We start from the raw sequence: 120,461 nt of genomic DNA, 5'->3' as shown, positions 1-120,461 counted from the left end.
AAAGCTCATTGTTCTCACACATCTGTATTAAGGTAACATCAAGTCATTTGTGGGAAAGTTATTACATTTGTGGGGTTAACAGTCATGTGACGCATTACAATTCTGACAGTAATATTGTAAGGAATTACTTTTAAATAACAGTAACAAGTAATGCATTACAGATTGGAAGTAACTTGCACAGCACTGGTCATGTAGATCAGTGGTTCTCAGCTGGTCTGGCTTTGGAACCCACTATCACCCGTCAATGACATGCCATGATCCAGACTGATAAAAGTTTATTTTCTCTGAGATAATTCCAATGCCAACACAGAGGACAAGTTTAATGATGAAGAAAAATGATCAGCAAGTGGTGATGTTTAAGAGGGAAATATTTCCTTTTAACAATACATTATGTGCATTTTAAGCAAAACCAAAAATACGCACTCAGTTTCGCTGTGATATTAAATGGAAAATTTGGGTCTTTTATGCTGTGAAATGTATGGTGTTAATTAGCATTACAACGCATTACCGCCACCTACTGTTAAGAAGTGTGAATGGATGATGCTCAGCCCCACAAATAATAAAGCACAAGATTGGCTTCTTAACATAATTTTTTACCCAGACAAAGGCCTGTGACCCTCTGAAAATGGGTTTGCGACCGAATGTTCTGCTTTTTTAGGAGGTAGAGCAGGTTGTCCAATAACCAGAGGGTTGTTGATTTGAATCCCACTCTGTCCTAGTCATGTGTAGTTGTGTCCTTGGGTAAGATATTTCACCCACGCTGCCTCCAGTGCCTCTCACACTGGTGTATGAATGTGTGTGAATATTTGGTGGAGGTCAGAGGGGCCATTGGCACAGAATGGCAGCTGTGGCGTAATGTGTCTTACCCCCACCAGAGTGTGAATGAATAATGGATGCAATGTATATGCTTTGTGTATGCATAAATACAAAAGCACTTTATAAATGTTATCCGTTATTATACTTTTGGGTCGCGACCCACCAGTTGAGAATCACTGATGCAGATCACTGAGGACTTGAAACATTCGCACAAGCAAACATGCATAAAAGTATGAAAATTGGGATGGGGCATGTGTTATATTTCTTGTATCTTCATCATTTTTTGTCCACCCCAACAATAGACAATGCACAAAATATACAGATGATTTACATATTATGTACAACAATATACGCACAATAAATAAATAAATAAATAAATAAATACACAAACGAATAGAAAAGTTCATGTGATATTGAAGTGTTAGTGGTATATCTGTACATGTGTACAGAATGTAACTGGAGCTACAGTAGTAGATAAACTGTATCGTGAACAATCTCTAATCTTTTTACATGTGTCATTGTCAAGCACAGAGATCAGGAGCTTTGATTTGAGAAGTGGCAGAAAACCAGGTGTCACCTACTTATTATTGTATATAGTTGAGAAAAAAAAAACAACTTAAATTCCATAAGGTTGACTTTACCCTTTATGGTAAATACGCACTATTTGGACTGCAAAGTTCTGTATATTTTGCTCATACCCTGTTTTTAAATAGTAGCAGAACTGGTCATAGTATGATGTAAAAAAAAAAAAAAAAAAAAAAAAAAAAAAGTTGTAGTATAGTGTGATATAAAAATTGGGACAATGACATTCATTTTGTCTTCTGTTAATGTAATTACACTTTTCTTTTTTCTTTTGTTCAGACGAGGTATAGTTGTAGAGCTACAACTATACCTTGTCTGAACAAAAGAAAAAAGAAAAGTGTAATGATATAAATTGGTCACAGTGTAGTGTGAAATAAAAAAAATGATCATAGAATAGTATGATAAAAATAATGGTCATCATATAATTTCTGTCTGTTAAAAAAAAAGTTTTCCCTCACCTCTGTCACCAAATGTTTGCTCCTGGAGGATTCTGTTGGGTGTAATTTTTACAGTTATACAATGGCATGAATGGATTTAGGCTGACAACAATGGCAAACAGTTGAAATGTTCAAAATAATTATTATTGCTTGATATGTTTTTGACAAAACCACACGGAGTCACTAGAGTGAAGCTCATGAGCCAGATGTGACTGAGGACCCGTGGGTTTCAGAGTAATGTAGGATTCAGCATGATCATGGCTGTTACGAACAAATAAAATATGTGTACAAATTCACTCCTGTGTTACACCCACACATTTGGTTTTCCAGACATTTTGCTCTTAGGATTTCAAAACACACACGTCAATCACAGTTTCCACAACATACTCATGTTTTTCTTTTTCCTTGCTTGACCTCTCAGAGGTTTGACACAGACATGCCTGAAGCTTTTTGTGCACATTCAACCATCTGGGATTGAGTCAGCAATCAAATCATTTCTGGAAAGCGAGATAATACCTTTGTTAGAGTGCAGCTATAGACATTCAGGTACTGTCCACAGATGGTTTGCTGACATGTGCTAAAATAAAGCAGCCTGAAATGGAGTTAAATTAACTGTTAAAGGAAAAAATGTACAGATAGACTCAGTTCAAGTTGTGATGTTCTGAGCATGATTGCTTCTTCAGACTTCTACAAATCAGGTTAGAATGATATAATCTAATAGGTTAAAAGTCTGAAGAAACATTATTAAAGCTGCAGCTATCGATTAATCTATCAATAATTTTCTTCAAATTAATTAAATGATTATTTGAATGGGTGAAAAAAATAGTAAGAATGGGAAACAGACATGTCTGAAAATGCAGCGTGTCCTTTATTCCAGAACCAGCTGAAACAACAACCACAAAAAGTATAAAAGTAAAAGTATATGTAAAAAATATTGATATTGAAATAACAATAACAACAGTATAAAAGTATATATAAAAATATCTATAGATATAGACAACAACAAACAAGTCAAATGTGTTGATCTTTGTGTTGATTCTGGCATCATGTGTGAAACACAACAGTGGAACCAATGTTTAGCAGCAGCAAAATTAAGGAAATAAAGCTTTGACCCAGGAAAATATATTTTTTTTGTATTGATTTGAGTTGATTAATTAATTGATTAATCATTTTAGCTCTTGACATTATGCTGGAAATATCAGCTAGAATTAACTCTGAACTCTCATCTGTCACCATTCAGAATGCAGCTAAATGTTCTATGATGAAGTTCACTCTTAAATCAACTATGTCCCAATGTGGACGCATACATGTGAAGGTTAAAAATGGCCACACAAAGCTTCCATTCCATTTCAGGCCAGACTGATTCATATCTGAGGGGTCATCAGGTGCTTGTTCAGTTCTGCTGTAGATTTTGGCCCTTGCTCTGTCTCTGTGTGTGTCTGTTGTCTGTATGCATTAAGGAGAAACGATATTAGGCCATTGCCTGTGTGTAATAGGTGCTGCCAAAGCCCCCCCACCCCCCGCCCTGATGACTAATGGTACTATTGTCAGCACTGGCAGGAGGATAAATAGCAACAGTATGGGATGAGATAAAGAGGCGCTGTGCTGCGTTCACTAGCCAGTTCAGCTAAGTACAAAACACATGAGGCTCTTACTTCCACACACTCATACATTCATTATGGAGCAATGAGGAGGATGAGGGGGTGGCAAGGGGGGGGGCTGTGCTTCTCCCATCAGAGGGGTGACAGCGATAACAGGGGGGCTTCCTGTTTCCTCCATTTAGACTTTTCCAAATCCTTGTAGGGCTTTGACTGATAACCACTGAGGTGATAGACTGGCTCACATCTCTTATCGTGAGCTGTTCAATTACCCCACAAGCCTCTGTTTCCTGTTTTTTTCCAGCGGTGTCACCTGGTGTAGGTGGCCTGCACACCATTCCATAACACCTGCACATACACTATCAGTCAAAAGTTTGGACTCACCTGGTGTTTCTTTATTGTCATGACTATTTACATTGTAGATTCTCACTGAAGACATCAAAACTATGAATGAACACATGGAATTATGTAGTTTAAAAAAGTGTGACATAATTTAAAACATGTTATATGTTTTAGATTCTTCAAAATGGCCACATTTTGCTTTTTTTTTTTACTCCTTTTGGACATTCTTGGCATTCTCTTGATGAGCTTCATGAGGTAGTCACCTGAAGTGTTTTTGAAAAATCTTGAGAGAGTTCCCAGTGATGCTGAGCCCTTATTGGCCATCTGCGGTCCATCTCATGTCATTTACATGAGAAGGTGAGTCCAATCTTTTGACTGGTAGTGTACACCAGGATACATGGTCTTAGAGAAATATAATATAAGACTATTCTCTGTAAATACAGGTGTCCAGAGCACGAGTCATGGATGGGTCATGATGACATATCCTGTGAGAAAGCACCCAGGATATGTCTACCATTTCTTCTCCATCTACATGTTTCCTGTTTCGAGGTGTCAGTTTGGGGCCAGAGTGGCCTGTTGCCCCTGGGGAGATCAGGCCATAGAGTAGGTGGGGGAGGAGTATAAATGCAGTTACTGAACCCATGCATCACCGTGTTTTGGAAACCTAAGCCAATGGTAAACTTGATCAACATCATTATGTTTGGACACTTGGACCAATGGTTGTAATACCCATATTCTTTCTTAAAAACTTCCTGGTGTTAGTCAGTCAACTGTTGCCTCTTGTTGTATGTACTTGACTCCTTACTGCAAGTAAAGTCTTCTGATTCCAGAATCCAGTGACTCTGTCTTGATTCTTAGATGGTATCTCAGAATTTTTCTGTCACAAGGTATGACGTTTTCCATTTTCCAGACTTCCGATTGCATTCAGTGTCCGTCGGCTGCTGTCATGTGACCGTGCAGTGTTTTGGTCAAAACCACCTCAACTGATGCTCCGTCCACACTATTACAGATGTTTGGCAAAACCAATATTTTTCATCCACATTTGGGCCTGTCGTCCATACATAAACAGCATTCGAGGACAATCAAAAGGATTTTTCTTAAAATGTCTGGTCTCTGTCTTGACAGAACAAACAAAGATGGCATCATACCCCATTTGTGCTCATATTGTTGGTTTATATAATGTACATACACCTGCATATGTTTATCATATATCAGTGTGTAGTTACAGCAGTAGATCACAGTCAGCACAGATGGATTTGGGACTTGGACCCATGTAGTGGTGATGTGGTGAAATCTGTGTATGATAACTTCACTTCTTGGTGCTGCTGTTCAACTTCACACCAGAGCTAAGGTCTAAACTAAGGTCTTTTTCCTTTTTTTTTTTTTTTTTTTTTACATCATCTATATTTGGTCCAGTTAGTTTAGCCTTTACATTGCGACTTTTTTGAGTTGCCTAAATTCTTTGCCTGATATACCCCCATCTGGCGTCATTATCCTGATTATCATCATCATCTTCCTGTATTTGACATTGATCGGCTTATAGATTGGAAATATATCAGAGATCTGCATGTATCAATGTGGCTTTGTTCTCTTCTTCTGTTTATTGGACAAATGTGAATGAACCGAAATACGATTAAAACTGGTACATTCCCATATGTCTGTTTTGGTCAGAAAATCCTCAATGCTAGCAGCATTGGAGAGGTCAAGGATCATAATATTATCCTCTAAATGTCGACTGTCAATAGTGTATGTTTTCCATCAAATGTCAGTTCAGGCATATTCGATACTTACCTAGTCAATACACTGAAAACCATTTTGTGGCATCTGCTGAGACGGAAAATCTGTTTTATTTACTTTTTCATTACTTATGACCATTATGTCCTTTGTTGCGAATTTGCATCACACAAACATTTTTTATCTATTGTATGTGCTATATAGTTGGAGCAGACCAGGCGCATCATGCGGGGCTGAGTTTTCATGGCGGAGTTGGAGATGAGACCCACACCGGTACCTGGTCTCACCTGGAGCACCTGGTCTCACCTGGAGCACCTGTCAGATGACGGCGTCCACTTGAATGCAGAGGGAACCGCTGTTCTTCAGAACATCCCATGGTTGTTGGCTGAGGTATGTGGACGGTGATCACCACAAAGGCTCTTTTCAGAGCCGCCAAACCCACAGTAAAGAGCATTACAGCTGGATTCCCTCTGAAAAATAACTGAGATTTTTGCTAAATATACTCAACCAGACTGCTGACTATGACAATATTTTTTCCAAATAAAAATAGGAAATGTGCAATTACCTTACAACTATGACAATAAAGTTACTTTTTTTAGAACAACAAACAAATTTTGGTACCAAAGATGAACATGTGACCAGTATCAGTGGGTCAGTGAGCCCGTTTCCATTGCACATCTCGGAACATTAAAGCCCAAACTGTCCAAACTGGTCCAAAACACAAACATGTCCCATGTGTATTTTCCAGTCCAGTCCTTGTCCATTGTCCAAACCTAAACTCTTTGTCTAGTCTAGTGACAGATCACCATGACAGTGGACTGGTTTGGTGGACGTCTGTAAAATGAGTCCAGGGTGCTCCAAACATCAAACATTAGTTCCACCTGATACATGTTCTAACCTGAAGAACAAAAAAACATCCAGGACTGATCCCATGACCCCCCCTGAAAGACTTCACACCCCCCAGTTTGACAAACACTGCACTAAAGGAACCAGTTTGTCAGCGGTGCAGTGGTCCCTGGTGAAGTGGGTATACTCTCAATTTTTGCTTTCTTTTTTTTTTTTTTTGACTAGTCCAGAAAAACACGTTTTAGAAACAGTGACATGTCAGACTACTCTATTTAGTTTACCCAAAAATCCATCAGTAATATTTCCACACTATTATAAAACTAGAAGCACTCGGAGAGCGCAGACCTCCGCCAAGGCTGATCAGTGGCCCCCCCCCGTGGGCCCCCCCACACCAAGGAGGTTATGTTTTTGCCAGGGTTTGTTTGTCTGTCTGTCTGTTTGTCTGTCCGTTAGTGTGCAACATAACTCAAAAAGTTATGGACAGATTTTGATGAAATTTTCTGGTCTGGCCCCCCCCCCCCCCCCCCCCCCCCCCCCCCCCCCCCCCCATGGGCCCCCCCACCCCCGATCACCACCAAAATTTAATCATTTCTTTTTTATCCCATTTCCAACAAACCCTGAAAATTTCATCAAAATCTGTCCATAACTTTTTGAGTTATGTTGCACACTAACGGACAGACAAACAGACAGACAAACAAACCAATTTTACTCACTAAACCACGCCTTTCAAACTTGACTTTGTTTTTCCCTTTGAATAGATACATGCCCTGAAATAGTGTTTGGATTGAAGTGGCACATGTCCTCCATTTATTGGTTGGAGGTGTTAACAAGATTTGGCTCTATGGAGCTATGAACTATTTCATTCAATTATGTTGCTTGTCGCAATATTGTGCTGGAAGAGTTGATTTAATTCAGCAAATTTATGTATTTCCATGATAGTTCTAGTCAGTAACACATGGTCCAACTTTTGTCTCCAGATTTTGATTTTATATGGAGGTCCAGAACTATTTTAACAAATGTGAAAGCAGGTTCATTTCTATCCTTTAAATCACTTCAGTTTTGAAACAAATTTCCACCTGATACAGAAGCTCTTTCCTTCTTTGTTTGTTGTGCAGGGTTACTTTCTTTGGTTGTTTCTTTCCTTTCAGTAGATACTGGTGTTATTTTGTTTACTTCTCCATGGTCTTTCCGAGAGATCACCTGAACAATGAATACCTCACTGAACCAAGCAAGTTACCCATCATATACTGTAACCATCTGGTATCCAGGATTTAATGCCCAATGACAATATTAATAATGTTATTTTTGGATGTCTCAACCAAAACCTTTTTGCAAAATTAACTTTTTCTCTCATAACCCTACCTGTCAACTCAAGAGTCAGCATTTGCAACACATATTGTTTCTATAATGTGGTTCTTCCATTTACTTGGAGCCTTTTCTCTCAAGGGACACTAGTCTTTTCCTCTGATTTTTGTCCGAGTTCAGTGTGCAAAGGCATTGCAATACTGCTCATTTTTCAAACCAAGACAAATATTATACTAACTTTCTGTGGGCTATCATTTTTCCATCTGCAGTGTGGTGGCAAAAGTATTAATTTCATCAGAATACCACTGGTCAGTAATTTTAAATCAAGATTTGGTTTTACTCCAGACCCTGCATTTAAGTCAATGCCTATTTTCTTTGCTCTGGCATCGTAATAAGTGTTCATCATGAGGCACTGATAGATTTAACTATTTGTGCTCAATGTCCACAGTTCACTGGGTTCAGTTTTTTCAATGGAGCTGATAACATTTTGGTTCATGATTGGAGCCTGGGAGGAACAATGCTGAAAACATCTATTCCTGTGCTGTTCAGTCTCAGTTTGCCACCATGTATGAGTAGACATGACAGGGAATCTAGGCTCTAGCTATTGGCGGTTAACACTGTTTTGGATAGGAAACAAGGCTTGATTTCTTTTATCACATATGCAAGTGAATTTGCATTTACTTATTTGATCCTACATCACTGACACTGTCTGGTTTTGACCTAACTGGCTAAAATAGCCAACAACTCTCTTTCCAAATACAATATTTTCATTGTACATTTCTCACCAAGATATGACTTTAGGTGTTCTTTAGCTTTACTCCATGAATAATAATAATAATGATGATAATAATAATAATAATAATAATAATAATAATAATAATAATAATAATAATAATAATAATAATAAATTCACAGGAGCAACTCTTTAAGATTTAAAGAGTAAAAATGTGAGCCTAGCTACATATTTGGTTCAATTCTTAAAGCCCAGGCGTCATTAAATGTGTTTTATTTCAGCATGTAGGTGGCTTTCCATCCATTTCAATTTAGTTTTTGTTGAAAACCTCTAACAGGAAATGACGACACCCTACCATGGGATCATAGCTAACAGGGCAGTTGATCAGAAATCGTTAAATTATTTATTTCAAACATGTTTTGTATTTTAGATTTTGAGTCTGCTGGGTGTTTACAAAACACAAGATATTCCTGTCTGTAATTAGTAAAGCATGTATATTTGCAGATTAATTTGTAAGTACACTACCTAAATCCAACATTTGAGTGGTTAAATTTTTTTTTTTTTTTTTTTTATAGTTTTATAGATATAGTCCAGATTCAACCCTAAAGTCAGACAGAGTTACTCAAATGCCTGCATTTAATTTGACTGCATATTACTTATAAAAGTACTTATACCCTACTCATATATTGATGCTTTGTAAATGAACAGTGTTAGGTTAGATTTTTTTTAATTAAAAATTGAAACAACAAAAGGTGCAAAAAAAAAAAAAAAAAAAAGGTGCCTTGAGATTAAAAGGGAAATAAACATGTATGAAAGGTTCAGGCTTTTGGACCAGGGTCTGGATCAGCTGGTCCTGGACAGCCGGTCTGGAACTCCATGGTCCTGGTCCCTTTTTCGCTTTCCTACAGGAAAAGTAATAAAAGTGCTAAAATGAATAACAGAACACATGATGACAGATTCCTACCAGTGTCTGGGTCTTCACTGGGGGATACAGACCCCCCCACTACCCCCTGTAATTTGAACTATGGAACAAAGTACTATCAAACAGAACGCCGACATAACTACACCATTACATATCATATATTTTGAAATGTTTTATATATTTTCAGCCCTGTGATGAGCTGGCAACATGTCCAGGGTGTACCCCGCCTTTGCCCATAAGTAGCTGGGATAGGCTCCAGCGACCCCTGTGACCCTAGTGAGGATAAAGTGGGTTCAGAAAATGAGTTATTTGAGTATGTCCATTGTATATAACTTTATTTGCTGTTTCTGTACGTCTTAGTCAGACATTACACTTTCCAAAGTTATTTTTCAGACAACAGTTTTTCATCCTGTTTGTAACCATGTAAACCTGCATATATGATTAATAGAGAAATAAAAAACCTTTATATGTTAATATTTGCAACCTGTTTTACTCATTAAACTTCCAAAAGAGATCATTGACCATGATTGTGGATTTCATTGAAATAAATAGTATATTTTTGTGTATTTTTGGGTCCAATATGTTATTAAAGTAAGATCAAGTCTGAAAAGAATTATCAGATCATATAGGTGAAATAATGCTGAAAAACACATACCAAACATGGGTATGGTTTAAAAAAAAAAAAAAAAAAAAAAAAAAAAAAAGTATAGTGTTATATAAAGGTAAAATCAGTTTTGGAAGACAGCCAAAACAGGCTCAGACCCCTGAGGGTTACACACTATCTTCTACTACGAACCACTAGATCAGTGAGGTACAATCCAAGCAATGACATGTTTGTTAAGGGTTTGTGATTTGGATTCTGTGATGTGCTGTGTCAGCTGTGATTCTGTTGTATTTTTGTAGTTTTTCTTTTTTCTTCTGTGTATGGGTGAGTGTTCTTTGTCTTTCTCTCCCTACAGATAGTGGTTGAGGGAGGATGAGCTGCAGGTGTGGTGCTGGACTGCTGCTGCTGATTGGCTCCTTGGTGATGAGCAGGGAAATCTAAAGCAGGATCACTCTACCTTCTAGGAGACTCCTCTCTTCCCATCCTCTTCATTTGTAACCAGCCAGCTGTCATTTTTGCTGGAGAGCTTTGTATAATCAAATGCAAAAGGAGGGAATATTTTCTTTAAGTTGTCTCCGGTGTTTTTGTTAGGAGGGTACGTAAGATGGATGTACTTTGGTTTCCTTGGTTAGATCTGTCTTGGTGGAGGTCTGCGCTCTCTGAGTGCTTTTCTTGTTTTTTTTCTTGTAAATAAATCCCTCAAATTGCAGTTGTGTAATTGCTGGTCATTTAATTTTTTTTAGCTTGCTCCTGTTTAAGGGACATGGAGGGAGAGGAGTCTCACACCATGTTGCGTCTCGGCAACCCCTAGACCAAGTGTAACAATATTGTATAACACAAACTGATCTCCATCTTGGTTCTTTTACAAAGACACAAGAAAAAAAATATCAAGTTTGTGCGGTTTATTGTAGTTACAGTTTGAGGCAGAGGGTTCATTTTGGGTTTTGTGGGAGGTTCTGGTTTGGGTTCTGGTCCTGGTCTCCCTCACAGGTCCATCGCTGACGTCTCCTCCGATGTCGATACACCCACATCTAGAAATATTCAGACAGAATCATTGACACTGTGTGGATGAGGAAGAGTGATTTCAGGAAGTGATTTTGTAAATGTGGGTCTTCAGGAGACAGGAAGTGGATTTGTACCGACCTCTGGATCTACTGGTTCTGATGGAAAACGACCGCTGATGGATGAACGGCTCCATCAGACAGGCCTCCTCCTTCAGACAATCTGTGTCGCTGTCTTTCCTGCAACACAGTCCAAATAAGACCCAGGTTCTCCACTGTGACACCCACTGACACAACAACACAAACGTCCAACTGTAGTGGACATTCCTGATCAGATGCAGAAAAATGCAAACAGACCAACACGTTGACTTCCATGTTGAGACAATGTCTTTCTACCATTGATGATCCAGACCAGTGTCCATTGTGTCTCTTCATATTTTCTCATCCTGCTGCTGAAAACAAAAAAACTAAGAAAGCCAGACAGTTGTAGATGAAATCACATTGCACTTGAGCTTTGACAGTATTAAATATTAAATCCAACTGAACACTGTAAAAAAAAAAAAAGGTGTCTAAAAACAAGATAAAAACACAAAATCTGAGGAAAAAGGGACTCAGAATAAGTGAAATTATATGTCCATGCAGCAAGATAATTTCACTTGAATAGATTTCTTGAATTAAGATTGTTAAATCTAGAAATAGGCATGTCTACGGATGTATTTAGAAGGTTTAATAAGCATAAAATGCTGGATTTAAGATGAGATTACTTCAAATGTAACTTTCTACAGTCTCAAAATAAATGAAATATACTAAATATAAGCTGAGTGAGCTGGCTATAAGAATTTAAGCCTTAAAATAAGAGGAACAAGTAGCAAAAAATTTGTTAAAATGAGCATTTGATTTAGCTGAAAATGAGCCCTTCAACCTGGAATCAAACCCAGGTCTACTGTACTGGAGTCCAACGCCTTACCTACTGAGCTAAGCAGCTCTTGTTAAGAACCAAATAATTTGCAGTGAACACATGACCTGGACCCTGGTGAGGGCCGGACCCCATGGACAAAGGCTCGGCCACCAGGTGCTCACCCATGGGCCCCAACCGCAGGCCTGGCTCCAGGACGGAGCCCCGGTAACCCTCTGGACCAGGTACACATTCCCTTGTTGTTTCTTGTCATGAAGGGTTTTCTGAAGCGTTCTTGGTCTGGCCCTTCACCTAGGACCGATCTGCCATGGGAGACCCTACCAGGGGCAACATGACCCCCACAACAGAGCTCCTAGGGTCATTAAGGCTCTCAAACTCCTCCACCAAAGGAAGGGGACGGTTCAAGGAGGAGCTAACTATTTCTTTTAATCATTTCAAATATTTCTAACTCTTGTTTTTTTTGTTTTAAAATTTTTCAAAAAATTAGTTGTAAAATTTAAAAAAAAAAAATTTTCATACGAGGTGGAGGGCAGAAGGCTGCAAGTCTGGCTTTTTTTTTTTACTTAAATTTTTTGTAACTTTTGTTTGTTTTATTATGTTTTTGTTTGTTTTTTGTGACGTTTTCTGTTTTTTTCCTTTTTTTTTTTATCCGCCACCACCCCCCCTCTTTGGAGGACAACTTTATTTTTAATTACAGCAGTTTGTTTTTTATTTTTATTTTCAATTTTTTTTTTTTAAGTTTTGTTTTTTTTGTGCAAAATTTTTCTTTTTTCACTTTTTAAAAAAATTCCTTTTCTTTTACCCCCTCTTCGGAGGACAACTTTATTTTTAGTTAAAGAAATTTGTTTTTTATTTATTTCTAAATTTTGTTGTAGGGTTTTTTGTTAGTTTTCTAATTTTTTTTTTTTTTTTACTTTATTTGCTTTTCTTTTACCCCCCCCCCCCCCTTCAGAGGACAACTTTATTTTTAATTACAGCAGTTTGTTTCTTATTTTTATTTTCTAATTTTTTTTTTTTTAGTTTTTTTATGTTTCTGTTTTTTTGTAAATAATTTTTTTTTTTTAAATTCCTTTTCTTTTACCCGCCACCACCCCCCTCTTCGCAGGACAACTTTATTTTTAATTACAGCAGTTTGTTTTTTATTTTCGAAATTTTTTTTGTAACTTTTTTAGTTTTTTTTATGTTTTGGTTTTTTTGTAATTTTTTTATTTTCCTTTTTTAAAAATTCCTTCTCTTTTTTTTACTTTTACCCGCCACCACCCCCAACTCTTTGGAGGAAAACTTTATTTTTAATTACAGCAGTTTGTTTTTTATTTTTTATTTTCTAAAAATGTTTGTAACTTTTTTAGTTTTTTTTTATGTTTTTGTGTTTATGTATTTTTTTTTTCCTTTCTTTTACTTTTTTTTAAAATCCTTTTTTTTTTTTTTTTTTTTTAAACTTTTACCTGCCACCACCCCCCCTCGTCGGAGGACAACTTTACTTTTAATTACAGGAGATTGTTTTTATTTTTTATTTCTAAATTTTGTTGTAGATTTTTTTGTTTGTTTTTTTTGGAAAAAAAAATTTTAAACTTTTTTTTTGCTTTTCCTTTACTCACACCATCCACCCTCTTTGGAGGACAACTTTAGTTTTAATTACAGCAATTTTTTTCACTTGCTGTTTTTGTTTTTTTATCTTTTTTTCATTTGTTTTTCATTTTTGTTTTTTTTTATTTATAATTTTTAATATTTTTAATCTTTATTTATTTACTTTTTAAACTTTTTTCCCTTTTCTGTTATCTGCCACAACCCACCTCTTGCTCTGACATGGCCCCTGACTAGCCAAGAAGGCAGTCCCTCGCCCTCTGCCAGAAGTGGAGGGGAGGGGACTGCATCTTGGGCCTGAATGGTCATGGGCGACTAGAGAACCAGAGGCGACGGTAAGAGGGCCGCCATCTCTGGCTCTCTAGTAGCCCATGACCATTCAGGCCACCACCCCCCCCTCTTCGGAGGACAACTTTATTTTCAATTATAGCAATTTGTTTTTTATTTGTATTTTCTAACATTTTTTAAAAGTTCTTTTATGTTTTTTTTTTTTTTTGTAATTTTATTTTTTTTAAACTTTTTTATTTATTCCTTTTCTTTTACCTGCCGCCACCCCCCCTCTTCGGAGGACAACTTTATTTTTAATTACAGCAGTTTGTTTTTTTATTTTATTTTTCTAAATTTATTTTATTTTTTAAAGATTTTTTGTTTCTTATGTTTCTGTTTTTTGTTTTGTAAAATTTTTCTTTTTACTTTTTTTTAAAAATTCCTTTTCTTTTCCCCGCCACCGACCCCCCTCTTCGGAGGACAACTTTATTTTTTAATTACAGGAGTTTGTTTTATACTTTTATTTTTATAATTTTTGTTTGTTTGGTTTTTTTTGTTTTTGTTTGTTTGTTTTTTTGTTATTTTTTTCATTTATTGTTGTTTTTGTTTTCATTGTCTTTTTTGTGTGTGTTTTTTTTTGTCATTTTTATTATTTTTTGTTTGTTTTTTTATTTTTTTGTTTTTTTACTTTTTATTTATTTTTTCATTTTTAACTTTTTTGTTTTTTATTTTTTGTTTTACTTTATTATTATTTTTATTTGTTTTTTAATATTTGTTTTATTTTTAATTTTTTTTTAGCATTTTTTGAAATTTTGAAATTTATTTTGTAATTTTTATGTTTTTTTTTTCTTTTGTTGTTTTTGATTTTTTTGTTCCTTAAAATTTTTCTTTTTTTTTTTTTTTTTTTTTTTCTTTTTTTAAACTTTTTTTTTAAAAATTACTTTTCTTTTCCCCGCCACCACCCCCCCCCCCTCTTCGGAGGACAACTTTATTTTTTGATTACAGCAGTTTGTTTTTTTATTTTTTTTATTGCAATCCCCTGCCCTCTGCCGGAGGAGGGCAGGGGGCTGCATGTCTGGCCTGAATGGTCATGGGCTACCAGAGAGCCAGAGGCGGTGGGAAGGGGGCCACCGCCTCTTGCTCTGACGTGACCCATGACCAGTCTGGGCCAAAAACGCAGTCCCCTGCCCTCTGCCAGAGGAGGGTAGAGAGGGGCCATCTTGGGCCTGAATGGTCATGAGCTACCAGAGAGCCAGAGGCGGTGGGAAGGGGGCCACCGCCTCTGGCTCTGACGTGACCCATGACCAGTCTGGGCCAAGAACGCAGTCACCTTCCCTCTGCCATGACATGGAGGGCAGGGGGCTGCATGTCTGGCCTGAATGGTCATGAGCTACCAGAGAGCCAGAGGCGGTGGGAAGGGGGCCGCCGCCTCTGGCTCTGATTTGGCCCATGACCAGTCTGGGCCAAGAACGCAGTCACCTGCCCTCCGCCAGGGGAGGAGGGCAGGGGGCTGCATCAAGGTGGCCCCTCACGGTCTGGGCCGCACTGTCTCTGGGAAAATAAAGTTCTCAACAGAGATGGGGGCCAGGCGGCGCTGCCCTCCCTGTGGGGGGACAAGGGTGGCCTGAACCCCAGCATTGGGGTCCAGGCAGCCACATCGTTTACCCCGGGAGAGGGGGGTCTTAATAGGGCAGCTGCGCGCTCCCTCTGGGGGGACGGGAGCCGCCTTCCCCCCAGTGATGGGGGGAAGGAAGCTCCGCCTTACCTCTGGGGGGACGGGGGCCGCCTTCATCCCAATGATAGGGTGAAGGAAGCTACGCCTTACTTCCAGGGGGGCGGGGGCCGCCTTCACTCGTTCAACAATGGGGGGAAGGAAACTGCGCCCACCCTCTGTGGGGACGCTGCGTCCTACCTCCGGGGGGACGGGAGCCACCTTCCCCCCAGCAATGGGGGGAAGGCAGACGCACCGTCTCAATGGTGCGTCCCGTTGGACAGGGGGAGGGAGCAGCTGCATCCCTGTGGTCCGGGTCAGGCGGCCATGTTCTTTGGCCAGGATGTCGGTGGCCCAGTGCTTGAGGTGGGGTTGTGGCAGAATCCCAGATGTCATCTTTGGCTGTAACGGAAGAAAACACAGTAAGCATGGAGGGAAAAATGATTTTCAATTTTCAATTCAAGGTAGGCCTAGATAAAGTTAGTGTGTATTCAATAAGTCCTGAAGTTTTAAGTAGAGGTTTAATCAGTATCTGCTTAATTAGAGTGACCTCAGTGAATAATATGAAAAGGTTTACAAGAGTTTTCATCACTTTTAATCCTACTTTAATTATTTAGATTAACTGACTAGTTTCAATTCAGTTTTTCTTCAATAATAAAAAGGAGCATACTTATAGAGGGTATAGTGACGTCACCGCTAGCGGAAGTCACTGCGGTTCCGGCCACTGAGTGGCAGAAAGAGGGAGATGAGGAGCAGCATTGGCTTCAATACTGTCTAAACTTAAGAACAATATTTAATTTAAAATTTAAAAAAAAGGGAAGAGCTGTTGTGCGACTGATTGTATGAACAGGTTTGAAAAGCAGTCGGAGCTATTGTTTTACAGACACCGAAAGACAAAGTAAAGAGACGTAGATGAATCCAGAAATCCAGGAAATCAAACCTAGATTTGTGGATCCCGTTTGGTGTCAGGTAACATTAATTTATGCTGTATTTTTGGGTCAAATCAGACCTTAAATTACGTATTGTTTTGGCTAATGTTACTTCTTAGTAAAGCTCTTGGTTTCATGATCAGATCTTTCATGGCTTTTGTCTTCATTTTGTGATTATGAACCTTGTGCTCCTACATGATTTGTAAACTAACTTAAACTGAGGCTAACCCAGTTTTTCAAATACGGGGGAACTGGAGAATAAAGCTATGACGCCGTATTAGGACCACATGAGAAAATAAAAACACTTGTCACTACGAGTATAAAGTCATAAAATATCCGTATAAAACCGGTAATTTTATGATAATTAAGTCGAATACAAAAAGAATCACAATGTTATGAGAATAAAGTCGTTATATATATAAAAAAAAAAAAATCATAAAAATGTAATTCGCCGGGACCGGAGCCGTTTTGGGAGCCCCAGCCAGGCCGGAGCCGGGCCGGTGTTTTGAGCGCGAGCCAGGGCGCGTTGGAGCACGAGCCAGGACCGGAGCCGGGAGAATTGTTGGGTTTAAATTTTCCAAATGCAGCTGCTCGAACCGTTTTACTAACACCTCCTACCCTACCTTTTAGTGTTATTTAGATGAAATGACAAAATTTATGGTCTTACCATGTCCATACTGGAGAGCTGTGTGATCTGCTGGCTCATCCGCTTTTGAACTATGATGAAAAGGGGACGTTAAAAATCTTCCAGCGTATTTATGCTCAGTCCCGTAACCATGGAAACAGTAGAATTCCAATGCCATATTTAAGAAATGCTCGGTCTGACTCAGGCTCTGGGCTAGACTTGTATAGAGCAGTGCGCATGCGCTACCTTCTGGCGTTAGGTTACAGTGGTGGAAGTACCTGGGTTCAACCAGGACATGGGACACATTTCTTTACTTCTACCGCTTAATACCAGTGTTGGGCAGTAGCGTCGCTACTTGTAGCGAAGCTAGTAATTTACTATAATGTTCAGTAGCTTGGCAGTAACGTCACTATTTCCTGAATCAAGTAACGTTTCAGTAGCTTAACTTTTTTATTGATCAAGTAGCGGTAACGACCACAGCCGCTATTATTATATGTCTTAACACAGTGGAGAAGCAGTTTGTAGACTAGAAAATATAATTATATAATCCCCAACACAAGCACTCCAGATAGTTCGGAACAGGGCACAAACACACACAAACACAGTTTTTTTTTTTTTTTTTGCACACACACTGTCTGCACAGGATTCACTATAAACCAGACGTTTCGCCCGGAGTGGGCGTGTCTTACTGGAACGTCGTCGTGCACATTCTTGGAAGCGCCGTGCCCGCGCATAGCAAACTCTGGGCAGAGATGGAGCTTTTCCCACTTCCTGTTCTCCAACATCCTGCCGCGTTGTTGCTGGCGGTACCAGTGAACGGACAGCGGATAGGGGATGGAGCAGTGGCGGCTGCTCGTCCTTCAGACAGGGGAAGCTCATTGTCGGCTTACATTAAAAAAAAATAAATAAATAAATTGTCAGGTTATTTAAACATAAATTCGGCCCTCCTTTCCTATTTAAGAAAATGCTCAGTGACCTTATCGTACCAAGTAGGCGTCTTTTCCAGGGACTGGACCAGTGTCCTCTCAATGTCCAGCAGAGCTGGGCTGCTTAGATTGCCTTGGCCCAGTGTGTTGTGGGTGTAAGACTTCAGCCTTTTTAAACAAGAGATGCTCCTTTCACTCCAATCTAGCCGACAATTTGATTGATTTAACTATCTACAAAACGATATTAAACTCGAACAAGAAATGATTAAATTACGTAACTGAAACAAGAAAACGCTGAAATTATGTTAAATTGAAACAAGGAAGTCCAATGAGTGTGTTTTATTTACAGTGCAAGAAATGAACGAGTAATTTCGTAGTGGTTTCTCTGATTTCACAGCAGAATGTGCGACGGTATTAAACTGAACTGTGTCAGTGAAGGAGGGGATCTCAAAATAGCTGTCAATCAAACGGGATTCAGCCTTTCGACTGATCCTCCAATCAGCACGTGGGATTCTGGCGTCCAGCCCGGCCAAGCTCCGCCCACAGCTCCATTCACCCCCAGAGACTCCTAGCGTCCGGGGGCGGGACAATATCGTGGCATTTATCCAATTACCGTCCAGTTTTGAGGCAATGAAAAAAACTGTTCCACTCAGTCCCATTGAAGCCCAGAGACGCCCGGCGTCTACGGACAAATGCACTGAGCAGAGATCGAATGAGAAAACAGCGCAATGGGAATGTATGAGAAGTGAACAACATCGCGTTTGTTGATTTGTGATAAAGCTGATTCTGAACAAACTCATCTTTGAGATGAACGTGTTCTAACACATTTGTAGTCAATAAAATGTCAACACAACCGTACATATTTAACCATTTAATTTTCGTAATTTTAGGGGAAGCCGGGCTTCCCTTGCAGTCTATGAGAAATCACCACTGTTAGATCTCCACTTAATGTTACGTTTGTTTGAAAGCAAAAGCACAAATTATTATTTTTTTAATATACTTGTATATAAATGCAGGTGTTAAGGAGTTAAAGAAACAGATTACACAGAGTTGTTATTGATTTTAAAACAGGAACTATCTGGCAAAAGACGAAGTAAATAAATAATCACAGACATAATTGAACAGATTTATAATATCAGCTTCAGCTACTTGACTGTTTTCAAAATCTCATGTTACAGGAGCATTTTGGTAATAAAAGAAAAGTACGAGAGAACCTTTGAGCTGTCATGCTGGGTGTTCAGTCGCAGCTACAGACACACTGTGCTTCTGTATGTGAAAAAAGACATGTAATACTGTTCAAGTGTTGCATGTGTTCAGAAGCACATAGTGAAGAGGAATAATTCAGGCTCACAAGGTGGTTAAGAAGAATGTATTTCTTTATAAAAAAAAAAAAAAAAAAAGTAAATGTCAGAGCACACAGTAATAGTTGAAATAAAACCAGGTCGTGTCTGACTGAGGAGCAGTTCAGTTCATACTCCTGTAGCTGAGGACGGTTCCCTGACATTTCCCCTTAGTATCTGGCTGCTCATCAGAGCCGTCTCTGAAGGTTATCACAGCTGGGTCTGACTGCAGCGTCTCAACACACTTGTCAGATTTTCTCTGGTTTATTGGCCTGTTGGTGTCAGTGGTTCAATAGGAGGTCGATCTCACAGATCAGTCAGGCGCATCAATCATTGGCCGTCAACGCGATGTCTCCGCAAACCAACCGAACTCTTCCTTCAGCAGCTTCAGGACGTTGTCCGAGTACTCGTCTCTGGGTCGGCCCATCCCGTTCAGCAGGATGGGCTGGAGGTCTGGGTGTGGGGGGGTGTAGGGGTACGGACAATGCAGCTCGTTCAAGGTGAACCAGAAGGCGTCCGGATCCACCTGGATCAAGTGTCGGAAAACACTGTGGAAAGAAGAAGAAGATGAGACTGTGTTTAGAGCTGCAGCTACCAATTATTATCATCATCAGTAAATCTATCAATTGTTTTCTTCGACATGATTAAACAATTATTTGAAAAGGCAAAAAAAAAAGAAGTAAAAATGTGAATTTCCTTCATCCAACAGAATTGTTTATTGTCACATTCAACTAATTCTGTAAAGCCCTGTGAGGCAACCTTCTTGTGATATAGGGCTCTACAAATAAAACTGAATTGAATTGAAAAGGAAATGTCTAAAAATGACAAACAAGTTGTCCTTTATTCCAGAACCAGCTGAAACAACAACCATGAAAAGTATAAAAGTAAAAGGAAATATAACAAATATCTATATGGAAATAACAACAGTATAAACGTATATGTAATTATACTTACACCATAATTATAATTATATCATTAACCATCATTAACCATCTGTAGACAAAAACACTGGTTTATGTTCATGTATAAAGCTCTGCTGGGTAAACTCCAAGAATACCTCTGTAATCTTCTTTCTGTTAGCTTTAGTAGTTTTCATTTACGTTCCTCCAAGTGGTTGCTTTTGACTGTTCCCCGAGTTCTGACAGACTTTGGAAAAACAGCATTTTCCTACCATGCACCATGGATGTGGAATAATCTTCAAAAAACTGTAAAACTACATACATTCATTTCTATTAATGATTTTAAAAATATCATGGGGAATACAGTGAAGGAGGAATGTCACCGTTTTCCTTGATGCCATTATGGTTGAACAGTTGTTTTTGTGCTTTATTGCTCATTGTGTATCATGCATGTGTTTTATGTTTTTTGGACTTTGTATGGCTGCTACCTTGGCCAGATCTCCCTTGTAAAAGAGATTCCTAATCTTAATGGGACTTCCTTGTTAAAAAAAGGTAAAAAAAAAAAAAGAACAATTAAAAAAAAAAAAAAAAAAAAAAAAAAAAAAAAAAATATATATATATATATATATATATATATATATATATATATATATATATATATGTATATATATATATATGTATATATTTTTTTATAAACAACAAACAAGTCAAATGACATCTTCAAACAATCTGTGCAATCTTCAACACATTCATATCCAACTTGCAACAACTTAAGATGGAACTAACATACAACAGAAAAATAAAGCTAAATATTTTTAATGTTTGTGCTAAAGTTTAAAGGAGTAAGGGATGGTTCCAATGTAGAAAAGTGAACATGGACATGTTCTGCCTTTTTGTCCTCATCTCTTCTGAGCTACGCTCCATGTTGTTTGTGTTGATCCTGGCGTCATAAGATAAGATACGCCTTTATTAGTCCCACAAGGGGAAATTCCAGGTGCATCACAATAAGCCTCCATGTGAAACACAACAGTGGAACCAATGTTTAGCAGCAGCGAAATTAAGGAAACGAAGCCTCAATTCAGGAAAACTGTATAATAATTTTTTCATCGATTTCAGTAGATTGATCGTTTGTTACAGCTCTAGCTGTGTTTGTCTGGTTTTGTATTAACACGTACGACAGATGTCCAACAGGAAGACAGATGAACTTAACAGACGCATAAATGTGAAGTTTGGAGCAGAGTGGACAGTCCACTTCTACACCGTCTAATTCAATTACAATTAATGTGGGAGATTAACACTGGTAATTACAGGAGGATGAAGAGTCACATAAAAACACTAATAAAAGCTCTTCAACCACTGTAATTTATATCTGTGATTATGATGCAGTGTAATTTATGGGCAGCTAAAAATTACCACCTCACAGTGTGAAATGATCTGATAGAAAATAGGACACAATTACCACACATCCATTCCCATACACTTTGTTTTAATGAGTGTCTGTGGCATATCTGTGTGTTAACATGTCCACAGTCTGTTCAAATACACTCTTCCAACTGAACATCAGTGTGTCTGTCACATCCCTGTCATGTCATGTGAAGTCATGTGTGTGTTTTCATCTCCCTCTGGCCGGGAAGGAGTGACGGTGAGTGTTTCAGACGTGTCACAGTATGACTGAGTTCCCACTAGGGACCAGTCCACAGCAGCAGGAGGTAGGACGTCTTCATTTATCATGTCATGTGGACACTGAAGTGATTTTATTTTTTTTTATGAATCCTCTTTTGTCATGTAATGTAAAGAAAATTGTGTTGTGCAGCACTGAACAATAAATGTGATGGAAGGCTGACAGTGACACCACATACATATGTGTGTAGACCCTCTACATTCAAGTGGATGCAGTAATACTATCTGTACTCTACAGGATGGAATGTCAATCCTGCATTGATTCTGTATGTTAAAAAATAAAAACTATGTGTTTGATGAACAACATCCACACTGACTGCCAGTGTAGGAGGTACAGGACACTGGGTATGAGCTGATGATTTGACTTTAACAGTAAATAATAATAACTCCAGAGTGTATTTTGGCTGTTTTTGAATACTTTTGATTTTACCTTTATATTTATCATTATTAAAAACTGTTTCCCCGGCCTATTATTTTTCCAGTACAACCTCACCTGTGTGACTTTACAGTTTTCTGTTTTTTTTTTTTCATTTGGCATGCTGTATTAACACACTGAACCTAAAATCACACAAAAAATATGAAATCCCAGTAGGAAAAGTGAGATTTGTTACTTTTTTTTTTTCCCAAACATGTGTTGAATGATCAATTTTAATGAATGAATGAAAACATACATTGAAAACTTCAAACAAATTACTACAAATTTAGCAAATAATAAGGATATATAAAAGTATTTACATGAAAATGCAGACAATGCCTCAGGCAGTTTTTAGGAAAACTATATACAACTACTTACAAAAAAATCTGGTGTCACAATATGATGGACAAACATGTTTAATGAACCATTTTTACAACTCAGAAAACTATATGCAACTATTTATAATAACAATCCGGTGTCACAAGATGACAGACATCTGATTGGTTCATGTAGTTCACTTTTCCACTAAATGCAGTGGCACATATTTTTTTCAGAACTTTCCTTTAGAGGCCCGTTTTTACTGTCTCTTCCTGAAACAAATGTCATGACAATATTATCAAAAATTCTGTTTTTATTGTGTATCATAAGTCTGGTTTTATTTGCCCTTTCAACACAATTGACTTCACAGTATTACTTTGACATCTACACTTTCCACACTGGTTGAAAGGAGACTCAGCGAGGCTCCGTCTGCTGATACATCATCTTAAATCGGTTTGTGATTCAAACATGAGGGTGTCCAGGGACTCCAAAGGGTTAAAACTTGACCTGAAGACAGCTTGGGCTTGCCTCTCTTTGTTTTTGATGAACCATGCTGTTGTTTGGGATCCTGACTTTGTATAGCTGGAGTGTGATTCAGTCTTTGTACAAACTGTAAATAATGGGATGCTTTAAAACGATCAGACTCTGGTGACACCTTAGCCCCTTGTTTCAATTTCACCATTTTTGTTGGAATCTGCAGTTACTGACATTCAGCTGATACATCTGTGCATCCCTGTTAATAAACTCTGTAAATCATACTTGTCTTCTTTCATTCTCTCTTTATCAGCTTCTATGAAATCAGGCTTTCCTCATTAATAACTGAAAAACACCTAAACTTCATAAAAACTGCTTAAGGCTAATCTCATGTATATGTGGTTTTATTCATGAGCTGGGTGTTGGTTCACATCATTTTCACAGTTTCCACATTTCTTTATGGACCTCCCTGAAATTGGCTTCATCTCTGGCCTGTGTCTACACTTTCAGCAAATTTCCTAAGGACTGTGGGAGTAGTTTTGCTAATCCTGCTGGGAGTGACGGAGCCAAACACCAGTTCCACTGCAGAAGTAATAATGTAGGGTGCACTGCAAGTCATTTTCAGTCCAATTTTACTTGTACAAAAAAAAAACCAAACCTCTGTCCAGTAACCTGGAGCACATTATTTTGAGATTTGTCAGAGCTAGTGAGAGAACGTCCTGTTAACTGGAGCAATTTAGGAGAAAATGTAAAATTTATTTAATGCAGGGTTTTGCCTGAATGGAGAATTATGAGGCGGTCACCTCCATCAAATGTTGTGGCTCCTCCAGCTCTTCATGGAAAACACTATATTCTATTTGCGCTCAGCAGATTTCTGTCATTTGGAAGTGCATTTGCAGTATTACTGTAATTGCTGTAATTTTTACCACTGGAAATATGACTTTACTGGTGTACAGAGGACACTTTCAGATTTTATTATGGTTTCTTAAAGTTAGCTTCACTGATACCTGTATTCTCTAACCCTTTAACCCCTGACGTGTCTGTGGTGAGTGTTCTGAATGCATGATTTATTTTAAATATTCCTAAAAATTCAACCGTTTGCTCAATAGAAAAAAATTCAAAACAAGCTGATAGAATAGACCTTCTTCTTTCCATAGACTTCTGGGCATGCTCAGTGCACCCCCCGCTGCTTGTGTAATGGGGGGCTAAACACAGAGCAGTGAGTGAGACCAACTCACTATAAAAATAAACGGTTTGCTTATTTGTTTGTTTGTTTTTTTTACAATGTTTTCCTTGTCATTTTTTGTTTTTACTGTTCCGGTGATTTTTCTTAATTTTTGCTTAATTTTTTCTTTTTTTTTTTTTTTTTTTTTTTACCGTGTTTTTGTAGAGTTTTGACTGTGTAACTGCTGTTTGGAGTTCAACCAGGTGCCAAAGAGCAGCTGGACTGATTTAGAAAAAAAGAGAGAAACGAAATCTACTAGGCCAAAATTCAAATACTTGTTCAGAGTGTTCCAGTTCATAGTTCATGTTCAAAATCCTAAATCTCTTACTGATTTACATTTTGAGTGCCTTATTTAGTAAAAACCTAGAAAACTTCAATTCCTGTCTTTGTCTTTTTCTGTTATTTCATCCTGTTTTGACCCTAAAACACATAGTAGAACAAAACCACTGAAGAAAAGGAGCACAAACACATACTCACAGCAGCTTTTATGAACCTGAAACAGACACAAATTCACAGCAGCATGTTTCATTGAAATAATGTCTCAGGGGCTAAAGGGTTAGGATGACAAACAAATGTTACTGTCTGTCTGTCTAACCCTGGTATGGAGATAAGATAATAATCAATAAATTTGTGATGACACTAACTGACATATTGCCTTATTTTGCTTACTTCAGGAAATGTTCTTCAATAAAGTAACAATAAATGCAGTCAACACTGCCCCTGTGGTTCCCGGTGGTACTGCTTCGTTTTCTCCATTTGGTTTCACATCCGCAAACTCCCCAAGGATGGATAGAAATAGAGACGTAATAAACGCAGAGGACGAATAGAACTCTCTGTGAATGAATATTAGCACTGAGCAGAAATGGGCCTTAAACTAGATTTACATTATAAACAAGAGCCACCAGAGGATGGCATATAAACTCAGTCCCCAAAACAGAATGTTGTGTTTGTTACTGATGTTAATGTTTCTTTGACTTCGTCCTTGGGCAGCAGAGGAGTTGAGTAGTAGTAGTGAAATAATATTGAATGAAATGATGACAAACAGCGTGTCTGACAGATAATATCCAACACGACTGATAAATGCACCACTCAGATGACTGATACAGATACTCTTCAAAAAACAAAATGATGAAAGGCATGTTCTGACTGCTAAATACCCATGTTACATACTAGGGAGGGGTAAAATGGTTACGAGTGAACAAGTAGGCAGAGCTTACTAATACCCTCGCCCCTCCTGCTCACTGATACCCCACCAAGTCAGAGGATTAATATGAGTTCTTCTATGAAACTGGTCCCTAAAAACAGGACATGGGGGCTAAAATTTCAAACCAGATGTAGACTAATGTTATGAAGCAAGTTTGGAAGCACTTTGGGTCTATTTTAAAAATAAATATTTACTGAGATAAAACAGAAACTATTTTTCAGATAAAACACATTTTTATATTATTTTACATTATATTTAATACAAAAATCTGTATGTAACATGGTCAAAGGACACGAAAAATACACGCTACTATTTTTTTTTTTAAATATCTCTTTATTCTCTTACAGGTATGTTTTGGGAATTGAACTAATTATGCAAGGCAGAGTGTTTCACAAAAATGACTGCTGTTGAAAAATCATTTGCGATTTCTATGTGTTTAAATGGGCAGGGTCTGCGTGTAACTTAAGTGGGCACGATAGGTTACATACAAAACCTGGAATGAGACTGCCAATTCATGAAAAACCAGCATGTCTGGGTTAGAAAAATAACTAGGATTGTCAAATTTAACACATTGTCTTTATTTTTAGTGCTATATAAGACCATTTCAAGCCATGTTTTCAAGATAAAATGCACTGACACCTAGGTAGTTTTTCCTGCCCCAAATTTGGTCCTATTTTGGCCCAAATATTTCACAAAAAATTCATTAATTTTGGGAAGGCTCAGAGCAAGAGTATAATTTTTTTTGCATTTATCTGAGGTCATCATAAGGAACATCCTGGGGGGAAATATGTCTAAATTTCTCTTTTATTATTGGGTCTAAAAAGCTGGCAAAGTGCCATGTACCAAAATGTACCCAGTGTCATAGAAGCAATCATTTGGAATTTTAAATTAAAAATAAATGTAAACTAGATTAACCCATGAGGACCCAAACATCCACATCTCAACAATGACAGAAGCTAAAACACCTCTAGTGCTCTTAAAAACTGCAGAAGTGAATGACCCGAAACACAATTATCATTTGGTGCAACTTTAAAAACACATAAAAGCACATCATTTCTTTGCCAACACTTACCTCAGACAGGCTTCCTGGAGTTGAACCGGCTGTCTACAGCTCAGGTAGGGCAGACAGGCTTCACAAACAGCGTCCAAGTCAGCCTCACCTGAGAAAACCAAACAGTGGTGCATTCACAGACCTGTCGTAAAACACATATGCACACTATCTGCTGTATATATGGGTCGGTAGCAAATAGGAATCAGAAAGTCAACAATCTTTTAAAAACTTGATTTTTATGTTGGTTTCACGTCTTTGGACACCACATCTGACCTGGTTTATGACAAAGATTAAGTGTGAATGTACTTGAAAATGTCAAAATGGTGCAAACCACAGAACAATTGAAGAGAACATTTCACCGCCTCCACATTTCAAGAACTTGACAGAATTCTGCAAATTAATTTATTGAGTCAGGAACAATGGCATTATTTTCAGCAGATCTAACTATTTTATACTAAGTCTTTTTTTTTTTTTTTTTTTTTAATTTTTATTAGTTTATATTCAACTACTTAAATCAAAAGGCACAAAAATATAAGAATGACGTCATTACTTCATATAGTATGTAGGTTTTTCTGTAATGTGTTAGTCATGGTTTGAGGAATCTATTCATATTCAGTGTGCTTTAATCCCACTAAACATGAGAAAGATCCAACCTGTACATTCACGACGACACCTCAGGAGATATTGAAAAGGGAGGAGAAGGACAGATAAAAAAGAATGTCAGGACAAGATAAAAGATGGGGGGAAAAAAAAGATGGATCGTGCTTGGACTTCACCGTTTTCTTACTCTTAATGAGCTGAGAGAAACTGCTGAGATGGCTGAGGGAAAAAAATCTCACAGCAGGCTGTTTCCACATCTCTGGATTTCACACATCCACTCTTCCACTTCTGAGGAGTGGATGTGTGTGGAAAAAGGGGGCTAACCTCCATTCCCTCACCATCCTTCGCTCTCTGCAGTTTCATATACCTTCTACCTTTCATAACGTTCCCTGCTCATCCTCCTGACTTCGGCCTCTTCCCGCTCTTTCATCTCCCCAGTGCTCCCTCCATCCCTACGTTCCCGGCAGACATTTGCCGATTCCCAAAGCTGCAAACTGGGCAGCCTTTCAAGCCTCATTTCAAAACACGTCTCTCTCCCCACTGTGCTTACTCTATTTGCCAATTCAACCCACACTCGGCTTGAACCAGGCCTGCTCGCTGTGTGTCAAGAATAAAAGCAGCAGTGCACATTTCAGAGTTAAATGGGATTATTTAGCAACCTCTTTCATCCTTTTTTCTTCCCCTCTTTCTACCGCTGCACTTATAGCCTGTAGTCTTTTGTGGAATCAAGATGCTCAGAGGGGGAACACTGAAGTAAGAAATACTAAAGAGGGGGAGGCCAGGTGCTGTTAAATTTTGTGGCAAATGAATTAAAAAAAAGGGCAGGACGGGAGCTAAAGCTAGAGCTGGAGCTGAAATGTGTTATTTGCTTCAGTCAATGTGCGTTTCTGTCTTTCCCCTCTCTGTGACTGAGTCTTGGTAATTGGCTTGCTGCAGGCGTCCCAGAGGTAAGCTGGAGCCAAATCGGTATTCACACGAGTACGGCGGCTGCCATGTTTCCCTCCTGCTCTTTCACATTCACATCTCAGCCTCCAACGTCCTTCTTCTCCTCATATGAATGGGGACAGCGTGAAAGAAGTAAAGAGCATGTAGGATACATCAACAACAGGGATGGCAAAGACATAAGTATATTTGTAGGTTTTCTTTTTTTTATTTGTTACATTTCATACTTATCAGTTTTGCAATAAGGGCTAGACAGCATGACAAAAAATATCTTGATATAAAAGCACAGTGGAGGAGGGAAGTAACGCTTCCCTGTAGGTCTGGATTATCTGTGTTGAGTTTCCTCCACCATTAAAAACAGGAACATATGGGTAAATTCTCCTGTCACTGCCCTTGACCACGCTGTTGATAAAGATCTGGAGTTACTCTCTGAGTGCCTTCAAAGGCTGCTAAGTAGAGCAGCAGCTATCAATTATTTTTGTAATAAATTAATCAGTTATTTTCTTTGATTTGATTAAATGATTATTTGAGTAGGTAAAAAAAACAAACAAACTTGTCCTTTATTCCAGAACGAGCTGAAACGACAACCACAAAAAGTATAAAAGTCTAAAAATAATTAAAGATATAAACAACAACAAACAAGTCCAATGACATCTACAAATAATATGTGCACTGCAATGCAGATACAATACGCATCTCAATGCAGCATCTCCGATCTAATATATTTAAGATACATGTGTGGCATCTCGCGATGTGATACAATTCACACTCACATTACAATACACAGCAATTAAGCACATTCTGATTCAACACATTCACTCTTGGAAGAGAATATGCAGCACAATTCAATGAGCTTGATTATTTATTTAAATGAAACCATGACTTTTCAAACTGGCTTTTGTGTAATTTCAGACATTCCTCACATACAGTTAGGTGAAAAAGTTAGGATGCCCCCTTAAAATCTTTGTTTTCTTTACCATATAAATATCTGGGATTCAATGTTTTTTTATAACAGTACTAAGATATGGAGCACATATACCAAAAGAGATGAAACTAAATAAATGGTTTTTAAAATATGTTGGTAAATTCAATATATTTGGGAGGAAAAGTTGGGACACTCTTCTGTTCACTGTTCCTTCCAAAGCCTAAAATGCAGATTGAATGAACCTGGTCAGGTACAAACCAGCTGAAGATTGTTAGAGAGGCTTTGTCAGGATTCTATTTTTTAAATAATGAAGCCAAGGGTGTTGTAACTTTTTCCTCATAAATAAAGTATTAATTAGAATTTACCAACACATTTTAAAAAGGATTTCTTTCGTTTCTTCCTTTTAGGTATATTTTCTCCACATTTTAGTAGAGTTAAAATAAAGATAAAAATCCCAGATATTTAGATATGGTGAAGAAAACTAAGATGTAAAAAGGGGGAAATCCTAACATTTTGCTCCCTCGCCGAATCAATTCATCCACGGTGCATGTGCCACAGTGCATCTGCGGAGGTCATACTATAACGTGCAGTGTACACATCTGCAGCACACATTAACTTTATCCAAATAAATAGTAACACTTTTAAATGCAAGTAAAAATATATTCTATTGAATGGATCAAATTTTATTAATACAAACATTCAATAACCAATGCATGTCGATATCATTCCAAAATTTTCATTCACTCGCCGCTCCTCTACCAGTGCCATCAGATCGTACACGTGCGTGTTGGTGTATCGGTATGTATCGGGTAACCTTTCCATCCCTAATTTGTATCCAACTTATTAACAATTTAAGATGGAACTAACATACAACTTTGTGTTGATCCTGGCATCATGTGCGTCACAATAATTGTCTGTGTGAAACACAACAGTTTAATGGCCGTGAAATTAAGGAAACAAAGCTTTGATTCAGGAAAATTGTGATTGAATAATTTTTAAAATTGATTTTAAGCTGATTAATTGATAATCGTTTCAGCGCTGCTTCTAAGTACTACTGCCAGATGCTGCTTGTATTGGATGGGTAAAATGCCAATGTAGAATTTCCCTATGGGATGTATGATGTGGCATTTTTACACTTTTCTTTTGTCATCTTAAAATGCTCCTAATAAGCGTGTGTCAAACTAAAATGTAAAAGAAATCCACCAGGTTTTGAAACTCAAAAATGTTTAATTCTCATATATTTCTGATAAAAGTCTGACCAATTATTTCATTTGGTCCGAATAAAATAATTGGCCGAGCCTGGCTGAGCCTCCTGTCAGTCATCTATTACCGCCATCCCACATCCGCTACCGGTGCCTCTGAATCTGACGTTTCACTCACGCTGCTCCCCGTCACTGACCGCAGTCTCCTGTCTAGGCTGTGAACGGACAGGACACAAATGCCCGGTGTTGAAGGGAAAGAACGAATTTATTAACAGAAACAACAACCAAGGGGAACAAACAGAAAACCCCGACTGCAGCAGTCAGAGTCTGGTGAATGAAGGATGGAGATAAAGTCTGGGAGTCAGGTGTACTTGACTCAACAGAAAGGTCTGCACAAAGCTCAGCTTTTATGACCATGGGACTCATACACGTACATGTACTTGGTGTCACGTAATGTAGGATGATGAAGGATGATAAATGTATGGACTATGAAACCTCAAATGTCCACGGAAATTTCGCGGAGTCTGTGCGCTCACAGTGCATGCGCCCATCGCTTGGGCACGTGCAGTGAAGACAATGATCCAGTGCTGCACAGACCAGACCCTTGAATACAGGGTCTCCAGATGAAACAGGAGCTGCTGCTGTGCTGCAGGTGGATGATGTATCTGACTGCTGAGGGAGGGGTCCACAGACCACGCCAAAGCAGACTGGACCTCCGCCTCTGCTTCCACCGTGAGCGTCAGGTGAGAGGAGGGGAGCCTCAGAGCTCAGGCAGGGGGAAGCAGGCGGGGCTTTGGAGGGAAGTGGGTTGTTCATGTTCAAATTTTCACTAAGTGCTGTGTGAACTGCCACATCGGTAGGTATAGCTTTAAAGGGGATGCTATGACATCACATTCTCCATGGAGGGCACCTTCTGAGCTGGACTGAGTGGCCAGATGGTGTCATTTAACATTTAACAAAGGAAACTATGAAACCAGAAGTACATCCAATTATTACCTGTTTCAAGTAAAAGCAGCTGGTCTCCATGATGCTCCTTTCAATTTAAAACTCTGACATCTGACAGGAATTAGGTTTCTGACATTTATATGTAGGCTAGCTGATCATGATGCAGTGGGAATCCACTCTGCAAAACCGGAAATCATACAAGCTTGGTCATACTTTTTCACCCCATTATCCTAACTGGTTTAGTAAAACACAAAATACAGTACAGACTACACTGCTACACTTTCTGATCATTATAAAACCTAGCCAACAATACATTAAAATACTGTCTTCCTGACGCAGACAAATGCAAAGTAAATGCTTAAAGTTAAACATCATTATAATAATAATGATGATAATGATGATGCTAGCTAAAAGATGTCAGACTCAAAATGTTAGTTACTGTATGTATCTAGCTCTTAGATCTTAGCTTAGTACAGTAATTAGCACACTTTCTGGACTGTCTGGTCTTGATGTAAAGTGTCATGAGACAACTTTTGTTATGATTTGGCGCTATATAATGAAAATTTGATTGATTTGACTTTAAATAGGCTGAAATGTACTAATAACAACAAAGCAGGTATTAGCATATTGTAGCTAACAATAAGGCTTTTAGATTTACAGTGTACTCACCATTTCAAAATGGAGAGTACCTACAGTTCAAGCCTGTGAGGGCAGTGGTATGATCTGGGGGTGGTTCAGTTGGTCAAGTCTAGGTGCAGTAATGTTATAAGTCCATAAAATGAATGAATTGAATAAATTGAATGAGCAGGTCAAGACATCAGTAGATTTCTTTCTTTGCTGATGACACAGACATATGAGATGATAACGACCAGGATTTATATGGGTCAAATTATTTAAGAAGTGGTTCAGGAGCATGAGATATGGACTGACCACCACAGAATCCAGACCTGAACCCCAGTGAGGACCTTTGGGATGTGATGGAGAAGACTTTACCTAGTGGTTTAACCCATCATAACAACAAGTTCCTGGGTAGATCAAAGATAGAGGCTGTCCAGCAAAATACTGCATGCAAATCTCATTACAATGACAAAATGCATTAAATTGGAAGATAAATGACAACTTGCCTGACAGATACAGTGATACACCCATACTTGCAATTCAAATAATGAAAATGAAAGAAAATGTAGATGGAGTTACATGATTTCAGCCTTTTCAGAATAGAACACTTTATAGAATTATAAATTTAGCTTTTTGTCTTATCGTTTATGCTTCAAATTGGAACTAAAACTAGGTATTAATTTCCTCTAATGTCAAAAAGCAGAGATCTTTCTGATCTGTTCTGGTTTCACTTTTACCATAGGATGTGTCAGTAGACCAATGTTGAAATGAAAACTGCAGATGAAGGGGTATCTTATTGATTTTAGGAGAAGCCTAAAATTAAAATGAAAACCTTAACTAACAAAAAAACATGATAAATTGAAAAGTTGCAATAAGAAGCAGACAGATGTGGAATGATGTGTAACAAAGGACATTTCTCATAATAAAAACAGAAACGATAAACTGATAAACCAGCCATTCATGTGAAATGTCCACCCTCCTACTGAAGGCTGTAGTAGATTTATTCAAGGTCAATATATTTTTTTTATTTGTATTTTTAAGCAGTTAAGGGCTTTGGTGATCACGCCTCTAATAATACAGCGAGGCTAGAGGCCAAAAGCACAACATAAACATGCAGCTGCAGCTTTTATTATAGTGAACCTGGTGTATGTCACTGCATACTGATATTATACCTATAAGCCAAATGTGGCATTTCATCTGTTGTTATTTCCACAAAAATGTTTACAAAGTCCCAAAGCAAACAGACGGAATCAATGAAGGGCCAGAAACACATAAGGCAGCAGAGACATTAAATAAACCTCCAGTAACAAAGGTGTCTGGAAAGGCAGACGAACCACAAAAGTCAAGAACAACAATGTACAGACAAAGGGAGGTCAGCCTGTCATTGCATGAAAGAGTTTGACAGAAAATAAAATAAAAAAGAGGGAGGAAAAAAGGTCTTTCAGTAAATGTTTAGACCAAGTTCTTTGCACTGTGTAGCAAATCTTAAATTGAAATGTTTTTAAGATAATATAGGATATTTATATTTATTTTTATATATTTATATAACTTGTTAAGTACTTATATACATATTAATTATATATTTTGCAATATAGTTTAAAATTATGTTGATATTGATACAAGTTAAACCAATGTATATACTTACTAAAAGTATTTAATAAAACCAAATAAACTTAACTATAGATTCATATTTGGCCATTTAATTAGATTTGATAAGTATTTCCAATAAATAAATAAATAAATTGTTAAAAAAAAAACTAATCAGCACCTGTATATCAAAAGTTTAGATCCCAAATCTTAGGTAATTTTACAAAAATTATCTAATAATAAAGTCAAATATTCTGATATAATATTAAACATAATTATTGACATAACAGATCTGAAAATATTGACCATTTGTTTTGACTCCAAATCATGATTTCATTTCATATTGTTCATGAACCACAACAAACATCAGATGAAATGAGTCTTGTTTTTATTGGCCTTGTACATTCAACAGAATCACAGCTGTGTCCAAACACTCACCATCAGCATCAGTTAAACCACAACAATGACCCAAATATCCTCATGATGGATCTACTCTATAGTTTATCGAGCATAATGATGACTTTGTAGATGTTTCATTAGCTTTATGGGTATTTTCATGGAAAAAACAAAAAACAAAAAACCCACTAACCTCTTAAATAGGTTAAGTGTCCTAATAACTTTGGCCACTACTGTGGCTCATGATGAATCACATTTTAAACGGTATTTGTGGATATAAGTTACATCCACAAATGTAACTGCATATTGTAGTGTTTTAATCCTGAGCCCATGTGGTGACAGTTATAGATGAAAAAGGGTCAGAAAAGTTTTATACACTGAAACACAACCAAATTAACTGAGTCTGAATATTCTACACCATCAAAGCTTAAACATCCAGTTCCCTATCTTCAGTATCTATACTTCTACAGTATTCTCACATACAGTTGTGCTTTGGTTTAAGGATACTAGATGCTACACAATATTTGCTTTTGTTGATTCTGTGGGACAAGACAGAGCCACCTCCCACCCCTGACATGAGCAGTTCTTGATACTAGACCAACAAAGTATTGGACAAACCAGATTTCCTAACACTGAGCTGGTTCTATGGTGGTCGAAACACAAAGAGCTGTTTCAAGATTGGGCACTAGCTTTAAGCCAGCCTTGTGGAATGGGGGTAAGTGTTGAGTTTAATAATTATAATATCTGTGCCTGTGTCTTCACTTAACGTACCCCCATTAATGGTAATTAAAGCCTAAACTCCCCAAAGCTTTACCAAAGTGAGTCTAAATAAAACTGCACTGTGTCCACAAACAAGGTATGATTCTGCTGTTTCCAGAAGCAGTTTTTGGAGCCTAACATCTGCTGTGACGACTAATAAACCATGATATGTATGTGTATTTTTGTGAAAATGACAATGTAATTGACAATTTACAAAAAGATTCAAGGGAATTATTTTTCCACACAGCCTTATACTGATAGGAAGGTAAATGATTGACTGTTGTCTAGAGAAGGGGTGGGATTAAATAAGTTTACACCCACTCCTCCCACTTCTTTCCCAATATGCAAATCAAGTCAGTTCATGTTCTTATAAGTTTTCATGTTTTCTTGAAATCTGTTTTCTTTCTAGTCACTAATGTAGGATTAGTTTTTTTTTATTTTTATTGTATATTCAAAATAAACTGAACTGAACTTTTCAGTTCATACATCTTTTAAATTCATCCTAATGTGGCTTCACCACTAAGTAAAAAATTCCATCTAGAATAGATTATTTTTAGTTTTTCTACCAGGGTGCATTCACTATCAGTGGTAGTAAAGAAGCAGAACAAAACGTTGGGAGGTGGGAGGTAATCACAGTTTCCAGCTGATGACTCCAAGCAATAGATTTGTGCTTTGGAACCTTTAGTACAAAAAATACAAAATAAATAAATAAAGTGAACCTACAGAAATAAGCAGCTGTCTTTTTTTCCCACATAGACCTATACAAACAGTTTCCAGTTATGGCTTCTTCTTACTGAATTTGTTTGACATGCTACGTTAATATCAAAGTGAGAAGCCAGTATGAGCTGAATGTATCATTTCATCCCTAATGGCCTCAACAGCAGCTGCAGAAAAGGATTCATTTTTCCTCTCATGTGGAGTCACGGCTGGTTACAACAGGGCTGCCAAACCGGTGATGCAAACAACCGGTCGAGTGGATGCAAGACGATCGCAACTTTGACAAATCTCAATTCCTCACATCCACTCTCGGGTCAAACTCTGTAGCGCCAGTGTCTGAATTTCAAACCAGACTGTTTTATGTGTGGCCACATACATTAGGTAATGATGGACATAGTGACAACACAGCACACTGCCCCCTGGTGGTCAACTGCAGTATAGATCTTAAATCTCATCCCATAACACATTAATGGGTCAAAGCAAAAACTCAAAGCAGACATTCATTTAATTGTTTCCCAATTTTTTCAGGTTTTTTTAGCTAACTTTTATTAGGCTGATTTGTGTTCAAGTTGTCAGTTTTTTAATCTGCATTAATCTCGACATAAAGTGGGTAACTGATAACTGTAAATAGAACAGAACAGAACAGAACAGAACAGAACAGAACAGAATAGAATAGAATAGATCTTTATTGTCACTGTTGCAGGAAGAATGAAAATTCATTTAGCAGCTCTGTTCTGTTTAGCCGCAAAAACAATTAGTGCTGTATAAAAAACCTCACACAAAATCTCACAGAGATACTGATAAAAAAAGGTGCATGGGATGTAACTATGGCACTGTGGTATGGAAATAACCAGTAACCTGTAACAACCAATAGTTGCGAAAAAACGATGATGATGTTCCAAGGGCAGATGCAAAGTCTTCCCATCTCTACTGCACAGACTTAATTTCCAGTAACATGACCGCATCTAATAAATTTAGGTTTTATTTTTACATGACGCAGCATTGTGTTGTTCATCTATTTATACAATCTATTGTCACATCTGCCATTTACTGGTTTTGTTGATGAAAGTTTGTTGAGGTCAGTCAAGTGGCAAATTGCTTAATTGTAATTGATGGTGCGCTATGCAACATTCGACTCGAATGTTACATAGTGCATGATTGATTTGAGCATGCTCGTGTCCATTTTTATGGAGCATTTACAATTTTTTTTTGCAGTACCTCAAATGCATTATTAGAGCTATAGAGGAGGTAAGGTATAAGGGAGGTTTGCGCAGCCACCTGACAGCGGCAGCACAACCATATGATATTATATGGATGAAACAAACACGACGCGGAAACGGCTGAAATGCGGAAACGGCTGGAGGAATGTGCATAGAGGGAAAGGAGCTCCTGCCGTTTCCATGTTGTGTCTGCAGCAGTTGTCGCTGCGCGAACCTCCGTTTCCCACAAAGCATGTCACGACAAAATTCTGAAGATGCCCGAGTTACCTCTCAGCTCTGTTTGTAAACACATTGTTTGTTTATGGTGGATGGCACTAAGAAATTGTTCTCTGTGATGTAAGAGATTCAGGTGAGTAATCACAGAAAGACTTACAGATTCCTGATACTTAGGCTATGACTGGGGTTTTACAGATTTGATGAAAAATTGGTCACGAAAGTCTCCCGCACCTTTAAAACTGTAGCTATGGATATAGGTATCAGTTGGGAAAGGTGGGCATTTTTTAATTCACTTTGTGTTAAAATCTGTTTAAATAATGGAAATAAAACAGTGATTAATATGTGCAAATTTCTCAACTTTGAAATGTCCAGAGGAAGCTTACTAAATCACCCACTGAGCTAACAGAGCTACTGTACTGAAAACACTTGCAGATTTATTGCACAAACAATGATATAGCTAACTGAAAACCAGATATTTTCACCCAAAACAGGAGGATTTTTTTCTTCATTTCCTCAACCTTGTAATGTTTATTGTATGATTGATATGCCAAGAAAAGACAGCAAAGACAGGTAACTTAGAAAGGAGGCCGTTTGGTGGAGAGGATGGCAGTGAACACCCATGGCTGAACAGAGGAACAATCCTGCAGCAATTTACAAGCTATGCAATGACAGACTGTCTCATGCAGTCTTAAGATGCAGTCTATGCCTGAAGACTATGTGAGAAAAAATATTATTTAATTAAAATAAGAAGCAAAACAAGGCAACAGAAAAGTATTGCAATAATTGCATTGTGTTTACAAAGCTAAAATAAACTACAGTTGTAAAGAAATGTCTATTTTTTTTATACCTAAACCTAGTGTTTTGGTCGGATACAGAAATCTGTCTTCCAAGTTTTTAGCTGTGCCACTTCTATGCCAGCAGTTGGCAGCATGTCTCATGCTGCTTTGGTTGTTGCCAATCCACACATCCCTAGCATTGTGGCACATAAAGTCCAGAGACAGTACCATTTGGGATTACTGTGAAAATGACTGTGTCTAGATGATAGCAAGTGCCTTGTAGAAGAAGGTGACGAAGCTGTATTTGAAAAAGAAATTTTTACATCAAATCACCATGAAGACATTTACCACTAAACCTGCCAATGAACAGACTGTTCAGTGATAGCCACACATAACTCTGTTCCACCACTGTACAAATGCTGTCGTTCTGGTTCGTGAACCTAATTTAGACTTGTTCAGAGCATTTCAATCAAAAATCAACTCAGAACCTGGAACTTTGGTTCCCAGTTGGAACATAGAGTATATGTGCATTACAATGTGAACAAGTAAAAAAGTAGCAGAGCTTACTAATACCCCAGTGGCGCAACAGTTTGCCCCTCCTGCTCACTGATACCCTACCTACCTAGGGATTCATTTTGAGGCTTACCTTTCAACCTTTTCAGAAACTTTTAAAAAATTTGTAAAAAAAAACAAATCAAAAATTTTAATTCCAAAATCAAACCGTACACTGCATCTTCCTAAGTGATAAATGACGTGTGTAAAATTTGAAATGTGTCGGAAGAATAGCGACTGAGAAATGGGGGCAGGGGTATGGAGGTGATGACAACAATGTAGAAGTCTAAGAAACCACAGGACAATAAAGAAAAGCACTCAGAGAGCGCAGACCTCCCCCAAGACAGATCTGCTGCCCCCGATCACCACCAAAATGTAATCATTTTTTCCTTGTGCTAGTATCAACATTTCCTGAAAATTTCATGAAAATCCATCCATAACTTTTTTAGTTATCTTCCTAACAAACAAACATGCACACAAACACACAAAGCAAAGTGATGACAATACCTCCTGGCGGAGGTAATGAGAAATAAATGTTGACTAAACAGTGTTTGATGTCAATTTAGTATCTACTGAGTTTAAGGAACAGTTAGAGCAAACTGGTTTCACTTGAATGCAACAACAAATAAAAAGAATTTAGAAAACACTGAGACAGACAAAAAAGTTGAGGCAGATGGGGATGTGCATTTCCATACTGAGCACCATTGTGCACTGAGCTCTAAACTGACCTGGTTCAAGAGCCTTGTGGGAAACAGGTGTGGTCTTGACCAGTGTTGTAGTGAAATCCAGAGTCGCCTTGGTTAGTTCCAAGATGGTAATGACACTTTCAAACAGTTGAGAGACCATTCTCAAGACCAATCTTGACTAATATAACTAAACTACCAATTCCACCTAATGAGAAAAACAACCAGTTTGAATCTGCTTTTTGTCACATGAAAACCATAAAGTTCAGATGTACCATGACAGATGAATGACCACCTACCTAATACTTGGATCCAGCTGCTAAACACCTGACTACTGCAAACCAGTGTTTGTCTCCCACTGAGCCCATTTACGTTCACAGTAATACTCTGATCATTATGTGATTAGTGGAGTTATCAGATTATTAGTGATCATGTAAAGAGTATAATCTGATGTTTTATCAGATAACGGCAGTAATCGGATTATGAGAAATCAGATTAACACATCTTGATTTCTCCCCAATATTCCATTGTCTTCATGCATGTATACCTGTTAATCTAATTTATTTCCTTCTTTTATATCTGCGCATGTGTAAATAAATTATACAAAACCGGAGTAACATAGTCAAATGTAAGCAGTTTGATTCTACCATCACTGTGTGTGTATGTGCTCCAACAGAAACCCAATAATGGACAGAAAGATCTAAACTAACATGTTTTGATTATCACATTTCTGAAGTGCATGTAAACACGTCAGATCTGATTACGACAAATATCTAATTACTCCCAGTTGTCAGATATTTATGGTCATGTAAACAGGCTCAGTGACAAAGATCCTATACCCTAAACCCAAGGTACAGTGATTCTGACATGAAAAGGAGTTGGGAAACTTAGCAACAGTCTTTTTGTGTAAGCTAGTCCAAACTGCCATGAGGGACTGGAAAATTGGAAATAGGGGGAAAAAATTAGAGAAAACTATGAAGCTCAACACAGGGAAGTCAAAATACAGGTATATTTTGGATTAAACCTATTGCACTTATAACCACACCATATGGAATAACATCACAGTGTGGTGACACTAGAGTACACCTCTTCATCACTGCAGCAAGGTGAAAAGCATTAAAGATCAGCAAAAACAAGCCTTGTGTTGCTCTGTAAATTAATATACTAGGGCAAGCCTATAATGTTGCCATGGTTACACAATTTTGGAGGTCAGTGTATGGTTACAGAGTGCTGCTTTTTCTAGAAGTGAGGTTGTTTCTTCTTAATAAGTAGCAACACTCTGCCAGTACCAAAGGACAAACCTCGAGCCAGCTGATCTGAATCTGATCAAACAGCATATGTCACTTTCTCCATTATTGGAGATGAGTACAGATGGTTTCTCAGCTGGGGCACTTGATGGCTTTTCTCACCTTCTTTTTTTCCCTTTCCTTCTCAAAGAGTGAAAGCACTGACAGTGACTGAAGAGCCCTTTGTGGAGAGTGGTTAAGAGTGGAAACGCTTACTGCCACCATTTGTGGCTGCCCAAGAGAGCATTTACTCCACAAACTGTCCTCTGCTGCTGATACTAGCAAACAACATGGGGCAAACACTTTCTCCTTTACAAGCAACTAGTTCATTTCCCTGTTAAACATCTGACTTTACAGCATTCACAGTACAACTCAGCTTCAGCATGAAAGCTACAGTACAGCTAAAGATCTTAACGTCATTGCTGAGTTGTGTTCCTTGGGTTTCTTGCTTTAGTAATGGCATTCATTCTCATTACATGAGATACCCGTCTATGGTGCATCACCTTGTGCTATTGTGTTTTTTGTGTAGTAGTATTGATTTTAGTATTGATATTAAAAGTTGGATTAAGTAAATTAGAACACTACTCTAGGCCCATGTGTGAAATACACGACCCGCCACTGGTGACTTATATCTAAATGATACAATTTTTATTGTAATTAAAGACATATTCAAGTAACATTAACATCAATAAAAGGAATATTGCGCTACTGATGAATGACCAAATTAAACAAGCATTGAAAAAGTGAACATTGTTTGGTCAGCTTAATATGTAACATACAAGATAAGATAAGATATGCCTTTATTAGTCCCACAAAGACAAATTTATGTAGAGTCAGTTTTAGGTATATCAATATGGAAATGTCACATCTTATCGCTGCAACAATTCATTCATTATCTAAATTTTTTGCCTTTTAATCAACTATTGCATGTGCTTAAATATAAATGTTTTGCTTTGGAGTCTGTGTTGTGCTTTTTAATGCTAGGTGACCATAGCTAACGGTAGCTAATGCTGCACATTGTCAAAGGTCTTGTGATTCAGATTCAGAACAGAGGGACTGAAGAACAGTGGAGTAAGCCTGAGGAGTTCAGTGGCCCATTTCTGACCCATTCTCTAAAGACAAATTAGTGTACAAGGTGTTATCATATGCAAACAAGACAGGCCTTAGCGTAGAAAAGGAGTTAGCTTAACTCACATCCAAAAACAACCAGCTCCCAGCACAGAACGAAGTCCAACACAAGCTTCATGTAAAGACACAAGCCCACATCAACCTTCCAAGACACTGTCGTTGACCATAAGCAGTACAAACAAGTCATACCTTTATAAATGAATGTTGGTTTGAGAAAACACACATGGTATGTACTTCACTATCTGTTTTACAGTGTTTTATGCAGGTTGAATTTAGGTCGATTTCAAAAACACAGAACAAGATGTAAACAATCCTTTAAGTGCGAGCACTTAAAGGATTTGGTCCTTTGTTAAAGGACCAAAACACTTTAACAAAGGTAGTAAAAAGATGTTAGGTTGTAAAAACAGAAACTTAAAAATAGGGGACAAGCACTCAATATGTTTTATAGAACTTAAGATAGACAGTTAATTTTTTTCATTAAAGCTAAATGTAAAGACAACTTGTATAAGAGAACCCTCTACAACAGGGTCACCAATCCTGGTCCTCGAGAGCTACTATTCTGCATGTTTTAGATATTTTCCTCTTCCAGCACACCTGACAGGTGGTTATCAGGCTTCTGCAGAGCTTGATGATAGGCTTATCATTTGAATCAGGTGTGTTGGAAGAGGGATACATCTAAAACATGCAGGATAGTAGCTCTCGAGGACCAGGGTTGGTGACCTTTGCTCTACAAGCTTCTTGTAATTCAAAGATCATTTTCCGTCACATCTCTGTGCTACAAGATAACACATTTACTGCAGTTTATAGTAAATAAAATCTGCCACAGCTCAGAATATGTCATACACTAAAAAGTCAAAGAACACACGAGCTACCGCTGTTGTAAATGGAGTTGTTTTGTCTGTTTTCTGCAACATCTTCCCCAGACTTTGCCAACTTATGGTGTCTGAAACCCTCTGGACTGCAGTCCCTGACTGTCACTGCTAACTCTACAGTTGTCCGGGGGGGGGGGCGTGCCTTAATGTGGTGTCACCAAACACTTTCCTGCAGTGTCAGCCTGTGCAGTTATATAAATGTGCATGTGAGAACATAGAATGCCATTCTTTGTTTGCTTACTATCTGCACTAGTAATAAACCAATATAAAACAACGTATAAAACCACCACCTACTGACCACTGTCCAATCAATCACAAGATTCCACAAACCTTGTTGCATAGAGACGAAGGGGAAAAACATGTTGAGCTGTCCAGATGAAGACTTGTACAGACAAAACACTAAACTAGCAGCAGAGAGCAAGAGCAACAATGAAAAATAGCCTACTTAAAAACTTTTTTTAAAAGAGGAAAATGGATAATAATTGGACTGGTTAAAACCCTAAAGTATATCTGTTTTTAATATCATGTCTTACATGCTTTTAGACCTTTATAAAAGTGTCAGAGTTAAAGTAAATGAAAAAATCTCCAAATGGCTCATATAACATAAGAATAAATCTAAAGAACACACTAATTTATTGGGATACACTATTCTGATTACAGTCAGATGACTCTGTGCCTGAAATAATTTGATAATGATCAGAATATTAACTTCCACATTCACACAGTGGGTGGGTTGTTGCCAGTTTTCCTTCCTGGCAGCAACTGAGCATGACTGTATTTGTTAGGCTTTGTTTACCATAGTAATGGAAAGACACTCCTGGTATGTTTGTTCTTTGCGACACAGACCCCAGGTGATGCAGATGCCAACAAACAGGATGAAGCTCAACAGTTGTCCAAAATATACACAACCTCTGCTGTGTTGGGACATTTTAGATGCATTACTTAGTAGAGAGAAATACTGTACAAAACCTGCAAAATGAAAGTTGCTACTAGTTTAACTGTGTATGTGTGAGTGCAAATATATAGAAAATACATATAAAAAATACTTGCATGACCAGCAATCCGTGTTTTTTTTCACTCACAAACAAACCAGTACACAAATGATACCTTTGGTTTATAGCAATCCCAAAGCTGTCTACAATAATCTCAATAAGACCTTTTCATCTAGTTGTAAAGCCTAAACAATCAATTTGCCCCACAGGGTTTCAACAGGTTTCTACAAGTTAAATTTAAGACTTTTTAAAGACCTTTTTAAGTCTACTTAGAACAGAACTTAATGCCCATTTCACAGCCTATTTCATGGCCATACTGGCAAAAATGTGTGACTCCTAGAATTGAGGAAAATGTATTTATTTACCCAATGTCTTGATTCCCACCATTCTGAGTCATTTCTCATTGAAGGCTGCAAAATTAGTGATAATTGGTTCCTAATTTCAATATAAATTGTCAAGTTGGAATGGGTGGAACTGAGTAGACGAATGTTATTTCTTTGAAGCTTGGACATTTAACTGACACATTTAAGGTAGTTTATGGCAACATAACTTAAGACCAACCATATCAAATTTAATACCTTTTAAATACTTCTTTAAGGTATTAAATGTAGATCTGTAAATTCGAGACTTTTAAGTCTTTTTAAGAGCTCTGCATGTACATAACATAAGACAACGTTGAATAATCTATTTGTTCTCTCCATGGTGCGATTTAGTAATAATTTTAATGCCAGTTCTGAACAGGGCATCAAATATATGCCCGAGAGACACTAAATTAGATTTCTAAAGGAGTAACTTCACTGTAATGTCAGACACTTGAAGTCCTGCATGCCCAGTTGAATATTGGCTCCATCAGAAATTGGTTCAACCCAGCAGCTGAACCCAGTGTGGCTGTGACAGGAACCTTGCTGCTTAATGAATGGAATGATTGATGAAAAAGCAGACAATCAGCTCATAATTCTACCATTAGAAACACACTGGCACTGAGCCCTCAGGCCACGTTGGATTAACATTTTAACTTGTGATACTGAAGCTAGACCAAGCAGAAAACAGACAACTGTCAGAAACATTCCATTTCTGTGCTAATCAATTAACTGCCCCCTCTCTCTGCGGCAGCTCCTTGATCTGCTGATTGTTACACAGATTTAACAGCGTTTCTGTCTTGATCGTGGTTTAATGGAGCTTGAGGAGGAACTGTTGCTTGCAGCGGTTATTGCATGTCCTGGTGATTTAGTTGGTTTTAACATCATCTGTAAAATATACTAAATTCAGCCGCGGACTAAAAACCCATTAAGTTCTAATGTCCCACTGACAGAGGGTTTGCTTAACTCCACACTTAACCACTGCACAGTTTAATGGAGGAAAAGAGGATGGGAATGAAAACTGATCTGATTGACGCTCACTAGTTTCCACTGTTAAACTTTCATGAGTTAATGAGTGATCCTGTGTTTTTAAAAACATTTGGCATCTTAAGGGTCTGTTTTTCACTGTTATACAAGTGTGCGCTCTGGTGGTGACAGAAGTCATTGCATCTTAGAAGAAAAAACTTGGTTGGTGAGCGTGTATCATGGTCTTTGAAAGGTTTTTCTGTCATCTTACAAACTGTTGCACCACCCACACAAATAAAAAGTTTCCAAGATTAATGCTGCCTTCACCTGCTATTGGGAAGATGATCCTTTCCACTTGTAAATTCGAAATTACCAGTGTGTTTGTGTTCAACAGCTATTATTGTCGTAGCGAAATGAAAAATGGCTTGACACAATTTATCGTGATCTGTTACTTGGGTAAAACAGTTTTGGACGTGTTAATTCACCTGCTACAGCATTTTTTTTTCATTCATTCATCTTCTAAACTTCCTCAAGAGGATCACAGGGACATGTATGCACTGACATATATAGACACGAACAACCAATCACTCTCACATGGGGATTTAAAATGAGTGCGGGCCGTGTACAGTAAACAAACATATCAATGCGACTAGAAAGAAGTCCAACTGGGGAGACACTGAGATCTGCGAGCTATTGTCACTTCGGGCGGAGGACTCTATACATGCTAACATTTGTGGAACAGTGAAAGACTCCAACTCTGACAAGGTTAGCAACACCACTATGGTCGGGGTATTTCTGATGTGCAAGTTATACGTCACACTATACGCTGTGCTGTGTCACCGCCCCTTTGATTCCGGAATGCAGGTCCGCTGTGTACAAGTCCAGCCTGTCTCAGCTCTGTTACTCCTTTGGCTTGGCTGTGGAAATCGGTCAATGGTGGCAAAAAAGTGGGATCACCATCTCACCTTTTTTCTGGGATCTCTGTGTAAAAGTGACTGATGATAAACACATAAAGGCCTTTCTGTCTGCCTGCTTCTTCTTAGTGGTTAACATTAAAGATAATTATCTGCTTTGTGTCGTAACTTGTTGTGACTATATTCCTCTTTGGAGTGTTCATCATAAACCCATTTTGTGTGTTTTTGGTGTGTGTGTTGTGACTGTTCTCTTACCCAGGTCCAGCCTCTGACACAGCGAGCCCAGCCCTTGCAGTACAGCCAGCTGCAGTTTGTAAGCCAGGGTGTGTGTGTAGACCGGTCCGGCCTTGGCGCTGATAGGAGCCTGTCGAGCCAGAGAGGAGCTCAGCTTGGGCAGAACCTCTTTGGAAACTCTCCTCCTCAGGAAGTCGCCGCAGGTCTCCCCCAGGGTACAGAGCACCTGGTGGACAAACTCAGCATGTAAAACCCGATAATGGACTAACTGCTGGACGGTATAATCAAATGTCCGAGTGGTGTGATGTACCCTGAAGGCTCTGAGGACCGCCAAAGGGTCATCTGCGGTCAGTCTCTGCAGGAGGGCGGGCCAACAGCGATGGGCCATGGGCAGGAGTTCATCCTCCTTCTCACTCAGGACACACACACATAGCTCCAACACATCCAACACCTAAAGACACACAAACACATGGTCATAAGTAACTTTTAACTGACGTAACACAGTCTCTGGTGTCATATCATTGTAGCTCATGTGCAACTTCTGAGACCAGCTAATTGGTTTCATGCATGAAAAGAAAGCGTTATGAGTGAATTGAACCCATTAAGTTTGCATGCAACATTTGCATAGCCTCATAGCATAATCATATTTTCAGCCAAATTGTGATATCTACTTAACTTTACTCTCCTAACACTGCTGTTTCCTTTTATGCAGATATCACAATTTGGCCACCACTGGACTTTTTAATACCACGCTACAACAGACACCAGTGTCGGATAGTATGGCTACTATTATAATAAGTCTGACGTTGATTTGCACAGCACCTTCAGACGCAACTTGAGGCTTGGGTCAGACAGCAGATGAACACAGCGTTCCATAATATCTTTAGTGATGCTGAGATGGGCAGGAAGCTCTGCTTTCACATCTGGACCTCCAGTGTCCTCATAATATTCACCCTCAGTGGGAGGAGGGACATCTGCAGAGACCAGTGGACAGTCATTAAGGACTGACAACTACACACCTTATTTAAAATGTTTATTTTTATGATCATACAGCTCATTTTCATCAAACATGACCTGTAGTGAAATATGCAAAAATAAAAGTACTTGGCGAACAATGACCACATTACCCATGTCTTCAGTGTCTTCGTCCTCTATTCCGATGCCTTCTGCCAGCTCTTTCTGTTTGCGATAATCCATGAGGAACTGCTGGACGTCGAGCTCTTCCTGGTCTGCGCATGTTTGTGAGGGTCTACAAGACTCTTTGGTCCTGCCACCACTAGAAGGAAACCACCTCACTACAGCAAAACAACACAGGACGACACATAAAAACACAAAAAATGTAAGTTTTTTGTCTCCATCTTTGATGCTGTGCACTACTTTCACAGATATTTCCTATTAATAAAAGACAAGTATGTTTTCTTTACTTGTGGCCAAAATGTAGTAATCACCTCAGACAAAGGATGCCTATGCATTGTATATCTTATAGAAAACAACAGATGCTAATCTATGAGGAGGTACAAATGGTGTTTTCTAGTCTTGATAGTTCAGTATGCTTTTTTTCCCCTCCTCCTCCCTGACCTTATCTGAGAATCGAGTTTACATGAATGTAGACATCTCACCCAGCGCCTTCATGAGCACGTGCAGCACAGAGCAGAACAGAGCAGCTGTGTGGTCGTAGCTCAGATCCAGAGCCATCAGCACATCCTGAATGATGTCCCCGACCAGAGGCAGGAGGCTGTGGTCCGAATGAGTTAGCATCACTGTCAACACCCGCGGAGCCTGCCCAACACAAAGGATATGACTGAAGTGAGAAAACACGGCCTGAGCGCTACGAGTCTACAATACAGAGGTGTAGATGCCATTGAGTCATGAAACTAATTATTTTAAAGGCATGCTCCTAAGAACTCAACAAGGACCAGCAATACAGTACACAATTTATCCAACAAAATGGCAACACCTCCTTGTGGTTATCATCTAGAGATGAAACAATGAACCAATTAATCATCTTGAATTAATTGAAAAAAAATAATTACAATTTTCCTGAATAAAAGCTTTGTGTCCTTAATTTCACTGCCACTAAAAATTGGTTCCGCTGTTGTGTTTCGCACGGATGCTTATTGTGATACACATGACCCCAGGATCAACACAAATAACATAGAGTGTAACTCAGAAGAGACGAGGACGAAAAGTCAGAAAATGTCTATATGCTCACGTTTCATCATTGGAACCATCACTTACTCCTTTAAACTTTTAAGCTTTATCACGAACATTAAAAATATTTTGCTTTATTTTTTTTCAGTTGTATGATAGTTCTATGTTAAGTTGTTGGTAAGCTGGATATAAATGTACTGAAGATGTTTGTAGATGTCATTGGACTTGTTTGTTGTTGTTTATATACAGGATTATTCAAAAACAAAGAACCAATTTCATGATGAAATATTTTAATAAGGAAAAGCAATAGAAAACTCCAGCCAAGTCACAAGTACTCTACTCACAATCAACTTATATTTCCTGTCTTACAAGTGCTCAATGTGGCCACCACCTGCAGCATGGGCAACATCAATCCGATAAGAGAATTCCTCCCAGACGCGTATCAGCATATCATGATCCACTGAGTTGATCGCTGTTGTTTATTTTTATTTAACCTTTATTTAACCAGGAAGTCCCTTGAGATGAAATCTCTTTTTCGAGGGAGACCTGACCTGACCTGTTATTCGATGTTTAAGGTCATCGAGGTTAGTGGGTAGCGGTGGAACATAAATGCAATCTTTTATGTATCCCCAGAAGAAGAAAAAAATCATACACGGTAAGGTCTGGGTATCTTGCAGGCCAAGCACAAAGAGCAAGATCTTGGGCCCCTTCCAACAAATCCATCACTGGGGTACTTTTCATTTAAAAAAGTTCAAACTTAGAAAACTCCTCTTTCAAATAATCACTGACTCATTCCATGGTGATGCTTAAGAACTGAAGCAATGCGTCATGAAATTGGTTCATTCTTTTTGAATAACCCTGCATATATATCAACATTTTTATAAATACTTATACTGTTGTTATTGTTATTTCTACATAGATAGGTTTTACATATTCTTTAACTCTTATACTTTTTATGGTTGTTGTTTTAGTTGCTTCTGGAATAAAGGACAAGTTCTTTGCCATTTTCAGACATGTCTTTTTAACATTTTTCCAATTTTTTTGTCTACTTAAATAATTGTTTCATCAAATCAAAGAAAGTAATCTATAGCTGCAGTTCTATTATCCACATTCATGTGCATAGAGTAAGAGTCTGTCTGCCTTAAAGAACTGAATTTTTCTTCTAATGCCCATTCCATCTTTACTTAACATGTGACACTGAGTTCACCTGTGGATGCTGGCTGAGCCTCTGCAGGTTCAGAGAGATGTCATTGAGCAGGTAGTCTGCGTTCTCATTGATCAGCTCCTTCAGGGACGGGTAGCCACAGGCTTTACTCATGGCCCACATGGAGCTCAGCGCCGTCTGGCTCACCAGCAGCGTCTCATCCCCTGCTTTCTCCAGCACAGGGTACAGTGATGTCATCAACATGGGACGGAAGCTGAGCCCCAGTGCCTGAGCGAAGTAGGCGATGCCCTCCAACTGGACACACAGCTGCCAGATGTTACTGTTGAGCTGATGGAAGGAGGAGGAGGAAGATGCAGAGGCAAATGCAGAAGGAATCACTTGGAGAGAGTTGATGTGTGTGTTGCTGCTATCACTGTTGGATATGGAGAGAAGTCTGGATGGACTGAGCAGCTGCAGAGACAGATGGGAAAAGATTCATGTTATCAGCACGGAGGTTTACAAAACAACAAAAAAAAGAGTTTTATTTTATATGTACAAAGCTTGATTTTACAACAGATGACATATCACTATTTCACTCACTCCATGTTAAAAATTTTTGCATATTATGTACCCCAGCCAACTACTGCAGGTGTTCCCAAAGTAGGGGTGGTGAGACACTAACGAGGGGTTGCAAGATAATATTCAGGATCCTCTTGATGTGATTCTTGAGGTACATTTGACAGACCATCAGTGGCATTGAAACTCTTCAAAGATAGGAAGTTTACAATGTGACTCTTAAGAACACAGGTACTACTTTTACATTAAAGGTGCAAAACTCAGAGCAATAACATGTGTAAAGCAACTTGATCTTGACAAACATTTAAGGTGTTGTTCAGCCTACAGGTTGGACTAATGGTGTCACATTAATAAAAATAAAAAATAAACAAAATAAGGCATAACCATTGTAAAACAGACACATTTACCTAAATAAACATTAACACAAACCCCCCTCTTGAACCTCTGCACATAAAACAGAACACAAAGTGTAAAATGTCCAGTACCCACAATGCAATACAGCAATTATGCCACAGTATCATTTATAGGTGACACATCACTTTTCAGCGCTACAGTAAACATCACTTCAGTGTGCACCAGTAGATTTCTTCTGAACAGCTCATTAGTAACGTTGAAAATGACAGTATTGTGTTAAAATGAAGTTGACAGAAACAACGTTCAGTCATTTGTTACATGGAGATTGCTTTGACATATTCTGCTTTTAAATTGTTGTCAGGCTGTTCTGTTCTTTTGTGTTGTTATACTTGTGTTTGGATACGCCTGTTAGTGTGTGAGTCCTGTGCGCACGTTTGTTTTATGTTTCAGTCACTTCAGGGATAGTGGGGGTTGCCAGTCTCTTGGGAGTTGCAAGTTTAAAAGTTTGGGAACCCCTGAACTACTGTACTGTGATCGATAGTGGGGTCATCAAAAAAATTTCCATTTCAAAACTGCTTCAGCCCAGTGATGAACTGGTGACATTTCTAGGGTGAATCATGCCTTCATCTACTGGTAGCTGGGATAAGGTCCAGACGTGTCCACATGTGATGCAGGAACTGGACTGACAATATTTTATTGCAGCTATCCATTATGGTCTTACGCAGTAGGTAAATCCTCAGTGTCCCTCTGACTGGTGCACATTCAACAGTGTACTAGCAGCCCATATTTTGCAGGAAACCATATTTTAGCTGACATGATACACAGGGAGTTTAGGTACAAACAAACACCATGCTGTCAGTGTTTGAGGGTCTCTGTTGGCTGTCTGCTCAATAATTCAGACTCAATAGTTTACACCAGTTGATTAGTATTTTCCAACAGCTATTCCTTTGTGGAGATGCTGTAAATCCAAGGCTGCGCTGTGCTTTGTGCTTTGTCTGGAGGGAATATGAGGTGATGTGACCATGAGAGGGGGAAGTTTAACATAATATTGATTAGAGGAGAGATCAGTAAAAGACACACAAATTCTGTACACACACACACAGAGAGAGAGAGAGAGAGAGAGAGAGAGAGAGAGAGAGAGAGAGAGAGAGAGAGAGAGAGAGAGAGAGAGAGAGAGAGAGAGAGAGAGAGAGAGAGAAAGAGAGAGAGAGAGAGAGAGAGAGAGAGAGAGAGAGAGAGAGTGTCCTAACCTGTTGGTCCTGCTGACATCTATCAGTCTCCATGCTGACTGTAATCAAGTGCCAATTGTTCACACTGATGTATTCCTCTATGACAGACGTCACTGCAGCCGTTAACTCTTCCTGGGTGGCTGGTTCAAAGGCTCTCTGACCTCCGCCCTCCAACCTTTGACCTTCTGTCACCACGCCGATGCCAGCAGCACCCCTGAATATCTCATTCAGCACCATGGCCGCCTGCTTTCTGTAGGCTGACGACTGTCGGTAGAGATCCAGGAAGTGATCAGTGAGCAGGTATAGGTTGCCATAGTAACCTAGACACAGAAAAGTCAACAGACTGATGAATGAGTCAAACCCTTGTCCATCAATAAATACTACAGTAAGGTGATTTCCTTCTACCTAAAGTCCGACAGATCTCCACGAGCACAGAGAAGATCCGGTCATCTGTGAAGTATAGGAAGCGTTTCCTTTGGATGTGAGCAGTGGAACTGGTTTCTATGGTAACAGCAACGCTCCTTTCCTCTACAATGCGAACGTCTGTCACATCCAACTCCAGCACCTTTAGAGACACACAGAAGTGTTGGGTTTTAACCAACAGACAATCTGTGTTGAACTGCTGATAAGTCAAGTTTATACATTCCATCCAACCAAATTACATCAACACAAATGATGACACAAACATTTTACGACTGAACCTGACTTTCAGTTTCACCTCAGTTTATTCTCTTCTGGATGTTTCCTGAATGTAACACTGCACTTAAGGATCTTTGGTTTTGGTCAAATTATACTTAAAATATATGTCTATGACCTTGCAGCTGAACTGACTTGAACTGAGTTATGTGAGCAAATAAGATCATAATTTATATTTATGCCATATATCAACAGAACATTTGTGTCTATATGAGAAATGAAATCTCCTGACTATCACATGACAAGCAATTCACTCATTCATGGTGACAAGATTTAATAGCCAGTTGCAGTATCAGTTCTATCTAACAGAGCAAGTATTTGATGACGTTTCTATTAGTTTTACCTGCATCAGTGCTTTGGAAATCCTCTCCAGATGTGCAGCAGAGTTCAGCACCACAGAGACCAGAGGGCCCAGGATCTTTAAGTACCCTAGGAACACGTTGAGGACATACAGCTTCTTCTGGTCCTCGGAGGTCCTCATCAGCCTGGGCAGGGATGTGGCTAAGGTGTGGAGGTTTTCTGACAGGATGCTGGTGAAGGTCTGAGCACTGCAGCTCTGATTCCTCTGTGATACATCTCTGAGAGCAACTTCACATCTACAGAGCATTTGGAGGCGCATCAGTCATTCAATGTCAACTCACATTTCATGCCATTGAGTTTGTGGGAGAAAAAGTCAGAGTGAAAACATCTACTGAGTTCTTCGATGTTGCAAAATTCAAAAGCTTTTGAAGACTGATGCACTGAGCTGAATTTTATCATTCAAGGGTATGATAACATTTTCCACTGGTTTGATCTTAAATTTGTACTGCACATCCAAGAATCTTTAAGGATTATTTTCAACATTTATTCATGTACATAGTGACTACTGAAATCAAATTGAGTTTATATTTTGTATGGAGCCCATGTATAAAATGCATTATATTATCATTATATATCACTATATTTGAAATTGAATTCAGTTTCTTGTATGATTATAAAGCATTACAGTGTGATCATATTATAAGTTGGTGTAAAAGGTCATTGAGAGTTGAAGTAAAGTAATGAGAAAAAAAAAACTGTATTAAAATTTCTGTTTAAAAAAAATACTGTCAGTGAAAAATAAGCATTTAGTGAAAGATAGAGGACCATAATTCATGAATTGAGAACCAAAAAAATACTTACTATCCCATTATTAAGCATTCTTAGGCTGGAGTATAGAATATAGTCAATGCATTGTAACTTTTTCTGCATAGGTAGTAACTATAAAGCAGACACCAAGCAAACTGTTGTATAATTTTTTAAACCAATGGCATGAGACTCACTGTGGTGTTTCACTTTTCTCTTTCCTTTATTATTTATTGTCATTCAGGCAAAATTAAGAGGATTTTTTTTTATCCTATTCCTTTACAAAGTTCCCAAATGTTACCTCTGTCGGACTCTGGGCTCCTCATCATTGACAGCTCCCACCAGTGCTTCCAGTAGCGGCCCCACACACTCTCCCAGTGACTGACTGCACGTCGCCAGCAGGTGGTCCGACAGCTCCACCATCCCCATCCGAACCCTCCAGTGCTGATGGGCCAATGAGCATGAGATAATCTTCTTCAGCAGCACACACAGCTTCCCTGCCGTGCTCTGGACCCACTCTTTAGTCCTGTGGATGACCAGCTGCCCGATCCTCCCCAGGTCTGGGGGAGGCGACTTCTGAGGGTCACCTGCCTGAAGCTGAGAGTCTTCCATGACCAGGCCGACGGTACTGGACCAGACCTGAAACACAAGGGCTCACATGAATAGATGTAAATATACACTGGACAAAAAGACAAACAAAAGTTGCTTTACTTTCAGCTTTTTTGTTGAGGTAAATCCTACCATGCATTAAGATCATTGCAGGTACAAAAAAAAACAATTTACTAGAGAAAAACTGTAAATTTTTCCAATATTCATGTAGTATATTTACAAGTAAAGCTCCAACTTTATGTGACAAAGAATGGATATTCTCTAAGATAATAAACTCTGAATCAGGCCTTGCTACAGATGTGTACCAGATATTAGAATGTACATGATGTTGTTATAGCATGATTTAAACTTAGATAATAATACATTATTTGGTATATATACAGTCAATCATTTTCTGAACTGCTTTATCCTCGAGAGGATCCCAGGGGTGCTGAAGCCTATCCCAGCTACCTATGGGCAAAGGTGGGGTACACCCTGAACATGTCACCAGTTAATCGCAGGGCTGACATGTAGCGATGAACAACCAATCACTCTCACATTCACACCTATGGGCAATTTAGCTCAACCAATTAACCTATTAGAGCATGTCTTTGGACGGTGGACCCACGCATATGAAAAGAACATACAAACTCCACACAGAAAGGTCCCTGGTGCTGGAATCGAACCCAAGATCTTCTTGCTGTGAGGCAGCAGTGCTATCCACTGCACCACTGTGCTGCCCTGAGTATATATGCTGTTTTATTATAAAAGAAACATAACAAGTTTACATATGCTTTATATGTCATGTTGTTGTCTATTTAATATTGATGTTTCACTGTAACAGAGAATGTAACACCATTTTTAAATACAGCTGTTTCTAGGAACTTGCAATAATGCTAAAGTAAAGGATAATGCACAACAAATCAGTCATTATTCTGAAATAAATGCAGATGTAAAGCCTTGTTATAAAGCTTCTCACTAAAAAAAAATTAATACCTGAAAAAAAAAGTACTTCATTGTTAGAATTTTTGTGACCTTGCAAGCTTTCTAGATCTACCTTTAGATCTGTGTATCATTGCCTTTCTGGGCTTTACCATATATTAACCTTATTAACTTTTTTGCAGAGACAAATGTTTTGTGTTGCATGGTTTAACGAGACCATAGTGATACAGTATCTTTACTCTAATATTTTCTCTTGCAAATTCATGTGCACTGGACTTTATCTTTCCTCATCAGTGCAGATGAAAACTCAAGACTACTGACAGCTATACATTTGATATGAGAATATAACATGCATGTAATCTCTGGAATTCAAGTGCAAAGTAAAGTACACTAAATCCAATCATAAATAACCTCTTAACCAGATACATATAATGGCCATTAACAAGGACTTTAATATGCTGTCATTTCAATCAGCTTAAACTAAAACTATAAGAGAAAATGTTGAAATTTAAAAATGCCAATTATAAAAGAATTAAAACAATACATACAAAACTTGTTTTCATTTTATTCAGGTGACTTCATCTTACTTCAACAAGTCAAATGGATTGCTTCTTGTTCACCATGAACTCACATTGGCTCATGGCAAACAGGAATAAAATGGCTTTGCACAATATGGGACGTTTAATTAATGGTGTTGAAAATGTCAATTTAATGTCATGAATTGTTCACTGAATCTTTTTCAGACTCTAATTAATCAAGGCTAAGGTTGTTATACCTTTGAAAACAAAAATTTTAAATGAATAGAAAACTAAACTAAAAGTAGCACTCCTCAAATACTAAAAAAAAAAAAAATCAATACTACTTCTACTCTCATAAAACTGAGATAAACTGAAATTTAAAACCAAATTGAAAACTACATTAAAATCATAGAAAATGAACTATATACTAAATATTATGCTATACTATATTATACTATACTATACTATAATAACCCTACATTACACATTTTTAACATATTATGCAACTATTTAAATATTAAACTGTATGAATAGTAGAGTCGAGTACCTTGATGGCTCTGACAGTCACTACGTGGCCTTGTCTCAGATCTCCTGTGATGATTCTGGTCATAGCTGTAGTGATCCCAGGTAAGAATGAAGCCATCGTGCTGCCTATAGTGCATCTCTCTGACGATGAATCTATGTGATCTTGAGCACAGTCACACTGCAGGGTCAAAGCCTGGAGGCATTTCAGAGCTGCTGCCTGTATATCTCGAGATTTCTCCTTCTCTCCTAAAGCGAGAAGCAACGAAACAGCAGCTCCCACTCCAGGCAGCATAACCGGCTCAAAAAGTTTGAAAACAATATCCCCATAAGCAGCATGAAACAAGGCATCCAGACATCTCAGCACAGATGACTTAAGCTCCTCTGAAGTATCTGCAGGTTTCCCTGGGTCAGTTGGAGAACAGAGACATAGGCAAAGTTCTGAAAACAGATCATGGAGAGTGTCCCAGTTCTGGATGCAAGTGTTCTCCAGGACATGGCTCACAGCATCAGCCACAGCCTGCACCAGTTTCTCCTTTTTGGGTCCAGGGACTTTGAGGACAAAGCGAAGAGGGAAGAGAACATAGTCCTGAAGCTGTTGCAAGGTGGCATCATTGACTTCTTTTAGCTGGCTGCTCAGCTTCTCCACATTGGTCAAGGTGGGTTCTTTGGTCAGCAGGACACAGGCTGGACGCAGGTAGGCAAAAGCAATCTTTGGATCACTGATCTGGGTCATGGTTGGAGGCATCCCTGCAGAAGGCACTGAAGTGAAGAGGGAAATGGAATGAGTGAGGAGCGATGAAGAGACAGAAGTAGGTGGTAGTAAGTAGTAGCAAGTAGGAAGTAGTAGTTTAACTATATTTCATCACTTAGAGGTTGATCCATAGAGGATTTGTAAAGGCAGATGTAATAAAAAAAAGAGTTTGAAGCAGAAAAAATACAATTTATCCGTAAATATCATTCCCTAATTGCTTCTAAGTCAAAGCTATAAATAGTGATCAGACCACCAAACTCACATGTAGTAATTCAAAAATATGGCCTTAAACATCAAACTAATCCTAAAAATGTTAGTGTGAACCATTTTTTATGAAGTATTATTATCCCACAAAATTAATAATTTCTGTTGAGAAGCCTAGACACTGATTGCCACAGTACTCTGTGGTTTGTCCTTTAACAGAATTACTACTGGGTATTAAACTTAGAAACCTACTAGCTGCTGTTTAGAGATTACTGAATCTTAAAGAATAAACAATAAATTGACTCCAAACTTAAGTAGATAAGGAGTAAATCCCACAAACCCCATTGCAGCAACCGCACACTCTTATTTTTCATTCTTCTGTTGTGAATGAATCAATCTGTCTTACTTGATTTACAGAAGCAGATCCTTCCTCAAACCAGTATGTGTAGGGTGGGTTTTTAACATTTACAATGAGATTTTCAGTATGATACCATTAAATGAATGAAAACCACTGGGATGACAAGAGGACTGCTTTATCCTGTAACGCTGGAAAATCTGAGTTTAGCATGAGTTGAACATGAGTTTAGAATGTCAACAGCAGAGTGATGATGATGGTGACTGTGCTCCTTGTTGCCTGAGACTGCACTAAGATCTGAATTTAATGTGTTATTTGCAGTACAGTTTTCGAGAAAAGAGCCGACTAACTACAAATAATATTAGGTTATGAAACACACACACAGAACTTCCTTAGAAATGCACATTGCGCCCACCTCATCTGGTACAACTAAAACGTGTGGGTTATTTAGTGATATCTAGCATGTTACTGAGGATATACTGAATAAATAATGTCAACAAACAACCATCTTACCTTCACGTCTTCACACCATTTAGCGGTAGCACATATTGAATACGTTATACATATAAATCTTATTTTTAAGCCAACAGAAACCATGAAACATCACATATTTTGAGAAGTTATTAAACTCAGGCTAAAAAGTAACGTCATCTCTGCGCGTCAACGGCGCACATGAGTGACGCAATACGTTAGCGATGCATTAAGTTGTCTGGTGTAAGTCAAAAGAAGAGTTCCGGTTTGTAGAGGTTGCCTTCAAAATACACATAACATCTTTTATGTGAGGAGTGTCCAGGAGGAAAATAGTAAATTACCATTCGCTGTCATACGTATAAAAGTGTGGAGCTGCCGTTTAAATAAATCACATTAGACCTAAAATAAAAAGCAGATAGGTGAGCTGTCTGTACGCCAGCATAGACATTGTGTGTGAAACATACAGAATTATGTGTTACTTCGTTCCTTAAGAAATACTTTCTTTTTTGCATCAGTTAGTGGTTGTACGAGCAATGGTCAAACCGAACAAAACAGCAAGACGTCTGCTTATTTAATTTTGAAAGGAATTTTTCCCATGCGGAAGTGCCTGCATGTCATTCACTGCTGCTGCTGTGACTTGATGCTGAACCGGCTCATGTTGTGACTGTGCTGTTCCAGTATCTATGATTAGTTATTCAGTTTGCATACATTGCTTTTACTACAGGTGCATCATTCATGACGTCCGCTTTTCCCGTTGATACGTCAGAAGTCTTGTAGCCTATGCTCAAGGTAATGTTAAGACTGTGATGACTATTTTTCATTGTAGCCCATGTAGCTAACTGTTAGCCAAAGCTAGCTTCAGTATATCCTACAGAAAGGCTGGTGGGCAGCTCAAAGCTTGAATAACTATTGGATCAGGTTCCACCAGAGAGCTTTAATAACAACCGATTATTAGATAGTTAAATTAGCTTCTTTTGTATATGTATTTTGTCCCGTTTTTTTCTTGATACGTAGGGCTGCAACTAAAGACTATTTCAATAGTCGACTAGTCACCGACTACTGTAAGGACTAGTTGACTTGTCAGGTTATGAACTGCAAAAATAAACAAACAGAAAAAAACTAAATCTTATTTATATTTATTGGAGCAATAAAATACATTTTCTTTCCTTTAACAACAACATTTGGTGCACAATTAGAATGCATAACAAAGCATGTTAAACAAATATTCAACAAATGTTGCAAGCAGCAATAAAATATTTTTTTTTCCTTTAACCAAAAATGCATTATTTGCATAAAAATTCCAGTGCCCAGCAAAGTTTGTTAAACAAGTAAGTACAATCAGTAATAAAATAAAAGTTTTTCCTTAGACTAAAGTGCATAACATCACTAACGACCTGTCGACTACAACATTAGTCCTCGACTTATTTTGCCATCGACTATTTATTAACTAGTCGAGTAGTCGCTGCACCCCTACTGTTAACTCACATCGTTACTTTCTGTCAGTCAATGAAACCTCAAATGTGAATTGGAAAATAATCCATTCATATCCATCCATCTTCTGAACTACTTTATTCTCAAAAGAGTCGTGGGGGTGCTGGAGCCTATCCCAGCTACCTATGGGCAAAGGCGGGGTACAGCCTGGACGTGTCGCCAGTTCATCGCAGGGCTGACATAGAGACAAACAACCAATCACTCACACATTCACACTTATGGGCAATTTAGCTTAACCAAGTAACCTATTAGTGCATGTAGCCGGAGAGAACCCACGCAAACATGGGGTGAACATGCAAACTCCACATAGAAAGGTCTTGGTTTTTACTCTTGGTGTCGGAATCAAACCCAGGACCTTCTTGCTGTGAGGCGACAGTGTTTTCCATTGCACTGCCGTGCCGTCCCATCAAATCATATGATATTTGATAATAGTTTATACAAATGATAATTTTCCTTTTCAAAATGTATGCTGTTTCTTTCTCCTCTGGTGTCTTAGTGCCTTGATGTTGTCCTTTCCTACCCTGCCCAGTGCCAAGTTTCAGTATGGATGAAGAGACTCTGGAGGCAGCCCTCACTACATACGGTGCTCAGCTGCAGCAGGTGGAGACAGCCCTGCTGGCAGGCCTGGACCCTTCTCAGCAGTCAGACCTGCTCAAACTGAAAGAGGACCTCTGCCAGCTCATAGAGCTCACTGAGGCCAGCTTGGTGTCTGTCAAAAAGAGTCGTCTACTGGCCAGCCTTGAGGAGGATGGCAAAGGACAGCAGACAAATGCCTCAGAGGCAGCAGCCAACAGCAGCACTACTAATGGTGGCAAGTTGGATGATGAGTTTGCAGCCTTCTACTCAGAACTTGGGGAGTCATCAGGCACAAACTGTGTCACTACTGAAGGGGAAAAAGAGGGAGAGGGGTTAGACAGTTGTGAAGATGAAGAGGAGGATAATGAGGAGGAGGACGAAGAAGACGCACTTAGTGGTACCAAAGTAAGAGCACCATACCGGACAACATGGGGGACACTAGAGTACCACAATGCCATGGTGGTCGGGGCAGAATCACCAGAGGGAGATGAGGCACGAGTTAGAGTGCTGTATGTTTACCCCACACAGAAGTCTATGAAACCATGCCCATTTTACCTAGAGGATAAATGCCGCTTCCAGGATAACTGCAGGTAAACTGTCACGTTCTAATCATTCAGTATCATATTGTATTCTCAACATGTTAATTCTGTTTTTCTTTGCAATAGCAAATAGGATCCAGTGAGTGTCAGTGTTGCCCATTTAACAAAGACATTGGGTATAGGTTGCTAAAAACAGCTAAGAATTGCTTGTCATTTTTCTTTTCCCTTGTATTTATTAATTTAATGCTTTAAATCATCTAAATCAATGGCTTTTTTTTTTGTTTGTGTTTTTCTGATTAAAAAAACAGATGGTGTTTGGTATAAGATTTAGCTACCAACAACATTTAACCGTTTAAATATAATTCTGGATATTTCACTTGGATCTGTGTTTTCTCTGTGTTTAAGGGAATATTGTCTGTTTGTTGAAGGTTTTCCCATGGTGAGGTGGTGTTTGTGTCAGAACTGAGAGAGTTTGTGGAGTGTGACCTCAGTAATCTCGAAGAAGGCTCGTCCTGCTTGGTTCGACACGAGGATGGCATCTGGTACCCAGCAAAAATCACAGGTACGTTTTTACTCTGACAGCAGATTTAAAATGGCATTCTTCAGTGAATTCATATGAACATGGCTACTTTGATTAATCCAAATAATCTGCACAGACCTGCAATCTCCATAAATTAAAAACAAAGCCTTTACCATATTACAGTTATATTGCTGTCAACAAAATTGATTTGGTTGATTATTCATCAAAGCTTTTAAATTTATTTGAAAAACATTATTAAGATGGTATGTAGTAAATGTTTCTACAAGCTCATTAGATACTTATGTCTTATTTGCATCTGGTTCATACAGTTTTAATGAAATTGCATACACAAAAGGTAAAGAAATCAGACCCTTCATCTCATAATTCTGAGAAAATATTTTGTAAGCATGACATCATAACCTCATAATTATGAGAAGAGTTAAAAGTTGTTATAATGTAACATGTAATCTATTAAAATCACTTAAAATTTTAACATAAATCACTAAAATGTAGGTATGTCTTATTTTCCCAGTGTAGTATTACAGTTCAGCTGAGAGTCACTGGGTCACATGACATAGAAGGTTTTGGGTTCTCCCCTTTACATTTAACATGGCTTTCATGAAGTCAACATGTGATTAAATGCTTCCAGAGAACATTTTTTTTTATGTCATTTATGAAAATGAATTCACTTATTGTAACATTCTGATTGACTTTAGTTTGACAGTTGGTAGCACGATAAAACCATCTTTGCAACTCATTTTTAGCCCAATCCTAAGTTTGGGAAAGGCTGCTTTAGAGAAAACAGCATGCCACCATATAAATAGATGTTTCATTCAACTGAATTTAGATTTGTAGTGATTCATTATAATAGTGGTTTGATTTGACAGGTATTTGTGCTGTTTCAGGTCAGTGAAACACAAGTGGGTGTGTAACATTTCCTATAATGACATTTTAACTTTGCACTGAGAATGTGAACCCAAACTCCTACTGTGATGCAGCGGTTGGGGTTCTGGAAAGCATCCATACCGCTTCTCTAATCCATCCACCGTATGTTTACTGACTCAGTGGTTTTCTGTCATTGTAGATATTGACAGTGGTTTCTACACTGTGAAGTTTGACTCACTGCTGCTGAAAAACGCCGTGGTCGAGGCCGACGGCGTTATCCCACCTCTGAGGGAAGATGACCCAGTGTCATCTGACTCTGACCAGGACGACCCTGAAGATTTTGCAGCTTATGGAAGAGGTCTATATGAATCAACGTTATCAGTAGTTCCTTCTATTCTAGGTTTAACTGACTATATCTAACTTCATTTTCACTTGTTACCACGCAGTTCTGGACTCTGCAGAATCCACATCATCATCAAACAGTCTTAATTTTGGTGGCTGGGAGGCACATACAAGAGGTATCGGATCCAAGCTACTGCTCAAAATGGGCTACGAATATGGGAAAGGTAAGCACCAGCAAGCATACACCAATAATCACATTTTACATTCTGACACTGGTACATCCTGTCCTGATTACATTAGTCACTTGTGGACTGCTAAAGATTAAAGATTTTTTTTTTACACAAATGAAGTTACAATACAGAGGGGAAATGTTTTGCAGTGGGATTCACTACGCAAGAGTAAGAAGAGTTGGCACAGCTGTTGGATCAGAGGCTAAGACAATGTAGTTAGGGACCGAGCCGAAAGGTAAGGCCCTCTCACACAGTGAGAGGCCTTGCCTGCAAGCAAGGCCCTATTGTTATTCGTTCGTTTTTATTAGGGACCGAGCCGAAAGGTAAGGCCCTCTCACACAGTGAGAGGCCTTGCCTGCAAGCAAGGCCCTATTGTTTTTCGTTCGTTTTTATATTATTATTATTATTATTATTTTTCCGTGACGCTTTAAACTGGAATTTGCCCCCCTAAACATGCTCAAAAACTCACCAAATTTGGCACACATGTCAGGCCTGGCGAAAAATTTGATAAAATGTAAAAATTAACCCCATAGGTGCCAAAATGGCCTCTCTAGCGCCACCTATGTGAAAAAAATGGGAAAAGCCCTAGTGGCCACTAGGAATGTCGTACAGACATGAAACCAGTGCCAAAATTCTTGTTGGATGAAGCACTACAAATCATCCACTGACACTTATGACCTAACTCCAACAGGAAGTTCGCAATATGCCTTTCAAATAAAATTTCTAAAACTAACTCCGATGACACCGTTTGTCATATTGACTTCTAAATAGCATCAAAAGATAGAGTGAAACCTCCTCAAAAAAGTGATCTCTCACTTTTTCCGGAACTGTCTTAGTTTTTTTTTTACAAGCCCGCAAAGTTGTGATGTTTGGAACTCATTTTTCATTTTGCAGTTTTTCCTGACATGTGACATATCTACACGTTCATGGGACTCAGCACAATGCTCACATGCAAAAATTTTTGAGATAGGATGTACGGTTGTTGATTTATAACAATTCTTTTATTTTCATACTTTTTCCACTTTAGACTGCCATTTGACCCCCTTAACATGCTCCAAAACTCACCAAATTTGCCATGTATGTCATGGCTGGTGAACACTTTCATACAATATCAAAAATTAACCCCTTGGGTGCCAAAATGGACTCTGTAGCGCCACCTATGTACTAAAAAACACACAAAATCTGCCCTAGCAGCCAGTAGGAATGTCACAGAAACATGAAACAAATGCCAAAATGTTGGTCTGATTGAGCCCGACAAATCATACACTGACACTCATGAGCTAACTCCAACAGGAAGTTGGCAATCAGCCTTTGAAAGTTACTCTACGTTTCTGCAATTGCTGCTTATTCATTTCAGAGTTTTGACATAAAAGTTAGACCTCATTGAATTCCCACAAGTCTGCAGAATCCAAAAGTGAAAGAATTTTTCAGATACGACCTACGGTTATGGAATTATAGCGATTTTTTGAAGACTATGTTTAGTTTCACTTTTCCAAATGGCAAAATCCCTATAAAAGTCTTGGTGGTGCACATTTTCACATGTCTCTCTGTAGTGCAGTGGTTCATGTAGCTGCCTATGGAGCCAAAGGACCCTGGTTCAAATCCCAGGTAATCCAAAAAAATTTTTTTTTTTAAATTTTATTTTAAAACAGGTTTTACTGCATTGTATTGTGGATATTGGAAATTTTGCACACATTCAAAAGTACACAGAGTACATTTTTTCAAAATAAAACCAAAATTAAGAATAATACAAAATGTCTATTACATAACTTCTTTTCATTTTTATGACCAAACACTCAACTGTTTGTACAATGTTTCTTCATTCAAAAGTACTCTTTCTCACAGACACACATCCTCACACAATAGGGTTTTTCCAAAATAAAAGCCTTAAATGTGGTAAATCATCACTTTTATACTCACTTATTCATACAATTTCAATTAATTTTTCAAACTGATTCTTTCTCTCACATTAAAAACAAATGCACATATACACAGTAGGGTTTCCAAAATAAAAGTCTCATTTTAAAGGTGATGGTGGTTTCAGCAGAGGGTCACTGGTGTTCTGTACAGATGTAAGGAGGACATACACTAAAGGGTGGGAACTGGTATGGGGACGGACAGGTGTGAGTGGAGCTGAGGCGTCGACAGTCACGGGTGGCGGATCGCGGGGGAGGCGGATCGCCCGGTGCGAGGTCCCGCCCAATGCTGCTTGCAGCTTTAATATTATTATTATTTTTCCGTGACGCTTTAAACTGGAATTTGACCCCCTAAACATGCTCGAAAACTCACCAAATTAGGCACACATGTCAGGCCTGGCGAAAAATTTGATAAAATGAAAAAAATTAACCCCATAGGTGCCAAAATGGGCTCTCTAGCGCCACCTATGTGAAAAAAAACCATAAAAGCCCTAGTGGCCAGTAGGAATGTCATAGAGACATGAAACCAATGACAAAATGTTGGTTGGAAAATGCTCTACAAATCATCCACTGACACTGATGACCTATCTCCAACAGGAAGTTCGCAATATGCCTTTCAAAATAAAATTTTCTAAACTAACTCCAATGACACCGTTTATCGTATTGACTTCTAAATAGCACCAAAAGATAGAGTGAACCCTCCTCAAAAAAGTGATCTCACGCTTTTTCCAGAACTGTCTTAGTTTTTTTGTTACGAGCCCGCAAAGTTGCGATGTTTAGAACTCATTTTTCACTTTGGAGTTTTTCCCCACATGTGAAATATCTACGCGTTCACGGGACTCAGCACAACGTTCACATGCAAAAATTTTTGAGATTGGATGTACGGTTATTGATTTATAGTAATTTGTCTATTTTCATACTTTTTCCACTTTAGACTGCCATTTGACCCCCTTAACATGCTCCAAAACTCACCAAATTTGCCATGTATGTCATGGCTGGTGAACACTTTGATTCAATATCAAAATTAACCCCTTGGGTGCCAAAATGGACTCTGTAGCGCCACCTATGTACTAAAAAACACACAACATCTGCTGTAGCGGCCAGTAGGAATGTCACAGAAACATGAAACAAATGCCAGAATGTTGGTCTGATTGAGCCGACAAATCATACACTGACACTCATGAGCTAACTCCAACAGGAAGTTGGCAATCTGCCTTTGAAAGTTACTCTACGTTTCTGCAATTACTGCTTATTCATTTCAGACTTTTGAGTAAAAACTTAACTCATTAAAAACATAACTCATTAAATTCCCACAAGTCTGCAGAATCCAAAAGTGAAAGAATTTTTCAGATACGACCTACAGTTATGGAATTATGGCGATTTTTTGAAGACTATGTTTACGTTCACTTTTCACAATGACAGACTCCCTATAAAATTCTTCCTGGTGCACACTTACATGTGTCTGTCTGTAGTGCAGTGGTTCATGTAGCTGCCTTTGGAACAAGAGGATCCTGGTTCAAGTCCCAGGCAATCCAAGAAATTTTTTATTTTTTTTATTTTTTTCCTTTTCATTTTAAAACTGTTTTTTCTGCATTGTATTGTGGATATTGGACATTTTGCACACATTACAAAGTACACAGAGTAATTTTTTTTTCAAAATAAAACCCCTATTAAAAATAATACAAAAGGTCTATTACATAACTTCTTTTCACTTTTATGACCAAACGCTCAACTGTTTGTACAATGTTTCTTCATTCAAAAGTACTCTTTCTCACAGACACACATGCTCACACAATAGGGTTTTTCCAAAATAAAAGCCTTAAATGTGACAAATCATCACTTTAATGCTCAATTATTCACACAATTTCAATTCATTTTTCTAACTGATTCTTTCTCTCACATACAAAACAAATGCACATACACACAGTAGGGTTTCCAAATTAAAAGTCTCATTTTAAAGGTGATGGTGGTTTCAACAGAGGGTCGCTGGTGTTCTGTACAGATGTAAGGAGGACATACACTAAAGGGTGGGAACTGGTATGGGGACGGAGAGGTGTGAGTGGAGCTGAGGTGTGGACGGTCATGGGAGGCGGATCGCGGGGGAGGCGGAGCGCCCGATGCGAGGTCCCGCCCAATGCTGCTTGCAGCTTTAATTTATTTTGTTATTTATTCTTTTTTGGTATTTCATTCTTTTAAGTGCCAAATATGACAAACCCCTCACTTCCCATAATGCAACTTAAAAGCTTCTGTCTTTTACAACCTCAGTTCTTTTTTCAAGCTCCACACTCCAGTTTTGAGGCTCTGTAATCAAATCCACACTTAAGCTGAGTTTACGTCTGACTAATAAAACTAAAATGGTTTTATCACTATTCAGATCCACTGGACTCCCATGTCAGCAGTGGTTTTGTCTCATAAAACTGCTAGCTTGATCTGTGAATTGTTTGTTCGTGTCGATATTAAGTAGACTTTTAAAACAACACAGAATTGCCCTTTTTGTTCTTTTAGGTTTAAGTATGCTTCACAGCTGTGGGAGTGGATTGCATGATGGCGGCAAAAATCTACACAAACATGTCAATGGATATTGAGTTGTATTTTAGCTGGGCCTGTTTTAGGTGGTAAAGCAGTACAAAAGCACATATTAACCCTCTCAGACTTTTATTACATTTGTCCTGTGAACTTTCATGTTGGGGATGTTTCTATAATATTTTGCAAATTCATGCAGTTGGTGCAGGTAGGCTTAGAGCAGGGGGTAACTAGAGGCAAAAGGAAATGTTTTACTGCCAAATTCTGAAAACTGTAAGGTAGAAAAGTTTGGAAATGACTGATGGTAGTTGAAGCACAATGTTGTTACTTAGCTAGAGAGTACAAAGTCAATGGTCCTTAAATTTAGATCGATTTTAGATAGATTTAGTTTAGATTAGATTAGATTAGACTTTATTGATCCCACAACAGGGAAATTCGAAGGTCAAGGCAGTAACAGAATAGTGCAAGAAAAAATGTGCACGCATAAAAATAATACAAAAGACAAACAATGTAAAAAATAATAATAATAGTAGTAAGTAATAATTAACTCTATAGACTATATACATTAAGAATTAAGAACCTTTATTTGTCAGTAGGGTTCATACTCGTAGACATGCACATGCACCGAAATTGGCCTTCTGCATTCAACCCATCACTAGATCATACATGTATGCATCACACACTGCAGACTAGGAGCAGTGGGCTCGCCATATCAGAGGCCAGGGGAGCAAACGGAAGGGTTAAGTGCCTTGCTCAAAGGGACATCAGGCAACAACTCTCTGCCAGTCTGGGGAATCAAACCGGCGACCCTTTGGTCACAAGCCGACTCTCCAGGCTTCTAGGCCATGGCTGCCCCCACCTACTCATATTTTCATAAGAGTAGAGTTGAATTTATATGGAAGAACCTGAAAAATAGACTGTTTAATGTAGCTATCATTTTGGATGTATCTGATAAATAATGCATAATTTACACACAAAAATGCGTTGTAATGCTTACTGCGTGGATCCACAGTATCCAGGAGGTTGTGTTTCTTCACCAGACTCACCCACTTGTTTTCCCAGGTTTAGGGAAGATGCAGGAGGGTCGCGTAGAGCCAGTGATGGCGGTGGTCCAGCCTAAAGGTAAGTCTCTGGACCTGTGCGCTGAGTTCACCCGGCAGCGGACGCAGAGCAAGGTAGCCAAAGACGGCACAGAGACAGGGCGCCCAAAGCGACGCAGAAAACGACGGATTGCCACAGGGGGGCGCCGCACTGTGTTTGACTTCCTCAACCACAAGCTGGGAGGCCAGAATGCTGCTGATGCTGCTGCTGGAGGTGGTGCTATAGCATTAGCTGCAACCGGGGTGGAGGCCTACAGGGGGGGGAAGAGCACCAAGAGGAGTCTGAATGTGAGGCTGTTCCAGGCCGCCGAGAGGGTGGCCCAGACCGAGAGAGAAATCCAGAAACTGAATGAGTCTCTCAGCAGGCAGTCAAGCAGGTCAGTACCATGGATGGATGTGGTTGATACGCTGCACTTACCATATACACTGCAAAAATCTAAATCTTACCAAGTGTATTTTCCTCATTTCTAGTCAAAATATCTCATCACACTTAAAATAAGACATTATCACCTAAAGAGTAACTTGTAAGTAAGGATGTACCGATACCGATACCAGTATCGGGTATCGGTCCGATACTGAGTGTGTAGTAATACTTGTAAAAGTGCTCTGATACAAACTCACCGATACCACTTGACGGCAGCATGACGTTCACCTCATAATGCAGCAGGTGCGTGGCAAAAGAGTCATGTCAGCAGGGTGGAGATTTTTAAAAATAAACGATGGTGACAAAAGTAACGGTGACAGCGAGTTACGTTAAAGACACCGACGGATACGGACGGAGCTCATTGTCCGTCCTCTGCCTACATTCCACACGTAATTCTGTCCGTTTTCCAGGAGCTAGCGGATGCGTACCCAGAGCCATATAAAGATCATCATATTATCTCATATATAAGGCTCTGTGCGAACCCAGACAGATAAGCAATACCACCGGGAACCGTGGAGGTAGCGGATCTTTCCAACTACCCTCATCAATATCAACATTAGTATCCACATTAGTATTACCTCCTCTGTGATCGCCATGTTTGTTATTACTGACTTTCTTCTTCTACTCAAAAAACTTTACTCTTCTTCGTGGTATTTGGCAAGTATGGTTAATTAAGAGCGGCGCCCTCTGGCGGATTGATTGAGAAACCCTCATTCCAAAGCATTAAATGTCAGTGGCAGCACTTTGTTACAGTCGACTAATGACGATGACAATAAAGGACATTTTCAAAAGTAACTAAGAACTGTAACAGTATTATTAAGTACTCATATCGGTACTTGGTATTGACAAGTTATCAAATGTAAGTACTTGTACTCGGTCTGGAAAAAAGTGGTATCGGTGCATCCCTATTTGTAAGTGACATATAAGAACTTATTTTTAGACAATAGATCTTTAAAATCTTATTTCAAGAAATCTTACCTAGATAATTTTCACTTGTTCCACTGGCAGATTTTTATGCTTGAATTAAGCAAAACAGTCTTGAATTAAGCAAAAAAATCAGCCAGTGGAACAATTGAAAATTATCTTTGTAAGATTTAGATTTTTTCAGTGTAGACAGTACAAGTCAAAAATATGGACTCATGAATCTGACAGAGAATGCCAAGAGCAAGGCTGTCTTTAAAGCAAGAATCTAAAATGTAAAACACATTGTGGTTTGTTTAACATTCTTAATTTTCCATAATTCCAAATGTGTTCTTTCGCAGTATTGATGTCTACAGTATAGAGCTGTAGCCATCGATTATTTTTGTTATCAATTAATCTGTTGATTTTTTTCTTCAAGTTAATTCGATCAATTAATTCGAGTCAATTCATCATTTTAGCTCTACTTCAGTATTAATCTACAGGTAATGAAAACAAAGAAAAAGATGTGAATAACAAGGTGTGTCCAAATTTCTGACCGGTACTGTATATCCAATTGGATTCCTGTGAAACCTGGTTCTGACTTTAAATAAATCAGGATGCCAGTAACACCAAGGTTATTGGAAGGAAACCTCAGCTCCCTGTCTCCACAGCAGCTCTTATCTCTCCCATCGCAAACAGAATTAACACTACATACACAACTAATTTATGCAGTGTTTCCACAGTCATGAAGAAACTGGAAAAGTTCTGGGAAGTAATGAAATTCAGCCTGATTGTCTGTAATGAAGTTAATTGGGCTACAGTAACACAGCAATCCAGGGACAATCTTTCACTAAAGGTTTTGATGTCTCAGTCTGAGTATCTGTTGCTGTTGGTAACTAAGAGGTCTGCACACGAGGAAAGTCTGCAGTGTGCAATAATATGGTTCAATACTGAGATCATGATATATGTACTGGAATAAACAACCTTGCAATCACTACTAAGCTGACAAAAGTTGGTCTGTGGGTGGTGAGGAAATGCACAACTTGTGATGATTTAATTGCATTTGAGGCAGTTTTTTTACAATCCGTTTGGTGTGCATGTTGCAAAGACAATGAAAATATGATTTACAAGGGTTCCTGTGGGGTCTTAAAAAGTCTTAAAAATCTTGAATTTACAAATCTGCATTTAATACCTTAAAAAGTCTTTAAAAGGTATTAAATTTGATATGGTAGGTTTTAAGTTATGTTCCCATAAACTTGCTTGCTCTATTGAGTTTAAATGTGTCTGTTAAATGTCCAAGTTGCAAAGAAAATAACGTTGGTCTCCCCAGTTCCATCCCGAAATTAGTAACCAGTTATCGCAAACTTTGCAGCCCCCGGTAAGAATTGACTCAGAATAGAGGGAATCAAGGTGTTGGAGTAGATAAATATATTTTCCTAAATTCTAAGAGTCACAAATTTTTGCCAGTATGGCCATGAAGTAGGCTATGAAATGGGCATTAAATTCTGTTCTAAGTCGTCTTAAAAAGGTCTTAAAAAGTCTTAAATTTAACTTGTAGAAACCTGTAGGAACCCTGTTTACATGCACTAATAAATATTCTACATCGATGCAAGACAATTTCACCTCACCCTCCAGTAGTAATTGGGGTTGTCTATTTGCAGCAATCTAGTGATCCATGTCATGATGCAGCGGTTACAATACAGTATATTATATTGCATTATCCAGTTGCAGGAATATTATCAATGACACATCCCTGTAATGTATGCAGCAACGTACACAGTGAGGTATACAATGTACCATTCTTTGCATTTTTTTATTTTTTTTATTTAACTGGGTAAATTAGTTGAGAACTGATTCTGATTTTCAATAACGACCTGGACAAACAACCAATCACTCACACATTCAGGCAATTTAGATTAACCAATTAACCTACCAGTGCATGTCTGTGGATGGTGGGAGGAAGCTGGAGAACCCACATAAACATGGGGAGAACATGCAAACTCCACACAGAAAAGTTCCTGGTGTTGGAATTGAACTCTGCTAACCACTGCACCACCATGCCGCCCAAAAACTGATACAGCTTCACAAAACATAATATCTCAATACTTGATGCCTGACTTCTCAGATAAGTTTGGCCTAGTTTTCAGTCATCCTCATGTAAAATGGAATCTGTGACATGCCTATCAAGAAAATGTTTAATATTTTATGTTTTTTTTAACAGCTAACAGAAGCTTTAGTCAGAGGCCTAAAAAAGACAGTGGACATTTATGTTTTGTGCAAAAAGCTTCAATACTAGAAACATGGCGGAGGCAGCACATATAGGTCATTATAAACAATTCCAACATAAGATTGTGCAAGATGGCCTACCACTCCAGATAGTAGTCAACTTGATAAAAAGAAAGGTGCAAAGCCAGCAAGTGGTTATATAACACTGTCAGTAGTATTATATCCATATGAGCTAGCATTGCCCGTCCATAACAGACAGAAGAAATGTTGTATGTTCAGCTCTAAATATCATGTAAATTGACGCAGAGTGATCCAAAGCTGTTGATTCCATACGTTTTGATTTGCAGCTACATCTCACTACAGGTTTTAGGGTTCAATATCACATTTCGTGTTGTTAAATATTATTTCTTCACACTTTAATGGTTATTTTTAAATAATGTAAGAAGAAATATTTCTGATTTTTGCTTTATTCTCATATTGCCATTATTTATTCTACACTTTTGTTCATGTAGTCAAAGGGGATATGTATAGTATTTATACTACTCAAATATTAGCTAATAATCAATTTGATTCTGAGGCACATGAAGTTATGAAGTTATTATTGGATGTTGTTATCTTTGCCAAGTTGCCATTTGTTGGTCCACATGAACATCGTAAGATACTGTTATTTTGAGTGACTGTTAAAATAAGCATCTATGAGATTTAATTTGCGGAAGAAGACTTGATGATACTATAATACAGATGTGTGGAAACAATGTGCTTTATTCGTATACTTTTATATTTAAGTGACTGATCCAGTCTGTGGATACATAGTGTTGATTTGTCTATGGTTTTGGTCCTAAGTGGGTTTTGGTACCAGACTGACCCCTCGTGCTGAGTGTTTGGAATATCAGTACTACATACATAGAACCACTTTAAATGTTGTGAATGATCATTAAAATTGGTCCTTCATGAATCCTTGAAAACTCACAGAAACATTTTGACACATTTGTCTGTGAAAATTAGTGGGAGCCTCCTTATTATAAAATATGAGCAACACTAGTTACTGTGCAGCCTCCATCATCTGCTCATGAATTTTGAATTCACAACTAAGAATGAACATGGGAGGGGGTGTGTGTGTGAAAATGTAAATAAGATGAGAAGATTGGAGGTTAGACAGTGTTTCTGTGCCCGGCTTACACTGAAATAATGCGGCCAAACCAAACATGTCTTATCTGTCTCTCCTTGCTTCCTAATCTATTTGTTGTTTTGTGCATCCAAAGGGACTCGTCCACAGCGAAGCTGCTGGAGGAGAAGCTGTCAGCGGCCCGGCGGCTGCTGGCCCAGCAGAAAGCCCAGGAGCTGTCCATCCAGAGAGAGCACAAGAAGGCTGACACACACAAGAAAATGACTGAGTTCTAAGCCCTGTTCTCTCAAAGACTTTGAGGATGAAGACAGGCACCACTTGCCTGAAATGAACTTTTGTCCCTTGCCTATTGTCACTTACTTGCTGTACTGTATTTTTTAAGCATTATTTCTCACTAGCAGTAGTAGCAGTAAAGTGGAATATTTCTGCTACTCATATATTTTTGAAGGACTGAGCAGTTTCATTTCTGTAAACATGCCTTTGGTTTTAACGTGTACAAATGACAAAAACAAATTTTCATTTGTTCTGAAGATCTTGACTGTGTATTTTTGTTTCCTTCCACTAAATGCCAGATGTTTGGAGAAAATCTTGTACATTTGCCTTCATTTTACACCTCAGTACCTTTTACACAACTAACACTACAGGTAAAGATCTGATTCTCTGCTACAGAATTGCCAATGTTTGTGTAAGTGTTTTTTTCTGCCAGGAGATGTTTCAATCATTCTGGACAGAGGCTGCACTGATGCTTCCAACGATACACCTTGGCTTGAATTTCTGACTGATTCTAAAATTATATCCTGAGGAGTTGGGAGACCTTTGTAGAGTTTTGAAGTGGGGCCCCTCTATTCACCCACACCTCATACCGCCTCGTATATGGCACCTTTGAAGCCACAACAGTAACCTGTCTATTAAATAATGAATTTCTCGAGAGGCCGGTCTCCTCGGAGTTCGGACAGACGTCTGTAGGCGGTGGGCGTGTAGTGACCGCATGGTTTACCTTTCTCCAGCCAGACTCCAGTAAAGGTTGAAGTCGTGATTGGAGGGAGCTGCACACCGGTGGGGTCTTCATTCATTCTCCCTTTGTGAGCAAAACCTCATCTGAATGTGACAGAGCATGATAACAGGGCACAGCCGGAGTACCATGTATTAGAAGTTCTGTGAAGCTGAGCTATGAGCAAAATGATAATATCAGCCTGACAAAACTCTATAGGATGATGCCAATGTGCTGATGCTTATCAAAAATAATGACTACCTCATTCACCATCCTAATATAGGCTACGTTCCATTTACCTTGGAAGTGAGAAAACCAACACAGATACCACTTGTAAGGTATCAGAAATACTGGATGATGACAACACATTACATAGTATTTTGTAAATACTAAAGCAGCTCTCCACAGATTGAACTTTGACTGGTTTTATGAGACAGAGATGTAAATAAACAGGGTTTTATTACCTCCGTCAAGGAACGGCGGAGGTTATGTTTTCATTGGGGTTTGTTTGTGTCTGTTTGTATGTTAGCATGATAACTCAAAAAGTTAAGACGGATTTTGATGAAATTTTCTGGAAATGTTGATGCTGGCACAAGGAACAAATGATTAAACTTTGGTGATGATGGGGGGGGCATCTGCCTTGGTGGAGGTCTGCACTCTCTGAGTGCTTTTCTAGTTACAACTTTTACTACTGATAATGCACAAAACAGCTACCTTGAATCCCAAAATTTGGGTTGGTGAATGGGTTCTGCTTTGCTTAGAGCTGCAGCGATGGAATATTTTTGTAGTTGATTGATCTGTCAATTATTTTCTAAAATTTGATTTCATCAAACAATTATTTGAATTGACAAAAACCATAGTAAAAATGTGAAAAAGACATTTCTGAAAATGACAACTTGTACTTTGTTCCAGAACCAGCTGAAACACCAACCACAAAAAGTAGAAAAAGATATATATATATATATATGTATATATATATATATATATATATATATATATATATATATATATATATATATATATATACACATGTATATATCTACTGTATAAAAAATATACATATAAATATGTAAACAACAACAAACAAGTCCAGTGACATCAACAAACAATATGTCCACCGCAGTCTTCAACATATTTGTATCCAACTTACAAACAACTAATGATGGAACTAACATACAACTGAAAAAAATAAATACAGCCAAATATTTGTAATTGTGTTAAAGTGATGGTTCCAATATAGAAAAGTGAGCATATAGACATTTTCCACCTTTTTGTCCTCATCTCTTCTCAGCTATGCTCCATGTTTGTGTTCATCCTGGCTTCATGTGTGTCACAATGAGCGTCCATGTGAAACACAACAGTGGAACCAATATTAAGCAGCAATGAAATTAAGGAAATTAAGCTTTGATTCAGGAAAATTGTAATAGAATAATTTTTTAATACATTTGAGTTGATCAATTGTTTCAGCTCTACTAGGCATGTACTCAAATTAATGGCAATCAGCATCTGAGGACTACAGCGGCTTTTCATCATGATAATTTATTATATTTCTGAAGCACTTCTCTGGACCAAAAGTACTAACAATACAAAACAAAAATAGGAAATGATAGTGCCAGTGTTTTAAATAGAACTTCAATGTAAGTCAATAGCTTCTTCTCAGTTTCTTATTTTCCTAGACTACTAGATGCTCAGTGGTGACCCAGAAATCAATCTTACGGCTCCGTATTGAAAGATGTCTCAATTCCCTTAAATTCACGCTGAGGACCAAGGATTAAGTACCGAGGAGGCTGGATGGAGGAGCTATGACTGAGGATACACAGGTGTACTCTCAGTCAAAGCTTTGCAGAAGTCTTGTGGAAGCTTTCCAGGTTGTATTAGTGATTTAAAATGATCAAATGGCTCATCAAACATATGGTGTTAAATATATGTATATGTATTTACATCCCTACTTCATCCACTGATACATTATGCCACATTGTGAAATGAATGAAAAGTTAATCATACATTTTCATGAACACCCGTCTGTCAGATCATAAAATATGACTGTACACTGTGACTAAATAACAGATAGATGTTGCACACATCTATTTACAACTTCTGTCATTCAGTTTACAAATATACACATTTTGTGTACAGTAAAACCAAATGACACTCATTTGGGGTGAAATTACAAAATGGAATAAAGCAGAATGACAATGAATTTAGGATGAAGAACACACCCAACCCCCTCCTACTCCTGGCTCGCAGAAATGCCCTTAAATTTGATCCAAATTGGGTGCACGTTTGTAAACCGAATGACAGAAGTATAAACTGAAGGAAGTGCTTACTGTACTGTACCAGAACAACTACTGTCATTCATCATTTAGTTTAGAGAGTCCCGCCTCCCTCCTCTGCTGGCTCAACGCCTCGGTCTCGGGCCCCTGGTTAACTAGTACCCTGGGTGCTCTATAAAAGCCCCGTATGACATCTTTGTCCTGTCTGTTGTAACAGCTGTGATTGGCACAGGTGTTAACCTTTGTCGCTCTATGCAGTGGACCAGCCGCCAGTCACAGTTTGAACAAAGCACACGTACATACAAAAGCAAATGCAGTCAACTTTGCATTTGTTTGCCCCTCAACATTGCGGAGACTGACCTAGTACCCCGGATGTGTGACGTCAGTGAATACCATCTATAGACAAGTGTCTGCTTTTCCAAATCATTTCCAATCAACTCAATTCACCACAAGCCGACTCCAATCAAGTTGTGGAAACATTTGAGGTATGATGAGTGGAAACAGGATGCACCTGAGCTCAATTTTTGGGCTCTTTTTGGAGCCAACAACTAGTGTCCATGAACAGGATTAGACTGTGTGGAACTTCCTGTATGGGCTACACGTTGTAGACATAGTACTCACCTCTTGCTTTGTGCCAAACTGAGATCACATTTATAACAATAGAAGGACATGAAGTCCCAGTGACCACCACCTCTGAACACCATAAACTTTAAGTTTATTGTTGGGTCCAAGTGAAGATTTTTGACAGATCTTGAAACATCTGTCAAGCTGATCTTGACATACCATAACTTGACGGAATGTTCTGGGATTTAAAATTTATTGGGGATCAATCTCATTCTTATGCAGATGAATGGAAACAAAACAAACCAACCAACTGAAACACAGTATTTGCCACCCAGGATGAATCTTTTTAATAGATGCTTTGCAGAAGTACCAGGTCAAGTGAAATATACTGAGTTTGAACCTGAGTCCATGAACAGTAGCTAGAAAACTGTTGACCATCAGCCAATCACTGTAATTGTGCCATCCTCCAGAGGGAAGAAGAGACAGTAAACACCAGCTGTAAGAGCAGTGAGAGTTACAGCAACATATTATACACTCTCTAACCCATCCATGAAGCTTGAGGATAGTCTCTGGTGGAGCAGAGGGAGTGTGGGGGTCTCAAACATGCAGTAATAATGAAGTGCCCACTTGGTACCCAGAGGGAAGTCCTGCTCCTGCTCTGATCTGTGGAGTGGCAGCACTTTTAGATTGTCAGTGACTGAAGGGATCACGTTGAATTTGCTGATCGCTGAGGAAACCAGTAAAATGCAGTGTGTGTGTTGGTTTAATGGCCTCCTTGGGGATCTGTGGTTCACGCTTTACGCCATTTAAAAGCCTCAGGTCTCTGAAGCCATCACTGGACACCTAGCAGAATGTATGTGTGTGTGTGTGTGTGTGTGTGTTGAGGCTTATCATTGTGTCTGCATTCCCAGGTCTCTATATGCAGTACAGACTCGGCAGACATCTGTCTCATGTATAGATTCAGACTGGCCTATTAGGAGGGTTTTCTCTGCTAATCGGCACTTATCAGAGCCTGGATTATGTGATTAAGGAGGTGTGATGGGAAAAATTGATTGGGTGGCCACCTTGACAGATGTTTTACTTAGGAATTCACACTAAGCTGTTCGGTTAAGGGTTGCTGGTCTGTGCAGGTTTGCTTCTGCGTGTGTTGAACCAGTTGGACTTTTTAATTTTATTTGACCTAGTTCTCTGTGGTCCACATCTGATGTAGGATAAAGCAGTTTGCAGTTGCTGATAAAAACCTGTAATAAATATGTTGCAAATACACAAATACAAGCTAGGATGTTTGCATTTCCCTTTAGAATAGAATAGAATAGAATAGAATAGAATAGAATAGAATAGAATAGAATAGAATAGAATATCTTTATTGTCAATGTAACAAGTACAACGAGAGCTAAAAGTGCCATCCAGTCTGTACATCATATATAAAATCTACTATAAACATACAAATAAAAGCAGCTAAAATAGAAAGGTAAAAAACAAGCAGTTTCCACTTCCGTACACATCCCAGTATCCTTACATAATGCCACGAAAGTTATTTATATTTTCAACCTCTTGCCATATTATTGCCAGAGTTCTCACTACATTTACCCTGGTTTGAATTCGTCCTATTTTAACCTTATTGGAATGCAGGTCCCAACAGGATGAATCCTTTGCCTGATTCCTATCTTTAGGCTCAGTAGCAGGTCAGATATATCTATTATTTAGTGAAAAGTCTTAGTATCCACTGGCTGAACAGTTTATTCACACACATGTTCACTAATATTCCACTTTTACTCTGAATATGACATTACCCAGATTTGACAGGTCATGTAAACACTATCTTGTATTTGGATATTTCAAATTAGACATTTGGTATGATTGTGGTTTTGTGGAATTGCTTGGACATGTATACAATACATTAAGACTTTTGTGTCTTGGTTGGGTTTTTTCTGCAGTTTTCACAGTAGAGTAAAGATGCATGGCCAAAGGAAAAGACTGCATTTTTGATCCAAAAGAGAAACATGTTTGGCTTTAAGCTCTATGAAAGACTAGGTAATCAGGAGGTTTTGGATGTGCACCCACTCTTGGGTAAGGTGGTTGAAGAAATGAAATTTGGAGACTGTGTAATGGAAACACTGGAGGAAAAAAATCCCATATTGCCCAAAGAAACAAAATGGCGCCATCAGCTTGAGTGACTTTCCATATTTTAACATGATAAATTACTTGTTTGTTAAATAGAGCACTGTTGACTCCAAGTAAACAGGTATATTAATGGATTATTCTACTTCGGAAGAAGGACACACACTGGAATGTTTCAGCTGTTAAAGGTGGGGTATGAGATCTTAGAAAAATGGTTAGAGCAAGCTACATTTTGAAAATACTCATTTCAAAAGTCCAAACCCCTTTCTTCAGACATACCCTTGAAGCCACGCCTCCAGAGTACTGGCCCGCACAATGCTTGTTCTCGAGGGTTCATGAGCACTGCACAGCAATAATTCGCCCAGCTCCAGCTCCGGCGACTCCGGCTCCAGCCCCAACCCCGAACCATACTTACCTCATTCAGTCTCGTCCAACACCTCCGCTCTTACAGAACAGCCCCAATTCATACCTATTGGGCTAACGTTACATTTCCTAGTGATTTATGTTTGTGTCAAATCAGTATGCCGGTGAACTTTCCGTCCTAATATAGCTAATATAGCCAAGCCCTGGTTCTGGCTTCGTTTCCCGTACAAGTGCTCCAAGCCTCTGAGAACACACGATTCATGCACGAAGAGGGGTACAAGCAGAGGGGAGAGGGACAAATGGCAGATAAGTTTGACAGACATATCACCGCTAAATAATTTTGACTGGTGCTTAAAAAGATTGGAAGGTGTTTTTTCAGTCCTGTCCCTTCCACAGGTGACTAAATTTTTTTATTTTTGTGTTAGAGCATTTAATGAATTGGTTGTAATCGGGGTGTGAAGGGGATTTTCAGCAATATAGTAAAAAATGCTCCAGGAAAACATCTCGCACCCCACCTTTAATATCTTTGTGACTTGTTAGACTGTCGATTATATCAGTAGTTTATCCACTCTTTTGGTCCAATATCAGAATGACTCTAAATAAATAAATAAGTTTTTGTACATAGATACTGATAGCTGACAAGGCATAATATAATAATGGTTATCCTTTGACTTTTCATCTCAACATCAGGTCCAGTTTTAGTCCAATATGATACTCATTTTACCTGAATCAAAGCCTTTAGCCTCAGCCAACTGTGGCTGTTCTAATTATCATGCAACAGTTATCTGCAGTACACTGTATATGTGAGACTGAGAAGTGATGGGAGAACTTGGATATACACTCACTCATATAGTATGCCAACACAAACTTTATCTTCAGGTTGTTTTGGATTGTATTCTCTTCTTGCGTTCCCCATGAGATGTTTGCTGTCTGGTTGAGAGGAGAGGCGATGCTCACAGAGACCTGGTAAGAGATAAAAGCTCCCCCTCGCCTGCTCCGTCTGACCTGGAAGTCCCAGAGCTGCATGGACTCAGAGCCCTTACAACCTTACAACTGTATTACTTTTTGTCTTCTATCCATTTCCACTTCTTGTAGATGCTAGTTCAAAGTCACATTATACAGTATGCTTTATTTATTTGCAGAACAGATTTGAATAGTTTTACATTATTTCCACATTCATCAAACCATTAGGTGTCCTGAGGCATTTAGACGCTTGAGAATGTGGAACAAAACCCCAATGTGTAGTATGAAAGTTTTAATACAGATACGAATATAGAATACTAAATGAAACCTGAGAAGTTATAATTAAATCTGATATAAGGTCGGGTGATAGATTAAATATATGTGAAGTATCATGACTTCTTCTGTGTGGGATGCAGTGAATTACCATATCATGAATACCAAGTACAAATTTTCTCTTAATTTGCTTTTAAACCTGCAGCATGAGGCTGACTTTGGTATCTCCAATGATTCTCTCCCTCTGCACAGGCACAAATTTATTTCAAATGGGGTGGGTAACATTAACATTTTTAGGTTAGTGAGTGTATTAAAGTCTGTTCATGAGCCCTATATGAACTGGACTAGTATTACCTGTGGACGTCTGGAGGTTGTCTGTGATCTTAACCCTTTACAGGGCACTCAGAAATACTCTAAAATTCAAAATTTCAACCTCAGTGTATTATTGGACATTGTCATCTACCTCCTCATTGGTTGCCATGACAACAGTCTCCCTCTGCTCGCCATAAAACATCCAAGCAGCACTAGCTAAAAAGTACATACATGCAATAAAACAACTGTTATAAAGTCATAAACTGACAAATATCACTCATATTCACTATTTACTTCTTCAAAATGTCTACAAAATCTCTCTGAATCACTGTATAGTGTTATAAAAACCAACATGCTTCTGGCGCCATATTTAATGTTTGTGGAAATGACCAAAAATAGTCACTTGTATATGTAAAGTGTTATGAGATAACTTTTGTCATGATTTGGTGCTATATAAATAAAATTTGATTGATTGATTGATTGATGGCGACACGATGGTGCAGTGGATATCACTCGTGCCTCACAGCAAGAAGGTCCTGGGTTCGTTTCCAACACCAGTTGATGGGGATGGGACCTTCTGTGTGGAGTTTGCATGTTCTCCCCTTGTCTGCGTGTCCGTGGGTTCTCTCCGGGTACTCTGGCTTCCTCCCACCATCCAAAGACATGAACTGATAGGTTAATTGGTTAATCTAAATTACCCATAGGTGTGAATGTGAGAGTGATTGTTTGTCTCTATATGTGAGCCCTGCGATGAACTGGCGAAATGTCCAGGGTGTACCCCGCCTTCGCCCATAAGTAGCTGGTATAAGCTCCAAGCGACTCCCATGACCCTAGTGAGGATAATTTTAAAAAAATTAATGAATGAATGATTGATTTTTTGCTTGACCGATAAAGAGTTAATCCTGTGTGAATTGGCCATGACTGAAATTTCCACTGCAAATGACCTCCACTATTTCAGCCCAAGAAATAGGCCCGGTAATAATATTAGATCCAGATGAACTGACATCTCTGTGATTTACAAGAGTTTTCTTTCTGCAGTGCATTTATTCAGCCTATTTCCTGGTCATGGACTAAGAGGACTGCATTGTTCTTGATAAATGAAAGTTTCAGATCTATTATGGGTGGAAATTCAGGAAATTCTTGTTCTAATATATGGGTAATCAGTGAAAGAGCAAATTTAAAGCTAAAGAAAAGTGACTTTGCAAAAGATGACACTTTTACGCAGAGATCCAAGAAAAAAGGTGAGATGCTGATCCCACCTTTTTGCCACCATTGGCCGATTTCCACAGCCAAGCCAAAAGAGTAACAGAGGTGAGACAGGCTGGACTTTTATACAGCGGACCTGTGTTCCGGAATCAAAGGGGCGATGGCACAGCACAGTGTATAGTGTGACATATAACTTGGAAATACCCCAAGCATAGCGGTGTTGGCTCTCAAAACAGAGTCGGCCCATCTTTCACCGTTCCACAAATGTTAGCATGGACTCCTCTGCCTGAAGAGACAGCAGCTCGTGGATCTCGGCGTCTCCCCAGTTCGACATCTTTCTGGTCGCGTTGATATGTTTATTTACTGTACACAGCCCGCACTCACTTTAAATCCCCCTCGCACGTGCAATATGTCATCAAAACGTCACATCTTGGTTGTAAAATGAGAGGTGTTTCATTTTACATAGTATTCCAGAACCATGATTCCACCTTTATCATGGCTCTGTTTCAACCTCCAGGGGCGTTAAAGAGGTGGGACCACATGATCCCACTATTTTGTTTACACAGACATCGCTCTGGAGTAAAGGTGAAATATTCTCAGAACAGAAGTGCTGTGTAAAAGGGGCTATAGATGATGTGCATGACAGCTACTGCTTTTATCTTTCAACCATTACATGTAAGAGTGTGGCCTTGACACCAGAACCATGGAATAATGTCTGTAAACTTGAGTAAAAAACAGATGTTGTTTATCTTGTATGAATGCCATATGCAACACAGATTTGAGGGGTGATGTCCAAATCACCAGAGATCCAATTAGTCCACTTTAACCTCCAGGAGTTTGTGTAATGTGTTTTTCTGACACTGTAGAGTCAGTATTTTTTTTTAAGTCATTCATTAACAATATCATGCAGCAAATCTGACCTCATCGAGCCACTGATGCCATCTCGTGCTGTCAGTGAGTAATATTATTCCACCCTGACCTCACCATAAAAATGACAATGTAGATTAATCTGTGAAAGAACTTAAAGCAATCCATGTTCTTGTACCTCTTGCAGTCATATGGCTAAGAAGTGGTGTAGGCCAAGTGTGAATGAGGACAATCTTTAGTGGTAAGAAATTTGTGATGGATATGTTGAAACAACAAACAACCTAGACTGACACACTCAAACAAAGGAGACAAGGGTCCATGTTCATGTCCTAAAGGTAAAAAAATGTGTTTATTTTTGGCTATTCTTTCTCTTTCTTATTTTGGCCTTTTCCTGACCCTTTTCCTAACTATAACCAAGATGTTTACATGCCTAAACCAACCCAAACCTTAGCCATGATGACAATGGGTCTCATACAAGAACATTTTTGGATTTGTATCTGAACTTTCCTTTTTTTTTTTTTTTTAATTCAGTGTATTAGCATTCCACATCCAATGTCACGTCCAGATGGAACTTCTGGCTCCTGTGTTAATTGTGTCAAAAATGTTGAAAAGGGCAAGTTCTCCTAAACCACTAATTTGTGACATTTAATAATAAATGTACTTTTGCATGAGGCCCATTGTCACAGCCTAAATGTAACAGTACTTTGTTGGCCTGTCCACAGTGTTTTATGTCCACAAATTTCATGCATATTTGGCATTTTATTAGTGAGTGGAAACTGATCTATGTTATCATTCAGGCATGAGGACGTGCTGATTATTCTGTATGAATGTGTTACTGTGGGTCAGTGCAAAATCTAGCAGCAGTCCTAATTAATGATGAAATAATTAATAACCTGTGAAATGCATCTACAGGCCAAAATAATATTGGCAGTATTAAATATCACTCTCCTAGTGAAGAAATGTTTTAATTTTTAATATACATAAAGGTCATCCATGTGTTACCAGGTGAATCATGTACCAGGCATTTAATCTAATCAGTGGAACTAACCAGGACTATTAAATTAAAACACCTCTCTGTGTCTAAATTAATTATCAGAACATTGGCATATGATCTACAAAGACAATTAATTCATTATAAGCAGTTCTGAAGGTCAGTTTTTCACCAAGGTAAATTTGATAACATGACATTTAATTGTAATTAATTACTCTGTGTACTTGCATGGCATTTCACAGCTCTGCAGAAGACCTTTATGGAGCTGGAGACCACCTGACGTTTGTACTAGTCTTAAATAATGAAATTATGCATATGAAATCCCCACTGGAAAGAGACTTCTTATCATTTAATGGAATTAATTTCATAGTTTTATTAGACCATCCTCATTTCATTTTAAAATTCAATTGAAAGAATACAACCACATTGTGTTTCCAGAGAAAACTTGGAATTAATACCCACTCATTCAATATGTAAACCCTTGCACACAGTATAACACAAAAGCCAAAGTTTCTGGAAACATATTAAAAGTTGCAACAAAGGTACTACTTAGTATTTCAGACTACAGCCTTTCCATTGTTTTCGCAAAACATTACGTACTAAAATCAATGAATAAACACACAGCACTGCACGTTTTCACCTCGTTTAAAGTGCAGTGCTTCCATATTGTGCTTGATTGCCACTTTCTCCTGTCTGTGTTTTTACATAATGATCAATGGGTGGGTTTCTGCTGAGCTGGTGGAAATGCAATAGTTTGTTGGCTGAGGTCAAAATTGAGGTCATCACTGTGTGCGTTCAGGTGTAACGTTACATGCTTTTAAATCTAATCAAATCTGAGGTTTTACTGAGGTGGAACAGTAGGATGCAGATGCCCAGTATGGGAACAGGGATAAATGCATTTATGATATGCTGGTAAAAAAGTAACTTAATATGGTTTCACGTAGAAATATCTGTAAGTGCATTAACAATTCGCAAAAGGTGTAGGGAATTCATGTAATTCATACCTGTATCTGTTTCAACACAGGTAAAGCTATGTTTTCTACTACGAAATATTTACTTACGAACTGAAATAGAAGGACAATACATAGACAAAGTTATAAGTTTAATATTATAAAACAGAACCAAGTATTTTCAGGTATGAGATCCTGAAAAATAAGGGATGCATACTTTGGAACAATTTTGTTTTTCAATTATCACTTTAAGAGAAATTAAAGCTCTGTTTTTAACCCATCACTTGGGGAACATCTAAACCAGTAACTTCATCATTACCGCTAACAGGAAAAGTTACTATATTAACAAATATGTTGTTGATGGCAAAACAAAACTGGCTGACACTGGAAGAGCATACAACTTCCACTTCAACTATAAACAGCAGGGGGCAGTAGTGTACACCCACCTCTTCCAGCAAATTAAAGCTATGCCTGTCACTCACTGAGAAAATGTGTGCAGCTTTATGTTTTCAGTACAGCTAGGTTAAGTTTTGTCCTTCAAATAGCTCAGACAACAATGATGTTTTATAATCTGTATGTGCAAGAAAACAGCCACAGCTGTGTTGTAGTCAAGACCAACAAAAGGCATGACCAAGATGATTCATTTTTACAGTGGGCAGCAGAATGATGATGCCTTTGGAGAGAAAAATCATCACTCAAGATTTTCTTCAAAGCACAGGAATAATGTGAGTACTCAGCAAACAAAATAATGTAGCATGGTAAAGGTTGGCTTCATAGGCTATTGGTACAACTTAAACAGTGAAGAAGAAACTTTATGGGTTCACCACCAAACTTTATTCTTTTCTGTTGTATTTTCTTTGTCTGCTTTCAGGGAATGTAATGGCAACACTGACATTTAATGTTTCGTATCAGCAGCAGATGATGGTTGTGATTATGGCCACTTCACAAAAATGTTCAGCCACTGATTCAGGGTTTAGGGTTTACTGTTGCATTCACTGTCCTTTCACATGAATAAAAACAGGTTAGGTTCCTACTTACAGTGTCAGACAGAGGCTCTGGCAGCAGACCAACAGACCTAAGACTACTTTGGCTCACTACTCACTCTACTGGTACACAGTGGCATTACAGGGTAGTCCTGTCTGATACGTTCAGTGTTTAGTGGCAACCTGTGGGGATGAAAAATGCAGCCCATGTGGTAGTGTCAAAAACTGCAGTTCCTTGAATGGCCACTGGAAGCTGCTTCACAATCAAACTAGTCCTTGTCTGAATGTAACAGCTATGCTTACACTGTGAGCTCAGATTGACAGCTAGCTCATCTGCTGAGTCATACATTTATTGAATAACCCATATTTGGTCCTGACAGGCAGGTATTTGATTACAATATCCAGACCACTAGCATGAGTAAGTTATAGTTCCTAATGTGCATTGGTGCATTTGTTATTGGATCATATGGTCTGTCATTTAACCAAATGAATCTTGTCATCTATCAAACACAACTTTGTGGCATTTAATTTACAGTGTTAGTTAGCACTATGGTTTTTGTTTTCAGTGTTTATGTCTTCCCCAAGTCAACTCTCTTATCTGAAAATTCAAGATGTTGATAGTCAAAGAGCCAAACTCAAGGCTTCAAAATGGTGCCACACAAACCAGTGTATGATGTCAAGGAGGCTTCATCCACTATTTATAATATAAATAGTATATAAATTTTATATACAGATGTAGTTCAGATCAATAAGAAAATACACTGTCATAATGTCAAAACTGTTTTTCTAAACACTGATACTTTTACATCATTATGGATTATTTTTAAGTAGAATTTTACAAATTGCTCCTTTAAATTACTCAAGTGGTCCAGATCAAAAGTGCTGTAGACTGAAATAAAGAATAACTAGAAAAGCACTCGGAGAGCGCAGACCTCCGCCAAGGCTGATCAGTGGCCCCCCCCCGTGGGCCCCCCCACGCCAAGGAGGTTATGTTTTTGCCAGGGTTTGTTTGTTTGTTTGTCTGTCTGTCTGTCCATTAGTGTGCAACATAACTCAAAAAGTTATGTACAGATTTTGATGACATTTTCAGGGTTTGTTGGAAATGGGCCCCCCCGTGGGCCCCCCCACCCCCGATCACCACCAAAATTTAATCATTTCTTCCTTATACCATTTCCAACAAACCCTGAAAATTTCATCAAAATCTGTCCATAACTTTTGGAGTTATGTTGCACACTAACGGACAGACAAACAAACAGACAAACAAATAAACCCTGGCAAAAACATAACCTCCTTGGCGGAGGTAATCATATAGTTTTTGTTATATATATGATATGGCACATATTTAGTGTATAGAAATGGTAGATGGACTTACACATATAAACTGCCTGATTGGCACTGAAAGCATTTTAACAATGTGTCATTCACACACTCACAAACCAGAGGGACAGCCTCTGGGAACAACCTGGGCTTTAGTGTCTTGCCCAAGGACAGCTGGGGTGTCAGGGACTGCTCCACTCTACCTACAATTAGCAAACATTTGTAATTCTAGACTAAACTTTCTGGAGCCTGTATTGAGTAGAGAAAAAGTCCACAAACATTTTTTCAATAAAAATAATGTTTATTGTTTTTGCTGTGAACCACAAAATTTGAAAATATAACTTAAACCATTGTTTTGACATATTTAAATTCAAGGATATTAAATGGGTAAAGGTAATTAGAAGTGAATCACACATGGCAGAAAACGTTATCATTTAAGCTGTTTGAAATGCGGAAAAACAATTCAAATCGGAAAGCCACAACGCCAAGTCAGAATAAAAAAGTTAATATATGTAATGCTGTCAACAAAGTTGAGGGGTTATTCAATTAAAAAGTCTTCATAAAATCTACTTCAGTTATAGTAATCATACATCTTATACTACAGTGACCTAAACCTTAAATCTAAAAATATATGATGCTTTACTTTTAATGCTGGATACTACTGATGCCAGTATTTTGTTGTTGCCCCAGATATTTTTCTCTTTTGTTTTACTTTAGGGGATAAGGGATTCATCACCAGCCTTGTACTTCTTTTACTGACACTGACAGAAACTTCAGATCATTTTGTCCATCCTCGTCTCTTATTTTGTGCTGCTGCCTATACAGTGTAAATGTCATGTAGAGGCTGGTTGTCCTTATTGTTGGTAAAGAAGCAAATGGATTTAAGCCAATGTGGCATATTAGTAGTTCAGTTATAATGTTAACTATAGTGTCACATGTTGGGGTCTACTGATTCATGCTTGGAAGAGTAAGAAAAACAGAAGAAGTCTAACAAAGCATTCCAACTCTATTCCACTAAGTTCCATTTTCTTCTTTAGGAAGCTACACATGGGTTTTGATGGAATCATAAATGGAAAATATCTGTCAAAACCTCTAGTGCCAGACGCCTGGTCACCAAAGTAGATGGCACAGCCCTTAATGTGACCACACAAAAGACTTTTCCAAATGTTCTTGTCGATGGTCAAAAAATAGACAATGTCGAGAGAATTAATGTAAAAAAGCACATCAAAGTGGTAAAACAGTTGTATTCAGACACATTAGAAACTCATTCACTGATGAGGCATGCAATGGTTCTATCTCATGTCAATTATTGTGTTTCCTGTTGGTCTCAAGCAGGAGAAATAACAATAAACCCAATTAGATCACTTTATAATCAGGCCTTTTACAGTCAGTCTTAGATATAAAACTACAATTCTGTCTTCATTTCATATACTTATAAAATAAATAAATGCAAATGTAAAATGTAAAGTTTTGAGGATTTAATTTTATATTCAGACTCCTCTTCCCCTGAAACGATTTGTACAGCTTTGCTAAGAACAAATGAAACTGACAAGGTCTCTTAAAGAAGCTCTGCCTTTGCATAATCCTTCTCTTTTAAAGCCATGAAGGATTGGAATCACCTTCCAGATGGTTTGGAATCATGTCTCGAATTCAATATGTTTTCTTGTGAGGTTAAAAAATGGATGATAATACATACACAAGTTGGACTAACTTTTATTACTATCATACTGCAATTGAAGTAATGAATATAGTGATGAGATAATGTGCGAAGTGAATGTAGGAACATGTTTAAACTCTGAGTGTTTTATGTGATTGTATGTGTGGGGGGGCTTGTGTTATCTGACCATGTATTTGATCAAATTGGGAAATTACAGTTACTACTTTGGATATGCAGCTCTTTTATATCTCTGTTTACCTGCCCAGGGACCACAGATGGAAATTAGCTACTAGCTAAGGCTACGTTTAGACGGTAAAGATCTGAACCGAAAACACAAAAGTGGCGTTGCATTCTCACTTTTAATTCCGCATTGAGACATGTGTTTTGGGGGGAAAATCTGCATGCAGACGGACACGCAAAAGTGTGTGAAAATTCCTATTTATTGATGTAGTATGCATGCCAGGTGGCTAGGTGGCATCACCACCACCAAGACCAAGCGCCTGCGTAGAACCTTTCTACTTCTCTTCTTGTTCTCTATAGCATGAAATACAATCACAAAACAGGAAACAGAACACTCGCTATAAGGATTTGTGACAATTGCTGAAATGACTCTTGGATGTAAATTAGAACGGCTAGGGCAACTTGAAAGTCTGTTGCAGGGAAGTAATCTGACATGTTTTCCTGTACTGGCGTGTGCCTGTGATGTAAACTCCACACGACTGTCATGGTCTGCTTCGGCATGGCCGCTGACCCCTCCTCCAATCAGATTCACCTGTTCTGTGCTGCAGGGCTGCAGTGCCACATTAGGGCTGTATAAAAAGGCTCATCTCTGCAGCCACTCTGGAAGGTGGTTTCACTTTTTTGTGTTTTCAACCCCCAAAAACTCTGTTGCTGTCTAAACGAAAGGCATATCTGATAAAATATTTTATCGTTTTCCCCCCTAAATGGTCTGAATCTGGTGCAATGTACCTTTACTTTGAGAGATGAATGTATGGTGTACATTTACCAGGGTCTAAAAACTAAACTGATGTAAATTAAATTAAAGCAACTTTTAGCCGTTTTGTCTAACATCATCTGCTTTGATTTCTCATAGTAACAAAAACACAGGCGTCATTAATACCACTATTGCATATCTTGATGGGTTTGCTTATGTTCCACTATTGTTCAGAATTTGACAGGTGTTTTGTAAACAGTATATTCCACTTGGACATTCTGAATTTGTATTTTTTACAAATACAGCATTTTGTGATGTGTGGGATGTGCCAGACTCTTTGGGCACATTTGGAAAATGAATCTAATTTGCATGTTTACAGCAGGTTGTGATCATTTCTGGTAGTGATGGATGCTTCTATGAAAGTTTCACATTTCTCTTCTGAAGGAGAAACACACCTACTGTTAAACATTATGACAAAGAATATCAGCAGATTTATAGATGTGAGCAAATATGAAAAGATGACCTTCCTCTAGAAGGTGTCGAAAGGACTGAAAGAGTATGACTGAGTTCACACAGTGAGTCAGTGAAACAGGAATATTAGAGAAACATTCATTTTCATTGGCTTTTGGAATATTGTATTTTATTACCCCGACCCCTGAAGTAGAGGCAAGGGATATTGTTTTTGGTTCAGTTTGTTTGTTTGTTAACACTTAAGCAGCAAAATTTTTGGTTCAATTCATACCAGATTGGGTTTATAGATCGCCAGTGACTCAGAATAGATGTCATTACATTTTGGGAAAGGTAGGTCAAAGTTAAAATTTTTTATGATCTTTTTAAAATCTCCCCATCTACTTATAATGGGCGAAATACGTGTGAAGGGCGTAGTTTGTTGTGCCTGGCACCACTTGTTGCATTATTATTGTATTTTTTTTTTTAATTTGGGAAAAATTGAAACATTACAGTACATGTCGTCAATATAGTCAATGATGGCTCTTTCCAGGTGCTTCCACAGACAGCATGACAGTGACCTGGCAGACGCTGTCGCAACAGGAACTCAGACATCATTAATTTTATTACTTCCACCCATGCTTTTCTCAGTCACTGTCAGTGTGTTCCTGTCCTTGAAAAAGGCCAGAAAGATTTATCTTGAGTCTTATGCAACAATGGATTGCCCATTTGGTTGTTACACTGTTACACACTATGGCTAACTGCTAATGCTGCTATTGAGGTCTACAGGGTGTGTTATTAAGACAGGTTTTCTTTTGCACCACTCTACTTATGTTTGAATCATTATCTGCATGGTGAGGCAAATATCAAAAATGACATGATTTCAGCTTCTACATTCCAGATGAAAATATTTTTTATTGCACTAAAGTTTGTAAGATTTCAACATGAAACTGTCTGAAGTGCTTAAGAAATATTGTGTAATGCTTTGCTAGTGATTATATATATATATATATATATATATATATATATATATATATATATATATATATATATATATATATATATATATATATATATATATATATTGCTGAAACCATTGCTTACGTGACTGAAAGTTAATCATCAATCAAGTTGTTATTTATGTACAAGGTCTACCTCATTAAACAATATTGATTTATTGATTGAGTCATACTGATTACTTCGAGGATTGGATAGCATGGTATTGTCTGAATTTGTTCAGACCATTCCATTTAGGTGGCACTGTGACCACTATTCACTAAGGGCTGTATAAATCAGAAATTCAGAGGCTAGTGAAATTTATTTAGGTTTTCGGTCAGCAACAAAGCAGATAAAACTTAGCCAAGTCCACATCTGGCCATATGTTGACACAGTACGAGCATTTAACCAAAATTATGCCCCTTAAAGTTTTAACAGTACTTTGAAGACATGTGATAACTGTGCAAAAACATAACGTGCTGTGCACTTTTAATATCTCACTGCCAAATATACTGTAAGATTCTGTTGAAAGTTACTGCCCTATAATTTAGATTGTCTTTGTGTAAATTTGATGCAGAAATCACAATGCATTCTTCAGATAATGTGATTACGTCGTTGAAAGGACGTGTTGCCATTTGACCTTGAAAAAGTTGTTCAAGGTGACCTATTTTCAATAGGCTTCTACTCCATGCCCTGATGCATCCACAGTATGGATTTGGTGCAGATATCTCAATGCATTCTTTAGATAATGCAATCATGTCGTTGAATGGACGGACAGACAGACAGACAGACAGACAGACAGACAGACGACAAAATGATTACAATACCCATTCGGACAGAAGTTGGCAGAGGGTTTATAATGAGCAAAATGTCTCATTGTTTACATCTTTATAGGTCTGCTCTATATGGGGTATATATGTACTCATGTAATGCGTTATCTAAGTGAGATAGTGATTATTATTAGTGTGCTATGCTAGCAGTTTAACCACATATTTTAGCATAGTATCATCTGATAAACCGGTCCCAGCTGCATAGTGACACAGAGTGGAAAGTCCATCCAGGTGATCCATTCTAGCATCAACTTTATCTGAAGGGCAAAACCTATAAGTTTCAGGTGAAAATACCACACATATTCTTCATTTTTCCATGTCATACCCCTGGTTTCAACTCTGTTCCAAACTAAGTATTAGCTGATGTAAATGTAAATAAGCTGCTGCCCATGCCCTTTCTTCTTGGTGCCATGGATACCATCACATAGACGTACCAGGTGTTAGTATGACCGTATAGTAGTAACATCACAAATATGCACAATTCCAATCTGCACACTTGACCATGTAACAGAATTTTTGAACCTCTGGGTCTTTCTGTTATGGAAAAAAAATTAAAACCCTGTTTTCCATAAAATACTCTATCCCTTTCAAGGTTAAGTGGAAATACGTAGAGGGATCCGGCAGTGAAGGTAAAACCAACTGAATCCCCTTTGCCTAAGCTGCCAGACATTAGTACCTCATTAGAGACAGTTGTGTTTAGTCCATTCTGGACCTGTTACTTAGGGTATAATAACCCTGCTCCACACTCACAGTAAGAGGTGACAAAGGCCCTTTAACCTGAAAAGTAACCACCATAAAACAGAAGAAAGAAAAAGTCAGTTCAGAGCTACTGAAAAAACAAATATGACTGAAACTTGTCGGATTTCATGGAGGAACTAGCTCAGTGTGTTAGCCTGAACAGCACATTCTACTTTAACACATTAAAAAACACATTTCCAACATACTTAGGGTTTTAGGATTATAGACTAATTAAAACAAAGGTATAAATTCTATATTCAGTTTCTGAATGACATCCCGATAATTGCACGCTCCCCTTTAGAATACTGATCTGACTAGGCCTTGACACATTACCTCTGTAATGGCTCAGTGTCGTAAAAGTAAAATGGTGGAAAGAAATACCGAATTCATTAAATACTCAAACTGCAAATAGAAAGTCACAAAGAGGAGGGGTCTCATTGCAAAAATGTGCAATGCCTGACATCCTCACAATTTTGTTTTCATTGTTCATCAATAACTGATTCCATGTCAGAAATAATATGTTGGTCTATCTGTAGTGTGTCCATCAGTTACGAATAAGTCAAAGTCCATTCTTCACTGTCTCTTCACAAACTGACAGCTTGAGCTATAAAGCTCAATGTCAAAATGAAGTGGTGCGGAAAGATATTTTCACTGTTGCCCTTTTGCCCTCATAAAGAATTTATATGCCCATTGGAATCCATGATAGATATTTCCTCTAATTTCTTTGGGAGTAACCTCTGTGTAACCTGGGGCAATGGCAATCGTGCGGTTCCATGAAAACGGGTAACTTAAAAGATAAATAAATCAGAAATTCTTCTTCTTTTTGCAATATAGGATAGCATGTGTTTCTGGTCAGTGTTTCTAGACTCCATATCCATTGATGGTGAGATGTCAGATCATTCCAGCGAGCCAAGGAGGGAGAAAGAGTCCCACTGATCCCAGGATACACACCAGCACAAACATCCAGAGGAATATCCTGTCAATGACCATGGCCACGTACTTCCAGTCCTCCTTCACCTAGAACACAAGAGAAACAGCACAGAGGGACGTTACACATTTCAAACCACACAACCTTTTTTTTTTTTTTTTTTTTTTTACCAGCTGTCAGTTTTCACCCTTGATTGATTTCTCTCGAATGGCTGATTTTTTCATTATGAAGCTGCTATCTCCTAAATGTCAGTCATTCCATGCTTGTCTTTCTTCTGAAAAATTCAAGGTTAAATAACTGTTGTTTTAAAAACAGGCCTTCTCTGACTCCAGATAGACAGAGCTCTATGGGACTGACATTGACTGATTACACTGAATACACTATTTTTTTTTTAATCTCTGTTTTTTGTAACATTTACACACATTTGTTGTTCCTTTTTCCGCAGCAGCTCAAAATCTGGATTAAACACTGTAAACTTGTTTACTTCATGATCTCCTCACAGTTCCCCCATATTTACTAAAGCATTTCAAAGTGAACAAGAGAACACAGATGTGCTTAATTGATCCCTAACTTGGTTATAACAGTGCAGCAGCAGCATGATACATAGTACACTACAAATAATAAATTAGTGTAAGTATAAAAACAGACCTGGATAAAAAAAAACAAAAAAAAAAACAAACAAAAAACTGGATAATTAAACTGTAAGGTGCAAAAATAAACTGTAATATTCAGTATGACAAAGGTGAAAAATAACATGTTAGTACAGAGTGATATTACGTTTATAACCAGAGTTTAAACGTGCTCATGTACTTTTGTGAATTTTGTGTTTGGAGTCTGTTGAGAGACAATCTTTTGAAGCTACCTAACTCCAGTTCTAAGCTAACAGCTGTCTCCAGTGTGCAAGGCAAGCTACAGTCAGCTTAGAAATGCAGTTAATATCCTAGACTCAGCACAGACACAGGCATGTGCAGATCTTCTCCCTTATTGAATTTTTAATCAGTTTGCCACAAGAACTTTGCCACAACAAAGTGCTAACCAAGAATATCATACTGTATACTCCCAGCAAACAACAACATTAGCATTACTTTTTAGGTCATGCTTGTATGGATATTCTATTTCCTTATGTGGAGGAAAAAGCAGTGGGGCGTCACTGTGGTGTGTTCAAGTAGTTACACATGTAAAGCATGTAATATTTGTTATATTTATGAATGTATTTCCAAAATTTCAAGTGTCTTATAAACACTTAATTATGAAACTGAAGGAATATGGCCATAAGTGCATGGCCCAGAGTGATTGTATCTCTATGTTGCCTCAGTGTGTCTTTAATACATTCATGCATCCAGTCATAACTGTCCACTTGAGATGCGATTACTCCTCTCCCACTTTAATCCTCAAACCCCTAAACAGTTACAGGCAACCAAAATCATCTACTGATCCAAAATATTTAATACCTGTTGATCCACTAATCATGTCACTACATGTAAATATTGTAAATAATTAGTGTAAAATGGAGATTGTCATCTTTTCGTGGTCATCAGATATGACCTATTTGGACGTTCAGAGGCTTCGTAGTGAATGTGGGTGCACCGTCATCTTCTACAACATTGATTCACCCAATGGCAGATTTACCTACCGGCACTCTTGGCACTACACCCCCCTGTTTGAGAATCTACAAAAAATAAATGTTGCTTTGGCCAGGAATCAAACCCTAGTTTCCAACTTTCCTGTTGAGCTAAATGTCCTTTGGCCTCAAGGTGACCTATTTGCTATTTGATTGTCTTGCTACTTTTCAGGATGTGCGTTTACATCTAAGCTTCAGTGTGTGTGTGTATATATATATATATATATATATATATATATATATATATATATATATATATATATATATATATATATATAAAAACCATTTAACTTTTTTGGACCCCACTGGATTCACTAGTAAAACCCATGGAGAGTTTATTAAATAACAGTAAATGAAGTTTTTACTTCAGGTATTGATATTTTTGCTGAAAAAGTCACTTGTTTTGACATAACCCCCAGCTTTAATGTGAGCTTTTATGAACATCTAGATGATCAATAAAGGAAAATATGTAATTGTCACTGAAAAATGGAAAATAAAGTGAATAATATAATAAATGGTGATAAATCACTTGAAGGTTATATAGACGGAAAAAATTATTTTGGGAACTGCTATAACAGTAGCATTGGATCTTTATGGGTTATGATAGTTTTAGTTCATTATCCTTTTATGAATTCTTTTTGTGACTGTGGCAACTGTCACACAAATACAGTCACAACAGAAAAGATTTTTCAATCAAGGACAGACACTTTTACACAAAGAGCTACACCACAACATGTTAATACCAGATCTGATCATGACATTAACCCATAAAGACCCAATGGTACTTTTGTGGCAGTTCCCAAGTGATTTTTTTCTCTATATTTAACTTATATTTCTTAAGCGATTTATCACCATTTATTATAATATTATTCTCTTTAGTTGGATTTTTTTCCAGTGTAAATCAAGTATTTTCCTATATTTAATTCACAGATCATGTAGATGTTCATAAAAGCTCAAAGTAAATTAAAAGGTTGTTAGCTCAAAACAGAAAACTGAAGAAAGTGACTTTTGCGGGAAAATATATCATTAATTGAAGATAAACCAAGTGTCTCCATTTACTGTCATTGATCCAACTCCATGAGTTTTACTGGTGAATGAATGTTGTAGAAGATGACAGTGTTTCCACGTTCACTACGGAGCTGCAGAACGTCCAAATGGGTCATATTGATGACCATGAAAAGATGACAAACTGTATTTTACACCAATTATTTATATGTATTGCTAGGATTAGTGGATCAACAGGTATTAACCATTTTAGATCAGTAGTGTGTTTTGGTTGCCAGTGGATGTTTGGGTCTTTATGGATTAAAACAATCTACTTCTGTGTGTACTTACTGAAAAGTCTGCATCCTCTGCCCTGAGATGATCAGCGATGTACTGAACTCCCTCTATTGCATGCTGCATAGCTGGGGAAATAGTAGGAACCACAGTGTCCTGCTGGGTACTTGCATCTTTAGTTGACTCTGCTGTGAGGGTTTTGGCTAGCTCCATTATAAGGGCCTGTTTCTTTACCCTACCGGCCCCTGTAGCCCCAGGCCCTTCATCGTGCAGACAACAGTACTGGAAGCTGCGGGAGCGACACCGATAACCTGCCCTCTGAGGAAGCTCCCTCTGATGGTCACACATTTGCTCTACACTGTGTGAGCGACCATTTGGGGCCAGTTTATTGGATTCTTCCATGGACATGCAGCGAAGAGGGCCCAGGGGTAAAGTTGGGGGCAAGGACAGCTGGGAAGCAGATGAAGCAGAAGAGTTGAGTCCACGTTGGTTCAGCTTTTCTGAAAGAACTGAGTACTGGCCAGAAGGAGAACGGCAGAAAATGTTGGGCTTCAGTGGATGATCCTTATCATCGGGGTCTGCCAGAGGGGAGGAGGGCGGAGAAGGGGAACAAACAAGGATTTTTGGACTGTCTGTTGGCGTCTTTGAGAGTGTATTCTCTACTTGGCCCATTTGTCTCAACCCTGTCTCTAACCCCGCCCAAAAGGACTGTGAGTTTCCAGTTGCAGATATCGTGGTAGGGTGGTGCATCATCTCAATGAGCTTCTTGCAGTGCTGCTTGGCAGTACCAGGCGGGCGTTTCATAAAAAGGACTCGAGGCACCAAGTCCAAGAAAACTCTCCGCACCCAATGAGGCATACCATGAGTCTGTGGTGACCGGTGATGTACATTCAACACGAACACAGTGATAATAATGGACAGTGTGACAAAGACCATGGTGAACAGCAGGTATTCGCCGATCAGTGGAATCACCAGTGATGTAGACGGTATAATCTCTGTGATCAGTAGCAGGAACACTGTTAGGGAGAGCAACACTGAGATACACAATGTGATCTTTTCTCCACATTGCGATGGCAAATAGAACACAAGGACAGTCAAACAAGAGATAAGCAGACAAGGGATAATAAGATTAATGGTGTAAAACAACGGCAGCCTCCGGATGATGAAGTAGTACGTAATGTCTGCATAGATCTCAGTGCAGCACTCGTACTTTTTGGTGTTGTACTTTCCCACTGCATTTATAATGACCCACTCTCCACTTTCCCAGTAGTCCATCTGATCCACATCGCTGGCCATACTGATCAGATCAATTTTGGCACGGTCGTAGGTCCAGGAGCCAAATTTCATTTTGCAACTTTGCTGGTCGAAAGGGAAAAAGGTGACATCGATGCTGCATGAGGACTTGTAAATGGCCGGTGGCATCCACTTTATGCGGCCGTCATAGAACAGGTGTGCCTTTGTGAGGTGAGTTACTGCGAAGTCACCATCGGCACTGAAGATGGAGAACAGATACATAGAACAGGAAACACAGATGGAAAACTCATGTCACTCAAAATTCATGTTTTAAGAATAATGTGTCTTATGTTCTGCATTCATTAAAATCTCCAGCTTAATTCGTTAATAGTAGCTACGTTCTTCATGAAATGCATTACACTGAAAGGGTTTTCACATTAATAATATTTTAAAGTAATATTCTGTCAGTGGAACCCTGTGACAATAGTGAGTAAATGGACAACATGACCAGGCAGATATTTGAACAGCTTGATTGTGACAGTGATGGGTGTACAACTCAGCTCAGCAGCTTGTGACTAGGAAACTCATGTTTTTACTTTGCCACAGGTGGATGGACCCAAACTTTTTCAGGGTTTGTTAATGTGCACAGGATTATCATCATTCTCCATGAGTAGAGGCAAATGCTGGCATGATCACATCACATCTGATGCAATGATATATAGTGCATTTCAAAAGGTGAACAGCTGGACATGAGATGTTTTCCTACTTAAAAGTCTGTCTCTACTGTGTCTTTGTGCAGTGATAGCTTCAACTTTCCAAATCACTTGTACAAGTTGCACACTTAGCAATAATCAGCTCTAAAATGTTTGTCATGTCACATATCACTGGGGTTGGACCCAAATGCTGGCATATTTGAAGACTTGTTCAGTGGGTAGACATCTGGTTCAATTTTAATATCTAAACACTTATATTCTTTCAATTACACAGCACCAAGCAATAAAGCATTCGTGCAAAAAAAAAAAATTACACTACACAATCTTTCCAGGGCTTTTAACTTACTCATGAAATGGTTTAGTCTAGTTGCACATAACACATTTTTGTTGGCAGTCTGTGATTTTTATTCTGAAGTCTGGATCATATACAATTTAATCAATACTCCAACTATTAAACAGCCTAAAACTGACCAAACATATGAGGGAACTAAGGCACATAAAAATATGACATGAATCAAGTTCATGATTAGTATTGAAATAGAAAAGTTTTGGGATATTGAAGGAAAAAGTTGCAGCAGTGTGAAATCAGCTCAATTCATAGCAGCTGATGGTGTCAACTTCTCCGGTATTTGTGGACTGCCACTAAAAAACAGAGTATTATCATCTGTCCCCCCAGTGAAATGCTGTCTCGGTAGTTTTCTCTGCTTATTAGTGGTGCCACCAACTCCTCTGAATGATGGAGGAACTCCAGGTATTGATGGGAGAAATTGTCAACCATTGTGTTTATTTGTATTTTCCCTGTTTCATCAGTACTGGAAATGCAACTTTGGCAAGTAACTCAATATTACTATCCTCATTCATATTTAAAGATGCTACAAATTACATTCAGCAACAAAAAGTCACAACAGCCAGCAGTTAGAAGAGAAACAGAATGAGCTGTTGCTATGGAAATGAGGGTGTCAAATGGCAGGTGTGTGCCATTAGTTTGTACATTTTACTGGGTTACTGTAGAAATAACATTGTGGAACATGTGGTTCTGTACATAATCCACTGTATATATTTGATGAACTCTCAGTGACACCATCCATTTGATTGTAAACTGCAAGATGCATGACATGGTCACCAACTTTTTGGCTTAATACACTGTTGCTGATAAAGGTGAAATGATATATTTTGACCTCTTCCCATGAAATGAAAATGACAGTGTGATTTATAGATAAAACGTAACTGGGACATAGTATGTAATCATTGCACCAGATCAACAGTGAATATTGATGTGTATGAAAAGGAATAAAAAGTGGAATGTGTCTGCAAACAAAATTATTGCAACTCAATGGGCAACGGTGTATAACCCCAAATAGGAAATAGTTGGGACGGTATGGAAGAAAGCAGTGATATTACGACTAGTTACATACAAATTTACATTTACTTGTTTTTCATTCTAAACACTATGTACAATGACAACAGCAACACATTACCTATTTTTTTCTTTAGTTTTTTAAAATGATTATAGAGACCAAAACTGTTTTTGTACCAGGCTGTTGTTTGTATGTTTATTTCTGTTATAAAATTGGCCATTTTGACACGGAGGTCTAAGGAGACTGAATCTCTTTTGGAGTCAGCCCCGTGGTGGACATTTCATTTTCTTGAGATTTTGATACTTCAGTATTGGGTTCATTTATCAGCCCTGAAGGTTGTCACATGAATAAAAGCCAATGGTTATAATTATGATGATGAACATTCATATTACATCTCATACAAGATATCCTATTAAATCATACATTTTGGTCCTTTAAATATAACATAATTCCCCAACTCTTATCTTGCTTACCATTATTTAATATGGTTTATTAGTCCATCTTACCAGTATATGTATGAAATGAGTTTTCTACATAAACTATCAATGCTCATTACGAATGATAGAACGTGCAATTGTATTTGTGTCACACATTAACTATGCATATGTGACAGTAATTTAGTTCATGTCCCTTTTCTAATGCAGTTTTCATATTAGCAGATTTCCTTCATTTCATTTAAATGATTACAGCCTTACCTGAAGCAGTCACGTTGAATGCATTTTATCTAAGGCCATTTGAAAAACATCCAATTACATTTCATCTTCTAATTCCCCTGCTTAATGTATTGGTTTGTACAATGTACTGTGCTATGTTTATAACCATATCCATTAAGGCTGACCTTGTTCACATTTATTTCAACTAAATTACTTTATGACATTGGTACAGGACAAGTATGTTTGGCACAAGAACAGAATCTTCTGGTTTGCTTTCCTTCCAACCATACCATCTGTTGGCATTAAATCACCCAAATCTGAGCATTACATCAGGTTAGTTTTGCCAAAAAAATAAGGCTTTTCTTTTCAAATTTCTGAGAAAATAACTACCTATGTGACAGAACCAAAAGAGCTGCTTAGGGTGTCTTCACATTGACATGAGAGCTCTTGTCCTTACTTGTTATAGAGGACGATATCAGGCCTCCATATGATCTCAGAGGGTATGCGTATAGAGGTGACATTTTCATATTCCTCTGGGTTCCAGCGGAGCTTGTAGTCGTTCCATTCCTTAAGGACAACATGCATCGTTAGTTTTATATTAGCTTTTGCTCAGTATCACCAGGAAGTGTTTTTACAGCATCGTTACATACCTGCTTGACCCAGACATTTGTAGTCATCATCTGGTTCTTTTCATCCTTATTTCATGTTAATAATAATAAAAAAGGAAAGTCATTATGACACTCATTTTTCAAAATGCAAATCACAGTCATGACATCTTTTTATGCATACTATACATAGAATAGGTTATGCTCAGTCAAATGTGTTACCAATGATAGGTAGACTCATTCATTTATTTATTGACACAAATAAGATTAAATATCTGTAATTCTTGCTGTGCATTAAACCCCAAAACTTGATGTCAACAGTAAAAATTTTTAAATGAATAGATAAATGATGAAAAATTAAGCATTCAGAAAAAAAGCAAAATAACCAATGAGTAAAAGATAAACAGAATTAACAAAATAAGCCAAAAATGTATCAAACACTTGTAAAATGTAAAGTTATATTCTGTTAATCAAGTCATCTAACCCTTCACTGGATACACCCTTTGTCCAAATCACAAACTGATTTAAGATGACATATCAGCAGATGGAGCCTCGCTGAGTCTCTTTTCAACTTGTGTGAAAGTGCAGATGTCAAAGTAATACTGTGATGTCACTGGTGTGGAAAGGCTAGTTAAAACCAGATGTATGATACACAATAAAAATAGGACCAATGGCCCTGTAGCTTACCAGCCAAATTAAAAGCTTTGGGAAATGTATCCAGGTGCCATTTATTACCACCCAGTTATGTGTATTTATTATATTAAAGAAATAGCCCATGTTTTGGTCATATTCCAATCAGATCTGTAAAAAATTCAAATTCCGACTTGATATCATCGATACTTACTGATGTATTGAATCAATCCACTTCCTATCTCTTATAATGGGAAAACTTTTCAAAGTCGCACCAAATCCAGAATCAGATCTGGATTGAAATAATTTCAATACCTTGTGTTGACATCATCATACAGAAGCTGTATACCAAGTTTGAAGTCAATCAGAACTATAGTTTTGGAGAAAAAGACGATTGAAATTTTTTCCCCATAAGAGCCCATGTTAAATTTTCCGTAAGTTCCCGGATCCAGAAGAAGATCCTGATCAGCATGTGGACATTATGTTTTGGTCATCTCCCCATTAGGGCTGGACTGTAGAAATTTACACTTGATATCATTTATATTTACTGAGTTATTGCATTGATCCACTTCCTATCGCTTATAATGAGGACATTTTTTCAAAGTTGCACCAAATCCAGAATCAGATCCGGATCCAAATAATTTCACTAACTTTTGCTGACATCATCATAAAGAAGCTGTATACCAAGTTTGAAGTCAATCGGAAGTGTAGTTTTGGAGAAGAAGACGATTGAAAGTTTTGTAATGGATGGCAGACAACGATAGACGACGACAATAAAAAATAAAAAATAGATTTTTAAGCAATACCGTCATCATGTTTGGGAAGAGGTTGAATAATAATAATAATAATAATAATAATAGTGAAAAAAAAACTTGTTACAGTCATTTGGTGGGAAAGAGATGCATCATGTTGTGACACCAGATTGTTTTATAAATAGTTGCGTATAGTTTCCCTTAAAAAAAGGCCAGTTGTATGTAACTTCGTTGTTTGCAAAATTTGTAATTATCTTTTTTTAAGTTTTCCATTTAAATATTCATTCTAAGTTATGAAAATGGTTTGTTCAACATGTTTTTGGTGAAAACCAGTAAAAAATGGAAGTTCTTCCAACTCAGGTTTCATGTTTTTTTGTGTGATTTCAGGTTCAGTGTTTTAATACAGCATGTTAAATGAAAAAAAATAACTGTAAAGTCACACTGTACCAAAAAAAGAAGATACCAAACAAGGCAAGGAAAGAGTTTTTAACCCATAAAGACCCAAACAGCCACAGGTGACCAAAACCATCTACTGATCTAAAATGTTTAATACCTGTTGATCCACTAACCCTATCAATACATTTAAATAATTGGTGTAAAATTCTCATTCTAAATTTCTCATCTTTTCGTGGTCATCAGATATGATCCATTTGGACGTTCAGAGGCTCCGCAGTGAACGTGGAAACACTGTCATCTTCTACAACATTGATTCACCAGTAAAACCCATAGAGTTGGATCAATGACAGTGGTTGGAAACATTTGGATTATGTTCAGTTATTAATATATTTTACTGATAAAGTCACTTCTCTGTTTCTGATATTATAACAATCAACTTTAATCTGAGCTTTTATCAACATCTACATGATCAGTAAATTGAAAATTGGAAAATACATGATTTACATTGAAAAAACACAAAATATACAGAGTATAATAGTGGAATAAATGGTGATAGATCACTTAGGAAAGATTAAATATAGAGGAAGAAATCATTTGGGAACTGCCACAAAAGTAGCTCTGGGTCTTTATGGGTTAAATGAGAAATATAAAGACAAAATCAAATGGACTAAAAAACAGCCAAAACACACTCAGACTCCTCAGGTCTCTGTACTTACACATCGTGTTTTTAATGCTATGTAGTGATCTGTAACTGTCACATTTTAAAAGGAACTTAGAGGGGTTGTGTGTAGTATTGATTAGTCAAATTATCAACAGCAGGGGAGACTGATACTAGATTACTGCTAAAACTGCCACAGAATTAACACTGTATCTCCACAGAGTGTATCACTCACCAAACAGAGAATCATTCTCCTGGTTTACATGCGACTGTAATATGCTGTGATCAAGTTTTCTTCTTTACACAAAAACTCAGACAACACATTTTAATCGCAACATCCACAGATGATCTACATTATAACTCTGTTTGCTTAGCTCTGCTTTTAAACAGAAAACAGTCACAGTCAATCTACAAATGACCTCTGTTTTTTGTCCTGAAACAATGAACAGCAATAAACATAACATAATAATGCTATATTTTCATCAGCTTCATAATCAAAGTCACCCATGTAGAGGAAACGCTGCCATTTTGGCATCAAACTTTATTGTCTTAGTTTAGAGCTGTGTCTGCTGATGAAAACAACAGCAGTCCTCCTAGTTTTATCACTTTCTTGGACTTGGACTCAGCCTTAGTGTTTGTTTTCATCACCATGGGAGACCGTCAGAGTGACACTTGTTGCTGGGTGCTTCTATGAAACTGGGTACATTTTGGTACCTGGCACTTTTCCAGCTTTTTTAGACCCAATAATAAAAGAGAAATTTAGACACATTACCCTCTAGGACAGGGGTGTCGAACTCATTTTAGTTCGGGGGCCACATTCAGCTAAATTTGATCTGAAGTGGGCCGAACCAGTAAAATAATAACATAATAATTTATAAATAATGTCAACTCCAAACTTTTCTCTATGTTTTACAGTGAAAAAAGTAAAATTACATTATGAAAATATTTACATCTACAAATTATCCTTTCAAACAGTGTGAATAACATGAACAAACTGAAAAAAATTTGTAATTTTAACACTATTATGCTTTAGTTCATCATTTCCACATGTACATTATAACTTACAGATCACAGTGGATCTACAGATACACAAAATATTTAGTAACAGGTGGAATATTATTAAAATTGCACTTCTCTTAAGACATTTCAGGTTGTTCATATTTGTTCAGGTTATTCAGATTTTTTGCAAAATTATACTTTGTTTTAGTCTAAATACATGAAAACATTTATATTTACACAGAGAAAAATTTAGAGTTGTGAATATTTATAGGTTATTATGCGATTGAACTGGTCTGAATGCGGGACCTGAATTAAAATGACTGTTAACATCTTAGTGTCATTTTTGCATTTCACAAATTCATCCCAGGGGCCGGACTGGACCCTTTGGCGGGCCAGATTTGGCCCCCGGGCTGCATGTTTGACACCTGTGCTCTAGGATGTACCCAATGATGACCTCAGATAAATGCAAAAAAAATTATACTCTTGCTCAAAATTAATGAATTTTTAATAAAATATTGGGTCCAAAAATAGGACCAAAACTGGGACATGAAAAGCTACCTAGGTGTCAGTGGGTTTTATCTGGACCACATGGCTTGAAATGGTCTTATATAGCACTATAAATAAAGACACTGTTAAATTTGATGATCCTAGTGGTTTTCCTAGCCCAGACATGTAGGTTTTTCAGGAATCAGCAGTCTCATTCCAGTTTTGTATGCAACCCATTGCGTCCACTCGTGTTACATGCAGAAGCTGCCCATTTAAATACATATAAATCGCAGACGTTATTGCAACAGCAGTCATTTTTGTGAAACGCTCTGTCCTGTATAATTACTTCAATTCCCAAAAAGTACCTGTGAGAGAATAAAGAGATATTTAAAAAGAATAGTAGCACATAATTTTTGTGTCCTTTTGACCGTGTTACATACAGATTTTTGTATTAAATATAATGTAAAAGAATAGAAAAATGTGTTTTATCTGAAAAATAGTTTCTCTTTTATCTCAGTAAATATTTCTTTTTAAAATAGACCCAAAGTGCCTCCAAACTTGCTTCATAACATTAGTCTACATCTGGTTTCAATTTTTAGCCCCCATGTCCTGTTTTTAGGGACCAGTTTCATAGAAGCACCCTGCTCTAGTGGTCACATACAGTTACTGGCCACTTTATTAGGTACACTTAACTAGTACCTGGTTACCTACAGTGAGTGTTTCGACCTGTGGTGTGTTCAGAGATGCTCTCCTGCTCAGATCTAACCCATGGTTGTGTGAGTTACTGTTGTCTTTCCATCAGCTGGAACCATTCTGATCGTTTTCCTCTGACCTCTAGAACTAACAGGGCATTTTGGAACAAAGAACTGCTGCTCATTAGATATTTTTCTCTCTTGACTCTTCTCTTTAAACCCTAGAGATATCTACATGTATAAATACAGTGGGCTGCCACCACGTGATAGGCCTTTTAAACTATTTTATTAATGTGCAGTTGAATAAATGCAGCTAATAAAAAAGTGGTGAGTGAGTGTATGTTAACAGTGACCTCATGGACGGTGGTGGGAATAAATTCAGTGCACATTTCTGTATAACAAAACAGTGACATCTTTAGCATAATGACAGAGCTTTTTACTGTGTCTTTTTTTTTTTATATTTTAATGTAGAAACAGTACCAATAACCCCTTTAACCCTTTCATAAATGACATTACTGCAGTGGACAGTTATTCAGTCTAATTGAAATGCCATTATTTGCAGTAGTGATTCCAACTCTTAATTATTGTCTCATTGTGTTCCTTAATATTTGTTAAGTTCACTTTACTGTAAAAGTTGCTTTTACACTAGAATTTCTCTACTGTGGGATAAATAAAGTCTTATGTTATCCTGATATATTGTTTAATTAATCCAAGACATGTGGTTGCATGGAAATTCTCTAATAATTTATACTTTAGGGAATAGTTTGTTCAGTTTAATCCTTATGGTTTTTGTCATTTTGTGTCAGTGACTGATGTTTCACTGAATAAAATCACTGATTCATGACATTCACCACAGTGGACAGTTACATTTTACACTGAAATAATATGTTTTCTTAAATCAGTGATGTATTCTCGTTGTGTAAAGAAGTTTATGGATGTTTATCCTGATAAAATCTATACCATCACGTCAAACGGTTGATGCATGGAATCCATGGAATCTCTGGGTATTATGATAAAGAAATAAGATATTGAAGAAATCCAAATGGATATGTTTTATGTTAAAAAAAATACCACTATTTTATTAACAATTCATGCATAAAAGCCTAAAACAACACTGCTCCTAAAAACATAGCATAATTTGTATATCTATATATCTAGGCTTTTTTTCTCAATTTGTGCAATTTCCTAATTTTTTTTTATTTTAAGTGTTTTCACATTGAACACATACATTACTCTATGAAAGTTTCTTTTTATTTTTCAGAAGAGCGTTGACTTTTCTAAGCTTTTGCATTGTGAGTACATGTATTAATCAACCAATCAAGCTGCCACAACAACATAACTTTCCATAACTGCAGTGTTTTTGTATGAACAAGGGCACAAAAATGACAAAGACAAGGAGCTTAAGGATGTGAGAGTCTGCATCACAAAACAGTTAGAGTGTCAGTATTAACATATACCAGTTGAGTGCTTGTATGTTTTTTTACCTGGATACTGCACATAAACCCAGACAACACAACAGAACACACTGGCTATGTTGACATCGACAATAATATTCCACTATTATTCTGAATTTGACAGGAATCATGTCTACCTGCATTTTCCAGGGAAAAACAAATGTGTAATATGCCCACATTGTTTTTCTGAGGATTCTTTTAAAACATACAAAATACATTGAGAACGTGTCACATTTGCTTCTTTTACTGCAGGTTGTGAGACAGAGCTCTAATCACCTCAGTTAGAGACAAAGATCCTCTCTGGGAGAGACTGATATCCAAAGAAAAATTCACAGTTCGGATCGGAAGGAGAAACACACCGACCGTTATCTCTTAAAGACCCAAAAGCATCGGCTGATTTAAAATGATTGAAAAATTAAGAACTTTTGACCCACTAATCCCATCAATACAGGGAAATAATTCAGGTAAAATGCAGTTTCTCAGCATTTCAGCAGCATCAAATGTCTTTTTCAGATGCATCCATATTTTCTGCAGTGAACATAAAAACACAGTTGTCTTCTGCAACATTAAATCATGTATTTTGACAAGCATCTACAACAATGGTTGTTTGTAAAATTAGGGATATATTTTGCTGAAAAAATCCTGTTTCTTTCAATTTTCTCTGTTTTGACATAATAACCTGTTAATTTATCAAGCTTTTATTTACACCTGCATGTTTGGTAAATGAAACAAAGGAAAATACCTGCTTTTCACTGAAAAAAATGCAAAAAATAATATTAGAATATATGGTGATAAATCACTCGATAGGCAGGTAATGTAAGGATATGGTAGAGAAAAATGCATTTGGAAGTCGCCACAAAAAATTGTTCTGGATCTTTATGGCTAAAGTCAGACTTGTCAAAACTATGTCAAACTTATTTGTTCAGGAGCCAAATTCAGCCCAGTTTGACCTCAAGCAGGCCAGACCAGTAAAATAATAACATAATACCCTAACCTAACCTAAGTTTTTTCTTTGTTTTAGTGCAATAAAAAAACATTAAATTATGAAAATCTTTCCATTTACAAACTATCCTTTCACAAAAAATATATGAATAACCTGACAAAATTAAAGTTCATAAGAAATATAAATGCAATTTTAACAATATTATACCTCACCTTATCATTTATTCATGTACATTACACACAGTGTTACACAAACATTTGGTGACAGGCATAATGTTGTTAAAATTTAGGAGTTTTGAATTTGGAGCTAAAATAAGAACAATTTCTACAATATGATGTCTCAACTTATTATTAACACAACTTACAGATCACAGTAGATCGACAAATGCACAAAACTTTTAACAGGCAGAATATTGTTAAAATTACAATTCATTTTCTTTAGACATTTCAGGTTGTTCATTTTGGTTCAGGTTATTCACATTTTATTGTCAAAGGACAGTTTGTTAAAATAAATATTTTCATAGTGTAATGTTTTTTTTTCACATTAAACAGAAGAAAATTTGTAGCTGTCAATATTTATAGGTTATTATGCTATTAGTTTACTTGAGATCACAACTGGGCTGAATGTGGCTCCTGAACTAAAATGAGCTCAACACCATTGGCTGTTAATTTCTTCAGTGTCATTTTTTCACTTCGCAAATTCATCCTGTGGGCCAGATTGGAACCTTTGGTGGGCCTGTTTTGTCCACATGTTTGACGCCCCTGTGATAGAGGATATCCACAGGTTTTGGATATGAACAAACATTGGAAATCTGACCTTTTTCAGACAATGACTAGAGGACAGAATGAGGAGGTCATACTGTGGAATGTCTGCCACCAGTGAAAAACTTTGAAAAATGGTATTTCAATGGGTGTATGCACAGCTGCATGTGAACAGGGATACTAACCCATAAAGACCCAAAGACCTGCCTGCGACCAAAAGCATCTTCTCGTCTATAATGTTTAATACCTGTTGATCCAGTAATCCTATCAATACATGTAAATAATTGGTGTAAAATACAGTTATTCATCTTTTCATGGTTATCATATATGACCCATTTGGACATTCAGAGGTTCTGGAGTTTGATCAATGACAGTGGATGGACACACTTGGTTTATGCTCAGATAATGATAGATTTTAGTTAAAAAAAAAAAAAAAGTCACTTTCTCTTAAATTTTCTATGTTTTTGATATAATAACCCTCAACTTTACTCTGAGCTTTTATGAACATTAACATAATCAGTAAATTAAGTATCGGGAAAAATACTTGATTTACACTGAAAAATGCAAAATACAGAGTAAAATGGTAATAAATGGTGATAAATCCCTTAATAAAGGTTAAATAGAGAGAAAAAAGAAATTGGGAACTGACATAAAAGTAGCACTGGGTCTTTATGGGTTGATGGAATATTAATTTTCCTATTTTCCATGTAAACAGCTTACTAGGAGTTTTGTCTTTTGCAGAATAAGGCCAAAAAACTTTTTTTTTTTTGTGTGGAAATGTAGTCAGACACACAGGCTGCAGATAAAAGCTGCAAATGATGTTCAGTCCATTGTTAGAGAATGAGCTGGACCTTCTATTGAACAAATGGTGCAGTCTTTGCAAATCTGCGTCTCTGTCGGTATGAATAGTGTTTGTGGGCGACTATTTCCCATTTTCATATCATATATTCATCACACCCCCAGTGTGCGAAAGCTTAACTTTAAATATCTTTAGATGTTCCATTTTCCTGTCACTTTATCCACATGCACTCAGCTGTGGAACACATTAACATACAACCTATACTTTGTCTTTTTGAAGACGTCATCAGTATGTAATGCACCAGTAGTAGAGTGCTACTCTACGTACAGTAGTGCCCTTCAGTCTTTTTGTTGCTGCTTTGCTGCCACCACCGGCTGCTTCCTCAGCAACATCTGAAGCACAGCAGTGAAAAACCCCACAGGAGAAGACAACTTCACCCAGAGCGACTCTCACTGTGCTGGGCTTGTGGAGCAAGGACTGTCAACTAATTGTGTGTCAAAATAGTGGGAGTCAGTCCTGCGGCGATGTCTACTGTTTATATTGTAGGCTGCATGTTATTTTGGCTCCAAGTGGCAGTTAGATGAGTTACAGAGGTAGTTTTTCTTAGTCAACAGAAATACTGTAACATCATTTTTCAAAATTCAGCATGTACACTGAATATGAATAAAAATGTTATCCAAATGTGCCAGCTCAGAATTATTATTGTTTTTATTATTATTATTATTATTATTATTATTATTATTATTATTATTAGGGATACTGATACCAGTATCGGGTCCAATACTCAGCGTGTGTACTTGTACTCGTACTAGTAAAAGTACTCTGATACAACTGCATCGATGCCACTTATGGCAGTGTGACATTCGCAGTTAAGTGAAGCAGGTACGCAGCGGAGGCGTAATGTCAGTAGTGTGGAGATTTTTCAAAATAAATGACGGTGACTGCAAGTAACGTTAAAGACACAGACGGATACAGATGGAGAGTTCTGTCCATCCTCTGCGTACATTCCATCCGTTTTCCAGGTGCTCGTGGATGCGTACCCAGACAGAGAATACCACCGGGAACTGTAGCGGATCTTTTCAAAGAGAGACTGTGAGTTGGTGAGAAACTACTGACATATTTATGACAACTACCCTCATCAATATCAAGATTAGTATCCACATTAGTGTTACCTCTGTTGTCTCCATGTTTATTATTACTGACTTTCTTCCTCTCAAAAAACTTTACTTTACTTTTTTTGTGGTATTTGTTCAAAATGGTTAATTAGGAGTGGTGACCCCTGGTGGATTGATTGAGAAATGCTCATTTCAATGCCTTAAATGTCAGTAACATTACTTTGTTCCTGTCAGACTAATGACAATGACAATAAAGCACATTTTCAAAAGTAACTAAGAACTGTAATGGTATTATTAAGTACTCATAGTGGTACTCGGTATCGGCAAGTACTCAAATGTAAGTACTTGTACTTGTGCTCGGTCTGGAAAAAAGTGGTATTGGTTTGTCCCTAATAAATATCATTATTATTATTATTATTATTATTATTATTATTATTATTATTATTATTATTATTATTGCTGTTGGCAACTATGAACTGATACAGAATTGAATTTGAGAAAATAATCAAAAAATAATCAGATTTCTTCCTTCCTATTTTGATAAGATGTGTTTAATATATGTAAATATTCATCACATTTTTCTTTCTCAATTTTCAAATTCATCATATTAAAGTGTACAGTTTATTTTGCACCTTACAGTTTAATTATCTGTGTTTTTATACTTCAGATCTCTCTCTCTCTCTCTCTCTCTCTTTTTCTCTCTCTCTATCTATCTATCTGTCTATCTGCCGGATGTAGCTTGGAACTGGTTGTGTCATGGTTCCATTGAATTGAATACTCATTTATAAATTTCATTTACATAATCACATTGCGTCCACATCTTCCTGACATAATCTTCATAAATCAACCTGTTGAAAGATGTCTTGTTGTTTCTTTGCCTGTGAAACTAAGGTGTGTGTTCTGACTCACCACATCAATAAGCTGAGCAATAGACAGTCCAAAGTGGACCAGAACAGTGTCTGTAGTGTTTTCCACAGGCCGGGACAGCTTATTGTAATGTGCAAACAGATCCTGGAGCAGCCTCTCTTCTGCATGTGCCCGAGGTCCAGCTTGAAAACAAACTAAGAGGACAGAAGAGAAGATTACAGACATCAGGAAAGGCTCAAAGGACAAGGTCATTTTTATCCTCAAACCTGACTGACATAATGTGTACAGGGAGTTACAGGTCCATACTGGGCATGAAGGGATAACAAAGAGATTAGCGTGAAGGTAAGAGACAAGGAGAGGAAGTCTAATGACCTTGGTTGATGCAAAAATTATCAGTCAAGTGAATTTCAGGTTCCTGTTAATTCCATTTAGAGAACACCACGACATGGAGCATCAAAATATGTATTAATGACTGAATCTATGTTCTATATTTTCATTCACTGTGTGGTTGATGTCATTAGGTCGTCTGTCAGTGACATCATATTCCAGTTATGATGCTAAAGTATTCAACATAAACTACAGCTATTTTGCTTTAGAATGTAATGAAATAAAGTACCATGAATATATATAACTGTATGTAATGTAAATGAAACTATAGGCTATATTATTGAGTTAAATGTCATGCAGTACATAATGTTAGCCTTACAGCATAATTGCCTAACTCATACACAAATGGACAAAAGTATTGGGACACGTTGAATTCAGGTGTTTCTTTTCTAACAGGGGTCTGGGGTTACAAAAACAGTAATGACAAATGTCATAATATAGTTTTATATTGTGATAAATATCATGTTGATTATTTATATTCATGTTTATATGTTAAATCAGCATGAACAGGGCATCTTACAGCTGTAGCCGCGCTGTGTCCCAATATTTTTGTCCATATAGTTTAATGGGAGATTTTTCTTCCTAACTGAGTTGTGAAGAAAGTAGATGGTTAGTTGTGGTAGAAAATTAATATTTATTATTATAATTATCATGATTTTTTATTATTTAGAGAATTATTAGTGTAGTTATTTAGAGACAAAACATTTAAAATCATAATCATGGATAAAAAAAAAAGAACAAATAAAAAGTAATTGTTGAGAGAAATTAAGTAAAAATCATCTCTGAGGCATTTTGGGAGCAAAGTTAACAACCAAGGAATGATATTTATCCTAATCTAAAACTTCATTATGACATTTGTCATCATTGTTTTGTATCCCAGACCCCTGTTGGAAAAGAAACACCAGAATTCAATGAGTCCACATACTTTTGTCCATTTGTGTATGAGTTAGGCAATTATGCTAGGAGGCGAAGCTTTATTGGGAGAGGTCATAACTGAACACATCTGCAATGTGCGGAAATTAACATCATCTCTTATAGTTTTGATCAGGAGACCATGTGTTGAGACGTTGTCATTAGTGGTCTTAACATAAGCAGTGGTGACTGATTTAATGGTTTAAAGTTACTTATCAACTTCACATTACTTTTCTCATTAGTTTAGTGGCCTGGTTGCATTAGCCTTTGGAATCAGGTTGTAGTAAACTAGCTGTTACTGAAGTATGTCAGTAAATGAACTCTACTGCATTCATTCCTACAGACCTACAGGTGGTACTAACATACAGTCTGAAGTTCAACAATGCTATTTGAGTTGGTTTGAAATGCATTTTTATTTGTGATGACATTGACTTTTGTCCTTGTTTTCTGTTTTGTAAAGTCAAAACTTCATATTTCTATATATATTTAAAATGGTGAGACGCCTACCCATTTATTGACTCATTGATGTAAACTATTTTAATCAGATTAAAGGTCTGGTGTTTATAATTTAATGGTATCTACCAGTGAAATGAATTGAATTTTCTTCCGTAGTATGTTAGTAGAACCAAGAGTGGGGACTAAAAACACACAAAACGTGAGTAATCCCCCTCAAAAGATTAAAGATGTTCTTGTTAGACTTGATGACTTTTCAGAGCCCTTTCACATTTTTAAAATAGATTTGGAAAATCCAAATTTCTGGGGAAATTTTTAAGAGCTCTTAAAGAGAGTAAAAAACATTTCACCAGCAATAGTGTTTTTCACTCTGCACCAGCCAAAGTTAAGGAACACATCTCAAAGGGTTTTTAAGTGTCATACCACTAATGGACACTAGATGTTGGCTCCAAAGTCCTGGCGCTTCTCCCTAAAAATGCTATGTTGATTTATTTTATGAATCACTGTGGTCTTATTTGCTTTATTTGGACAATATAATAAGGTTCTGGTCATCCATCTCAAATTTTTCTTCTATTGTTTTGATTTTAGAGCTAAAAGAAGACTTTGATTTCTGCTATTTCTGGCTTTGCTTGAGTTTGACTTTCAAAGCTTTTATTTATCTAATAAAATGTATTTCACATGCATTTTTACATACAGGTCTGACATAGTCCTGGTTGATAAATGACTAACAAGATGGTTAAATGGTTTTGTTAGATAAAAGTTTGATGAAGCATACTGCTTTACAGCTGTGTTATAGCATTACCTTGCTCATCACCCTGTCACTCCTCCAGCTGTTCTCTTTTGTCCAAATATGGTCACTTCAGGTTCAAAAGAACGAAACTGCAATTCCTGGCTTCAAAATAGCACTCTTAAACCAATGAGTAAAATCATGGTTGCTTCATCTATTGTCACATGCAAGAGGTGGTTAGTCAACAAATCATCATGCAGATGGACACATGACCTGACCAATCACCAGTCACCTTTGTTTTCCAGGTGGCTCCTTCTCCTTGTCTTTGTCAAAGAGTATAGAAGCATCAATGTAACGTTTGTTCTCATTTACTGATAATGTAAATTTAACTCCCCCACAGAATACTTGCAAATAAGTAGTTTAAGTAATTAATGTTCAAGTAAATGATGTTTTTGTAATCACATTGAAACTTTTCGTGCTACCTTACTTTACCTACTTCAATTACAGACTGTTGGTGAAAGAGCTCTACATATAGCCAATTATTTGGTTTGTCTGTTATGAGGGATCTACGTAGATACCTGGTAGACCTGCTCCCTCGGTACATATAAATGGCTCATTTAACCCAAACAACCATCACCAACCACAACCATCTTCTGATCTAAAACATATAATACCTGTTGATCCACTAATCTTATCAATACATTTAAATAATTGGTGGAAAATGCAGTTTGTCATCCTTTCATGGTCATCAGATGTGACCCATCTGGACATTCAGAGGCTCTGTAGTGAACGTGGAAATGTTTGGTTTGTGTTCAGTTAATGATATGTTTTGCTGAAAAAGTCACTTTTTCCTGCAGTTTTCTCTGCAGAAAAAGTCCACTTCAGTCTGAGATTTTATGAACATCTACATGATCAGTAAATTAAATACAGGAAAATTCATGATTTATACTGATAAAATACAAAATACAGAGGATAACATTATAATAAATAGTGATAAATCACTTAAGAAAGGTTAGATATAAAGAAAATTTAATTTGGGAAGTGTCATAAAAAGTAGTGCTGGGTTTTTATGGGTTAAAGGTAATGAAGATTTTTATTTTAAGGTAATTCTATGCTCATGAATACACAACTATGAACATGAATATGTCACACACTACACTGATATGGGCTTAGAATCAATTCATGTTTTTTCTGTTTTTCTTGATGCATCAAGTAGAAACCATGAATTCACATGCATAATATTAATAACACCACAGAACAGAATATCCATCAAAAATGGATTTAACAGATAGAAGAATGCCACTGTAAATCCATTGTTATGGGTGCAGTGTAATCCCAAAGAGGGGTGACCTCTATTAGACACAGGTGGCGTATGGTTACATGAGACTGTATCTGAGAGATGAGACAAATGGGGAAAGGGGGAGGAGAGTGGGAGATGAAAGGAGGGCAGAAGAAACAAAGGCTGCGTCTGCACGTGAGGACATCCGCTGCGTCTCCAAACAGATCTGCTGATGGAGCTCTCTGTCGAGCCGTTTTGTCCGACTCGCCTCACCCCCCTCCCCACCTACCACCCTCCTCCCCCATCCCCTCTGCCCCCTTGCTGTGATAGAGCAACCCAATCTGAGTGCTCGGCCCTTTAGAATCCACTCACATAGCGGCGAGGATGACCTAATGAGGTCCGGGAACAATTAAAGGGACGGGGAACGTCCTGAAGCTTGTACAGTACAATGTCCTTTGTATTTCAATCTTTTTTCATATTGAATTAGGCATTTCTCTAGTCTGGACATTGTGCATTTCTGCAGGTAACTCACTGGCAGAGCAATATATCATGGACTGTGATTTATTTAACCAGCCTCACTGTTTTCTTTTGGCATCGCACCGCTGTATGTTTCTTCATCCTTCATGTGTAGGACTTTTTACATTTTTCTTTCAATCGGCTCTGCTGTTCAAAGTTGTATCTTAAAATATGGACACAGGTGTAGTTGCCATGCTGTTGGCCTTCCTCTCAGGTCCTCCCACCCACTCAATCAAAGCTGATGGACTGTCCTTCAGTTGCCTGAAAAACTGGCATCCTCCATTCTTACTGGCAAGGGATCAATATCTTATTAAATGGATATAGTTTTCTGTTTTTCCCACACGACTTCTGTTCCTGTTTACTCCTGAATTTGTCTGACATGTTCGGATGCCTCAACAACCTTGAAATGCTCCTTTGTTTTCAGATGAGTGAAACTGTCAAATGGCACCTGACTTTGTTTCATCACATCAGCTCAGTGGGATATCTGTTGAACACAGCTTATATTAAATTAAGGGATGCTCTGGGAGATTCCAAAGCAGGCTTTAAGATGATGGGGTTGAGATGGAGGTGGGTGGTGTTCGTAATGTCACCTGCCTCTGCTAATCTGGAACAATCTGCTTTGGTATCTTTAAAGGCAGGTATTCATACGTTATAGAACTGAAATACCAATTCTTTGACCATGCACAACAAAAACAGCCTTTAAAAAATAGGAAAAGACATGGTCCAGCTTGTTTGGTGATAAAAAAAAAAAGGGATCTCATTTTAACCCTTAAAGACCCACAACTATTTTTGTCACAACTTCCAAATTTTTTTTTTTTTGTCTTTCCCAAGTGATTTATCACCATTTGCTATAACATTTACCTCCACCAAGGAACAGCGGAGGTTATGTTTTCATCAGGGTTTGTCTGTTTGTCTGTTACCAAGATAACTCAAAAAGTTATGGATGGATTTGGATTAAATTTTCAGGAAATGTTGATACTGGCACAAAGAACAAATGATTACATTTTGGTGGTGATTGATTTAATGAGCCATTCGCAGTCTCACTGTACCAGCTAGTTCTAGTTATCTCTGCATTTGGCATTTTTTTTTGAAAATTAGGTATTTTCTTATATTTAATTCACTGATCATGTAGATGTTTATAAAAGCTCAAAGTAATTTCAAAGGTTATTAGATCACATCATAAGAAAATGAGGGAAATTATACTTTTTCAACATTAAGTGAACATAAGAGCCAGGGTCTCCATCCACTGTCATTTATCCAACTCCATGGGTTTTAGTGGTGAATGAATGTTGTAGAAGATGACAGTGTTTCCACGTTCACCACAAAGCCTCTGAATGTCCAAATGGGTCATATCTGATGACCATGAAAAGATGACAAACTGTATTTTACAGCAATTATTTACATGTATTGATAGGATTAGTGGATCAACAGGTATTAAACATTTTCAATCAGTAAATCAGTGAATGTTTGGGTCTTTATGCATTAAGAAAACAAATCCTCATTTCAACAAGATCTTCAATCTACTATAGAGCTCAATTAGAGTTAAAACAAAGATTTGCTTAAGCAAATGTAAAACTTCCTAACATGACTGTTCCTGTTAAATGTTTTTGTTGATTGTATACAGCACAATGTGGCTATTTTTGTTTCCACCTTCATTCAAGTTTCAAGAAATCTTTTTTTTTTGCCTTTTTCCAAAGGCAATTGAGCATTTCACAATAATTGTCTGACAGCTGGTTTGACATTTTCAAACCTTCATATATACAATAATTTTAGGTAAAATTAGTGAGTTTATTAGTTTCTTTATTGTTGCAACTCACTCCTTTCCTTTATCCCATGACATACGATAAACTTGGTTATTGGAAAAATAAAATTTATTTTATTGACCTATTTAAATCTTTATTATTTGACAAATTAATCCAATTCTGACACTTTATGCCCTTACATGAAGTTTGTGTTAGTCTGCATAGTTATTTGGTGACATTAGTTAACTGTTTTTGCTGTTTAACTGTAGTAAATGTTACACTGCTGCTGCTGCTGTAGAAAATCTTTTTTTTTCCTGCTGTAGAAAATCTCAAGACAGGAAGTGAAGATTTCAAAACCCAACTAATAGCTTTTGTCGTAAAAACAAACCACACAACAGAAATTTTTGCATAGAAATCAGTGTACATAATGTTGTCATAAATGTAGCCAATGGATTTAACTAATGTCAGCATACGACTGCACAAAACAGACTCCAACAGAAACTTCACATATGGGAATCTCACACACTGAACCTGTTTTCTCAGTACTGTTGACCAATCAAAACTGCTTTAAATGACTATGTGCTTCCTCCAGCACAGCTTAAATTAATCCATTTAAATACTATAGGTGCTTTTCTACTTGGTTAACCAGTATCTCCCGTCAGGATACTTATGCAGACAATTAACATCAATCAAGACCAGTAGAGCAAATGATCCTGATATACTTGGTACAAAACCTGGAATTGAGTACTGTTTCACATCTCTGCCTGAAATAAGCACAAGCCAAACAGTGTCATCCTGGTTAGTTATCCAGTATGTTTACCACTGGACCTAGTTCTGTCCTTATTTGATCAATGCACATTCATTGGGGAATAATGTATGAGCAGCAAATAATCTTTTTTTTTTTTTTTTCTCTCTCTCTCTCTCTGTACAAGTGAATGCAGCTGCTGAACTAGGCACACAAAGCCAGGTCACTAGGCAACAGAGAGGCTGCTTCTACAAAACATCCAAAGCAAAACAAAAAAGTTTTTATCTCCTGAAGGTTATAGTGTGTGTTTGTGGATATTTCTGTTAGTCTGTATTTCACAGTTCCCTTTAATTCTGTCAATAGAGCTTTTTTCGTTTACAGAAACAAAAAGGAGTAATTAAGTGCAAAATAAATAAATGAATGAATAAAACATAGTAATCCTTTACCTTTTGAGGGAAGAATGAAGACAAGTAAAATTAAACATCTGTTTAAATCCATCATGGCGTTAAGCAGGAATCAATTCTTTAAGTAAACCCCCTCCAACACTTGCTGGACTTCAGAGTTGGTGTTGGTAAGGCATCCCAGTGGTCACCAAATCACACAATTCAGCTCTTTAGGAGGTTCAGGTTAGGTTAAAAAGCCAGATGGAGAGGCCATGTGTGAGTCCATGCCAGCTTCTCCTGATTCCATCTGTCCATGCCTGACCCGGCTGCTGCCTCTGTCCAGTCTAACTGAAGGTAGAAGACAGACCTGGACTTTTTTTTTTTTACTCTCCCTCATCCAACACTTGGAAAAAAAGTCTCTCCTCGCTCCACTGGAATCCCTCATCCAAGTGTGGCTTATCCCTGTCTTCTCCACCCTCCCTGTCTACATTACTCCCTCCCTCGCCTCTCATCTCTCCGCCTCCTCACCTCATCTCTCTCCCTCTCTCTCTCTTCCTCTCTCTCTAACACACACCTCATTTCTCTTTACATTCTCTCATTCCCTCCCACTTATTTTCCTTCCTCTCCCTTCCAGTTTGTTGTCTCTCCTTCACTTTTTTCTGTGAAAACGCTGAACTTTTTTGTCAGAGGCATTTTCTTACCTGTATACACACACACATATAAATGAGTACAGTGCTGTGTGTGTTTATGAGTGTGCATTTTCGCATTTATTTGTATGTATGCTTGTGTTTTGGTGTTTTTTTCGAGTGTGCAGCTCTGTCCATGCATCCCCTGTCAAAGCTTATAGTGGTGAAAGATCCAGTGAGTCATCAGACCTCCACATAGTATTGAATGGCCTCTCTACTCTGTTTCTCAGGAGCACGTCATCCCTTTTTTTCCTCTCTTTAATACCCCTGACCCTCACCTGCTGGCAAAGCTTTTCCCACGTAATGTCTTACGCACAGACAGAGATTTCTCTTTCTCGACAGCCTCTCTGTGCTTCCCTGCCAGTCTCCTTCGCAGCTCTAACATATCAGCGCCGCTCAAAGCCAAGGCTGGCCATCTATTCAGACACTTACATTTGCTTGCGGTGTGTTTACTGTTCTTGCACATCCTATTACTTTTCTCCAGCGATGTCCAAATGTCATGTTTTGATACCAGAAAGAAACAGAGGATAAGTGGGGGTACTTAACAAACCTTGACTCCCAAAGTCATATTTACTTGAGTTCAACTAAGACAAGAGGGGGGGCTTCTGACTTTCCGGCAGTTCTTTCTGGATGTGTTATGCGATCGAGAGCACGAATAAAAGGTATATTTTGCTGCTGTAGATGTCTTTGTCAGATAGGCTCATTTTCAATACACTGTGAGCCCACAGAGAAAAGCCTCCGCAGAGTACACATTGATTTTTTCTAATCAAAGACAGGGCTCTCTTGATCCGGTGATGACTAACAGTGACTTGACAGATGAAGAGATATCTCTCCACCGGTGTGCCGCCACAGCGCAGATGCGCGCTCTTACCATCAGAGATATGATAGCAGATTATTTATTTGGATTGCTGACAGGAGTCCAGCAGGAATTTGTAAGTGGGACAACGCAGCAGTAGGGGGCCAGAGGAAAAGGAAATTTCACTTTCACTAAAAGGGCAGAGTGTACAAATAGGCCAATTACAGCCTGGTTCATGACATATAGATTAGTTTATCTCACTCCCACATACACATATAAATAATAAGCACACTCTGCAGCCGCCGCCACAGCTGATGAAGCGCACCATCTGTGCACTTTTGCTTTCAGAATGTGAAGAGAGAGGGAATGTAAGGAATGGTAGCCTTCTTAATAATTCAATCTGGCCTGAGATGGGGGAGGCTTTGGTGATCCCCAGGCAGGCGCTGTGACCTCTGCTACAGATGGTCACAACCCAAATACACTCACCACGACCCTCTGTCGTCATCTTTACAAGTAGCTAAGGGAATTGGCTGCTTTAATTTATGACGTATAATCCAAATTTCCACTTCAGATTAAAAGTTTCCTTGAATCTGAACTGCTGTAACTACGGTACAGCATAATGTGTAAAGAGGAGTTAGTGGATTTTTACCTAAGATAAAAGGAGCATGAAAGTGAAGCCAGCGCATTGGTATCTTTAAGTGTGATGCTGTAGATGGCCATTAGATGTTGTTCCAAAGAGTCCTGACTCCTAGACTTACACTGACCTTCAGCTTGAAAGTTCTGACTCTCTTTTTCCTCTGGTTTCATTCATTTTGTTTAAGACCTCTGTTAAGTGTGTTGACCCATTTTATGTCATTCCTCCATTCATAAAATTTAAGGGCTGTCTGTCTGATAGCTATGATGTGTGGCTGCTTGCTTGCTGCCAGCTCAGGCTTTCAAAGATTCTGATTATTGATTTCTTTTTGACAGACAGCCCTACTCTAGTTGTGGATAATAAGTAGAACTAACAAGACCGCATCACAAATTACTTTGTGATGCAAGGTTTTGACCACTTTACCATGTCTTTAGGCTAATGTCTAGCATCCCACTGCTCTGCCCTTTTTGTGCAAATATAGAAAACTCCTGGATGATGGCCTAAACACAAACTGTTGGTTTCAAAATGGAGCCTGTCCAGAAATATGGCTTTGTCCACTTTTTACATAAAGTCTATGGTAATAAGGATGGGAGGAGCCCAAGTTGAATTTTCCAAATTCAGAACACTACATGACTTCAAATCTCTACAATTCATCATCTTTACCAACAATCTGTTTAGAATGCCATTAAAATATATCTGAAGGAA

At 37.9% G+C, this 120,461-nt stretch overlaps 3 protein-coding genes across 6 annotated transcripts; 1 reads left to right on the top strand and 2 right to left on the bottom strand.

The window, feature by feature from the left end:
* Positions 1–19,232: 19,232 nt before the first annotated feature.
* On the bottom strand, positions 19,233–57,170 carry tti1 (TELO2 interacting protein 1). The gene is made up of 14 exons (XM_030139650.1): positions 57,024–57,170; positions 55,223–55,959; positions 52,929–53,266; positions 51,867–52,119; positions 51,233–51,392; positions 50,849–51,147; positions 48,732–49,139; positions 46,993–47,152; positions 46,501–46,668; positions 46,196–46,347; positions 45,684–45,824; positions 45,395–45,599; positions 26,506–26,593; positions 19,233–19,766 (listed from the first exon to the last, which is right to left on the bottom strand). The coding sequence occupies exons 2-14, from the start codon at positions 55,943–55,945 to the stop codon at positions 19,559–19,561; spliced, it is 3,303 nt and encodes a 1,100-aa protein (XP_029995510.1). The 5' UTR covers positions 55,946–55,959; positions 57,024–57,170; the 3' UTR covers positions 19,233–19,558.
* Positions 57,171–57,618: 448 nt separating this feature from the next.
* Positions 57,619–72,370, top strand: zgpat (zinc finger, CCCH-type with G patch domain). 4 transcript variants are annotated; one of them, XM_030139694.1, is made up of 7 exons: positions 57,619–57,770; positions 59,002–59,638; positions 60,016–60,149; positions 61,192–61,350; positions 61,439–61,558; positions 67,066–67,480; positions 71,916–72,370. In XM_030139694.1, the coding sequence occupies exons 2-7, from the start codon at positions 59,016–59,018 to the stop codon at positions 72,052–72,054; spliced, it is 1,590 nt and encodes a 529-aa protein (XP_029995554.1). In that variant the 5' UTR covers positions 57,619–57,770; positions 59,002–59,015; the 3' UTR covers positions 72,055–72,370. The 4 variants fall into 4 exon arrangements, with proteins under 4 accessions (XP_029995554.1, XP_029995552.1, XP_029995553.1 ...); XM_030139692.1 differs by having other exon boundaries at positions 58,969–59,638; XM_030139693.1 differs by having other exon boundaries at positions 58,961–59,638.
* An 18,436-nt stretch (positions 72,371–90,806) lies between these two features.
* Positions 90,807–117,942, bottom strand: LOC115423256 (neuronal acetylcholine receptor subunit alpha-2-like). Its single transcript, XM_030140041.1, has 6 exons — positions 117,704–117,942; positions 110,539–110,690; positions 99,990–100,034; positions 99,797–99,906; positions 95,440–96,874; positions 90,807–92,572 (listed from the first exon to the last, which is right to left on the bottom strand). Exons 1-6 carry the CDS (start codon positions 117,756–117,758, stop codon positions 92,447–92,449), a joined length of 1,923 nt encoding a protein of 640 aa, XP_029995901.1. The 5' UTR covers positions 117,759–117,942; the 3' UTR covers positions 90,807–92,446.
* Between the last annotated feature and the right edge of the window lie 2,519 nt (positions 117,943–120,461).

Source organism: Sphaeramia orbicularis, chromosome 7 (assembly GCF_902148855.1).
Source record: "Sphaeramia orbicularis chromosome 7, fSphaOr1.1, whole genome shotgun sequence".
NCBI lineage: Eukaryota > Metazoa > Chordata > Actinopteri > Kurtiformes > Apogonidae > Sphaeramia > Sphaeramia orbicularis.
Note: the sequence above shows the minus strand (reverse complement) of the source record. Positions and strands in the feature narration are given on the sequence as shown.

What these genes read in the sequence shown, in the direction of transcription:
- tti1 (XM_030139650.1), bottom strand. Translation starts at nt 55,945, where the DNA reads ATGCCTCCAACCATGACCCAGATCAGTGATCCAAAGATTGCTTTTGCC. An exon ending in CGAAGACACTGAAGACATGG is followed by an intron (nt 46,348 to 46,500) that starts GTAATGTGGTCA and finishes TGGTCTCTGCAG; the next exon opens with ATGTCCCTCCTCCCACTGAG. An exon ending in GTGTCAGAGGCTGGACCTGG is followed by an intron (nt 26,594 to 45,394) that starts GTAAGAGAACAG and finishes TGGTTTTCTCAG; the next exon opens with GTGAGGCTGACTTGGACGCT.
- zgpat (XM_030139694.1), top strand. Translation starts at nt 59,016, where the DNA reads ATGGATGAAGAGACTCTGGAGGCAGCCCTCACTACATACGGTGCTCAG. An exon ending in TTTTGCAGCTTATGGAAGAG is followed by an intron (nt 61,351 to 61,438) that starts GTCTATATGAAT and finishes GTTACCACGCAG; the next exon opens with TTCTGGACTCTGCAGAATCC. An exon ending in GGGCTACGAATATGGGAAAG is followed by an intron (nt 61,559 to 67,065) that starts GTAAGCACCAGC and finishes TTGTTTTCCCAG; the next exon opens with GTTTAGGGAAGATGCAGGAG.
- LOC115423256 (XM_030140041.1), bottom strand. Translation starts at nt 117,758, where the DNA reads ATGATGGATTTAAACAGATGTTTAATTTTACTTGTCTTCATTCTTCCC. An exon ending in TTGCTCAGCTTATTGATGTG is followed by an intron (nt 100,035 to 110,538) that starts GTGAGTCAGAAC and finishes ACATGAAATAAG; the next exon opens with GATGAAAAGAACCAGATGAT. An exon ending in CAGAGGATGCAGACTTTTCA is followed by an intron (nt 92,573 to 95,439) that starts GTAAGTACACAC and finishes CTTGTGTTCTAG; the next exon opens with GTGAAGGAGGACTGGAAGTA.